The following is a 101,905-nucleotide window of genomic DNA, read 5'->3' as shown; positions in this document are numbered from 1 at the left end:
TAAGAAATTGAGACCACATTGCCAAATCAGATCTGCAACTCTTAAAAATTTCCTTGATAGAGGATTGCTGCTCACAAGGAAGCTATTAAACTAAGAGTTCCAAATGGTGAAGTTGAAATTTTTACGGACGCCATTACGAGTTGGTTGACCGTTATGGAATAACCGTTTCACAGATGATATCGGATATGTTCCTTATGTCGTAAATACAATACCCTTCCCTTTTCACGAATGTGACTTACCGAATTAGAATATTTACCGGATTTGTAATAACATAAGCAACACGACGGGTGCCACATTTGGAGCAGGATCTGCTTACCCTTCCGGAGCACCTGCGATCACCCCCAGTTTATGGTGTGGTTCGTGTTGCTTAGTCTTTAGTTTTCTATGTTGTGTCATCTGTACCATTATTTGTCTGTTTGTCTTTTTATTTTTGGCCATGGCGTTGTCTGTTTGTTTTCGATCTATGAGTTTGACTGTCCCTCTGATATCTTTCGTCCCTCTTTTAATATATACATGGTGTGACAATTTTTTAACAGTAGTTGAAAGCTTAATCAAGTGAGACACAAATGATCTGCCTGGTAAAATAACTCTACTTGTAAAATTTTAGTGACCTAGCAGACTTAAAAGTTCCCTTTTAGTACATGTATTGCGTTTAGAAAAAAGATTCAATAGTTTCTTGAATTCTTGCAATTTTCTCTTTAGGCAAACGTGCCGCCATCTTTGTAGTATCAAGAAAAATGCCCAAATATTATAAAATGACACAAGAACCTTCAACTTTCGTTGTTGACAAAGGAATACCCAAAGATGAAAACATTTTTAACACATTGCTCATAGTAAGATGATCATTATCTGCTCTTGGTACAATAATTAAAAAATCATCTAACAAATCTAAAATATTTACAATACCATAGTTATTTCTAGCTATCAAGCAAACTGCCCTGGATAGTGTATCAAACATTTTGGGACTTTATCTACACCCAAACACTAATCTCTTAAAAAAAATAAAACTTTTTCTTCCACTGTATACCATGATAAGGCCATAATTCTGATTTAAGTGGGATAATTTTGAACGCATCGCAAATATCTGTTTTTAGGAGCCAACTTTTTCTACCTAACTGCATAATAATATGAGTAGCATCATCAATAGAAACATACTGCAAAGAAAATTCTTCCTTATCTATCAGTTCAGTTAGACTTGGATTGTCCTCATCCTCATGTGGTGCTGAAAGATCAACAATTAAGCGCTTTTCTTACTATATTTATGTTCTGCTAAACCAATGGGGTTTATGCGATAGTTGCTAAAAGGAATATCATTAAAAGGTCCAATGAGGTATCCTTTCGACACTTCAGTTTCAAGTAATTCTGACACGCATATAGGGATTTGTAGATGCTGACTTCAAATTTTTACATATAATGGACTTTGATGGGAGAGTCTTTAACCCAGTGTGAAAACCATATCTTAACCTATTTATCAAATAATTTTTAAAAGCTGAGTCAGGATGTCTATATAACTCTTTTCCCAAAACATCTATATTTACAGGTGTAGAGACAGACATGTCATGATTTTGAGGTGTATCTAGTTTCTCCTCTGTGTGTGGGGCCCGTTCTTTTGAGGCCCCTGGAACTCGTTTTTTTGTCTGCTGGCAGTTGATTTTTGAATGATCCCCTTTACAAGCCAAACACACATGGGCATTTCTACAACGTGGCAGTATACATCCCCTGTATCCATTGAAATTGTTACAAATTTCTCTTCCAGAATGAAAAACCTTTTCCCTACCATATGTATCCTGGGAATCATCAATTTTATTTCTGGATGACCTTTGCGTGAGAGAACAAAATCCTGATGTGTGAAAGTTACTGCCGCAAATATTACAGGTGTTAGGCCTTATATTTTTGAATATATTACAGAATAATGTATTGTTCCTTATGGACCAATCAACTGCCATGTTATTGTAGCGTGAATGTGCAGCTGAATCGAGGGAAAAATACTTGTGGTATTCATAAAACCCATTGCCAGGGTATCAAGTTGCCATGTCTACAATGTCTCTCTCATACGTATCGAGCTCACTCCTACGGTGGGGGAACGCGGAACACATTATGTTCTTGTAAATACCAAACGCTTGGATAAACTCCCCAATAGACAAAGATCTGTTTAGTCGTGGGTCAGGTTTTGTGTGGTAACAACTGGAAGTTTCATTCTTTTCTTCCCCGTCTGTTGTACCCATTCCCACATAATACGGGATAAGAAGAGAGGATAGGTTGATGTCCATACCTGTTATAATGCTTCTCCTTACTTGTGGTGTCACTGTTTCCACAAACGGCAAAGACTCGGCTGAATAGCCTCTTAATGTTTGAACATAGCGATTGTTCCTAAAAGCTTGTTCTTCGCTGCCCGCTGCAGCCGTTGGCAATGCGTTAGTTCTCAGAGCGGAGTAGGCTGTCTCCAGGTTGAAATTAAGACCATTGGCATTGTTCACTTCTTTGACTTCCGGTTGAAGCGAAAGTAGGAATCTACGTGTTTCCGGTTCTCGTTGTTGTTGTTGTCTCATTACGCGCTTCTACTGTTCTCTGAGTAATTAGAGTGTTGACTTGGCCAGTTAGTGTTGTTTTAATTTTGTTGCAAGGACTGCACTGTCGTAGACAGCTTTGAAACAATGTTTATTCAAGTTCTTTTGTTTGTCTCTACAGATGCATCTTGGGATGCCGCACTTCCTCATAAGGCGTCGTGCACGTGGTCGTTGATGGTGGTGTCTGTGGCAGTGGAATTCTGGGATCGCGCACTACCCAATATGGTATCAGCGTGGCCCTCAGCGTTTCTCCACGCATCGGAAATAACATTTTCTCCAGACTCTCGTAAAAGCCTGACCAATTCCATACTTCTCGAATTTTGAGGAATTCTAATCCCTCTTGCGTTTAGTTCTTGTCTTAATCTGATTAAAGTCCAGTTTTCAGGCATTTCCGGATCGTAATGCACGTGTGTCCTTGTCCCCGATCTACGAATTGGTCCCATGATGACGAATCACAGAGGTTTAAAATTAAAGCAGAATACAAATATAATCCAATTTAGAATCGTCTTGATGATAAATTGAAAGTTACAAACTCTGGAGAAAACAATGCACTATCATGACTATGTAGCACAAACTTAAAAAAGTACCTTTGTGGCTGATTCTGAATTGTTTAAAAACGTAAATCCGAATAACTGGAAACGAAACACTTATACTTAGTGAACGAATGTCAGTTTAAAATAAACATACGAATACTGTATATATATATATATATAACTCCAAATAGCAAATAGAATAGAATATTCAAATTGAATCTCAGAGAAACAAAATATGGCTGCTGAAACTGCAACAAGCTTTATAAAATGACCACCTATCCCTTCAATATCTATAATGTGATTGGTCAAATCATTATCTTATCTCTGTGGACAAAAATAACTTATCAAAGGCCTTGCTAATATTAAACACATGATGGGACAGGGTAGAAGATGATGAGGACATGAACAAAAATGTATAAACACCAATTCAATACATTAAATTCCCATTAATAAGAAAGCAATTATTTGATTTGTAAACTTTTCTTTTTACGGATCAAACATGAAAAATCTATGATGATAATATTTGACTTGGTTCCAGAGTTTGAGTCAAAACATTATTTTCCCGGGTAGGGTGACATGTCTTCCTGTGGACTTTTACCATGTAACCTGCAATGTAGAATGTTTATAATCTGCTGATTCAGCTTGTGGTTGAAGCACAAAACAGGGTTCATTTTAACATCACATTAATATATTCTCGTCCTGGTATGCCATTGATACTTGCCACTGAAAGACATGACCTAAAAAAATCAATTCTTAACTTGTTGTATGTGTTTCTCCTCTTATGAAGGTCATCAATTCAATGTACTGCCTTTCTATTTTATTTAAAAAATAGATAATTTCTTTTATACTTTTCAGAAATTACAGACTGAATCACTGAGCATTAACTTACTTTCAAACAGGGTAGTTATATGAGCTTGTTTTGTCTCTTTTGTGGGGTTTGGCAATATGTTCCACAATTTCCTCATTTTTATTTTTCTCACCTTGTATAAATTGAATAGGACATGTTGAGTGTTACTGTTGTAGGCTTCTGTCTTTTTTCAATGAATAATTTAAACAAAAAGATTGATTATTTTATAAATTCCCTGGATTAAATCAGTAAATCTGTAAAAACATCTTAATTATTTCAGGGATTTCGTAAAATCCCTAGTCATAATCAGGAATTTTATAAAATCACTAATAAGTTCAGTGATTTTACTAAACTCTTGAAATTTCAGAGATTTTGTGGGGATTTTACAAATTCATTGTTACATATATATGTTGGCTGATGGGCAATAATTTATAATAATCAGTAAGTATCCCACAAAGAATTTTTATCACATCTGGTTTTAACTGCATGGATCAGGTATTCTCAGGAAGAATTTTTGTTTAAACTTCCAAAAGGCTCATTTTAATACAAAGCTAAATCCTTCTGTTGTGAAACCATGTGTTATTTTCTTGAACACATTCTTACAAGAAACATCTGAAAGTTACAAATTTACCTTATCTAGGAATTAAGGGACACTAAACATTTGAGTGTTCATTTCTGTAGAAGTGTAATAATGGTAATATGTACAGTTAAATACCAATCAGTAACCATTTCACCACTGAGCTAATCCTAAGTATGTATGGCCACAAAAAAACTGTATAGCAGAAAGGATCAGTGATGGAACAAATATCACTACATTTGACAATCACTCATCTTTGGGAATTATCCTGTCCATTACCATCTTCCAAAGGCTAAATGAAATTATTCTTATGTGTAATGCATACACTTTCAGTAGGTTTGAAGTTAAAATTTTACAACAATAATGTTATATAGTAATAAATTTATTGTAATTTCAATAATAACATATAGATTCTATTTACAAATAGATATAAGAAGATGTGGTATGAGTGCCAATGCGTGATACAGATGCGTGGGATCAAGATGTTCAAGCAAATTGAGATTGACAAAACAAATACATAACTGTTATTTCTATATAATAAATAATAAAATGAAATAATGCATCAAAGCTTGGAAAATGTAAAATTTATTATTATGAGGCTGACTTCATACAGAAACTTCTTAGGAAGAAAGATAAGAAGTTAGCAATATCCTTTAACTCTACGTTCCGCTATATAGATGATGTTCTCTCACTAAATAATACATAATTTGGTGACTATGTTGAACGAATCTATCCCATCGAACTAGAGATAAAGGATACTACAGATACAGTTAAGTCTGCCTCATATCTTGATTTACATCTAGAAATTGACAATGAGGGTCGGTTGAAAACAAAACTTTACGACTAAAGAGATGATTTCAGCTTCCCAATCGGATATGTTCCTTATGTCGTAACTACAATACCCCTCCCTTTTCACGAATGTGACTTACTGAATTAGACTATTTACCGGATTTGTAATAACATAAGCAACACGACGGGTGCCACATGTGGAGCAGGATCTGTTTACCCTTCCGGAGCACCTGAGATCACCCCAGTTTTTGGTGGGGTTCGTGCTGCTTAGTCTTTGGTTTTCTATGTTGTGTCATCTGTACTATTGTTTGTCTGTTTGTCTTTTTATTTTTGGCCATGGCATTGTCAGTTTGTTTTCGATCTATGAGTTTGACTGTCCCTCTAGTATCTTTCGTCCCTCTTTTACAATAATATAAAATTCTGTGAAATTTTAAGAATGAGCTTGGCGCATTAACGGCATGGGAAAACTTGACGTCATGCAAATGAAAACTCTCAAGATGAAGATTTCTTGTACGCTTCCATTTTTAAATAATATCTCATTAAAATGAAGTTTTTGAGGTAGGTGTTATTTCATTTTAGATTCTATTGCATTAATTGAACATTTATAGATTTCAGAAAGTCAATATGGCGGCTTACTCCTTAGTTATGAAATGTCAATTGTGCATTTGATGGTAAATAGTTGCCAATGTACCAAAAAATTGTTAATCAAAAATTGCAAATGTTTGGGTTAAGAATTATAAGGATTAAACACATTTTTTCTAGAGGTTATTGGTGTGTAAACTAGGTAGCTGACTCACAAACTTTCCATAAAAGTGCTTTGGACTTTTATTCAGTTTGTGAGTAAATCGCCCCAGTTTACACATCAATCTCTAGAAAAAATGTGTTTAATCCTATAATCACTTACACTTTACAACATAAAGAGCTAGGATCTATAATTTCCACTCAAAATAGGTTGAAATTTTATTTTCATGGAAATAGTACTTTTCATGATAATTTAGTTTCTGCAAGTTGAATTTTTGGCAGAATAACAAAAAATTGCTTGAAAACCCGCCCATATTCACAAAACCCAGGATTGACCTAATGAATGTTCAGGCATACAAATTACATTTGGACACATGTCTACCAAAATGTAATGGAATTGTGACAATTTCGACGAATTTAGCTGGAAAAGGAAATTGTATAGAAATTGAAGAGAGATATGCCAGGACCACTATAAACATTGGGAAGAACATGACTAGTGGATGAACTTGGAAAAAGCTCTACTTCATAGAATGTATTGGATGAATGTACTAGCACATGAATCTATAGTTGAAAACTTTAGAAATATGTTGATCTACATGAGATTGCGGGTGTTTTGTAGAATTCATTTTCATGATTTACTAGGTATGCAATGATTTCATCCAAAAACATAAGATAAGAGCTAATAAACAGCTGCGCCATGAGCGCATGATACGCCCGTCGTCTTGTGTGTGAATTTTTATGCAATAAGCATACATAGTTTCTGACATACGGCATGACATGCGAAAACCCCCTTTTTTTTTTTTACAAAAAACTCAATATCTCTAAAATAAAATTTTGAATCAAAACCAAAAAGTATACAGATCTTTAGATTAATATAACTAAGAAGTATGTAAAATTTTAAGTAATAATCATAAATCGTTTTTGAGATAAGGCGCGACATGTGAAAACACCCCTTTTTAAAAAAAAAAAATCAATATCTCAAAAAAAAAATTTTGAATCAAAACCAAAAAGTATACAGATCTTTAGATTAATATAACTAAGAAGTGTGTAAAATTTTAAGCAATAATCATAAATTATTTTTGAGATACGGCGCGACATGTGAAAAACCCCTCCCCCTTTTTTAACAAAATACTCAATAACTCAAAAATAAAATTTTGAATCATCACCAAAAAGTATACAGATCTTAAGATTAATATAACTAAGAAGTGTGTAAAGTTTTAAGCAATAATCATAAATTATTTTTGAGATACGGCGCGACATGTGAAAAAAAAACACACACCTGTTTTAGTTACTAAGTCCCGTAACTCAAAAAGTTTTAATCTTATTTTCACCAAAAAGTATACAGATCGTTTGACCATCATAAGAAACAACTATGTTAAGTTTCATGAAATTTGGATAAGTCATTCTCAAGTTACGATGCGACATGTTTACGCCAGACAGACAGACGGACAGACGGACAGACAGACAGACAGACGGACGCCGGATATTTGTATAACATAATACGTCCCGTCATAAATTTGACGGGCGTATAAAAATGAAGAGGCAGGTGCAATCTTAATTGACTAGGATTGCCAGTTTTCCTGCCAAAGGTGGGTGGTTCTCTCCAGGGCACTCCTGCTTCCTCCATCAATAAAAACTGGCCTCCACGAAATAGAAGTAAAACAAAATAAGGATTAGTTTTGATTATGTAGAAATATTGACAATGAAGGGTAAAGATTGCTCTCAATTTTGCAATTTTGTGACATTGAATTATATTTAGCTTAGGAAATTATAAATTTGGGTTTGATTTTCATGGTTGTACATTTGTAGTTGAACCTATTTTTATAACAGATTCATATGCCATGCTGATGATGCATGCATTTAATTATAAAAACAGATTTCTTGATAAGTATCAATTCAAATACACATCATATTGTAACTTGAATATCTATAAATTGCATGACATTGACTGGATAGGATTCACTGCACTAATTTGTTTGAACTATTAAAGGTAGTTATGAACCTTGGAAGATCTAAATATCAATTCAGTACCATAAGGGTTTTGATTGTTTTTTATGTACTGCAAATTCAGAAATTATTGCGATGTTTTTATTATTGCGATTAATGCGACAGGGTTATAATCGCAATAATTTAAACTCGCATTTTGAAATTTTATATATGAAGTAAACAGGATTTTTCTCCATATCGCAAAAATTAAAATCGCATTTTAGTCTAAAATGCCAAAATCGCAATAATAAATGCAAGCAATAATTTCTGAATTTACAGTATTCTTTACCCAAAAAATCATCAGAAAAAGAGAGTGTCTGACAAATGAAATGAATTTAATTCGAATGTTGACGTGAAATCAAAGTTTCATATGTGCTGACCAAATTTTTCAAGATCTAGGTCATTGCTCATATACATTCTTGCATAATTAATTATCTTTGGTCTATCAGACGACAAAAACAATTATTTTCATTTGGATATTAAAAATGAAATGAAACATACTTTTTCATTCATATCTATAAAATTACTTCATGTAAGCAGCTTTATAGTTTTTACAATTTCGTAGATAATTTCTCTTTAACTTTATGTTCCAAGAACAAATACATTTTTTAGTAATGCACAAGTATTACATAAAACAGAAAAGAGATGAAGTATAGCATCGGCTAGGTCTATAACAGTATACTAGTATGATCAGATTCTGGTTGACAATATTGAATTAATGTCTTAACATAATGAAATATGTAAATTATGATAACTCTACTGATAAAAGTAACTGATGCCATAAATGTTTGATTTGATGGTTGTAGATTAAGTGTATTGCAATGTGTTAGCTGGGCCAGTAAACTTATTTTCAATGACAAAACTGCAAATATTGATATGCATTGGCAAACAAAAGCTATAGAAATAAATTGAGATTCTGTTTACAGAAATTGTAATTTAACTTTATAAATAGTTTCTGTAGTTTTAAAAGTTAGGATTCAAATGAGCAAAAAGAAAATCAACAACAAAGTAAGGCAAGACAACAGACAATATCTGAGGAATATAGGTGACATGGGCCCTTAAGAATTAGCTAAACATAAAAAAAAAACTCATGGCAGATAGGAAAAAAAACCTAAAATACTACAAAACAACACCATTAATGAACATTTATTTTAATATTGTGCATGTTTTTACTACTTTTTTTGATTTGGATAAATGTTTTAGCAAGTTATAGATAAAATATGAGATTTTGAGTCAAATCGTGGAACATGAATATGACAGCTAATGCCCCTTTAATAATCTCCCAAGAATTCTGTAGGTCATATGACCTGATGTTAACATATATATATATAATAAATACACAGGCAAGCATGTGCAATAGTCTGTTTGATTTCATGTCATAGATTAAAAAAATATGTAAATCATCATTTTACCTGTGTTTGAAGGATTTTTTGTGGGCAGAATCAGTCAACGAAGGGATATTCCCGGTGGCTGCCTTTCTTTCACTTTTGACATTTTTTTCTTTTTTATAACTGAACATGCTTAGCTCATCCCAGTAAAGGGTTAAATTGTAATTCTCATGAATAACATGAAGGAGGATTCAAATGAGTTGAAATATTGACTTGCAAGCCAATAATACATCATTGATGTTTTTTAAGCTTATTTTGACCAAACTGAACCAAATCTGACAGCCTATAGTGAAATATTATTTCAGAATTAGGCTTTTATAAATGTTTGAACAAAAAAAATATAATATTTTGATTGTCAACTATGTAGCATTAACAAAAAAAAAAAATTTTCAAAAATAATTTTACAAATTTTACAATAAAAAGATATGCACATTTACATATTATGCACAACAACTGCACATAGTTTCATCTGAGTCCTATCCACACTTTTGGAGTTTTTGGCTTACACAAAAAAAATTGTTGACAGACAGACTTAGTGAAAACTATAGGGTTCTACTATCCCGATGCAAGCCCTTAATATCAAATTTTGTATTCAAGTAACATAAAAATAAGTAATTTAGATCTTATGAAAATATTTTATCAGGGCCCCAGTTTTCTTTTATTTTCTGGTAAATAATTTTTTAATGGATTCATTAATTCATGGATAACAACTCAACAAAACAATTCATTGAAAGGTTTGTAGTACTTTGTGTATGAATATTTTGGATTTTATTCAAAATAGAAATCCCATAAAACTAGCACCCCTAATCATTTACAGTATCATAATTTTTAGAATGATAAAAATACCACTGAACACTATATATATTTATATATGTCTCAAAGATTAATCATATACATACAGAAAGTACTAAAATTGTATCACACCGGTCTGTGGACATATCTTAATATTATATAACACAAAGACCTGAAAACTACTATAATAGCAAACAATGGAAGGAGATACTGCCAGTAATTCCACTTGATACCATAATATTCAAGGAGGATTTCAGATGGGATCATTGTAGCATTTGCTTCTCTGCATACCGGAAATACTGTGGAATTAAGCTGTGACGAACATCTGAAAAGAAAAGTTGATTATATTATGTTCGTCTTTTGCAATTCCAGTCAAGCAAATTTGTATGTATGCTGGACCAAAAAAATAGCACTAAAAGGTTAATCTAGGTCAACAATGAGCAAAGAAATGTCAACAATATAAAGGTTAAGCTCTAAAAGTTGTGAATAAGTTTTGGAGACTAGCAATAGTCTGTTTGATTTCATGTCATAGATTAAAAAAATATGTAAATCATCATTTTACCTGTGTTTGAAGGATTTTTTGTGGGCAGAATCAGTCAACGAAGGGATATTCCCGGTGGCTGCCTTTCTTTCACTTTTGACATTTTTTTCTTTTTTATAACTGAACATGCTTAGCTCATCCCAGTAAAGGGTTAAATTGTAATTCTCATGAATAACATGAAGGAGGATTCAAATGAGTTGAAATATTGACTTGCAAGCCAATAATACATCATTGATGTTTTTTAAGCTTATTTTGACCAAACTGAACCAAATCTGACAGCCTATAGTGAAATATTTTGTGTATGAATATTTTGGATTTTATTCATATTTGACCATGGGACACTGTGCCCCACTTGCTCTATCACATTTCCATGTAAATTAAATTGGGAAATCTGAGTCGAAACCTTAAATTTGGCATTTATCTTAAGAGTTCAGATCATAATGAACAGGATTTTTGAGGCAAAAGTTTTTGAATTTGTTTGTTCACAGACCCCCAAACCAAGTTTTTCTGATTTTTAGAAAAAAATAAAATTGAAATTTTCAAGCTTTTTTCCCCCTTGCTACTATACCAAACACAATAACTCTGAAATATATATAGAAATATCTGTGTAGTAGAATTTACCTCAAAACATGTACATTATTTAAGTATGTTTACACAGAAATAAAAATGATAACACACATTGTGTTTTTATTTAAGAAATAAGACTAATATGGCATATAACTCTAAAGTTCCTATCATACTTATTTTTTATACTGATTCCAAGTTCATGTGACCACTTGGTAAACTATCACAAACACAATCTTTAACATGACTCAGGATAGACAGACAAAGTAAGGAACAGAAAAATACAGGACAACATACGTCATATATCCAGTACACTAGGCTTTGTATAAGGAGACATGGTATAAATTCCAATATGATAACTGCCCATTTAAGACAAAAGGACAAAGAATGGTAAAGAAACCAAAAATAAATAAAAATACTTTCAGAATTGTTAGCTTTAAGTGGGCAATACATTTATAAAATCCAATCTTTCATTTACAGCACAAGGGTATATTTCATTTGCGCCAAAAAAAAAACTACATTTACGCCATTTTACAGGTTACATAAAACGGAAAAGTTTTAATATTCCTTGCTATATAGTGAATAAGATTTTTTAAGGAATATTCCCCCTGGATAATTATGTAATTCATCGTGCCTCATTTCTAATGTAAAACTGAGGATAAGTTAGGTTTAACAATTTATAGTGTTCACATGTTTGAAATGTCAAGATGGACATTGTCAATTCTGGGACAAACAGCTTGTTAAGTTGGCTTTCTCATTTGAATTGTTTCATATTTTTCATGTCAGAGCCGATTATAGCCGACTATATGGTATGGGTTTGTCTAATTGTTGAAGGTGCACAGTACCATACCTCCTTATTTTTATATATAGGAAATAAGTCTGTACTTGTTGATGACCACAAAAATATAATCTAATGAACATTGTTCATGAGTATATCCAGACTGTTACTTACAAGTCTTGAGCCAGAAGTTTGCATTTACTCTAGTGCATAGTGCTTAGAACAGACTCATAATTTTACTCCAATGTAAAGTGCTTTCTTTAAGGTTTAATGAATATGTTAATTTTTTAAGAAACTTTGTTTTGACATTATTATGAAAAGTCTCTTTTTAAGATCTTCATTTTATCATGGTTATGATGATTGATATTGGATGCACATGTTTCATTAAGCCAAAAAACTGTTATGACAGTTATTAAATATTAAAAATCTCTTTTGAGTTAATCTATTGTTTTAAACTATAAAACCTTATTTACCAGTATTATTGGCACAAATGAAATATGATTTGTGGTGCAAATGGTAATTGGTCAGTTAATAAAGCAAAGCACTGTTAAATATAATCAAATTCATTCAATCTTGAATTTTAAAAAGTTACGAAAATTTACCCGACTGCTGGTCCATTCTTGAATTCTAAATACATTAGTGAATGGAATGTATAATGTATAAAGGATAAATATTTTGTCCAATCTAACCACAATGGTAATGTTCGAGTAAATAAACCACCTGTAAAAATAAATAAAAATGTATTAATGACAACAAACTTTCGAGAAGAAAAAAAACCCAATATTCATAAAAACAAAACGGGCTTTGAGGAAAGAAATCAGATTTACTTTGTACAATTCAATAAAATAACATCTTTTTCTGCAAATGGTTAATTTCCAGAATTTGACTTTTCAAAGAGCTTAAGTTAAAGAAAATTTTACTGCACCTTGTGTTATCCTTCTTCTAATGTTTTTATGATTGTCTGTTTTCATTTGATTATAAAAACAAGAATGTGTCCATTGTACATGGATGACCCATGGCCACTCACACTATCATTTTCTATGTATCTGAAAGATCCAAAAAGTGCTCATATATTACAACTCAACCTGTAATTCAGTGGTTGTTGCTGTTCATCATATTCGTTTTTCATTAATTGTTTTTTTTTACAAAAATCAGGCCGTTAGTTCTCGTTTGAAATTAGTTTTACAGTGGTCATTTCCAGGCCTTTTAAAGCTGCCATTGATATCTTATCTTGATATACTACTTACCTAGCAACATAATGGCCATTTGAATAAGTATAGTTATTGTAATGGCTTGTCTTATTTCTGTGTTAACTACACCAAGAAATAAACCTATACTCTGTAAATATAAAGTACAAATTATCAAAATATAAAATGATAATGTTTCTGTATATCTATACTATTATCACATCTCCCCTCAATGTCTTAAACTTTTTATTGATCTTTTGAATCTAATTTTAGCCTGTAGTTTAATCTTTTTTTTAGCCAGCAGTTTGTTTTTTCTCTATTGTATCTTAAAATTTAGACTAGTTTTCTTTTTCTCCTCTGTGTCCAATTTTAGCCTGTAGTTTTATTTTGGTCATCTTTTCTCTCCCTTTTCTGTTTACTGTTACAAGCTTATTAAAAAATCCCAAATGGTTGATTTGAACTTTGTCGGTTTTTTTTATTCCAAATAAATGAATTCACATATAAGTGGTTCCATTATGTTTTAATATTATTAATATTTATTTTCATTATTTATACGATCAAAAATTTTTGATGTGGTATAATATTATGATGATGCCAGCGTCGTCATAATCTGAAGACATTTGGTTTTCAGACAGTAACTTGAGTATAAGTGTAAATAAAATGCTCCCGCTGGGCGCAGCTTGATACGACCGCAGAGGTCGAACCCTGAACAGTTGGGGCAAGTATGGACACAACATTCAACCTTGATACAACTCTGAATTTGGATTGTGATTAAATATTTGACACAGCATAGGTTTCTGACACAGAATGAATGTGGTCTAAGAACTTTTTAAATTTACCTATTATGGTCCATAATCCAAAATCGAAATACATGGTTAGAATCAGCATATCAAAGAACCCCATATATTCAATTTTTGTTGAAATCAAACAAAGTTTAATTTTGGACCCCGGTTTGGACCAACTTGAAAACTGGGCTCATAATCAAAAATCTAAATACATGTTTAGATTCAGCATATCAAAGAACCCCTAGAATTCAATTTTTGTTAAAATCAAACTAAGTTTAATTTTGGACCCTTTGGACCTTAATGTAGACCAATTTGAAAACTGGACCCAAAATTAAAAATCTACATACATGGTTAAATTCGGCATATCAAAGAACCCCAATAATTCAATTTTTGATGAAATCAAACAAAGTTCAATTTTGGACCCTTTGGACCTCAATGTGGACCAATTTAAAAACGGGGCCCAAAATCCAAAAACTTAATATACGGTTAGATTCAGCATATTAAAGAACCCCAAGAATTCAAGAATAAAACCCCATTGAAATTGGTCAAGAAATAAGCAATTTATACAAAGTATTGGAAAAGTATTGTTTTTGGCCCCTAATTCCTAAACAGTTAGGGTCATGACCCCCAAAATCAATCCTAACCTTCCTTTTTCGGTATGAAATCTTGTGGTACAATTTCAGAAAGATCCATACACTTACACACAAGTTATTTTCCTGAAACTAGAAAAATGCTTGTTTTTTGCCCCTTTTTTGCCCCTAATTCCTAAAATTCTGAGGCAATTACCCCCCAAAATCAATCCCAGCCTTCCCTTTGTGGTATGACACGTTGCAGTACAATTTCAGAGAGATCCATACACTTGAACACAAGTTATTGTCATGAAACTAGAAAAATGCTAGTTTTTTGCCCCTTTTTTGGCTCCTAATTCCTAAAATTTTGAGGCAATTACCCCCAAAATCAATCCCAGCATTCCCTTTGTGATATGGAACCTTGTGGAACAATGTCAGAGAGATCCATACACTAACACACAAGTTATTGTCTGGAAGTTACAAAAATGCTTATTTTTGGCCCTTTTTTCCTTAACTGTTGGTACCATAACCCCCAAAATCAATCCCAACCTTCCTTTTGTGGTATTGAACCTTATGGTAAAATTTCATAGAGATCCATTCACTAAAACTAAAGTTATTGTGCGAAAACCAATGTGTCATTTAGGTTTACGACGACGACGACGCCAACGTCATACCAATATACGACTGCTTTTGCGGTCGTATAAAAATTACACTTTTTTTACTTCATCAAAAATTTTATTGATGGGATACAATGAGAAAAACAATCAAGTTGAGATGACAAATGAAAATCTGTTTATTGCAATTATACCTATGACAATGTTGAAATTTACATTGCATGTGCGTCCTTAGTTTCTGGCAATCATTTTTCATATCACTCTTATTGTGCTGAGAAAGGAAATCATTAGTCAGTAAGATTAAAGGTAAATTAAGTAAAATAGCAATAAATACATGTATATACAAAAAGTTATATATATAATTTGTCTAAACATCAGCCAAACAATGTTAGATCTGTAAATTTGGTTTTGCAAATTTCCATATATATACTGTAAAAGCAGAAATTTTTGTAGAAGATTTAAATTCGTTTATTTGGTGGAAAGAATATATCCATCAAATTAAACCTCCATGAAAATTTAACCTACATATAATATCACTTCCATTTACTGGAGACCTAGAAATTAAATCCCCTTGAAATCTTATATAGAGACAAAACCACGAAATTTTCGCCCCAAGAAAACTAATGTTTCTACTGTGAATTTTGACCCTAATATAGGTTTTTGACACAAAATAATTGTGGTAAAAGATCTTAACAAGAGGCTGTCAGAGAGACAGCTAACCGCATTTTCCTGCAGACGTTACATTTTGAACAGTTCATGTTTAAATGCACAGACACGACTGGAAACACCATTTTTTTAATATTTCAAGAACCATAACTCCTGAACGGTAAAAGTGAAAATTGTCATTATCCTACTTGACCTCCATTTTGTCATTAGTAACAACATGTTAAAATTTGAAAAGCTTTGGTTGAATAATTCATGAGTAAATGCAAAGACATCTTTCAAGCATTTTTCAATATTTCAAGAACCGTAACTACTGAACAGTAAAAGTGAAAATCGTTATTATCCTAGTTGACCTCCAATTAGTCATCAGTAATAACATTTTAAAATTTGAAAAGCTTTGGTTGAACGGTTCATGAGTAAATGCAACGACATGACTAGAAAGGCCATTTTTTAATCTTTCAAGAACCATAACTCCTGAACAGGAAAAGTGAAAATAGCCATAATGGAACTTGACCTCCCACTTGATGAACGTTAATAGTGCAGGGATACAGGTGGTCACTTCTATCTGGTAAATGACGCTATAAAGGCGTGCAAAATTGACGACTTTTTTCTAGTCAACTACAAACTCGAATGTGGTCTATTCATTTTAACTTTTACCAAATTTTAGGAATGCTGTTATTTTAATTCAAAATCCTCTTCTGCCAAAGCTCTTACAAAGTTAATTGCATTATCAAATTATGTGTAAGAAAAATACTACAGGAGTTTTTACTGAAATGATCAGAAATATTTCTTTTGTATAATGGCATCATTGAGACAGTAGAAGTCTCCTAATATACCATACCCTTAGAAACAGTAGAAGTCTCCTAATCAAACCCAACTAGTCTCATATACCATACCACAAAGAACAGTAGATGTGTCCTTATAGACAATAATTAGTCTCATATACCATACCACATTGAACAGTAGATGTCTCCTTATAGACAATAACTAGTCTCATGTATCATACCACATTTATCTATACTAATATAGATTCTAAGAGTAGAAAAGGAACTGTTCTACTTGAATGGAACCCTTATCCTGCCATACTGGATACTTGACATCATATGCAAAACTTTATAATAACTATTCTAATTTTAATAACAAACTAATATACTAAGACACCATTGTATACACAGTATACTAGTATCATATTCACAATCAATTCTAAATCTATTATACTGAATACATATGAAAATAATAATAAATGTATCATTTAGCTTTCTAGGGGGCTACTCATTAAAACTTACAATAATACTAATTAAAATAACCAAATCAAAAACACTACCTACTCAGCATAATTTTAAATTAATTAAAAAATAAATTGGCTAAATTATGCAATTTTAAGAACCTGCAGTAGAGCCCTGACAGGTGAAAAATTTATTTTAGAACCTGACTGGTAGAACCCAGACAGGTATAAATTTTGAAAAATGAGAATACCTGCGGTAGATCCCAACAGGTACTTTTAGAACCTGAGTGGTAGAGCCCAGACAAGTATGAATTTTGAAAACTGAGAATTCCTGCGGTAGATCCCAACAGGTACTTTTAGAACCTGACTGGTAGAGCCCAGACGGGTATAAATTTGAAAAAAGAGAATTCCTGCGGTAGATCCCAACTGGTACAACAAGAGTGCACACGCTGAAATGTCTCGCCTTCTTTACTAATCATTGATATTATGTTGATAGTCCTAAATATAAAGCTTTATTACAACTGTCACATAAACTTAACATTAACCAAGTAAAGTAAACATTGACCAATGAACCATGAAATTGAGGTCAAGGTCAGATGAACCATGCTAGGCAGGCATGTACAGCTAACAATTCTTCCATACAACAAATATAGTTGACCTATTGCTTATAGTTTAAGAAAAACAGACGAAAACACAAAAACTTAACACTGAGCAATGAACCTTGAAAATGAGGTCAAGGTCAAATAAAACCTGCGTGACTGACATATAGATCATAAAATATTTCCATACACCAAATATAGTTGAACTATTGCATATAGTATTAGAAAAAAAGACCAAAACTCAAAAACTTAACTTTGACCACTGAACCATGAAAATGAGGTCAAGGTAAGATGACACCTGCCAGCTAGACATGTACACCTTACAATCATTCCATACACCAAATATAGCTGACCTATTGCATGCAGTATTAGAAAGAAAGACCAAAACTCAAAAACTTAACTTTGACCACTGAACCATGAAAATGAGGTCAAGGTCAGATGACACCTGCCAGCTAGACATGTACACCTTACAATCATTCCATACACCAAATATAGTAGACCTATTGCATACAGTATAAGAAAAACAGACCAAAACACAAAAACTTAACTATAACCACTGAACCATGAAAATGAGGTCAAGGTCAGATGACACCTGCCAGTTGGACATGTACACCTTACAGTCCTTCCATACACCGAATATACTAGACCTATTGCTTATAGTATCTGAGATATGGACTTGACCACGAAAACTTAACCTTGTTCACTGATCCATGAAATGAGGTCGAGGTCAAGTGAAAACTGTCTGACGGGCATGAGGACCTTGCAAGGTACGCACATACCAAATATAGTTATCCTATTACTTATAATAAGAGAAAATTTAACATTACAAAAAATCTGAACTTTTTTTTCAAGTAGTCACTGAACCATGAAAATGAGGTCAAGGACATTGGACATGTGACTGACGGAAACTTCGTAACATGAGGCATCCATATACAAAGTATGAAGCATCCAGGTCTTCCATCTTCTAAAATATAAAGCTTTTAAGAAGTCGCCGGATCGCTATCCCTATGTCGAGCTTTCTGCGACAAAAGTCGCAGGCTCGACAAAAACTAACTTAATTATCACCCTTAAATAAAACAAAGCCTTAATAATTTATAAGATGTATTAATGAATTGGGGGAAAATAATTTCCCTGAAATTAAGTAGGCCAAATTGAACAAGTAGCATGAGTGAAAGCCCCCAAGAAATGATACATGTACATATATATAAATTCAATATACCATTAGAAAGAAAAAGTACTTGAATATAATTTCATGTATGAAAATGAAAACAAACAAAAAAAGAAATAACTACAATACTAAAATAATTAACAAAATTTAGTTCTTATAACTCCTTTGATATAGAACAAAACATGTATAAAGCAGAGATATAAATGTATCTCTAGACAAAGGAGTGTTATTATACTCATCACTAACAAATAAATAGGAATCTGGTCTAGCTCCATAATTTTTTCGTACTTGTATATATCGTCTCATCAAATCAACTGGGTTGAAAAATATCATTTTCAAAAACAGTAATGTTAACACCTTCTCGAAATGGATCACATTTGGAGGAATTCAGATGTAATGTGAAGTTTTGAAAATTTATGTCTAAATTAATATTTTGAATCAAAAGTGTGTCCTGCCTTGCAATTTTACTACTAAACGTAAATTCACCACATCAGAGAAATCCAAAAAAAGCTAGATTAAATGCACACTGCAACATTAAGTCAAGGAATGGAGAAAAAACTCCTTGCTTAAACATACAGAAAAATACTACAGGAGTTTTTACTGAAATGATCAGAAATATTTCTTTTGTATAATGGCATCATTATACACATTATATAAATAACACATAGCTAAGGAGGTGATAGAGCAGACAAAACATTGAGAAAAACATTGTCATTTGAGGCAAAGCCCTTAGTGAAGCCGCAATTTAGAACTTTATCATTTCTATTAAATATTGATGTAAATTCAATTCATTGTCTTTAAATTAATGATTTTCTATTGCTTCACATTTATTTAAATGTCACATGTGTTCATGAGGCACAGATATAATAAAACGCTAGAATAGTAAAAGTGACACCCCCAAAATTCAAAATTGATTTGTATTTTGTGGTAATAAGCATTGTGTATCAGTTGCATAACATTTGGTTGAGGCAAACTATGGTTAAAGAATGGAAAAGAAAAATTCTGGAATTTGTCCATTTGTAAAGGGGCATTACTCTAGAACGGTCAAGCATTGTGTATAAGTTTCATAACATTTGCTTAAGACAAACAATAGTTAGAGAACAGAAACCAACTTTGGGAGGTTCTTGCGTACGTATGTACGTCCTTCCGTCCCAAAGTTGGTTTCCACTCTCTAACTTTAGTTTGCCATAACCAAATGTTATGAAACTTATACAAAATGCTTATTATGACAAAACACATAACAAGCTTGTATTTTGGTTGTCTCAATTCGACCGTTCTAGAGTTATGCACCTTTACAAATGGAAAAATTGCTGAATTTTTTGTTTTCTTACTTAAGGGGGCTCGCGGGTCTAAATCAATTTTTTTTTCCTAATATAAGATTTTGCTATATTTTTCTATAAATGAACTTTATCTTATACTTAATAGAATCAAAGCACTGTAAGCGCTGTAGGCAGTTAACCAAAAACCAAGGCAAATGTAATTATGAAAACTGTGGCAGTGTTGCTGTCATACTCTTATCCGGGAATAACCTTTATGCCGATAATTTACTCTTACGAAATACTCTTATCCTGGAGATTTCAATTTTACAAAGTACATATGTCTAAAAGTATCAATAAACAGTTCTTTTAATGGTAAATTATATTGATGAATTGTCATTTTTAATGTATTTTTTAAAATTTAGATATCTTTCCATTAAACTAATACTGAAATAAGAATAGTAGCTGTCGAGATCTAAAATAATGTCGCCCGTGTATCTGTTACCCCATAAGAACAAATTAAAATAGGAACCAGCTCACATTCGCGGTATTTTTCGAAGTCCGTTTTTAATTTAAAATAAGGAGGGGGAACATTGATGATTTTGTTAATAAGTACTTTTGTTCAAAATATATAAATCGATTAAATCAAAAGAAATAAGAAATTGACACTAGACATCACTTGTGGATAAGAGAATAAGTTGTGCATACATTTATAACCTAAAAAAGATGAATAAATTAACAAATCTAACACAAGTGATCCTATTATACCTTTCACCCAATGAAATAAAACTTGTCAGTGATGGACAACCTCAGTTTCAAATACTGTACACCTACACGAAAATTATCACAAATTGAATATAAATATTACTGATATAGCAGAAACTCAAAATTTTCAAATATTTTTTTAACCACAGCTCTTAATCACCTTTTTGTTGTTATGTATCGAAATAAGACGTATGTGCAACTGAACCAAATAAACCTGTTACCATTCAGTCATTGCTAAGTAGTATTTAAACAAATAAAAGTGAAGGAAGAGCCATTAACGACCTTATAATCTAGCATCGCGTTTCGAACACATAGGTTATCATCTGATGTAAATTGTATACCTTTTGCATTCCGAAAAGTTCTAACAGGTGTCAAGTTAACATACGATGTATTTAATATATAAATCATATGCTATTAATTACAGTCATCGGCCGTATATAACTGATGTAAATGTGCGTATTGTTATGCGTTTACTTTTCTACATTGGCTAGAGGTATAGGGGAGGGTTGAGATCTCACAAACATGTTTAACCCCGCCGCATTTTTGCGCCTGTCCCAAGTCAGGAGCCTCTAGCCTTTGTTAGTCTTGTATTATTTTTAATTTTAGTTTCTTGTGTACAATTTGGAGTTTAGTATGGCATTAATTATCACTGAACTAGTATATATATTTGTTTAGGGGCCAGCTGAAGGATGCCTCCGGGTGCGGGAATTTCTCGCTGCATTGAAGACCTGTTGGTGACCTTCTGCTGTTGTCTGTTCTGTGGTCGGGTTGTTGTCTCTTTGACACATTCCCCATTTCCATTCTCAATTTTACTATGTAATGCTTATTTATCTGTATAATTTTTTTAATTCAGTTCATCGACTAAATTTCCATGATTTTTTTTTGCAAAAAATGCCAATGATTAGTATAAATATATATATATTTTTTATATGGCCTTCCAAATACCGTTTCTATTCCTAACATCACTGAAGAGACATTAATTGTCGAAATCAGGATAGGGTGTACTAATTTTTGCACCTTTTGTTTGCGGTATACCATCTTTTCCGCAAGTTTATTGTTTTCTGTTTGATATTAAATTATTATCTAAGATCCATTTTGATACATCAGGTGATCATTTTATTTGGCAATTGCCAATGGCAGTCAGCAGGGTTTAAGAACATCCGTTGTTCGACCTGCTAGTCAAATGCGTTTTGTTAAAATATACTTTGTCACTTTTTTGGTCTTTTGGAAAATGTTGTTTGTGCTGCATTTAGACCCCTTTACCAAGAAACTTGTTTTGCATGCACACGTATAAAAATTGCGGTATTTATCCAACGCAATCATAGGTTTGAACGTTGTTTTCAATGTAGACTTGTTTATATTTTTTTATTTAATGATATACCGAGTAAAAAATGGCTGGATCCGCTCCTGATAATACTATTTTCAGAAGCGGCTATTTAGTCGGTCATGTATTTCTGAGAGAAAATATTTTTCCTGCATACTTCGGATAAGAGTTTTTTTTTTTTTTCGTCAAACTAAAATTGCAATGAACAAGTGTCTCATATGAGCCTGAATAGCTCACATGTCAAAAATATATTTTGCATTGCTGATCTTACAGTTTCGACCCTTCTCTTATTGTTATCGAAAAAATGTACGAACAGACAACGACACTCATGAGCCAAGTGATGACAATAACCATGTTAATATGAGTTAAAAAAACAATAACAGTCATTCACTTATATGCATGATATATTTTTTTTATGAAATATATCTCTCAAGGATATCTTATATTACTTTTCAATAAAGACTGGATCTGTGAGTGAGTGAATCCAAAAGGATACCCTGCCGTACAATCGTATTTGTATATGAAAGAAAGAAGATTTAATTTTCTTAACTTTAACATGTTAGACCGGGATAATAATCCTTTCTGCACATGATCAGGTAGAGTTATACAACCGTGGAAATTTTCATCAAATATATGCCCAGACGTTTAGGGGGAAGTTGCGCTTACAATGCACATCAGTATATTAGACTTATTCGAGTATATACACATCAAAACTTTGTTTGCGGAGGTACAACTATTTCTTCCCGTTTAATGATACAAAAATAAAATTAGTTTCCAACTTTAAAACTGCAAGATTGTTGAAGGAAATAAGATTACAGTTTCGTTTCATTTATTTATAAATATTTATTATATAGTTGAATAAATCTTTGATGTGCATTTTTGTGTTGAAATATGCATTTTGTTTTTCATGATAGCTATACTCCTTACTTAAAAGTTGTGAATTCAATAGTTACTTATTGTATTTCATAGATAAAGAGTAAAATACGTTTCCGTTTAAGAGTAATACGTTGCAGTTGCCTCCCTTTACATTAAATATAGTTTTTTAATGAATTATCCCCTTACATATACGGTTTAATTCAATATTTGTGCTTTTAATCCCAATTATCATTATGCTACTCATCCAAAAATATTTACTACTTTACTATATATCCTATCAAAAGACCTACTATAAAATATTTTGCTTAGTTGAAAAATATTTTAGATTTTTTTTATTTCCAGGTTAAGGGTAATGGATAAAGGTAAATTTCCGGGTTGAGGGTAATTCATGGATAAGTGTATGACAGATAATTGCTTCAATTTTTTTTTAAGATTTGAAAGAACAAACATTAAACATTCGTATATTGTACATTTATGTTCATTAAATGAATTGATGATTAAGGCAAATTAATTAATATTTCATCAAGGTTTTCAAAAGCAACTCATATATCAATGTAAATGACCCCCATCTTCACCCCCAAGTGCATGATGTTACTCCATACCAAGTTTGGAATAAAATGACAGGTGATTATAAAACAGCTGGTCAAACATTCTCGGGCTTTACACTGCTTGAAAGATTTATATGTTTTCTTTAAAATGAGCCATAAATGAAAATTATTATAGGCCCAGAAATAATTTACTAAATAATCGAAGTAAATTCAATTAAAAGAGGGACGAAAGATACCAGAGGGACAGCCAAACTCATAGATCGAAAACAAACTGACAACGTCATGGCCAAAAATAAAAAGACAAACAGACAAATAATAGTACAGATGACATAACATAGAAAACAACAGACTAAGCAACACGAACCCCACCAAAAACTGGGGGTGATCTCAGGTGCTCCGGAAGGGTAAGCATTACCTGCTCCACATGTGGCACCCGTCGAGTTGCTTATGTTATTACAAATCCGGTAAATAGTCTAATTCGGTAAGTCACATTCGTGAAAAAGGAAGGGTATTGTAGTAACGACATATGGAACATATCCGATATCATCTGTGAAATGGTTATTCCATAACGGTCAACCAACTCGTGATGGCGTCCATAAAATTTACGAAGGGATGACTTCAACTTCACCATTTGGAACTCTTGGTTTAATAGCTTCCTTGTGAGCAGTAATCCTCTATCAAGGAAATCATGATAGGAAACACAAGCCCGGGAATATTGTATCAATTGGGAGATATATACTCCGTATGCAGGCGCTGCTGGAATGTTGCTACATAGAAATGGAAAGTTCACAATTGGGAAGCTGAAATCATCTCTTTTGTCGTAAAGTTTTGTTTTCAACCGACCCTCATTGTCAATTTCTAGATGTAAGTCAAGACATGAGGCAGACTTAACTGTATCTGTAGTATCCTTTATCTCTAGTACCTAGACTCATTTTTTGCATCAATAAAATTTTATAATAAACAAATAATTGTAACAGGATGCTGTTACGAAGTCTCCCAAACAAAGCCCCCATAATTGGTCATTCCCATGGTCTCCTGACATTGGGCAAAGTCCAGTTCATTATTGGTTTGGTGTGGTAAAGTGATATGCATATGTGACACCTAGGAGATTGACCCTGTATGTCATTCAAATCTTTTTGAAATGATGAACAGGAATAAATATGGTTTAGGTGTGGGTATCTCGACCATTTACAAGTTCTCAAACAGGAGGGGGTGGGGCGACCCCAGGGACTCCTCCTATATTTCATTTGATTTGTTTTATTGTCCCATACATGAATATATATGGTTTAGGGGTGGGGATCTCGACCATTTCCAAGTTCTCAAACAGGAGGGGGTGGGGTGACCTGAGGAACTCCCCATATATTTCATTTGATTTGTTATATTATCCAATACATGAATATATATGGTTTTGGGGTGGGGATCTTGACTGTGTACAAGTTCTTAAACAGGAGGGGGTGGGGTGTCCCCAGGGACCCCCTATATTTCATTTGATTTGTTTTATTGTCCCATACATGAATGTATATGGTTTAGGGGTGGGGATCTCAACCATTTCCAAGTTCTCAAACAGGAGGGGTTGGGGTGCCCCTAGGGACTCCCCATATATTTCATTTGATTTGTTATATTGTCCCATACATCAATATATATGGTTTAGGGGTGGGGATCTCGACCGTTTACAAGTTCTCAAACAGTAGGGGTGGGGTGACCCCAGGGATTCCCCCTATATTTCATTTGATTTGTTTTATTGTCCCATACATGAATATATATGATTTAGGGTTGGGGATCTCGACCATTTCCAAGTTCTCAAACAGGAGGGGGTGGGACGACACCGGGGACTCCCCCAAATTATTTTCATTTGATTTCTTTTATTGTCCCATACAAGTATATATATTGTTTAGGGGTGGGGATCGCGACGATTTACAAGATAAAAGTACATTTTCAAATTAAAGGGGGTTGGGATGACCCCGAGGGACTCACCCTATATTTTGGTTGATTTTTTTTATTGTCCTGTTCTCATTACTGAAGACTGCATGTGTCTATCACTTACTGTGTTCGAGAAAAAGTCATTTGAAAATTAAAAAAAATAAAATCCCATAGGGTTCTATAGTAAACCCCTCCCTTCTTTAGGCCCCTCCAAATACCCCTAAATAGACCCCAATGCACAAACAAAAGATTAATGGCTCCGCTAGACATGTTAGTCTAATATTTTATGAAACCCTAAGTAAATCTGACAAACGGTCAAAGTTGTCTTCTTAGACAGTTTGAGTGGATTCGATCCGACTTGTCTCGGGGAAGAGTTGTCTACATTACTTTAAACATCCCATCAACGTCGATTTCTGCATCTGTTTCAGGACCTCGTTTCATTCATAAAATATAAGGAAGCAGGACAAATCGCCCCACTGGCAAATCGCCCCACACCAAATCGCCCCACTTTTTCACCAACTCACACCACTTTTAAAAAAATCGCCCCAAACTGGTTTACCAACTCGCCCCACTTGTGAAAAGGGTTAAATCCCGTTAATTTTTCTCCTGCCAACTTGCCCTACTTAATGAAAAAAGGTAAAATCTAGATGAATATATAATTTTCAGGTCTGCCAACTCGCCCCACTTAAATGAAAACTAATCTACACAGAATACAAAAAAACGAAAATTTATTAAATTATTATTATTGAAATTAAATGTTTCACTTTCTTAAAATATAATTGTAAATACATTATTTATTATCATGTAATTTTCGTATTATTGGAGAATAACTTTATTCTTGTAAGCTTAGTTATTTGCATAACAATTGAAAAGAAACCTGTTAATTGTATCATAATCCGATATTTTATCATAACAATTGAAGGATTTCAATTAACAGCAATTTGTTTTTATAGCACTAAACGTATTGGTTACTTTTGTCTTTGAATTAAGAATAATTAAACACTTACGAGCAATCAGTGAAAGGCAAATGTTACTTTCAAGTAAATATCAAAGAGAATGTCCATTATTTCATTCAAGTCAAAGCAGGTTTTGTTGTTGTTGAAAAATTGATTGGTAAGTTTTGTTTATGGTTTGAAAACAATAAAAATTGAGAAATTTATGGCTTGGTTTCAAAATTATAAAAAGTAAAGTAGCCTTTGTCATGCATTTACTATGTCTACTGTGTATCCTTGTGCTGTATTGCAGGCAGCATATCTACAACCTGACTCTTACGCCAGTGTGGTCGTGTCAACGGTCCAGTCGTGGAAGCAGACAGCTACTGAACTATCTAATGACAATCTATTGTATGCCATATATGTGTATTCATGTTCATGTTTCTAGTGCTGACATTTTATCTAGTACTTCGTTTTATATTATAATGCCTGTGCTTGTCATAATTGATTTAATGTATGTTTGTTTAAAATGTTATTGTTATGCATACTTATGTAGATGTGCAAACCTGTCATCTGAGAGTAAAATTATGTAAACACACATGATTCTTGACTTATCTTATAAAACATTGAATATATTTACCAGTAAAAAAAAATGTCACAGAAATGCTGATGCTTACTTCTTTCTGCTTTATTTCAACCAAAAGAAAATAACAAAAAAACATGATGCATTTCTAACGTTTTCACAAGTGGGGTGAATAGGCCTAAATTCATTACAGTTTAATTCTTTTATTCATAAGTGGGGCTAGTTGGTAGGCTTTAATTCTGTACATACTTTTATTTATCAGTGGGGTGAGTTGGCAGACATAAATTCAACAGCATTGCTTCCTTTTTCATAAGTGGAGCGAGTTGGCATGACTCAATTCATCAGGATTTTTCTATTTTTCATAAGTGGGGCGAGTTGTCATGACTCAATTCATCAGGATTTTTCTATTTTTCATAAGTGGGGCGAGTTGGCATGACTCAATTCATCAGGATTTTTCTATTTTTCACAAGTGGGGCTAGTTGGCATTCAAGTCGCAGAAATACTGATACTCACTTCTTTCTGCTTTATTTCAACAAAGAGAAAAGAACTACAAAAACATGTTTATCTAAGGTTTTTATAGGTATTGATTTTATTCATAAGTGGGGTAGGAACATAGATATACAACGGGATTGCATCTTTTTTCATAAGTGGGGCGAGTTGGCATTACTGAATTCATCGTGGTTTATCTATTTGTCATGAGTGGCAGACCTTATTTCAGCGGGATTTTAACCCTTTTCATAAGTGGGGCAAGTTATCCAACCTATTTTCAATGGGATTTTACCTTTTTTCATAAGTGGGGCGAGTTGGTAAACAAGAGTGGGGTGATTTTTTAGAAAGTGGGGCGAGTTGGTGAAAAAGTGGGCGATTAGGTGTGGGGCGATTTGCCAGTGGGGCGATTTGTCATGGATTCAAATATAACAACAACCTTATTTGGCAAGATAAGTTAAAAATTACCGCCCACTTATATAACTATATTTCCTCTATCATAGAGATTTGTAGTACATGAACAATATTCCTGCGCATTTTGCCAGTTGGGAAATATAAACGACTTGTAATTACCGATTTTCGGCGATGAAATATTTCAAACAATTGTTCTTTGACATCGTAGCCAGAAGCACAGGAATAATAAACTACGTACGGATTTCTATTGAGCACTACTTCCTATGTGCAACTTCAAAAGTTTTTGGTAGTTCGACGATCATTTAAGGTTTTTCTGGTCATATTTTTTTGTATTCCAGAAATAAAAGTATTAAAAAAATGTCCAATTAGTTATAAATAACATAATAGCCAGCTAGATAATAACAATGGCACGTATTTCAGCATTTATTGGGTAGAACACAAATCTGGTGCTCGCATAAGTCAGCTTAACTGCCTAAAAATAAAATAAAAAATGGGGTCACTATTCATTTCCTCTCACAATCTGCATTTGAAAGAAGCATACATTTCTGTAAATGTACTTTTTTTTCTGTTGAACTAATAGGAGAAACAGAGGTAATATTAAAATAAAAAAAGAACTAAATTACAGAAATCGCAAAAATTTTACAATAGTTTAGGGTGCAATCAACAGTTTTTTTCTATGACGTCATATTTTGAGGGACCATGCATAAGTGACCCTTAGTGGTGGACTGATTAATAAAGATACTTGTATAAAACTAGATATCACTGGAATCAGATTGTTCTCTAGTTTATAATGAAATATAAATAATGTGTACTTTTAATATATTAAAAAAATTCCATCCAATAAACATGGGGGAAAAAAAGGTCTAATTTGAACATAAATAAAATGCTCCGCTGGGGCGCAGCTTGATATGACCGCAGAGGTCAAACCCTGAACAGTAGGGGCAAGTATCGACACAACATTCAAGCTTGATACAGCACTGAATTTGGATTGTAATTAAATATTTGACACAGCATAGGTTTCTGACACAGAATGAATGTGGTCTAAGAACTTAAAATTTTTTAATTTACCTATTCAAACTATATCATTATTATTTGCTTTTATATATAAATCAGAAATAACTAATTTAAAATGGAAAATTTTAAAGAAAAAAAAAATCCCCTCCCAATTTTTTCAACCCCCTTATGATTCATCACCCCCAAACTCAATCACAGCCTTCCCTTTGTGGTATGGTACCTTGCAGTACAATTTCAGAGAGATCCATACACTTGAACACAAGTTATTGTCTGGAAACTAGAAAAATGCTTGTTTTTTGGCCCCTTTTTGGCCCCAAATTCCTAAACGTTTAGGGCAATTACCACCAAACTCAAACCCAGCTTTCCCTTTGTGATATGGAACCTTGCAGTAAAATTTCATAAAGATCCATACACTTACACACAAGTAATTGTCCTGAAACTAGAAAAATGCTTGTTTTTTTGCCCTTTTATGGCCCCTAATTACTAAAATTTTGAGGGAATTACCCCCAAAATCAATCCCAGCCTTCCCTTTGTGGTATGGTACCTTGCAGTACAATGTCAGAGAGATCCATAGACTTACACACAAGTTATTGTCATGAAACTAGAAAAATGCTTGTTTTTTGCCCCTTTTTTGCCCCTAATTCCTAAAATTTGGAGGCTATTACCCCCAAAATCAATTCCAGCTTTCCCTTTGAGATATGGAACCTTGTAGAACAATTTCATAAAGATCCATACACTTACACACAAGTTATTGTCATGAAACTAGAAAAATGCTTGTTTTTTGCCCCTTTTTTGCCCCTAATTCATAAAATTTGGAGGCAATTACCCCCCAAAATCAATCCCAGCATTCCCTTTGTGATATGGAACCTTGTGATACAATGTCAGAGAGATGCATACACTTACAAACAAGTTATTGTCATGAAACTAGAAAAATGCTTGTTTTTTGCCCCTTTTTTGCCCCTAATTCCTAAAATTTGGAGGCAATTACCCCCAAAATCAATCCCAGCATTCCCTTTGTGATATGGAACCTTGTGATACAATGTCAGAGAGATCCATAGACTTACACACAAGTTATTGTCATGAAACTAGAAAAATGCTTGTTTTTTTGTCCCTTTTTGGCCCCTAATTCCTAAAATTTGGAGGCAAATACCCCCAAAATCAATCCCAGCATTCCCTTTGTGATATGGAACCTTGTGGTACAATGTCAGAGAGATCCATACACTTACACACAAGTTATGTCTGGAAGTTACAAAAATGCTTATTTTTGGCCCCTTATTCCTTAACTGTTGGTACCATAACCCCCAAAATCAATCCCCACCTTCCTTTTGTGGTATTGAACCTTATGGTAAAATTTCATTGAGGTCCATTCATTTAACAAAAGTTAGAGTGCGAAAACTAATGTGTCTTCGGGCTACAACGACGACGCCGGACGACGAAGACGAGGACGACGACGCCAACTTCATACCAATATACGACCACAAAATTTTTTTTGCGGTCGTATAAAAACCTGAAACCAGGTCATGTGACACCCATGAAGACATGATCCATGCACATTTTACATTATCAAAACTGTATGAAATTATATAGGTTTTTACCTGGCCTTTCTAAAAAATCTTGTTTCAGGGTACGGTTTCCTGCTCCGAAAAGAGCTACAGTGGCTGCAAATAAGTTTTCAATTTTCACTGCCCAAAAAACAGGATGTTTACAGTGTTGTCTCCCCTTAAAACATGTATATCTAATATAATTTTTAAAATTATTTCAATCATTCAACCTGTTTAAATTGAAAGCTAATTAACTAATTTTTACAATCAAATACAAAAAACATGATACTTTTTCACCAATTAAGTAAATAAACAGGGGTTTCCCTCCATGGTTATTTTTAGTCGGGGAATAACCCCTAGTTTTTTATACGAAACTATTTATAGCACCCTTAGTTTAAGTACAGCTTATTTGAAAATGAAAATAAAAAATATAGGTCACCGACGAGTTAAAAAAGTGATTTCAATTTTAATGCCAAAATATGGCATTTTTCCACCAAAGGGAGATAATTTGGAGCTGTTTCAATTATATAAATGTTTTAAAAGTAGTCTGGGGCCAAAACAGATTGATTTTTTTTAATGATTTTTGCACCATATGATAAAGTAACAACTAATAAAGTAATAAATAAAAAGTGTAATGAAAAATTTTTTTTTCTGAAGTTTTTATACCCTTGAGCCTCCTTAAGTCAGCCTCAACCAAATGTTATGAAACTTATACATAATGCTATTTACACCAAAAATCACAATCATAGGTTTGAACGTTGTTTTCAATTTAGACTTGTTTATATGTAAATCTGATACACTTCTGATGTCATTTCCATACCTGGCCAGCTAAAGCTGTTATGAACACAGTGCCCATGGTTGCAAAGAATTCAGCCACACCACTAAGACCAATACACCAATATGCCACCGTGACAAAGAACAGTGGCTGTAATAGTATCAAGGGGAGCTCACTGGTACACTTGGCAAGGAAGTAAGCTGACAGTCTATACCAACCTCCTGCCCTCTCTTTGTTTATTACAATTTTCTCTAATGGAACTGTAAATTAAAAAAAAACATGTGACTAATTCCCACAATGTTGAATAGCTTAAGCCATAGTATTGAACACATTTGGTCAGTATACATTATGAAAATGTCTTTGAAGATATTTTAAGTATATCCACTCAGATAGGTATCACATGTAACTACTACTGTACAAACTGGACTAGGCTTAACAAATATTACTTTAATTTACAAGGGTTGTGCTAAAAACAGATACAAGTAGCTGTGTGGGAAACCATTTTTCCTATCTCAATATTCTTGATAGCAGCTATTCAATTGTCCACTTTGGTGAGTAATGTTTACTTGTATATAATATGCCATTGCTGTCTTAATAAAATCATAGAACTTTTAAAGATTGATTGTTCTATTATATTCATCAAAAGTTTAAAGACATCTTTCTGTTCATTTTTTTTTGTCTAGTGCTTGTATTTGTAAAAATATATTGTTTGTTCTTGCATTTGTAAAAAAAATATTTTTCATTTTTGACATTTTTTTTTATCTTACAATTAAGAGATTAGACCAAACTGGCCTTTTGCAATTTTGTTCAATAGTCTGACTCACAATGACATCACACAATAGTCTGATTCACAATGACATCACACAATAGTCTGATTCAGAATGACATCACACAATAGTCTGATTCACAATGACATCACACAATAGTCTGATTCAGAATGACATCACACAATAGTCTGACTCACAATGACATCACACAATAGTCTGATTCACAATGACATCACACAATAGTCTGACTCACAATGACATCACACAATAGTCTGATTCACAATGACATCACACAATAGTCTGACTCACAATGACATCACACAATAGTCTGACTCACAATGACATCACACAATAGTCTGATTCACAATGACATCACACAATAGTCTGATTCACAATGACATCACACAATAGCCTGACTTGCAATGACATCACACAATAGTCTGACTCGCAATGACATCACACAATAGTCTGACTCACAATGACATCACACAATAGTCTGATTCACAATGACATCACACAATAGTCTGACTCACAATGACATCACACAATAGTCTGACTCACAATGACATCACACAATCAAAATAGTATACAATGTTACTTTGGGTAAGTTAACATTAAAATTTAATTTAACAAAGTACTCATCTCTTGTTGTGATCATTTGATACTTACATGAAGTAACAGCATCAAACATTGGAATAAATCCCCAGTGCATCCCAATAAAAAATACCTGCAAAAATACTCTTATGAATTAAATATTTTTAAACACATTTACAAAATGTCTTCCAAACCATAGTTATAAGATTGTCTTAATGATGTCTGATCTAAATTCAATTCATGCAAAATCTGATACATCCTGATGAAAGATACCTTTCACCTGGCAGGGTGCGGATAATAGAGCAGATAACAGAGCACGATAAACAAAGAAATAAGAGAAAAACTTGATTTTGCTAGGTTTGTTTACGTTCTGTCATGTTTTACTGAAAATGTACTACTAAATTTAGTAACATCATTTGTATTGTACTATTTTTTATTATTTTTCTGTTGAACATTACATAATTATATACAGCATCCTATAGTATATTCAACAATTATCACGTCACATACAATATACCAATTTTTTGTACTTCAGGGGTTTTAATTTTGTATACTTTGTGCTGATGACGATCTAATCGGCGAAATATGTCAACAATAAAAGATGCAGATTACTTAAGTACTATTGTCAATAGTATGCAATTTTAATCAAAAATCCAATATGAACCCTAACCCTAACCCTCGTGTTTTGTTTTTTATATAGATTAGACCGTTGGTTTTCCTGTTTGAATGATTTTACACTAGTAATTTTGGGGACCTTTATAGCTTGTTGTTCGGTGTGAGCCAAGGCTCCGTGTTGAAGGCTGTACCTTGACCTATAATGGTTTACTTTTATAAATTGTTATTTGGATGGAGAGTTGTCTCATTGGCACTCATACCACATCTTCCTATATCTAATCATTAATATCAACATAAAATGCTTCATTATAAATTATTTGTTTTCTATTCATGGCATTGCATAACATAAAGGGGAACTAGCTTGTATTTTCGGAATGAAAAAAGTAAATAAATCAATTTGGAACCAGATTATGCATTACAATGTATAAACTACTAAATTTAATTGTTTATTTCTTCAGAGTTGGTGTTTTATACAGATGCAAGTGTTTTGTTTTAGCTAAAGATCATTCATACATTCATGTAATTCATATACATGTATTAAATGGGATTTAGCTACCAGGTATATAAATAAACAGCAGCACTATGAGTGCATGATATGTCCATCATGTTTTCAAAGAATAAAGTTCAATAACTTCTCAAAGTCAAATCAGAAATTAATAAAAATCTAAAGGGAGCTTACATCAATAGATATAAACAATTCACCAAAGTTTCATGAGACCTGCTGAAAGCAGTTTGGAGTTATTGTCAGAAAACTAAGTGTTTCAAAGTGTGTCTTCAGTTATACTCACTGCTCCCATTCTGTCTCTTAGTGTGTCTTCAGATCTTGGAAGTTGGAACCAAATCAGGCTAACAATAGCACAGATAATAACATTTTCTATTATCTTTGTTTTATCCAGAATTCTGCCCTTTGACAACTTAAATGATCTTATTGTCAAATTAGTGTACTGTGTAAAAAATCCTGTAGGCCATTTTGTAGTCTCTCCTATGTTCAATTTGGAATCTTTGTCTATTTCCATTAAACTTGAATGGACATTTTCTGAAAAAAAAAAGAATTTTTACTTAATACTGGGATCATTTTAGTGCTGTGAAGGAGAGTTTATACATAATAAATTCATTTCTTAATTTGGCGTATAAATATTCGCATACGCTTAGACTCGGTAATTCGGTTTTCATACATATATATCTGGATTTTGCGCCTTTTCTCTTGTCGAGGAAAATTCACTGATCAGATCGACACGTAAACTGACCTTATTAATATGAGTGAACCTGAACCGGAATCGCCTATACGAATTGAACGCAGTGAAGAACGTGAAGGGTCTACTCGATTTTCACCTGAGGATGCTTTATCGGTGTTTACCAAGAGCCTTGATTTGACATTGAGAAAGCACAAAGAAGAGCTATTCAAGGAGATTGACACGAGAATTGGTGTTAAAGAAGCTGAAAGTGTACCTCCGGTAAAACAGACTCCTAAATTCAGGTACGACGGTAATGAAAAACAATTTAGTTTTAACGGTGATCGTTTAGTAGAACTTGAAAAGACCCTTAAACTCATAGAGAAAGACTCTCTGGCTTTAGCCATTCAGTACCTAGAAAAGAGCAAAAAAGCCCTAAAGGAAAGAAATAAGATTCTTCGAATAGCCGACAAATGCGGTTGGGACGTCGTGGACGAATATACAGACGACCCAATTACAGAGGGGACCGACAATGCAACTAAGTTAAGACAAGCCAACTACCGGGCTAAAGCTAAGAGACGTGACAAAGTAAGGACCTTTTCTGCTCTTTATATTCCAGAACCAGAGAGCCCTCAAGTGACTCAAGATGAGCCTTTTCGTAAAACTTCATCAGCATCTACAAGAGAAGTACCTAGAAACTACAAATACCCGATTGGACAAGGAACACAAACCCGCACAGGACCTCGCACCGGTATCTACAACCAGAATGACTTCTTCACCAGTTCACAACCAACAGACAGGTGCTACTACTGTAATAGCGAGGGTCACTGGGCCTATCACTGCCCAAAGAGACGTAGGTTCCAACCAGCCGAGACCAGTGGTTCTTCAGGAGCAAAGTGATGAAACAGTTAAGTACAATTTATCTCCTTTTATAAGTCACGATCAAGATTTTGAATTTGAGTGCTCCTCAGCTAGCTCGTTTAGAGTAGATAACTTACGAAGAAATTTAGACTTTTGGAAATATACTTTAAATGCTAATACTTTTGTTCTTAACGTTGTCGAATTTGGATACCTTATACCTTTTTACAAATTGCCTACGTCAGCTTTTTTAAAGAACAACAGTTCAGCTATAAAACACACATCTTTTGTTGAGTCGTCAATTATAGAATTATTGTCAACAGGTGTGATTCGTGAGGTGAAAGATCACATTCCTTTTATCGTTAATCCGTTATCGGTGTCAGTTAACGACTCAGGTAAAAAGAGATTGATTTTGGACTTGAGGCACGTTAATAAGTTTAATGAAAAAAGGAAATTTAAATACGAAGGTGTTACTGAGGCTTTGCAATTTGTATCAAATCCAGGATTTATGATAAAAGTTGATCTAAAATGTGGATATCATCATATTAATATACATGAAGATCATCAAGAGTTTTTAGGTTTTTGTTGGTTTTTTCCAACCGGCATTCAGTATTTCGTTTTTAGATGTTTACCGTTTGGTTTATCTACAGCTGGTCATGTGTTTTCTAAAGTTTTGAGGCCACTAGTTAAGCACTGGAGATCACAAAGTTACCGTATGATCATATATTTAGATGATGGTTGGGGGATTGAGTCCTCTTTTGAGGATTGTGTGAAGCTTTATAAGGTCGTAAAGCGTGATATATTGTCGGCGGGTTTTTTCCCGAATCATGAAAAAAGTATTTGGGAACCCACAAAAGTTTTAACTTGGCTTGGGTTCCGTTGGCATTTGGACACTTTTAATTTGGAGATACCTGAAGATAAGATTGAGCGCTTTAAAACTTCTATAGATGGTATTTTTAGCAACATCAATAATATCACCGCTAGACAACTAGAACGAGTTACTGGCAAGATAATTTCTTTTATTCCCAGTTTTGGCAACATTTGCAGGATAATGTCCAGGAATATGCTCATTCTTATCACCGCTAGCAATTATTGGGATTTTCATATTCAGTTAACCAACGAAGCAATCCTAGAATTAAATTTTTGGAAGAATAATTGCAGATCACTTCCCAGGAAATCTCTCTTTCCTGTCTCATTTCTGCCGGATAGAATTGTCTTTACTGATGCAAGCGGCTTCGCTTGTGCGGGATTTGCTGTTCAAACGTCAAATAAAATTGTACATAAAATGTGGACTCCCGACGAGGCGAAGAAAAGCTCTACATTCAGAGAACTTTCAGCAGTATTTATAACCCTATTTTCCTTATTGCCTGACTTTCAAAATGGTTTGGTGAAAATTTATACAGACAATCAAAATGTAGTTAAAATTGTGCATGCTGGGAGCATGAGATCAGAATTACAAGAAATCGCTTTGAAAATATTTAATCTGTGTATTCACAATTGCATATCCCTTGAAATAGAATGGGTTCCCCGGGAGCTTAACACCACTGCAGATTTTTACAGCAAACTGTTTGACTTTAATGACTGGTATGTGAATGATGTGTATTTCAAGTATTTTAATTCTTTATGGGGTCCGTTCGATTGCGATGTTTTCGCCGACTACAACAATCACAAGTTACCTATTTTCTTTTCGGCATATTGGTGTTGATGCTTTCGGGTTTTCGTGGAATACTTATAACTGTTGGTTAGTTCCTCCTGTTCATCTTGTAGGTAGAACATTGAATCATATGTTAATTTGTAAAGGAAAGGGTACTATCGTTGTTCCGAAATGGACTTCGTCATGTTTTTGGCCTATATTGTGGTCATCATCGAACAACCAATACAAATCTGTTGTAAAGGATTTCGTAGAGTATGTTAAACCATCTGGATTTTTTTGTCAAGGTTCGGATAAAAAAAGCATTTTCATCCATTCTCCATTAACTTTCAACGTTCTCGTATTAAAGATCGATTGAAGTTAAATCCGTAAGTATATCACTCCATATTCATTTGTATTTTTTTTTTCCTCAATTATTATTTTCCGTCTGATATTATCATTCAATTTGCGACAAGATCGGGTTTTGTCATTTTTGAAGTCTCGTTTGAGAATTGTTATTCCTAGAGCTTATTTGGCGGCAAGCTCCGTTTGAACATTTCTTTTCTTGAATTATTTTTGCGGCAAAGCCCATAATGGTTTTGTTATACTGAGTTTATTTGTGAAAAGTCCCGTTTGGTATTATTATTGTCGGTGTTATACTAGTAGTGTGCAACAAATCCCGTTTAGGCATAGCATTTATAAGAATTTGTTTTGCGATACGTACTTGTTGAGCATAATCAGAATTGGAGTTGCATTTAATATGCATTTTAAAGAGATAAAACCGTTTATACCGTCTTGTGCAATTACTAAAGTCCCGTTTGGGCATAACTTTGGTTCATTTAGTATTTTATTTTTATTTCAGAGATAAGTCCCGATTGGGCCCTCTCGTATGCATACATAAGTCCCGTCTTGGGCATTATTTAGATTTATTCCGTAATTGTTCTATAATGAAGAGATAAGTCCCGTTTGGGCCCTCTAATACACTTACACAAGTCCTGTTTGGGCATTGTTTTGTTTTGATTTATTTTGAAGAGATAAGTCCCGATTGGGCCCTCTAGCACGTATACACCGAAGTCCCGTTTGGGCATTATTCTGTTTTATTTTGTTCGGTTTGATTCGACAGAGATAAGTCCCGCTTGGGCCTCTAGCACGCATGACTAGCTTCCCGTTTGGGCGTCACTTTGTGACGAATTTTACAAAGATAAGTCCCGTTTGGGCCCTCTCAAAATACCATTTAGTTTAACTTTTGTTTTATCTTTATCTAAACACATTTAGTCTGTTAGTATACTTGTATATCAAAATCGAGATTATCTTTGAATAAATTCATTTACATATAGTATTTCACAATATGATTTTTAAATATAATTAATTTCATTTAAATTTATATTTCAGTTTAGATTCAAACATTCGCATTGGGAATCCTTAAAGCAATTTTCAAATCCTGACTTGAAAGCTCTAACAGTTTCTTTATGTTCAGTAGTAACTGCTTCAAAAAGTGAAAATACTTTGAAGAAATATAAAGGATATTTTAAAAGATTCAAATACTGGTGCTTAAAGTACAATCTGCCGTTTTTGCCTACCACCGTTTGTACTGTTGCTATTTATCTTAACTACTTAATTCAATCTGGAGTTTCCACTGCCGTTTTAAACGCAGCGTACTATTCAATTAAGTGGGAACATGATCTTAATTTATACGACAGTATATTAAATGACAAATTACTAGACATGGTATTAGAAGGTGGCATAAGATTGTTATCTAAACCTTTGAAAAGGAAAGAACCCATCACCCCTACGATTTTGAAGAGTATTATTGCAAAATTCGACAAAAATGACAATTTGCCAGGATTGAGGATCTGTGCTATGATGTTGTTAGGTTTTTCTGGGTTTCTAAGATACGACGAGTTGGCACACATCCGATCTTCTGATTTAACGTTCAACGATTCTCATCTACAAATAAACATTCAAAAAAGTAAGATGGATAGATATCGACAGGGTTCTAGAACTGGCACAGACCTTTGTCCAGTTTCTATGCTACAGAAATATTTTCGCGTTGCAAGTTTGTCCGTTGGAAGCGACGAATATATCTTTAGAGCTCTGTCGTATTTTAAATCTATTGATAAGCATAAACTAGCCTGCAAGAATAGGCCTTTATCTTACACTCGAACTAGGGAAATTATTTTAGATGCACTTTCTGACATAGGCCTAAATAGATCTTTATTTGGCCTACATAGTTTAAGGAGCGGCGGTGCTACAGCAGCTGCTAGTAATTCTGTTCCCGACAGGCTTTTGAAAGCTCACGGTAGATGGAAGACAGACAAGGCTAAAGATGGTTACATTAAAGAAAATTTAGAAAATAGACTTAAAATTTCTCAAAATTTGGGATTATAATTCTGTGATTAAAAGATCCTACCTTCCTTTGTTTTTGTCGAAACTGATCAGTACAATTTCTCATCCCACATTGCTTTTTGTTTTATTTACGTATTATTAAGACAATCTTTATGTTCGTATGAGTATAGCGAAGAAGAACATAAATTCATTTCTTAATTTGGCGTATAAATATTCGCATACGCTTAGACTCGGTAATTTGGTTTTCATACATATATATCTGGATTTCGCGCCTTTTCTCTTGTCGAGAAAATTCACTGATAAGATCGACACGTATATTTTGCATTCATGATATGTTATTAAATAGAGTTATCTCTTTTCTGATTGAACATTTTTATATTTGTAGATTTCCTACCATTATTCGGAGATTCGGAGACCATGATTTACATGACCAGAATTGTCACAATATATTTATATTAAACTGATCAGTACAATTTCTCATCCCACATTGCTTTTTGTTTTATTTACGTATTATTAAGACAATCTTTATGTTCGTATGAGTATAGCGAAGAAGAACATAAATAATCTAAACCCTAAACCTTACCCTAACTCTAATCATTTTAGTGCTGTGACGGAAAATTCATACCAAATAATTAATCTAAACCCTAAACCTAACCCTAACTCTAACCACTTTAAGTGCTGTGAAGGAGAATTCATACACAAAAAATAATCGAAACCCTAAAAATAACCCTAACTCTAAACATTAAAATGCTGTGAATGAGAATTCATAGACTAAATATAATCTAAACCCTAAACCTATCCCTAACTCTAACCACTTTAAGTGCTGTGAAGGAGAATTCATACACAAAAAATAATCTAAACCGTACATCTTGTGCTTTAACAATAATTATCTTTGTGTGAGATCATATTCTTTAAAACTCGGATAACATTTTTGTCCCTATCTTCTGCTGCCTACATGAACTTTGTGCTTACTGTAACCCACTTTTCCTTTTTTTATTACAACAATATGACTGATTATCAAATTATATTTAGATAGCATAAAAAAACATAAATATACCTATAAAAAGACTTAATTTAATTTATTAGTAAAGTAGACCTACTCAATAAAAACTAAAACTAAATGGATGCTAAAATCAAAGTGCTTGTAAAGATAGCGTCAATTTATCAGTGGGAAGTGAAATTAAATATTGCATTGGTTGTACTTGATTTAACATCAATTCTAGACAAAGGAAGATAACTTCAATTTTTTTTAAAGATGACTTTAACAATTACATCATTTATATTCTAAACAGGTATGAAATTCATGCACCTTGCAAAAGTTATGTAATTTTCTTGGCAAGTGTAACATCATTTTGTGCCTTGAATATCTTAGCATATATTACATTGTTTAATTTCTGGAAATGTTCATGGATAGGATGTACAGAATGTTATGATTAATGCACTATATTTTGTGTATCAAAAAGGTAGTGATAAGTCTTGGAAAATTTAGATATCAAGTCAGTCCCATAAGGTTTTGGTTGCATTTCATGCAATCTTTACCTAAAAACTAGGAAAACTGTGTTTCTTGAGGTCAAAGACAAGATCAAGGGTCTTCTATGATAGTTTATTTCATATCAGTTAAGAATTAGCTTCTTTTATTGGATAACAAGGTGCAACATGACATTCTTTATTCTTTAGTAAAAACTTTCATTGGTCTTTAACAGAAAAAACAAACCAGAAAACCAGTTTTTAACAGATTTTACATATTTATAACTAGAGGGGCGTGGTTTCTCTGTTTAGAGTGATGTCAATTTTATATTGCAATTGTTGAATTGTTTACCATATGTTTTCGTTAATTACAAAATTATAGAAAACTATTTTGTATTCATAAACTGAAAAAATGCACTTAAATGAATGGAACTGACTTATAGTTATCCCTATGATTGGTCTTCACACTTTCCTATCAGTGTAATAGATTCTCCATAGGCGGTAATGTTAACGTTTTCTTCTGTTGCTCAGGCCATATCGTAAACTTGGATATGTATGATGGCTCATTTTGAAGCTGAGACACTTGTACATGTGTGGTGCGATTTTTTGGGGTGGCAAGTGTGATTCCTTTTCCCATTAAGTGCCCAACCCAGAAAGATAGTGAAAAATGTCACTCTCCTCAGGAAATAATCCAAAAATTCTGACCACAAAAATCATTAAAAATTATGTCCTTTGTAACTATTTGTTAGGTTTATTTTTGTATACTTTTTTTCACATCACATCAGCTCTATAAAACACCAGTCCTAGTTCTTTTATGTAAATTTTTTAAAAATCAAAGCTTCCACAACTGTATGGAATTTTTTAATGAGAGTCATAAATCTGTGTCCCTCATCTCAAGGTCCATTAGGGATATTGACCCAGTTACTCTAATTTGCTTTGAACAATTTGAATTTTTGAGATTCACATGGTTCCTCAAACAAATGAACATAATAGTAATTGAAGAACTGGTCATTATCGTGATACATGGACAGCCAGTAGGACAGCGGTATTGACTGGGACAGTCGCCTATGGCTCGGTCTTTATTTCTGTCTTAGTTAATACCACTGTCCTGTGGGCAGTCCATATATCACAATAATGACCAGTTTTTCTATAACTATTATGTAAGTAAACAGAAAAACGAAGATAAATATTTTGAAAATTTGGCTCTGGATACAGTATTTTGGTCATAAACAAGCTCATGTCCAAATTTCATAAGATTCCACGAAGGTTTGACAAAGTTATTGATGCCTAAAAAAATCTTAAACACAACCTGGTCCAAAATTTTAACACAACCAATTACAAATTCTATGAACACTATGTTTTGCTTACTTAACATAAATGTTGCAAGCTTCACAAAAAGGAGATGTCATATGATTGCCATTGAGTCAACTTTCCATATAGACCAAAGTGCAAAGCTGCATTTACCCCATGTTTTATTTTTCGCCATAGCAACCATGTTTGTTGACCAATCAAAATTTAAACAAAAATAATTTTGGCCTCGATACCATAAGGATCATTTATTCAAAGATTGATTGGATTAGTACTTGCAGAAGAGAAGATCTTTGAAAACCTTTACACTAGATAACAGACACAAAGGAATGGAAATAGCTCACATTGTATATTAGAACAGGTAAGCTAAATAGGGATGTCTTAACTGGTTTATCGAGGGGAGGGGCAGGATTCAGAGTCACTAAATTCACTTCTTTTATCAGGTTTTGTTTCCAAAAACAAACATTTTAAATAAAATATACTTATGAAATAGTTATCAATCAATCAATCAGGCTAGGCATATCTAATATACCAACCTTCTTTCTGAGATTTCTTCTTCCAGAATTTCACTTTCTCTGTCTTTGAAGGAGCTTTAAATTCAAAGTCGAATTTTCCATCCATTGAGGGCGAGCCTGGATCATTACTATATGTTTCCTCTTCAAAATTTAATATGTTCCTGGAAAAACATAAATTTGGTCTTCTATTCATTTAGTTACAAAAAGTAAAGGTTACATGATACCAATGAAGGAAAACCATGAGTTATGGTTCTTGCTGATGTCGACATCCATTAATGGACAGCTAAAGGTAAAACCTGATATTTTATAATAACTTTGAATGAACTAAACAAACAATTTGCCTCAGTCTGGTATAGAAGATGAAGAAGAAGATATTTTATTTCCAATTATGGGCCCCAAAGGGCATAAACATTACAACATCGATAATTTTCATAATACAATACAAACAATGATATAAAAAAAAGATTAATGAGAACTATTTAAGTTCTTAAAGAATATGTAGATAAGAATCTATAATATGTGGCTTTTTTAAATACTAATGCATTTTAATGCAAGTGGGTTGACATAGATAACAAACAAGCAGCCCAAAAAGAAAAAAGAAAAATAGATATCCATATATGTATAGTACACAATAAGTTGGATCAATTAAACATATAATAACGAGCCAAAAAGGTAGTAGAAGTTAAGCATGAGTATGACTCATCCTATATATTAGTATAAAATAGTTAAAAGATAAACGTTTTTTTTTTATTTCAAATTTGCAAATATATATGATTATGTATTAACAAGAATGTATTCATAGTACACAGATGCCCCACTCGCACTATCATTTTCTATGTTCAGTGGACTGTGAAAATTCGAAATTGATCTGTAAGATGTCATTTCAAAGCAATACACCAAATATAAAATAAATATTGTTAAGCACGAAGAAAATAAATGTGGGAATCTGATTTGCTGGACTGATGGATGAACAGACAGATAGAGTGCAAACTGTCCCCTTCGACTTCGGATCAATCGGTAAAAGTTCTGTTTCATAGAAGCTATGTAAATTCAATTTAAAAGTTACAAACCATTAAGTAAGAATTGCAAAACCTTTTACCTGAAATGTACTTGAGATGTAAATTCTGAAACCATATATATTGTTATATACAGAACTTGCTGGGCAAAATTCAATAAAAACACATAGCCTATGAAATAAAATGCTCCTCTGGGCGCAGCTTGATACGACTGCAGAGGTCGAACCCTGAACAGTTGGGGCAAGTATGGACACAACATTCAAGCTTGATACAGCACTGAATTTGGATTGTAATTAAATATTTGACACAGCAGAGGTTTCTGACACAGAATGAATGTGGTCTAAGAACTTAAAAAAATTTAATTTACCTATTCAAACCATATCATTATTATTTGCTTTTATATATAAATCAGAAATAACCAATTTAAAATGGAAAATTTTAAAGAAAAAAAAGGAAAAAAAAATCCCCCCCCCCTCCAAATTTTTTGAACCCCCTTATGATTCATCAACCCCAAACTCAATCACAGCCTTCCCTTTGTGGTATGGTACCTTGCAGTACAATTTAAGAGAGATCCATACACTTGAACACAAGTTATTGTCTGGAAACTAGAAAAATGCTTATTTTTGGTCCCTTTTTGGCCCCTTCTTCCTAAATGTTTTGGGCAATTACCCCCAAACTCAATTCCAGCTTTCCCTTTGTGATATGGAACCTTGTAGTACAATTTCATAAAGATCCATACACTTACACACAAGTTATTGTCCTGAAACTAGAAAAATGCTTGTTTTTTTGCCCCTTTTTGGCCCCTAATTCCTAAAATTTTGAGGCAATTACCCCCAAATCAATTCCAGCCTTCCCTTTGTGGTATGGTACCTTGCAGTACAATTTCAGAGAGATCCAAACACTTGAACACAAGTTATTGTCTGGAAACTAGAAAAATGTTTATTTTTGGCCCCTTTTTGGCCCCTTATTCCTAAATGTTTTGGGCAATTACCCCCAAACTCAATTCCAGCTTTCCCTTTGTGATATGGAACCTTGTAGTACAATTTCATAAAGATCCATACACTTACACACAAGTTATTGTCATGAAACTAGAAAAATTCTTGTTTTTTGCCCCTTTTTTGCCCCTAATTCCTAAAATTTTGAGGCAATCACCCCCAAAACCAATCCCAGCATTCCCTTTGTGATATGGAACCTTGTGGTACAATGTCAGAGAGATCCATACACTAACACACAAGTTATGTCTGGAAGTTACAAAAATGCTTATCTTTGACCCCTTTTTGGCCCCTAATTCCTTAACTGTTGGTACCATAACCCCAAAAATCAATCCCAACCTTCCTTTTGTGGTATTGAACCTTATGGTAAAATGTCATAGAGATCCATTCACTTAAACTAAAGTTAGAGTGCGAAAACCAATGTGTCTTCAGACGACGACGACGCCGCCATACCAATATACGACCGCAAAATTTTTTTGTGGTCGTATAAAAACCTGAATATTATGGAAAAATAGACTTATGAGGAGCAACCACCCTTATAATCTCACTTGATCTTCTTTCCTGCAGCAATTATCTTGTGCTGCAAATCGACACTTTCCTTCATCTTTTCCACTGAAAAAAATATTAAAACAATTATTTTCCTTTTTCTTGTTTTTTATGTCCCCCAACATGAAACTAGAAACTTTATAAGTTTGTAAAGGAGTTAGACAGTATAACAATGATATCTATGAAATAAGAAACTTTATAAGTTTGTAAAGGAGTTAGACAGTATAACAATGATATCTATGACATTAGAAACTTTATAAGTTTGTAAAGGAGTTAGACAGTATAACAAAGATATCTATGACATTAGAAACTTTATAAGTTTGTAAAGGAGTTAGACGGTATATGTTTTTCATGGAAAGTATATTCATAATATTTGGGACCTATATGACACTGCACCTACTCATTATCCACCCATGTGCTTTGGTCATTTACGACTGTTGATGGACTGTTAGACCCCAAGGCTATCTTAAGCCTAGTAGTCAGAGCTTACACTAATATAATATTATAAAATATGTACATTTCTTCACTTTTTTGTTAATACATTTCTGAATTACTAAGGTCCCATTTTTCCCTCAGGTAAAGTTGACCTTAGAGAGTTTTGTGTTCAAGGTCTTACAAGGCCACACTCTTGGAAATTGAAAATAAAAATGTGTGAAATAATATAATGGAGATGTTAAGAAGACTTTAAAAGTCAAAATGATATCAGAATTCATACTAAGTCTTTTAATTGTATATGAAGCATTAGCATTGGGGAGTCAAAGCTCACAAATGAAGTAAAACTGCAAAATATCCCAAAAAGGCTAATTTTAAAAATATTTATAAGTGAGACAATATGACCTATATTTTTACAAAGAACTTAACGTATCTTATTGGGCAAAACCATGTTTAAAATTACCTCTTTTGGTCAAATACACCAATGTTAATGATGACATCTATAGTGCAACAGACACTTATTGATCCATCCCAAGGATTGCTTATTGATTTTGTCATCAATGATTTTTAGGTGGATGGAAACAGGAATATTCGAAAGGATGGTGTGAAGCATTTTTTTCCAGCTTTGGTCTCATATTTTTAAGAAAGAGACTTTTAAAAATGAACAATATTAACCTTAAAATTAACTTTTTTTTCTTTATTAAACTTGGGTTTCTTTCTTTATTGCAAAAAAACCCAAACATTTCCTATATTGAAAAAATACAATAATTTATGCTTTTAAAAAAACAATATAATCTGGAATAAAGACGAATACAATTGTTGCAATTTGCTCATTTTAGAAATATGGTAAAATTGTTTCAAGTAACTCTCCAATAATTGTTAAATAAGTTATTGATTTTTTTAAAGCCACTAGCATTTTTTTTTATTTTTCAGATTTTCATTTTTGTCTTTTTTTTTAAAAAACCCAACAAAATTAGTCCTTACTTATGCATCTTTTAGACATAATTTCAGAATGTGTCTGTGTGGAGTATATGAAAAGTAACATGAACATATTCACATCTATCATTTTATATGAAAAAGAGTTTGCAAATTTATATAAAAGTTTGAAGAGGATGGGATTCCAATCATAACTTTATCTCCAATTACTTTTAAAGATCATGCTGGAAATGGTCACTTTCTTCAGCTCGATGATAATGATTAGATTGAAAAGTGTTTGCATATGTGTGTGTTGGGGGAAAAAGGGGACAATTTTCTTAAAGTGAAAGGCAAACCATGATGTTTATGCATGTTAACCTCTTGTGCTAGGTTGCTGAACCAAAATACACTATTGTGATTTACTTCTTTTGTATGAACAATTATCTACGACAAATAAAACAATTAATATTATACAAATGATATAAAATTTCCCTGAATTTACTATTGATGGGATATTGTGGCATGATTTAGAAAATAGATGAGGTCTTTCTTTGATAATTAGAACTAAATAAAACTAATCAAAGAACAAAACAAGTCTAACCTGTGAAGTTTTATAGAAAATGGGCAAACAACACTACACACAATGTTTACAAAAATATAACAAGAGGCTCTCGAGAGCCTGAATCACTCACCTGTTTTTCAGAGGAGAAGATTTTTAAATATTAGCAAACTTGATGAACAAATTGTGAAAAATTGTCTTTAAAGGGCAATAACTCCTTAAGGGGTCAATTGACAATTTTGGTCATTTCACTTTTTTGAAGATCTTACATTGCTGAACATTATTGCTGTTTACACTTTATATCTATCTATAATAATATTCAAAATAATAACAAAAAATTTCGTTAAAACTACCAATTCAGTGGCAGAAACCCAACAATGGGTTGTTCGAATCGTCTGAAAATTTCAGGGCTGATAAATCTTGACCAATTGAACAATTTTATCCCTTGTCACATTTGCTGTAAAAGCTTTAGTTTTTGAGATATAAGCCAAAAACTGCATTTGACCTTTATGTTCTATTTTTAGCCATGGCAGCCATGTTTGTCGATGGATCAAAACTTCGGATACAATTTATAAACCAGTTACCTTAAGGAACATTAAGTTAAAGTTTGAAGGTATTTGGCCCTGTATTTTCAGAGGAGAAGATTTTTAAATATTAGCAAACTTGATGAACAAATAATGTAAAATTGTCCTTAAAGGGCAATAACTCCTTAAGGGGTCAATTGACAATTTTGGTCATTAACTTTTTTTGTAGATCTTACTTTGCTGAACATTATTGCTGTTTACAGTTTATATCTATCTATAATAATATTCAAGATAATAACAAAAAACTGCAAAAATTCCTTAAAACTAACAATTTAGTGGCAGCAACCCAACAATGGGTTATTCGATTCATCTGAAAATTTCAGGGCTGATAGATTTTGACCAATTGAACAATTTAACCCCCATGTCAGATTTGCTGTAAAAGCTTTAGTTTTTGAGATATAAGCCAACGCAGGGTGCAGCTTTATACGACCGCAGATGTCAAACCCTGAACAATTGGGTCAAGTATGGACACAACATTCAAGCTTGATACAGCTCTGAATTTGGATTGTGATAAAATTTTTGATATAATATGAGTTTCTAACACAAAACAAACGTCAAGATCTTACAAATCTATTGCGCAATATTGTGCAATTAAAGATTTCTTCTTCAAACTTTTCAAAAATTTGGAAATTGAGAAATTTGGAAAAAAAAATTGAAAACTACTACCACCCCCCCTTTTTTACAATTAGTCCAAAACCTGACATTCCTTTATACATAATTCACAAGAAGTGTAAGGGAGGAATATCTGAACATACCCAACATTGTATGTTAAATGTTTTTGAATTACCTTCCTTACACTGCTTTTAAATTGTCTTAATTGTCCATTGACCAGAAAAACCTAGTTTTCCCCCTTTTTTGCCCCCTAATTCCAAAACATTTTGAGCCATAACCCCCCAAAGTCAATACTAACCATCCCTTCATGGTATGGAAATCTGTGGAATAATTTCAGAGAGATTCATACACTTAAACACAAGTTATTGTTTGAAAACTGCAAAAATACTCATTTTGGGCCCCCTTTTTGGCCCCTAATTACTTAACTATTGGGACCATAACCCCCAAAATCAATCCCAACCTTCCTTTAGTGGTATTGAAACTTCTTGTAAAAATTTAAAGAGATCTATTCACTTAAACTAAAGTTATTGTCTGGAAACTAAAAGCGTCTTTGGACGACGACAACGACGACAACGACATGATAGCATTATACGACGCAAAAATTTTTTTCTGGTCGTATAAAAACTGCATTTGACCCCTATGTTCTATTTTTAGCCATGGCCGCCATGTTTGTCGATGGATCAAAATTTTGGATACAATTTATAAACTAGATACCCTAAGGAACATTTAGTTAAAGTTTGAAGGTATTTGGCCTAGTAGTTTCAGAGGAGAAGATTTTTGAAATAGTTTATGACGACAGACGACGCGGATGGACGTCAAGTGATGGCATAAGCTCACATGGGGCCCTCCGGACCTGGTGAGCTAAAAAAGAAGATGTGGTATGATTGTCAATGAGACAACTCTCCACAAGAGACCAAAATGACACAGAAATTAATAACTATAGGTCACTGTACAGCCTTCAACAATGAGCAAAGCCCATACCGCATAGTCAGCTATAAAAGGCCCCGAAATGACAATGTAAAACAATTCAAATAAGAAAACTAAAGGCCTTATGTACAAAAAATGAACGAAAAAAAAATATGTAACACATAAACAAACGACAACCACTGAAGTATAGGTTACAGGAGTATAGAGTCACTTAAACCTCTCTAGTTTCATATAAAACAAATCTGTTATGTATTCTTGACCATACTTGTGGAATAATTTGTTGATACATATACAGTTAAGAAATATCACAAATGTTAATTCTTTCAAATACAAAATAACAGATCACTTATTGAAATCACCTGTTGAAAAATATTGAAAACTGATTATGTCATCACGTTTATTTCTTTCATAACATTTTATCAAGTTGTATTTAACATTATTTTCATACTTGACTTTTATACTAATGTATGCAATGTAGATGTTTGCATTTTGTTTATGATTTGTTTTATATTGAGGGCCTCGGGGAAGATAAGTTATATAGCTAACTGAGTAACTCTCTAAAAATAAAGTATTGTTGTTGCTGTTCAGTGAAACTGTGAGCTACTGCTCACTGATGATTACCCCGCTGAAATATTCAAATTAACAGGAAGCTGTTGAGTGATGAATCTGAAAACGCATCACACAGTATAGCTGACTTATATAAACCCTGAAACAAAATTTAAGAAATCTTTGTATAGTAGTTCATCGGAAAAATGTGACAAAAATTTTCCACTTGGCTTTTTGGCTTTCATGTTTAAATTATACAAGTGTTCGGTTAACCGGAAGTTGTTGAGTGATGAATCTGAAAACGCATCACACAGTATAGCTGACTTATATAAACCCTGAAACAAAATTTCAGAAATCTTTGTATAGTAGTTCATCGGAAAAATGTGACAAACATTTTCCACTTGGCTTTTTGGCTTTCATGTTTAAATTATACAAGTGTTCGGTTAACTGGAAGTTGTTGAGTGATGAATCTGAAAACGCACCACATGGTATAGCCGACTTATATGAACCCTGAAACTCAATTTCAGAAATCCTTGTCAAGTAGTTCCTGAGAAAGATGAGACGAAAATATTCATGGGACGGACAGATAGACGGACAGTACCACTGATGGATTGACAAACAGAAAAAAAACAGTATACCCCAACTTTTTTAAAGCGGGGGTATAACACTCTTTTAAAGGGGGGTTATAATTACAGCTGATCGAAATGTAAACAGTCATTAAATGCATTATCCAGTATTCAGACAGTGTAAAACACATCTAACTTTTTTTCTAATTACCTTTCGGTCTACTGTGGCCACCAAACCTAGCCAATTCGCTGTTTCAGAATTTAATGTATCTGGGTAATATTTTCCAAAGTGTCATGAGTGGTCTAAAATGACTGCAACAATTGATATTCAACTTATGAAGTGATGGTAATTTAATTTTGAGATACAAACAATAAAATTACCCATTGTTCTTTAGGATCTGAAAGAGCCTATAGATTAAATGTTAAACACTTGTATGTTAGCGTCTTAAATGTGGATGAAATGTTTGACACTTGAATTTTGAAAGAAGCTGCTAGTTAATTTAGCAGTGATAACTAATTTTCAGATTTTAAAAGAAGTTTAATGTCCACTTACTAATAAAGTCAGCTGGGTTGTACCACGATGGCACTGGAATTCCTGCATCTTCAAAATGATCAACAACAAGTCTAGTTTCACCAAAGTATGCCATCTATAATCAGTAAGACTTTATCAATTTCAATATAAACTAAAATCAAATATAAATGTATACTTTTAATTTTTATTTCCACTTCTCAAGTGTTAACTTAAAAAACCAAGTGAATTAAATGGAAATCACCTAAATAATTTTTTTAAGTGCCAGGATCATATTACTCATTTACCTACAATCATTTACTTTCAAAACAATAGGTCTGTCTTTTGAAAAACAAACTGGATGATATCAAGTTTCAATGAAATGTGCTTCAAGGCAAAGAATAATGGGTGCGTCTAAACACTGCTTAGGAGTCCTTAGTGCACTAAGGACTTATGATATGCCACTAAGGACTAGATGGGGTGCTATTACCTTTAATGTCTTTTCATATTATGGTAGATATTGATATTTAATGCATAAATTTCAAATTTTATAGAAAAATAATCACAAATAAATGAGTTATTCAACATTGTGAAGACATGTGCCTGTTTTTCTTTGATATGCCGAAAATCAATGAACCGTTAGACACGTGTCAAATTACATAACTGATTACACAGGAATCCTGCTATCTGTTGTGTTTAATCGACAATATTGGAAAAGTTGGATACTAATAAATGAATTGTTTTCAGATTATAGTTCAGTGATCAATTTTGATTTGACTTCGCACTGAATAAGTTGTTAAAATTTTATTCATGTTTTTTTTTTCAGATTCTCAAGAGTATTTTGTAATTATTTCTTGTAAATAATAGATTTGTTTCCAGAGCAATTTATCTAAATTTATTGTCATATATGAAGACGTTTAGCAATGTATTACTGGACAAAACGAAATCAATAAGATAATAAATCTTTACTACATGCAACCACACTAATTTCATATATGAACTGTTTGGGCAGAGATTATCTTATGCGTTTGCTATGGTTCATTTTCAAAATTTTTACTACGTAATACCAAACTTATTCAATGCAAGCTACATGTAAACAGACGTATTTAAAACATGAACAGTTTGGACAGAGTTTATATATCTTTTGCGTTTGCTATGGTTCATTTTCAAAATTTTTATCATATGAAGAACACGTTTGAGCAATATATTTCTGGACAAAAACGAATTCAATATGATAATAAATTTTTACTACATGCAACCAATATAAGAAAGAAGATGTGGTATGATTGACGATGAGACAACTCTTCACAAGAGACAAAATGACACAGAAATTAATAACTATGAGTCACCGTACGGCCTTCAACAATGAGTAAAGCACATACAACATAGTCATTATTTCATGCAATATCTTAAACAGACAATTTGCCACGGTTAAAAAAATACAAATCGGATTTCCTTCTGACATACGTGTTCTTCTTAAAGAAAAAATAGATTTAAAGAAATTATATTTGAAAATATTTCTGTTGGTTTTGTTTCAAGGATTTGTATAGTTATATACTATACAAATCCTTGTTTTTTTTCATTTTTACACGTGACAGATTTAGGTATAAAGTATTCAAATTATCTTGTATTACAAAAAATGATTATTTTCACATCATGAAAAAGCATATTTTCAAAGCAATCGTACGAAGCATAACCTTTTTATGTCAAAATTATATCTATAGCTCTAAATTAACACATACGGGATAATTTTCGTAAATAATGTGCTAAAAACTGTGGAACATTTAAAAAAACATTTGTCTCCTTTATATATTTGAAAATGAAACTTCAAAGTTCGATAATGATATTTAAACTTCTTATACTTTGAGAAAAAAAAATGTCGAACAATTACAAAAAAATAATACAGTATGAAGCCTTTGTAAACAGCTATCAAACTGGTTGAAAACTAGTGGTTTTGAATAACCCCAAGGACGTCACATGATTTTTTTTTCAATTCAATCATAATTCGTACTAAGTATGAAGCAGTAATAGAAAGTGGAGAAGCAAACACCAGGTTTTGATAGTTTTTTTTCGGAATTTACTCATAAATTTTAATGAAACACGCATCTTTGTCGGAATTAAAATTAAAACAAAAAACTTATAAATATATCTATTCCTTTTGTCTTGGTATCTTTAAATATTACTTCCATGCTCTTACATAAACATTTAACAAGCAGACCACACTCTTAACTTATTAGTTGGCGCACATCAAAGTCGTGCACAGATGGCAAATAACTTTGTCGAGAAAGATATAAAAAATAAATAAAATTATTTGTCCTTTTAATCATTGCAAATAAGAACAACATATTTAATTATAAATTATTAAGCATTAATCTTTTGGATACAATTGTTAATTACTTAAAATAAAAAGATTTTGATTGTTTATTCAGTTGTTATGTTATATGGCACGTGTCAATCGGTTCACCGATTTTCGGCATATCAAAGAAAAATGGGCACGTGCTTAAACAATGCTTAGTAACTCGTTTATTTGTGATTATTTTTCTATAAAATTTAAAATTTATGTATTAAATATCAATCTCTAACTTAATATGGAAAAATAATACATGTAACAGCACCCCATCTTGTCCTTAGTGGCATAGTATACGTCCTTAGTGCACTAAGGACTCCTTAGCAGTGTTTAGACGTACCGAAGAATAATCAAATTAAAAAGCAAACTATGGCTTGTTTAAACATTTACATGTGATTCATTTGATAGTAGTAGTGTTTAGTTGACAATTTGGGTTTTACTGTTACGTTTTTTATCTCTAATATTTTTTAGGGTTTTAAGCAGGAACATTCCTTTCCATCTTTAATACACAGTTTTTTACATCTTACTTGTAAATTACAATTTTGTGCTCTCTTCATTCAGTTACTGATTTTTTTTCATTTATATATAACATTATACTTAAAGCATGAATGGCCTAATTTAACATGAACGTTATACAATTTCTTGCAAAACTTTTAAAAAAATAATGTTTTGACGGTATACAAGCTAATAGTGAGCTATTTAAAAGTTTTTCTTGTCATATCACACACTTTGAGAAGTCATGTCATGACCCTAAATTCAATGGTTGTTTTGTACATAAATCTGGCTGATGATTTTCTTGTCTGAATAGTTTTACATTTTATAACCTTTTATAGCCTGCTATCTTGCTCATTGCTGAAGGCCTGAATGACCTATATTTCCTAACTTTTATTTGTCAATCAAAATGAAAAAAAAAATGACTTTTGACTCATTAAGATGCTTCAAAGTCACCGAAGAATGGCTGATCCTCTAGGGCTTAAAGGTATGGCATCCACTTCCATCATTATTTTCAGTCTCTATAGAAAAACAAAAATTATTTCCTACAAAAGTATTGTTCTAATAGCATTTCTCTACCATAACTTCTGTTCCAATATCAGTATATGTGCAGAAAATATGCAATTATGTTTGTGTAGAAATTTTTGAAAGAAACAATTTTGGAAACATTGTTAGCAGAATAAATGGAATGTCAGTAGAGTATCCAGGAATGAAGTCCCTTTATAAATTTGTCATCTTTTAAATAGGATATTGTACCAAGATAAAATTATGTAAAGATGCTTAAATAAGGGTATTCATTCATCTTTCAACTTCTTTTAAATTCTAAGTGATTCTATATGTATTGATGGTTGATTGTCTGAGTAAATGGGCCCAAACTTATGTTCCATTTAGCCAGGATGAAATGACTCTATCAATACTCAAAAATGTATTGCTCTCTTAGATGCTGGTCATGAATCTTGGAGAACTCTTTAAGAAACCATGGCGGGGACTACTATTATGAAAAGCAATTGAAATGTTGCAGTTTAATTTAGAGAATAAAAAATCTGTCCCTCAATTATGATAAAATTGCACTGAAAAAATGGGCTAAACTTGGGTTCCAGTTCCAGTTCCAAATAGATGACAAGGGAAAGAACTGGGATAAACTAAATATCAATCCTCTATCATAAGTACTCAATCAAAACAAGCCTAAACAGACAAATTCAGTCTAAAAATCCAAAGTCAAAACCTACTATTTAGATTGATTAGTATACAAAAAAAAAGAATCTCAGCAAAACACCAGCACTCAGAAAACTTGAAAATTATGTTAATATCAATGACTACCAATAGGATATGACACTGAACACAAACTATGCAATGTCCTCCATGTTTTACAGAGAACCTAGTGATTTGGTTTGCTATAGGAGTTATGTAGCAATAATATGGCATGTTAGTTGGTATATTTGTGCTTCACACTGATCTATTGAGTTGGGCCATTTCACAATAACTTGTGATCATTGATGTAACACCACTGTCCCAGGTTAGGAGGAAGCACTCATGTTTAACCCACCCAATTCTGTTGTCCTAAGTCAGGAGCCTGTAATTCATTGGTTGTAATTGGTTCATGTCTGTCATATGTGTTTTTCTTGAATTTTTTTTGTATAAATTAGGCCATTAGTTTTTCTGTTTGAATTATTTTCTATTTTTTCATGTCAGGTTTATTTTATAGCTGACTAGAATCTTAATTAAGGCTATATTTCTTATGGATAGTGATTTTGGTCACATGTTCTTTTGGAGGGAAATTCTATTATTCTGCCCACTCTCATTTCAACTGTCAAACTGAGCAGTTATATTTCACAATTCTGGAGTTTGTAAATTGGCTTGATATACATATAAATTGTTATATTTATTGCTGAATCTTTGGGAATCTGAATTACTACTTTACAGGTCAGTTGTATATACTTTTCTCACATTATTTTAATAGTCCTAGAGTTTTTAACAGAGTATGCAAAATTTGGTTAGATTGATTGGATTGAATGGAGAAATGAATTTGTAGTGTGAATCTGACCTTTAAGAATGATAAATACAATTAATTAACCATAACATGCTTTAAATCATTAAAGATTGATAAATGATTAATATATTAAATAATCCTAAATAATAGATTATAATATAGCATTGGAGTGAAATGATATTAAATAGAAAGAAAGAGTTTTCTTGTGTATAAATAAGAAGTAATTAAATAGTTAAATATTCATTTTAAACCTTTATTATGTTTTAGTATCTTAGGGAACAGATTTTCTTATTTTTGATTTGTGTTCATATTATGAAGTCATATTGTAGACATGGAACACATTAGTTATAAATTCATATTTATCTTCAGGTTATTATTTGATGTAGCCATAAACATATGATGTTAGTCTTGTGACCTTCAAATTAGCACTTGAGGTAAGCAAAGAGTTCTATTATGTTGTTTTAAAATTTAGTTAATAATTTGCTTATTTTGCTTACTTTACTTTGTTTAGTTGCTGCATGTAGATATTTTAATGCTTAATTGTTTTGCTTAGTTTATTACTATTTACGGAATTCAGGGGTTAAAAAATCCACTAGCCCGACGCCCGGGGCTACAGCATTTACGCTTCGGGCAATCAAAACTTGTAACCCAATATGCCCGACGGACTAGTAACATAACATTCTTGGTGTTTCCAAAATAGAAAGTGGAAAATCCCCTCATCACTATTCTATCTTAGCCAATCAGATTCAATTACGTCATCCGGGATTCCAAGAATTTGAACTGATTTTGTACATGTTTTAAGTACAGAACAAATAACTCTGGGTGGACCGGTATCATGTATTGATCGCAATTCCCATACTTTCAATATCAATTTCTCAGGACAGGGGGTATTGTACATTGCTTATGCCGAGATTTTCAATTACTGGTAACGGTACTGGGGCCAGTGGGGGTATGATGCATTGATCGATATTGACCTGTCATGTCGGACAGCTGTTGAGCACTAAACCATCTAACAAAATATTTGAAATATTTTAGTACGGACACCCCTGGAACTTGGTCAGTTTCAATACAAAAAACGGTAGATGAAGGGGGTAATGAGGCTGAAAATTCATCTAAAAAAATGCCAATTACAACCGGGAAAAACGGAAAAGAACATTTATAGTGTCATGGACAAAAAGATTCCCAGGGCAAGGCTGGCTGATGCTGATGATAAACTAGAGACAATCTTTTGTGAATATAGCCGTTATTTTCCCGATCACGCTAATAAAAAGTCTGCTTTGTATGTGGGAACAAATATATGATTTGAACCACTGGTTTCACATGACAAGACCAATGAACATGTTTTCTGTAGTTTATCATGGTGATCAGAGATAATCTTAGGTAAACACTCGTGCAAAAAGAATGTCATAAATCAATACAGTGGTCAGTGACCGGAAATTTAATTACACGTGTATTATCGGATTAACTCTTCAATCCATTTAAATCCCTGAGGTCCTGTAAAATATTTAACAACCCATAGTACAACGGATAGAAATTAACAAGTTTAAAGAAGTCATTGTATTATGCAGCAAACTCTGAATTTGTTAGACATACTCGGGCTAGCAGGTCAGTTTTGATGGGCTAGCAGTTCTTCCAACAGGGCTAGTAAAATCCTGCTACCAATAAGTCCTGGGCTAGTGAGCTGTAACAAAATTTTTTAACCCCTGGAATTAATGTAGAGTATATTATTTACATGGTAACAGAATATTTATTGCAATTAAGTTTATGAGATGCATAAACTAACACATGTAAGACACAATTTTAAGTTGAGTCTTTGAGACAGAAATATAGATGTAAAAGAGAATGACAATATTATTTTACTTAGAATGTTATACAGTGCAATGTACTTGTTCATAAAGATATCAGAGTTATCTATCATTGCACCAGTATTTATAGTATTTTATAATTATGTTTTGTAGGGTCTTTATATGAGACACCTGTTATCCTAAGACCTTTAATAAAGAATCCTTATATTTACAACCGAGTTTATGATGATGCCCATTTCCACCCAGTTTCATACTGTATGATTTTTTTTCATTTTTGAAGCAAGTAAAGTGACCTATATTAACCTTTATCTTCATATTTAAATTCTGGTAAAAATCTGTCTTATTGTCATTTGTAACACATTCATATCTATATATTTCAGAAAACTACTATGCAGATTATTGTTAAAAGCTTTTCTTTCCTACTAAGTTCACGAAAATTAACCAAAATAACTAATACCTGTCCATTACATAACAGCAGAAGTTTATCAAAAAGATAAAACATTTTAGATGATGGCTGGTGTATGGTTGCTACAATTGTCTTATTCTTGGTTTGTGCCAATGTCTTGAGAGTATGAATCAAACTGTAAGCTGTACTGGCATCTAAACCTGTTGTTGGTTCCTGTAATAGAAAACCTTGTTATAAATACTGATATCTAAACCAGTTGTTGGTTCCTGTAATAGTAAATCTTGTTATAATTACTGATATCTAAACCAGTTGTTGGTTCCTGTAATAGTAAACCTTGTTATAAATACTGATATCTAAACCAGTTGTTGGTTCCTGTAATAGTAAATCTTGTTATAATTACTGATATCTAAACCTGTTGTTGGTTCCTGTAATAGAAAAACCTTGTTATAAATACTGATATCTAAACCAGTTGTTGGTTCCTGTAATAGTAAACCTTGTTATAAATACTGATATCTAAACCAGTTGTTGGTTCCTGTAATAGTAAACCTTGTTATAAATACTGATATCTAAACCGGTTGTTGGTTCCTGTAATAGAAAACCTTGTTATAAATGCTGATATCTAAATCAGTTGTTGGTTCCTGTAATAGAAAACCTTGTTATAAATACTGATATCTAAACCAGTTGTTGGTTCCTGTAATAGTAAACCTTGTTATAAATACTGATATCTAAACCAGTTGTTGGTTCCTGTAATAGAAAACCTTGTTATAAATACTGATATCTAAACCGGTTGTTGGTTCCTGTAATAGTAAACCTTGTTATAAATACTGATATCTAAACCGGTTGTTGGTTCCTGTAATAGAAAACCTTGTTATAAATGTTGATATCTAAACCAGTTGTTGGTTCCTGTAATAGTAAACCTTGTTATAAATACTGATATCTAAACCAGTTGTTGGTTCCTGTAATAGTAAACCTTGTTATAAATACTGATATCTAAATCAGTTGTTGGTTCCTGTAATAGTAAACCTTGTTATAAATACTGATATCTAAACCAGTTGTTGGTTCCTGTAACACAATAAACAAACTTTCTGTTGACAATCTCTCCAGCAAACTTATGTTAGGCAGATGACACAATAAACAAACTTTCTGTTGACAATCTCTCCAGGAAACTTATGTTAGGCGGATGACACAATAAACAAACTTTCTGTTGACAATCTCTCCAGCAAACTTTAATATTGTTGACAGATGAAATAATAAACAAACTTTCTGTTAACAATCTCTCCAGCAAACTTATGTTAGGCAGATGGCACAATAAACAAACTTTCTATTGACAATCTCTCCAGCAAACTTATGTTAGACAGATGACACAATATACAGAATTTTTATTGCCAATCTCTCCAGCAAACTTATGTTAGGCAGATGGCACAATAAACAAATCACCTATTGACTGATTGACAATCTCTCCAGCAAACTTATGTTAGACAGATAACCCAATAAACAGACCTTCTGTTGACGATCTCTCCAGCAAAATTATGTTAGGCAGATGACACAATAAACAGACTTTTTATTGACAATCTCTCCAGCAAACTTATGTTAGGCAGATGGCACAATAAACAAATTACCTATTGACTGATTGACAATCTCTCCAGCAAACTTATGTTAGACAGATAACACAATAAACAGACCTTCTGTTGACAATCTCTCCAGCAAACTTATGTTAGACAGATGACACAATAAACAAATTTTCTGTTGACAATCTTTCCAGCAAACTTATGTTAGACAGATGACACAATAAACAAACTTTCTGTTGACAATCTCTACAGCAAACTTATGTTAGGCAGATGACAAAATAAACTGACCTTCTGTTGACAATCTCTACAGCAAACTTATGTTAGACAGATGACACAATAAACAAACTTTCTGTTGACAATCTCTCCAGCAAAAATTATGTTAGGCAGTCGACACAATAAACAAATTACCTATTGACTGATTGACAATCTCTCCAGCAAACTTATGTTAGACAGATAACACAATAAACAGACCTTCTGTTGACAATCTCTCCAGCAAACTTATGTTAGACAGATGACACAATAAACAAACTTTCTGTTGACAATCTCTCCAGCAAACTTATGTTAGGCAGACGACACAATAAACAGACCTTCTGTTGACAATCTCTACAGCAAACTTATGTTAGGCAGATGACAAAATAAACAGACCTTCTGTTGACAATCTCTTCAGCAAACTTGTGTTAGACAGATGACACAATAAACAAACTTTCTGTTGACAATTTCTACAGCAAACTTGTGTTAGACAGATGACACAATAAACATACCTTCTGTTAAGCTGACTTTGTTATTAAGTTAGATACTTACATCTAGTAAAATGAGGGAAGGATCTGTCAACATTTCACAAGCAATATTGGCTCTCTTTCTCTCTCCACCAGATAAACCTGGTATCATTCCACCTCCAACTACTACAAAAATATTTAAACAGAAGTTTAAGACAGTTATTAAAATTTTAACTTTAATCATAGAGTGTTAACTGGCAGAAAAAACTAATTCCATTGAAAAGTAAAATACAGATAAATATAATTTTTTTTTAAAATTAACTTCTGGATACTATCTTATGACCATAAACAAGCTTCTGTCTAAATTTGGTCGAAATCCAGGAAAGTTTAAGAAAGTTATTTAAATTTCAAAAACTTTAACCACAGATCGAATATTTGTGGACGTCGTTGGCAACAACTGAATGTTGATTTTGCGACAAAAGTTGCAGGCTCGACAAAAACAGATCTCCAGTTGTTTTTACTTGCATCACCAACAAACAAAAGCAGGTTAAGGAACCAGATAATCATATAATACGAAAAGTAATCAGTTTGTGTCTATATTTACATTAGATAGTGAAAATTCATGGTACACTAACAAACAAAGTATCTGAATGTCTATGCATGAAGTAAACACATAGTTCAGCTGTAAGAAAGTAAAACTGTCTTCTGAGAGAAAAGATCATTATCCCCTGAAGGTAATTATCTTACATGTATCTAGACACTTTTTCAGGTGTAAGTCATTGATAATGCCATCCAAAAACTTCTGTTTCTCTTTGTTGGTAAGGCTGTCTGGTAATCTCATATTGGCAACAAACTTAAAAGAAAAAACAAATTCTGTAGCTTTAATTAAATTAAATTTTTAAAGAATTTTATAAAATTTAAGTTCTTAACTTTAATTCTTCCAGTACAGCAAAAATGTATGTAAAGTTGATATTATTCTTTAATTTCAAAGGAAATAATATAATAAATTGCTTCGCCTAGCGCAGCTGGATACAGAGGTCCAACCCTGAACAGCTTGGGCAAAAATGGGCACAATATTCGCACTTGATACAGGTCAGAATTCGGATTGTAATTAAATATTTGAAACATAACAGGTTTCTGACACAGAATAACTGTAGAACTTAGAATTGGTTATATGATTAGAATTTATATTCAATTTTTTGCTATTGTGCAATACACCATGCTATTGCGATTTGACCCCCCCCCCCCCCCCCAAAAAAAAAAATCCTTTTTTTTGGTTTGGTGCAATACATTATGCTGTTGAGAATTGACACGCACCCCCCCCCCCCCCCTCCCCCTAAATTTTCTTTTTCATTTTTGAAATCTTAAGAAAAAAAGATCCATACATCCTTCCACAAGTTAATGTCTGGAAACTAGATAAAATGCTTATTTGGGCCCCATTTTGGCCCCTTATTTCTAGACTGTTAGGACCAAAACCCCAAAAATCAATCCCAACCTTCCTTTGTGGTTATAAACCTTCTGTTTAAATTTCATAGATTTCTATTCACTAATACTAAAGTTATTGTCCGGAAACCAAATGTCTTCAGACGATGAAAGCGATGACGATGACAACGAAGACAACAACATACCAATATACGAATAATGTGAAAAAGAAGAATGAGAATATTTTTACATGTGTAGTAATTCAAGCCAGTATAATATTAAGATTATTTGCACTGTGAAAATCTTTGAAATAAACTTAATAAATATTCACTTGTAGAGTTTCTCTCAGCGTCAAAGTCTCAAAGAAAACATCCTGTTGTAGTACATAACAGATCCTCCTTTTCAAATCTTTGGTGAATGCTGAATTGTTCAGAGTTATTTCCCCTGATGTTATTGTCTGTCTACCTGCCAAGCTATTTAACAATGATGTTTTTCCTGCTCCTGTAAATAAACAATTGAACACTTCAATCAAAATTGACTCTTAAAGCTCTTTTTCTAACATGAGTAGAAGTCTATTAAAATACATTCAGTTGTAGCAGGATGCAGATCCAGTGACTGCCCTTTGATTACATGGTTCTGGAAATGTTCCGATTGTTGTAATATTATATACAAGTCTTTTTTATTTTAATTCTAATTTCCCTTTTAGAATTTCTAAACAAGCCTTTTTTTACTGTTTTAAAATCTCAGTCCACTTTGGAGGCAAAAATGAGTACCCAAGGAATAATAATAAATCCATAGTATTGTTTTATCTGTAAAATATATAATGAATAAAAATTTGTAAGGGTTCCACGGAACCCAGTGTCTCGCCTACTTTTTCTGTTAATCGCAGGCTCAACAAAAATGAGGAAGTAAATCAATAAAAATATTCCTCTTGATACTATCTTTTGATTGTAAGAAGCTTCTGTCCAAGTTTGGTAAAAATCCAGGATAGTTTATTAATCTAATAAATGTTTAAAAACTTTAATTGCAGACTGAATGTTATGTTAACTGGAAGAAAACAAAATTTCCTTCTCGATACTAGCATTTGATCATAAACAAGCTTCTGTCCAAGTTTGGTACAAATCCTAAATAGTATAAGAAAGTTATTAAAATTTTAAAAACTTTAACCACAGAGTGAATGTGTTGTTTCCTGGCAGAAAATCTAAGTCCATTTAAAAGTAAAATACAGAAAAAACGGATTTGTTTTTTTTTTAAAATTTCCTTCTAGATACTAGCTTTTGATCATAAACAAGCTTCTGTCCAAGTTGGTACAAATCCAAAATAGTATAAGAAAGTTATTAAAATTTTAAAAACTTTAACCACAGAGTGAATTTGTTGTTTCCTGGCAGAAAATCTAAGTCCATTTATAAGTAAAATACGGAAAAAATTGAATTTTATTTTTACAAAATTTACTTTTGAATACTATCTTATGATCATAAACAAGCTTCTGTCCAAGTTTGGTAGAAACCCAGGATAGTTTAAGAAAGTTATTAAAATTTTAAAAACTTTAACCACAGAGTGAATGTAATATTTCCCGGCAGAAAAACTAAGTCCATTTATAAGTAAAATACGGAAAAAATTGAATTTTACTTTTACAAAATTTACTTCTGGATACTATCTTATGATCATAAACAAGCTTCTGTCCAAGTTTGGTAGAAATCCAGGATAGTTTAAGAAAGTTATTAAAATTTCAAAAACTTTAACCACAGAGTGAATATTTGTGGATGCCGCCGACGACAACGACGACGACGACGCCGACGGAATGTAGATTCGCTATGTCTCGCTTTTTCGACTAAAGTCGAAGGCTCGACAAAAATATAACTATTTATAGATTATTGTACAATTATGAACACTTACAGACACACATCATGCCATTATATTTTTGCATCGTAACATAATCTGGTACATGTTTTCTCCATTGTTCATGATAACTATAGCTACTATATGTATGTGTAATGTTTGATCTTGAAGTCTGAGAAAACTTGATTATTCATTAGCTGTTTTATGCTTTTAACTAGATTTTCATTCCTTTAGTCTTTCTTTTGTTGTCCTAGGTTAGGGATAGAGTTGATTGCTCATAAACATGTATGTTTAACCCTGCCACATTCTGAAGTACCTGTCCCAAGTTAGGGATAGGGTCAAGTGCTCACAAACATGTTTATCCCTGTCACATTTCCAAGTCCATGAAGTCAGCAGCCTGTAATTCAGTGGTTGTAACAATTGGCAATGTCTATCATTTTTCGTTTTTCATTGATTGTTTTGTAAATTAATCAGGCTGTTGTTTTTCATTAATTATTTTGTACATTAATCAGGCAGTTGTTTTTCTTGTTTGAATTATTCTACATCTTATCATGTTGTGACCTTTTTTCCTGGCAATGTGGTATGGGTTGGGTTCGTTGTTGAAGAACTAAGATACTGGGCCCAATTTTAGATACTACCTTACTACTAGGCCCAATGATTGCCAATAACTTCCCACCAGTCCTAACGATAACAACTAACTTACCACTGGGCCCCATAATAGCTTATACCTTACCACTAGGCTCAATGATTGCCAATAACTTCCCACCAGTCCTAACGATAACCTATAACTTATCACTGGGCCCCATATAAAAGGTAATATCTTACCACTAGGCACAATGATTGCCAATAACTTCCCACTAGTCCTAACGATAACCTATAACTTACCACTGGGCCCCATAATAGCTTATACCTTACCACTAGGTCCAATGATTGCCAATAACTTCAAATCAGTCCAAACGATAACCTATAACTAATCACTGGGCCCCATATAAAAGGTAATATCTTACCACTAGGCCCAATGATTGCCAATAACTTCCTACCAGTCCTAACGATAACAACTAACTTACCAATACCTTATACCTTACCACTAGGCTCAATGATTGCCAATAACTTCCCACCAGTCCTAACGATAACCTATAACTTATCACTGGGCCCCATATAAGAGGTAATATCTTACCACTAGGCACAATGATTGCCAATAACTTCCCACTAGTCCTAACGATAACCTATAACTTACCACTGGGCCCCATAATAGCTTATACCTTACCACTAGGTCCAATGATTGCCAATAACTTCAGATCAGTCCAAACGATAACCTATAACTAATCACTGGGCCCCATATAAAAGGTAATATCTTACCACTAGGCCCAATGATTGCCAATAACTTCCCACCAGTCCTAACGATAACCTATAACTTATCACTGGGCCCATAATACCTAATATCTTACCACTAGGCCCAATGATTGCCAATAACTTCCCACCAAGCCTAACAATAGTAAATAACTTATCACTGGGCCCCATAAAAGCTTATACCTTACTACTAGGCCCAATGATTGCCAATAACTTCCCACCAGTCCTAACAATAACAACTAACTTACCACTGGGCCCCATAATAGCTTATACCTCACCACAAGGCCCAATGATTGCCAATAACTTCAAATCAGTCCTAACAATAACCTATAACTTATCACTGGGCCCATATAAGCTTATACCTTACCACTAGGCCTAATGATTGCCAATAACTTCCCACCAGTCCTAATGATAACCTATAACTTATCTCTGGGTCCCATAAAAGCTTATACCTTACCACTAGGCCCAATGATTGCAGATAACTTCCCACCAGTCCTAACGATAACCTATAACTTATCATTGGGCCCCATAAAAGCTTATACCTTACCACTAGGCCCAATGATTGCCAATAACTTCCTACCAGTCCTGAGGATAACCAATCTTACCACTGGGCCAAATAATAGCTTATAATTTACCACTGGGCCCCATGATAGCCACCAACTTACCACTGGGCCCCATAATGGCCAATAACTTTCCACTGGGCCCCATAATGGCCAATATCTTACCACTGGGCCCCATGATAGCCAACAACTTACCACTGGGTCCCATAATGGCCAATAACTTTCCTGGCTCTGCAATGCCACTAACATCATGTAAAATCTGTTTATTACCAATATACACACTAATATTTTTGAATTTAAGATGCTTTGTATAGTTGTCCATTATTTCATTTACTTGGATCAATCATAACTTCTACAAAAGAAAATTATATGTTCAAAAGAATCTAAAGTGGGCGTTGTGAAATTCAAAAATTGAAAAAAAAATATTTTAAACACATGGAATTTAAAAATCATAAAGGTAAGGGAAAACTCTATGCAAACTAATGATTTACTTTTACAAATTATGACTTGGATGGAGAGTTGTCTCATTGACACACATACTACATCTTCTTATATCTTTAAACAAACATTTTAGAGTCAATTACACTTTCTAATGAGGTTTATTAACAGTCACATACATAGTTTCATACAAATATGGCAAGAATTGTACAAATGACATGAATGAGTGTGCAAATGATGTAATTTTCCATATAATTAATGTTTTCAAGGGGCAACTAACAACCACTGGGGCCCATAATGGCCAATAACTTTCCTGGCTCTGCAATGCCATTAACATCATGTAAAATCTGTTTATTACCAATATACACACTAATAATTTCTCTTTGAAAATATATAATCAGCAACTTCTAAAATATAAACCTTTATCATGAAAACTAATTTCTCTACCTTCTGAATGATATAGCTTTATACAAGTAATTTCTTCTACCTTCTGAAATATAAACCTTTATAAAACTAATTTCTCTACCTTCTGAATGAAAAAGCTTTATACAAGTAATTTCTTCTAGTTTCTGAAATATAAACCTTTATAAAACTAATTTATCTCACTGCTAATGCTGTCTTTCATTTTGCAACTTTTGTTGCAGGAAAGACAAAAATTACAAAACTCGCAAGTAAATTGACAAAACTTAAGATGAACATACTTGCATGATTGCATGAACTGCTCTAAAAGTTTTCTTTTGATATGTGCATGTGTTTTCACAGAGAATTATTGGGAATTACCGTATAGCAGGTTATTTTCGCGGGGTGTTTATTTTCGCTTATTTTAGCGGTTAAAGGAAAATCGCGATAATAAATTCCGCTTAAATTTATGCATACGTACGATACTTTCTAATAGCTTGAGCGTTTTGTAAACGATGTATTTTTCCGTTCGGCGGGTCAATAACGGTTTATGTTAGTTTTAACAACATAAATGCCAAAGTGCATTATAGGTAGTATTACATATATTTTATAAAATGGCTAATAGGTGTTAATTAGTTTATTAGTGTCAAATAATATAAGTGTAAGGTACTCTGTCAGATATTTACCCTTATCAATTAGTGTCAAATTATATTTAAGAGTTGCAAGTCACTTTTGGTTATTTTAAAACTAATTAGTACTTAAAAGGTCCAATCAATTTCATAACTAATCAACCGTAATATTTACAAGAAATGTGTACACCTGTATTCTATTGATTAACTGTATGAATATATAATCAACAAATAAGACGTCATGCCGGCAAAACAATCATTTAACAATAACAATAGACACTTGTTTGTCAATTTTTACAACTTTTTAGCTACAACCATTTCAGTATCCGCCAAAATATTTAATTGGTATTTAAGAATCCACCAAAATAAAAACCGCCAAAATTTTTCATATACTTTGTTGCCCCTATATCGCGAAATTTTACACCCGCGAAAAAAACCCACTATACAGTATATATCAGATTGTATATAGATTAATTAGCTCATCTGGCTACTTCCTGTTTGAAAGGCTAATATTGCCATGGGACTTAAGTTCAAATCTTTCCAAAAAAGTTATTTAAGAAATTATTCAAGTTGAATTTAACTTATATTGATTTACCACGAGTTGACTTTCAAGCAATAATCAACCACCAGCTTTAGTAATAAAGAACTCAAGAAAATGGGAACAAAATGAAATAATTGAAAACAAATTGGTTATATATATACTCCTCAGATTAACTCTGGATTAATTCAATTGTCACAGTGATAAAACCAAATAATAAAGTTTGAATAAGTATCGCCCAAATAGACCTCAACAAGGCCCTTATACATTAGAGACTATTAATTACCTTCTTCTGTTACATACTCAACATTCATATATTCATTGGATACAAATTTTCTTAGGTTTAGTGGGTACAACCACAAATTCAAATGTCTAACTAATTACAAATTGTGCATATGCTTTGTATGAAGGGATTGGTATAAACAATGGAATCAAATATCCAAGAAATAAACCAATCCACAGTATATAGATGGTACAGAAATAAACCAATCCACAGTATATAGATGGTACAGAAATAAACCAATCCACAGTATATAGATGGTACAGAAATAAACCAATCCACAGTATATAGATGGTACAGAAATAAACCAATCAACAGTATATAGATGGTACAGAAATAAACCAATCCACAGTATATAGATGGTACAGATCCACAAGAATATCACATCAGACTCACAAAGATATTAGGTAAAGTTAGGAAAACCATCTTAAAATAGCCCTGAAAAATGTGAATGTGAAAACAAAATGAAATACAATGAATAAGAATAAGAATATTTATTATTTCAATAAAGGGCCCTTGATTGGCAGCATGACATACATGTATATACACACAAAACAAACCATTATTATGTGTAACAGATCAACATTTTATGTTTAAATGTATGTTATGTTAGACAAGTGCTTTAAATATTTACAGTGTACATGTATCGTTACTTGTAAGGATCCAGGGCGGTCGTAAGAAAGATTGTTGACTGATATCCAGATATTTTATATATAATATACATATATACACAAGTCTAAATTTCAAACAACGTTCAAACCTATGATTGCGTTGGATTGCCAAATAAAAGGATCACCAGGTGTTACAAAATGCATCTTAGTATTAATTTATTATCAAATATCTGACTACTAACAAAAAGGTTTCTGGTTCGATCCCCGTTCTGGGGAGAACATTTTAGAGACTGAATGTTCAGCTCTCCCTTGACACCATTTGCGAGTATGGTCTTTAGAAATTCCTGATATGTAATAAGTTATAAAATCATGCTGCTACTTATAAAAAACTATTCATGCATGTTTATGTTCATTTTTGTTTGTTATGGATATTCCATATATCATCAGGTTATCAGAATTCCCATTTAGAATTATATTACTATGCACCACTTATTGTGTACCTGTTTCTGTATTGTTTACTAGTATATGTATTACAATTTATGACTAAAATCAGCAAAGACCTATCAAAAACAACATCTGATTCAAAAATTTAATAACACTTTCAGATATTTCCAAATCCCCAATTGTGGCTTGACAACTCTGTCACATGTCTGATGATGGTATGATACTAAACCCCTAACGGGAGGGATTGTACTTGATTTTCATATGATAAAGACATAATCTTTCAATCAGTTTCATTGAGGTCTGGAGTTGGCATGTCAGTAACTACTACTAGTCCTTTATTCATTTATGTATCATTGTTATTTTGCTTAGTTTCTTTTGTTACCTATTCTAACATCTGACTCAGACTTCCTTTTAAACTGAGTTTTACTGTGGGTATTGCTATGAGTTTCTTTTTTCTACATTTGCTTCACGTATAGGGGGAGGGTTGAGATCTCACAAAACATGTTTGACCCCGCCGCATTTGCGCCTGTCCTAAGGAGCCTCTGGCCTTTGTTAGTCTTGTATGATTTTTAATTTTAGTTTCTTGTGAATATTTCGGGGTTTAGTATGACGTCCTTCATCTGTTGTCTGCTTTTTGGTTGGGTTGTTGTCTCTTTGACATATTCCCCATTTCCATTCTCAATTTTATTTAAAAATTTAGTTCGGTTAAATGTTTTAGAGTTTAGTGTGACGTCCATTTTCACTGAACTAGTACACAGTTTTATTTAGGGGCCAGCTGAGTACCACCTCCAGATGTGGGATTTTCTAGCTGCTTTAAAGACCGATTGGTGGCCTTCAGCTGTTGTCAGCTCTTTGGTCGGGTTATTGTCTCTTTGACATATTCCTGATTTTCATTCTCAATTTTATATATATGCTAAATAATTATGGATTTCAACATGTAACTGCTATCCCTACATGCACACAATAAATTATTGAGCAAGCTGAAAGGAAGGCAAATTTGACAGATGGACAGGTGTATGGACTACCTGTTTCTTGGTAGTGCCGGACATCCCAGCTGAGCTCATTGTTCCTAGGAACTATAAATACTGTGGATTCATTATTATTCATGGGATACCAGTTTTCATTGATTTTGTGGGCACAGAAGAACCACGAAAATAAATGTTCAACGAATTACAAATTTCATAAAGGCTTGTAAGCAGACTTTTAGCAAAACCACGAATTTAAATATCCACGAACATGTAAGTTTTCCTTAATCCACGAAAATTGGTACCCACGAAAATAAATGAATCCACAGTATGACATCTCCACCGGGCTCAGGACAGTCTACAGCTTAGGATTTGAAAACAGCACAAGTTAATATTTTGGCTTGCATGATTTGGAACTTTTACAATGATCAGTAGATTAGCCACCACTGTATATTTCTTGTATTTTAACTAGTTTTCAACCACACATATCATGCATACAGTCTTTTTGATTAAACATCTTGTTTATACTTATGCAGTTACGTAGTTTGTCAAATATCCCAGGACTAGGGTAGACAACGGGAAGACAAGGAAGTCAATAGGAAATAAACTTATCATAGACATAGACAGAGGCGGATTTAGAGGGGGCCCAGGCCCCCCCCCCCCCCCCCCCCCCCTTAATCTGGGAAAAATTTGGTTGATTATATAGGGAATCACTGAAGCATGACCGGAGCAGACCACCTCTTAGGCAGTCAGTAGGCCCCCACTTAAGAAAATTTCTGGAACCAGTGATATATTGACAGTGATAGGATGGAGAGATCTCGTTAGATGATACTGATAGTTTTTCGGGGCGTTTCAGTAATTCCGATTTATTCGAGATACTATTTCTATATCACTTTTAAAAATTGGTAAAAAATTCTAAAACATTTTCATTAGCCTATCTTTCATATCGACCAGAAAATTAAAGATCATTAAATAATGCATTCCATTTCAATACCTGAGAAAGTCGAAAAGAGGGCCATCGAGGTACAGGGGAGAGAAACGATGTTAGTGATACGATCATTTTTGCAAAGATCTCCTCTAACACCAACTTCCAAGCAAGGACCGAAGCCAGGGGCGTAGCTACCCGGAGGCATGACCAGAGGCGGATCTAGGGGGGGCAGGGGGCCCGCCCCCCTTTTTTGGGAAAAAATTGGTTGATAATATAGGGAATCACTGAAGCATGACTGGAGCGGGCCCCCTCTTAGGCAGTCAGTGGGCCCCCACTTATGAAAATTTCTGGATCCGCCACTGATGACAGCACGTGCATCCACGTCATTTTCACCAAAAAAAAAAACAAAACAAAAAAAAAACAACAGAGTGAGAGAGAGAGAGAGAGACGGACAAAGTTAACATATAGGAATTGGTCAATCGGACAGATTGGGAGGGGTATTAACGTGATGCATCTATTATCTTAATCTTATTTAAAAATGCAAGTTAACCCTGGAAATTACGACGAAATTTCAAAAGCAACTTTCAGGTGTGTTAAATGCAGAAATTATATGTCATATTGAAACAGTTCATAAATGAATATGCGTTTTAGTCCTTACAATAATTCTATTGATATGACACGATTGTTTGTTTGTATTCATAAGCAAAAAATAGCACAACTTAGGAACAATATTTTTCGCAACGTTATCCCTGCTTCCCTCTGTCTGTCACACAATCGTATAAAACAACAAATCAACAGCTTTATTATATTTTGGCTAATTTACAAACAGTTATGAAATGAAAAAAGTGAGATTTGTTTGAACAAACTGATTTAACTGAAGTATAAAGTTGAGGTTTCAAATTGTTTCTACTCTTACAGTAATATGCCCAATATTGAACAGCAGTTTCATTAAGAATCCATGTCAGTTTTTCTACATCTTATATAAAAATAAAATGAGGTAAAATCATGCATCAGATCTTTATGTAACAATTATGTGATCTTATATACCAAACAGGCATTTAGGTTCACGATTGCGTTTAGTTTTGTATCTAGAAAGCAACTTGTTTATTACATATTATTGTTTGGTAGTCGTCCAGTTGCAAATATTTCATGCATATTCTAGAAAAGAACAAAATAATACGTAGATTATTTGATCACGGTAGGGCGGGAACTTTGGTCAACTGCTGTCGGAAGTGTGTCTATTGAGTAAGCACAGAAATTTCCCCTCGTAACTTGTCGGCTAAGCACGGACTGCTAAGCACTGAAGTTGTTCAAGTTGTGTCAGGAAATAAATATATGATTATTTCTATATAGATTCAAATCAGGTTGCCGTAATGAAATCTAGATATCAGGTGTACGTCCGTTTATGACAATTTCGCCGGTAAATTCGTATTTAAGACTTCGATTCAATCTGATTGATTGTTTTGTTATGTTTATGCTAACAGAAACTCCACATATAGTATTGTGTTTATGTATATTGTTTGTTTTTTTATACATATTCTTTTATCAATACAAGTACTAGCATATGAAACAAATCTTCGTGATTTTAAAAGCTCTCACGGTGTACAAAAAAACGCGAACGACAATGTTTAGTCTTCATTCAACTCGAAGTTAAACAAATAGTTGACCCCAAAAAAAACCACAACAAAAATGTACAAGTTTTAATACGCTATATGCGGAGCTTCCGGGAGGCTTTGCCCCCAAGCCCCCCTACCAGGGCACTTGGGGCCTTAAGCGATCCCCATACCCCTCGCCCTTTAGTTTGTGATTCCACTTCATTAAGAAGGTAGCTACGCCCCTGGAAGCTCATAGACACAAGATCCAATCTGGCTCTCGAGATCCGACCCGGGGGGGGGGGGGGGGGTGGGGGGGGGGGGGGTACTGACTATCCTTTCGGGTATAACTGTGCCGCCAGCACTTGTCAAATCATACCCTGTTCTAACCAGAAAACCATGATTGAAAAACATACCCTATTCTAAACAAAAATATTGAAAAACATACCACATCTAAACAAAAATATTGAAAAACATACCCTGTTCTACAAGTTCAGAAAATGTTTACCCTGTTCTAGACCGTATAAAATAGATGCAGTTATATAGATGCAGTTCTAGACCCAGGTTCTAGACTGTATCTTGCCAAGTTAAATAAGCCATCCTGTTCTAGACAAATATACTTTGGTTATAAAAAGATGCTGTTTTCACCAGCAGGGCATGAAAAAGCGATCCTGTTCTAACCAGCAGGACATGAAATAGAGGCTCTAAAGAGCCTGTGTCGCTCACTTTGGTCTATGTGCATATCAAAAAAAGGACACAGATGGATTCATGACAAAATTGTGTTTTGGTGATGGTGATGTGTTTGTAGATCTGACTTTACTGAACATTCTTGCTGCTTACAATTATCTCTGTCTATAATGAACTTGGCCTAGTAGTAACAGTGGAAAATATTTTGTAAAAATTTACAAAATTTATGAAAATTGTTAACAATTGACTATAACGGGCAATAACTCCTTAAGGGGTCAATTGACCATTTTAGTCATGTTGACATTTTTTTAGGTCTTACTTTGCTGTACGTTATTGCTGTTAACAGTAATTCTCTATCTACAATATTATTCAAGATAATAACCAAAAGCTGCAAAATTTTCTAAAAATTACCAATTCAGGGGCAGCAACCCAACAACGGGTTGCGTCAATGGTCTAAAAATTTCAGGGCAAATAGATGTTGGCCTATTGAACAATTTAATCCGTCAGATATGCTCTAAATGCTTTGGTTTCAGAGATATGAGCCAAAAACTGCATTTTTCCTTTGTACTATTTTAAGCCATGTCGGCCATCTTGGTTAGCGGACTTGGTCGTCGGACACAATTTTAAAACTAGATACCCTAATGATAATTGTGGACAAGTTTGGTTAAATTTGTCTTGGTAGTTTCAGAGGAGAAGATTTTTGTAAAAGATTACAAAAATTTACGAAAAATTGTTAAAAATTGAATATAAAGGGCTATAACTCCTTAAGGGGTCAACTGACCATTTTAGTCTTGTTGACTTATTTGTAGATTTTACTTTGCTGATCATTATTGCTGTTTACAGTTTATCTCTATCTATAATAACATTCAAGATAATAACAAAAAACGTCAAAATTACCTTAAAATCACCAATTCAGTGGCAGCAACCTAACAACAGTTTGTCCGAATCATCTGAAAATTTCAGGGCAGATAGATCTTGACATAATAAACAATTTTACCCCTATAAGCCAACATTGACATTTTACCCCTATGTTCTATTTCTATCCATGGCGGCCATCTTGGTTGGTTGGCCGGGTCACCGGACACATTTTTTAAATGATGACTGTGGCCAAGTTTGGTTAAATTTGGCCCAGTAATTTCAGAGGAGAAGATTTTTGCAAAAATTAAAGACGACGGACGACGACGGACGACAACGGACGCCAAGTGATGAGAAAAGCTCACTTGGCCCTTCGGGCCAGGTGAGCTAAAAAGGAATTTCGGGATTAACCCTTTCGGGATCCGGGAATTCTTTTTTCGAATTTCGGGATGTCGGGATTTTAATTTATTTAAATTCGGGACCTCGGGATTTCGGGATCAGGATCCCTCCTACCCTCCCTCACGAAGTTACATTTTCGCACAAAAATGATTATGAATAGAATATCAATATATATGTTATTTCTTGGGAATAAACATATCATTAATACCCAATCTAATTAAAATATAGATTTCGTTATACTACGTTATACTACATACATCGTATGTAGTATAACGTAGTATAACGAAATCCGAGATCTATATTTTAATTAGATTGATTAATACCCAAACTTTAATCATTTTGAAAACAAACTAAAAAATTTGTCTCAGTTATGCATTACCATCAGAGACATATAATACAATATATATTGTAATATATGTCTCTGTTACCATGATGAAGTAACTGAATCGTGCATTTTTGTGTATTGGATGCTTAAGTGCTTATCTCTAGCCCTTGTGTAATCACTGTTTTGTTTACTGACAACAAGAAAGTCCCTGCTGACAAATGAAGAAATTATGACAAAACTTTGTCCCGATTAAAAACTTAAACCGACTGAATAAAATTAGAATATGAGAATTATTATTATCGATGTCGAAATTAGCCCTTATATGGGCGTTTTTCAATAAAAACTGAATTTCTTGTCCCAGCCACTTTTTAAAAAATATGTTTTATCTTTACAAGCATTTTTTTTTGTGCAGTCAGTACATTTAATTAGATTTAACATTTTTAAGCAAAGAAACATACTATTTTTAGAGAGATTGATAAGATATTGATTACTGAATGGTTCAAAATAACCCGGCAAAATGGCATGTCCCTAGATCTCCTATTCAACATTCATACTTTAAAATACAATGCATTGTAAAAAAGGTAAAAATAAATGTTATTTTTACTTGATATAAGTAATTATTCAAAAGTATGTTTAGAGCCAACATATTTTGATAAACAGTTTCCAGTGACAAAGGCATGGTTTTTAATTTTAAAAGGTGTGTCCCTGACATTCCTGACAAAATGTCCACTACGAAACAAAAACATTAAATTTTGCTAAGAAACAATTTTATAAAATTACTTTTATAAATTGTTATTTGGATGGAGAGTTGTCTCATTGGCACTCATACCACATCTTCCTATATCTATTATAAAATTAATGTTTGCAAGAGATATAGACAGTAGGTAAGGGTCCTACATTAGAGGTGATGCTTTTATAACGGCAGTTAAATTGTTGGCAAAAAAAACAATTGAGCACAATTGGACCAGAGTGATACCGTATTGGGCGTATGACATTTGCGCCGATTTTTATAATTTTTCATTCTTTCATTTGCGCCGATTTCATTTTTTCATTTGCGCCGATTTTATATTTGCTCCTAATTGCATTTACAGTTTAACACAGGTGAGTAAATATGTGTACATGTACTATACCTTGAATGTATATTGGTAAAATTTGGTTATACACGTTGTGCACTTATGTTTAAGTTAAGAAAATCCAGGCTGTTGCGTATTTTAAAATGCGAACTCTAGAAATGCCCTCATCAGTACGTTAGCCAGAGAAAGAAAAGATGGACTTCGTTATTGACAACTACGACAAATATAGAGACGAAATCACAAGAAAGGAATATATAAGATGTGTTGCCTATAAATACTCGGCAAGAACAGATTTCTGATTTTAATGTATTCCGTTTTTATGGATCTTAATGTTGTAAATAGATTTTTAATTCGTCATTTTAGTATAAACAGAGTAAAAACAGATTGCTTTTATCTTAGGTTTTTACTTCTTGATTTTAAAGTATGTGAACATAGTGCTTTTAAATTGACTTATCCTGCTCAAAATCCTACTTCCACATCCGTGGTGAGCAGGGGACAACAGTTATATACATGTTATGATTGACAAATCATAACATTTGTACAACTGGCGAACCGAAGAGGTCTATAATGATAAATGAAAAATACCTGTAATTTACCTGTAAAAAAATCGGCGCAAATGAAAGAAAAAATCGGCGCAAATGAAATGCAGATCGGCGCAAATGAAAAACGCCGACCGTATTTTCTTTTAATGTCTACTACGAAACGGGTCAAATCATAGAATAATTTATTTTACTATTGCAATATAGGGATTGTGGGGAAAAAATAAAACATGTAAATGTATAATGGTCAACTACGAAACAAGTATGGGGGGAGAACGTTTTTTTTCGTAGTGGACATTACCACTACCATGCAGTCGTATTTTACTCTTTTTTTTCAATTATATTCGTGAAAAACAAATAAAAAGGGTAAGTTTCATGTAAGTTTCAATCAATATGTTTTTATCAACATAGTATAGGGTTGACGTAAACTACGAAACTTTTCATCCACTACGAAACGGTTTTGTCAACTACGAAACTCATCAAAATGTCCACTGCGTAACATGAGTTGTACCTTCATATGTGAAGTACTGTCTAATCTTTATCAAATCAAACTTTTTATTGCCATATAAACCAACTTATACGATTTGTGACAAAAACAACATTAACATAATGACAAGAAAAAAGCATGTATAATCTTATTAAACAAACTAATTGAAAATAGTTCAAAATTCAATTATGAGTCCCCTATACTTAGTGTCAATGCATTTTCTTATAAAGGAACCTATGTTTTCTACCTGTTTTGTGTTGATGGGCAAAGAATATTTATCATTTTTTTTCATTTTCATTGAGGCTTTTAAACTTTTCAATAAGTTTAGTCTTTGTTTATTTTTCAATATAAACTGGTCCTGCAATACAAAAGAAAATGTTTTTTTTTGTCCTCAATTGTATTGCAGGACTGACACAACTGGTTTTCCCTAGGGATTTTTAGGTGTCTCCCTTTTTCTATTAATAAATGAAGTGGCGTTAGCTAATTTAATTTCTTAAAAGCTGTATATTTTAGAAGGTGGAAGACCTGGATGCTCCATACTTTGTATATAGAAGCCTTATGTTACAAAGTTTCCTTCAGTCACATGTCCATGTCCTTGACCTCATTTTCATGTTCGGTGACTACTTAAAAAAAAATAAAGATTATTTGTAATGTAAGTTTCTCTCTTATTATGAGTAAAAGGATAATTATATTTGGTATGTGCGTACCTTGCAAAACATGCTTGTCAGACAGTTTTCATTTGACCTCAACCTCATTTCATGGATCAGTGAACAAAGTTAAGTTTTTGGTGGTCAAGTCCATATCTCAGATACTATAAGCAATAGGTTAAGTAAATTGAGTGTATGGAAGGACTGTAAGGGGTGCATGTCCAACTGGCAGGTGTCATCTGACCTTGACCTCATTTTCATAGTTTAGTGGTTATAGTTAAGTTTTTGTGTTTTGGTCTGTGTTTTATACTGTATGCAATAGGTCTACTATATTTAGTGTATGGAATGATTGTAAGGTGAACATGTCTAGCTGGCAGGTGTCATTTGACCTTACCCATTTTCATGGTTCAGTGGTCAAAGTTAGGTTTTGAATTTTAGTCTTTTTTTCTAATACTATATGCAATAGGTCAACTATATTTGGTGTATGGAAGAATTGTAAGCTGTACATGTCTGCATGGCATGGTTCATTTGACCTTGACCTCATTTTCAAGGTTCATTGGTCAATGTTTAGTTTTCTTGGTTAACTCTGTTTTTTAGAAATTATAAGCAATAGGACAACTATATTTATAGTGTATTGAATGGTTGTAATGTGAGCATGTATTTCTTGTTTGGTTTTTTGACCTTGGTCTCATTTTCTTGGATCATGTTAAAGTCATATGAAACGAGTGACCGATAAAAAATAATGTTATTCCAATGCATACATATATCATAAACTTAGTCTTCTGTGCACGATTTTATCGTTTTGTGCATACATTTCGTATAATCGTTGAACAAAGTTTTCAATCGGTCAGTGTTGTTGTGGAAATATGGCAGCTAGTTAATGGTCGTGTTTTGAAGCCGAAGTTAACCGATTGTCACCCGTTTGTAAACAATCAACAAAGAAGCATGGATATTCAGGTATGCAACTGTATGACAGGTACAATAAGATATGGTTTATCTTGATGACGGAGCGATGTTTACGTTTGTTTTTTCATTCGCACTTGCAGAAATAAACCGTATTATGTATACTAGTATACAGTTCTGTTATACAAGAGAGGGACGAAGGATACCAGAGGGACATTCAAACTCATAAATTGAAAATAAACTGACAACGCCATGGCTAAAAATGAAAAAGACAAACAGAACAACAATAGTACACATAACACAACATATAAAACTAAACAATAAGCAACATGAACCCCACAAAAAACTGGGGGTGATCTCAGGTGCTCCGAAAGGGTAAGCAGATCCTGCTCCACATGTGACACCCGTCGTGTTGTTCATGTTATATTAAATCCGGTAAATAGTCTAATATGGTAGGTCACATTCATGAAAGGGAAGGGGATTGTAGTTACGACTTAAGGAACATATCCGATATCATCTGTTAAACGGCTATTCCATAACGGTCAACCAACTCGTGATGGCGTCCGTAAAATTTACGAATTATACAAACTAGTAAAGAGAGGCGAATAATACCAGAGGGACATTCAAAATCATGAGTGAAATAAGGAAAACTTGGAAAAGCGTAACATAGAAATGTTACTTAACTGTATACAAACAATGCAGTCCTTTCAGAATTTGGGAGATATCCATTATAAAACAAATATGTTATACTGGTAAAGACTTGAGCATCCCATCTGATCTGTTGTTATAATGAATATAAATCTTGCAATAACTAGTCAAATAACTCATGGTATTCTAATATACTGGTTTAAAGTGAAAAACTGGATATTAACATATTTATCTTAAAAAACTTAGAAAAACAATTAAATTGTATTTAAAAACAAGGTCTCCAGAAGAACTTTCTTCAGACATAGCTATACAGAAGAAATAATTATTCAAAAGATACTTGAAAACTCAGCACATATTTTGAATTCAAATTGACTTTCAATTACGACAGCTATACATAAGTATGACAAATTTTAACAGCAGAAGAACTTTAAAAAAAAATAGACTGAGTAACCACAGTTTGACGGAATAGAAACTGGTAGACATGAGCGAAAACTAATTTTTTTCCAGATAACACTGTTCACTTAACCCGATAGAAAACGAGCTGCATTTTGTTTTAGATTGCCCTCTAAATAGCTCACCAAGATAAGATCAGATAATAATTCCTACACAATCTGTTCCTAAAGTTTTCAAATTTGAGAAACATAAGTTTAGAAAATCTCTTTATCTGGATAATGACAAATGAAGATTTAGTTTTTAATGCAGATTTTAGTTTGTACGATACTACCTAAATAAACATTTCCAGATCATCAGGCAGGTCAAAAAGAGACAAAAGTTAAGATAAACAAATAGAGTTATTCCTCTTTGTACGGGCTCTCTCTCCCATCATGTACATATTTCCATATTTGTTCTAAATCATATTTAATTATTAACATTACAATAAGTATACATGTATTTTAGATTGCATTTGTTGTTTGTGTGAATATTGTATGAGCTTTGTGATTTATGTTGATTTATATGCTCTATACGGGCCCTTTAATTAGGAACAAAGTTTGATAAGTCGAAAACAAACTGACGCTCACAACGCCATGGCTAAAACAGAAAAAGACCAACAGACAAACAATAGTACACAAGACACATAATAGAAAACCAAAGACTGAGCAACAACAACCCCACCAAAAGCTGGGAGTGATTTCAGGTGCCCCGGCAGGGTAAGCAGACCCTGTTACACATGTGGCAGCCGTCGTGTTGCTCATGTTAGTACGAACCCGGTAATAAGTATAATACGACAAGTCATATTCGAGGAAGGGGGACAGGATAGTCATTACGACATAAGGAACATATCTGCTATCATCTGTAAAACGGATATTCCAGAACGGGCAACCAACTCGTGATGGCGTCCGTAAAACTTATGAAGGGATGATCTCAACTTCACCACTTGGAACTCTTGGCTTTACTTCAATAGCTTCCTTGTGAGCAACAATCCTCTATTCAGGAACTTGTGATAGGAAATATAAGCCCTGGAATATCGTATCAACTAGGAGATAGATACTCTGTATGCAGCCGCTGCTGGAATGTTGCTCATGACATAGAAATGGAAAGTTCACAATTTGGAAGCTGAAGTGTTCTCATTTATCCTAAAGTTTGGTTTTCAACCTACCCTCATTGTAAATTTATAAAGAGTCAAGATATGAGGCAGACGTAACTGTATAAATTGTATCCTTTATCTCAAGTTCGATGGGATAAATGCGTTCAACATAGTAACTTAATTTTGAATTATTTAGTGAGAGAACATCGTCTATATAGCGGAAAGTACAGTTAAAGGATCCTGTTATTTTTTTGTTCTTTCTTCCTAAGAGTTCCTGTTTGAATGAAGTCAGCCTCATATGCATACACGTAAAGGAACAAGTCGACAAGAAGAAGGGCACAGTCTGTTCTCATGGGAATTTCGATTGTTTGTTGAAAAAACCACATCCAAACGTAACAAATATGTTGACAATCAAGAAATCAAACCTCTAATAATGTCAGTTCCAGAGAATATTTTGTTTGTATCAGTGATTTTTTCAAAGTAGGATTTACCCCTCACTAAGATAAGATACGTGTATCTACGTTGGACATTCTATTTAATGAATCAAAGCAGAACCAACTCTTTCCATTTGTCTTTTAATTTGGATTTGGGAATACATGTGTAAAGTGTAGAAAAATATTATGTTTTAATACTTTAAGTTTTGCCAGATGACAGAGTCTTACATTGTATATACCCTGAAAGGTCTCTGTGAAATTTTACAGTATCGATCTTTGATTCACGACATCTCTGAATAGGTAGTTTCACAATAACTTTGAAGCCCGAGTTTAATTGCTGATAACATTGATATTAATAATTTAGAAAGATGCCTATTGGAGCGTTTGGAAGACCCAGCAATATTCCGTTGTTTGTAAGGCAAAGTGTGACTGTCTCTACATTTTTTTACCCTAATCAAAAACTACATTTTTTCTGCAGCAAGCAATGGAAGTCTATATAACAATTTCATCCCATTGTAGTAATTTAGACTAGCTTGGCACTCATACCACATCTTCTTATTTATATTAACTGTAAAAATGTGAACAACATCATAATTATACACGTATTAAGTCATGCATTAAAAGTATAATATTTCATACAATTTTCAAACTTAAATCACTTTTAAGCCTCTGGACTTAATTTTTTAATATTCAAAATCTACTTAGATGTATGAATTTTGTTAGTTGTTTTCGGCTTTGAACAAGCTGTCAGTAATTGCGAGTACTCTCAGAGCTGTACTTAGTATATTTTTTTTGTCAAAAGGATGTATAAAAACCTAGCCACGTTCGATCTGAGTTTTTTATAAGATTTGTTCTGCTTTGTATCGATCGAGTTTTATACCTAATGTTGTACTGTTACACCTCTATCAGGTTAGGTGGAGGGTTTGGCGCTAGCAAACTAGTTTAACCCCGCCTTTCTGTATGTTCCAGTTTTAAGTCAGGGGCCTGTAATTCAGGCCGTGAGTTTTCTCGTTTGAATTGTCAGTTTTACATTTAGTGGTCTTTAAAGCTGACTATGCGGTAGGGTCTTATCATTTGCCGAAGGCCGTATAGTGACCTATATATATAGTTGTTAACTTCTGTGTCACTTGGTCTCTGGTAGCGTCTCTGGTGGAGAGTTGTTTCAATCATACAACGTCTTCTTATTAATATATTGAAAGTGTAGTCGGAAACCAGAGAAGTTCGTGCAATAAGTTTTCTACTGTAGCAAACATAATTTATATAATTTATGAATCAAATGTATACATGCATTGCATAAGGAAATACATAAAGAATTATGGTAAATATAGGTTATATGGGGCACTATATGTATAATGAGGGAAAATGCTACATTTTATATATCTCTTAAAAGTCTCAAAACATTGTATTTACAAAGTCACAAATCATTATATTCAAAAAGTCACTAATTAAAATTTCATAAAGTAATTCACTTCAAATGAAGAATATGTTGTGTCAGAGTAGTCTATCAAGTTGATGAGTCTTTGTTGCTATCTGTCTGTCAGTAGTTGGAGTCTGGTGTACATAACTCTGCAGTATCGTCGACTTTTCGGTGGGTCCTTCTGCTGTATACTGAATAATGGTAAATTCTGTTAGTATATTGGTCTTCTGGTGTTACTTCATGATCTCGTAAACTATTGGGATGGGAATTTCGGAGTCTCTTCTTTATTTATTTGTGTCATTCTTCAAGGTGGTTGGTGGTGCGGGTCCTTCGGTGAAGTAGTGATTCCATAAAACGGAAAGAAGAAAATGTTAGCTTGGTAGTAGATTATTGTTGATCTTTGTTCAGATTATGTCATTTGTAAAGCTTGTCTATATGTAGCTTTTTACTTAATTCACGTATAAGAAATTGGAATATTTTGAAGGGTTTTAGCCGATATTATGGCAATATGCGCTTTCTATATAAAAATTGTTCACTTATTTTGAAAGAAATGAATTCTATCAGTTATAGTTCAGATGATAAAAGAGATGAATGCATATTTTTTTTAGATTTTTAGTTGTACGGGTAAAAAAGTGAAGGTTGTATGCAAAATTCTATCAAAATCTGTGAAATGCAACATTCATGATGACACGACCTTCCACAAAAAAAGTGCACATATAAGATGTAAGTAAAAAGAAAATCTTGATAGAAATTGTGTTTTCGCGATCCTATCAAAATATTTAATGCTTCTTTTAGTAATTTTATAACATGCCAAGAAATCCTCGCTAAAAATTCCGGTGGACCTCCTACGGCACCTATTAGTAGTTAAAGATTTGATTTCATTCAACAAACTAATTTATGACCTGCAAGTACGTGTCGCTTAGAAAACGGCCATATACCAAATGGTCAATATTAATCATCTATGGGATGTTTGCAAAATTTCAACGGAGGCAATTTCTTGGCATGACGAGACAGCATCTCAGCGATAAAAGAATATGTTTGAAAGAACTATGCACTTGGCTACCTTTTTTTCTTCAATTCGTTTTTAAAACGTCTTGGCTTCTTCAACTTGAATAATAGAAAATAAAACTATATATCAAACGAAAACTGGATAAAGTGAGAAACAAGTTTCTTTCATTAGTGAAAATTACTGCTTCATTGCTTTATCTCAGAGTTCGAACCCTACACGTGGTAGCTTGGTTCGACTCCAATCTTAATTGACTAGGATTGACAGTTTCCTTGCCGAAGGTCAGTGGTTCTCTCCGGGCGTCCCAGCTTTCTACACACAAAAAAACCTGGTCACCATGAAATAGAAAAATAATGATAAAAGTGGCGTTAAAGACCAACAATGAATACATCAATCATTGTATATCTTAGACGTTTCAAACACATCTCGTAGTTTTTTAAACACGAATCTATTTTTTTTAAATTGAATTTGACAATAGCAATTTTCCCGCATCGTATAATGGTGAATCCAGATAACACTGTAATATGTGCCGTTGGACATGAAAAAGCTTAACCTTTAATAATTTTGAATAACTAGGAGAATAGATGAATTTTAAAGCAGAACTATTTTAAATATTTGTCAGCTATTTTAGGGGAAAGCAATAAGTATTGAGCAGATATTTCAGATTTCCGAGGATAAGGCAACATTAAAGGGACCTGACTTTAAAGGTTGGTGTGTCCATCGTATTACATATGTGGCAACCTTTAGTTTAAGGCTTAAAACAAATTAAACTTTTCAAAGTTATTCAAGTTCCATTACTAACTTAATGTCGACACCTTATAATGTAGAATATCTATTTTAAACAGAAAAGGGTAATTTCTATGTCAAAAGATTGCAAAATTTCTGAGAATGAATAGAACAGTCCCTATTCGAATGCAGCATTCGCTAACTTAGTAGACATGTCTTTGACAAGCAATACTTTGAACCACTGACAGTGTCTTTAACGATCCCATGCGCAAAAATGACAAAATTAAAAAAACAGAGTATTGTCCCTGCTAAACTGAAGAGTGTAGGTTTCAGCTGGAGAGTTCCCGATGAAGACATTTTTTTTTTCAGTTAAAAAATTTGAGGTACACAGTCTACAAAATGAAACAAAAGTTGAAAATATGATGCTCGTCTTGGCGTATACTCAAAAATGTACTTGTTTGGGACTGCTTAGACATGAAATGATGTCACAAGACACATGGGACCAGTCACGGCTTTTATAGAACGAGTTGCCCCCTCAATCATACACCTTTGACACATAGTCCCACAATGCCCTAATGTTCTAAAGCATAATAAAAAATATCTTAAAATCCACTATAAAAGAAATAACATAACTAATAATTTTAACCATAAAATTTTATATGAAAAAAAACCCCACAGATATTAAAGTTTACATTCATTACAAATGACAGGAACTATATTTGTAGACAATCGATTACGAGCGACCAAACAGGTCATTTTTGAAAATCAGATCATTTCGTCTTTTTCTATTTAGTTCTTTGAGTCTCTTTTTTGCTTTTTTTTTCACTTTATTATTCATGACATGAAAGTTTTAACCTTAACTTCATGTTCTAAAACATATACGTGTGCATTGTGCTTCAATGAAAAAATATGGGGTAAACGTCAATGAGACAGCCACCTAGTGACAGAAATAACCAAAAGACATGTGCTCGGTTTGACGGTAAACCAGATATATGCGAGATTCCCTCACGTGATAAAGGAAGAAAGATCATTCACAATTTGTCTTACATTTGTTTTTCTCTCTTTTAATTAAATAAAAAAAAAACTTTCGAATGTTGAGTTCATAAGATAAAAATATTCCCTGTGGAACCCCCCCCCCCCCTCCTTTCTTTTTTTGGTGCTCTCCAATTTCAACCCCCAAATAAGGCTTTCCAATCTAATTAAAATTAAAATCTTGCTTTCTAACCAATCTATTCATGTACCGGACCGGGAACTTTCTTTATTTAATAAGAAAATCTACAGTGCCGTTATATAAATGCATGTTGTCTGCTTGGAGTCCCCGCCCGAAAAGAAAGAAATAGCCTAACTCCAAGATACTACATTCCTGCATCACGTGATTTTTGCCACGTGGAGCTTACATTAGAATGAATACCGAATATGGAAAGTGAAACTACAGTTCAAAACATAAAGTCCGAAGGCACATAGAAGAAAAAGAAGGATTTTTTTTTTCAAAGGGTGCCGGGGTAATCTTCTCTGTGTTCATAATATACACGAAATATTTGCCACTGCCCCTTGTCTGTTCTATAAATTGGAATCCTGAGTTTTCTATCTGTTACATGCCAAGAAATCCTCGCTAAAAATTCCGGTGGACCTCCTACGGCACCTATTAGTAGTTAAAGATTTGATTTCATTCAACAAACTAATTTATGACCTGCAAGTACGTGTCGCTTAGAAAACGGCCATATACCAAATGGTCAATATTAATCATCCATGTAATTTGCTCTATGGGATGTTTGCAAAATTTCAACGGAGGCAATTTCTTGGCATGACGAGACAGCATCTCAGCGATAAAAGAATATGTTTGAAAGAACTATGCACTTGGCTACCTTTTTTTCTTCAATTCGTTTTTAAAACGTCTTGGCTTCTTCAACTTGAATAATAGAAAATAAAACTATATATCAAACGAAAACTGGATAAAGTGAGAAACAAGTTTCTTTCATTAGTGAAAATTACTGCTTCATTGCTTTATCTCAGAGTTCGAACCCTACACGTGGTAGCTTGGTTCGACTCCAATCTTAATTGACTAGGATTGACAGTTTCCTTGCCGAAGGTCAATGGTTCTCTCCGGGCGTCCCAGCTTTCTACACACAAAAAAACCTGGTCACCATGAAATAGAAAAATAATGATAAAAGTGGCGTTAAAGACCAACAATGAATACATCAATCATTGTATATCTTAGACGTTTCAAACACATCTCGTAGTTTTTTTAAACACGAATCTATTTTTTTTAAATTGAATTTGACAATAGCAATTTTCCCGCATCGTATAATGGTGAATCCAGATAACATGAAAAAGCTTAACCTCTAATAATTTTGAATAACTAGGAGAATAGATGAATTTTAAAGCAGAACTATTTTAAATATTTGTCAGCTATTTTAGGGGAAAGCAATAAGTATTGAGCAGATATTTCAGATTTCCGAGGATAAGGCAACATTAAAGGGACCTGACTTTAAAGGTTGGTGTGTCCATCATATTACATATGTGGCAACCTTTTGTTTAAGGCTTAAAACAAATTAAACTTTTCAAAGTTATTCAAGTTCCATTACTAACTTAATGTCGACACCTTATAATGTAGAATATCTATTTTAAACAGAAAAGGGTAATTTCTATGTCAAAAGATTGCAAAATTTCTGAGAATGAATAGAACAGTCCCTATTCGAATGCAGCATTCGCTAACTTAGTAGACATGTCTTTGACAAGCAATACTTTGAACCACTGACAGTGTCTTTAACGATCCCATGCGCAAAAATGACAAAATTAAAAAAACAGAGTATTGTCCCTGCTAAACTGAAGAGTGTAGGTTTCAGCTGGAGAGTTCCCGATGAAGACATTTTTTTTTTCAGTTAAAAAATTTGAGGTACACAGTCTACAAAATGAAACAAAAGTTGAAAATATGATGCTCGTCTTGGCGTATACTCAAAAATGTACTTGTTTGGGACTGCTTAGACATGAAATGATGTCACAAGACACATGGGACCAGTCACGGCTTTTATAGAACGAGTTGCCCCCTCAATCATACACCTTTGACACATAGTCCCACAATGCCCTAATGTTCTAAAGCATAATAAAAAATATCTTAAAATCCACTATAAAAGAAATAACATAACTAATAATTTTAACCATAAAATTTTATATGAAAAAAAACCCCACAGATATTAAAGTTTACATTCATTACAAATGACAGGAACTATATTTGTAGACAATCGATTACGAGCGACCAAACAGGTCATTTTTGAAAATCAGATCATTTCGTCTTTTTCTATTTAGTTCTTTGAGTCTCTTTTTTGCTTTTTTTTTCACTTTATTATTCATGACATGAAAGTTTTAACCTTAACTTCATGTTCTAAAACATATACGTGTGCATTGTGCTTCAATGAAAAAATATGGGGTAAACGTCAATGAGACAGCCACCTAGTGACAGAAATAACCAAAAGACATGTGCTCGGTTTGACGGTAAACCAGATATATGCGAGATTCCCTCACGTGATAAAGGAAGAAAGATCATTCACAATTTGTCTTACATTTGTTTTTCTCTCTTTTAATTAAATAAAAAAAAAACTTTCGAATGTTGAGTTCATAAGATAAAAATATTCCCTGTGGAACCCCCCCCCCCCCCCCCCCCCCCCCCCCCTCTCCTTTCTTTTTTTGGTGCTCTCCAATTTCAACCCCCAAATAAGGCTTTCCAATCTAATTAAAATTAAAATCTTGCTTTCTAACCAATCTATTCATGTACCGGACCGGGAACTTTCTTTATTTAATAAGAAAATCTACAGTGCCGTTATATAAATGCATGTTGTCTGCTTGGAGTCCCCGCCCGAAAAGAAAGAAATAGCCTAACTCCAAGATACTACATTCCTGCATCACGTGATTTTTGCCACGTGGAGCTTACATTAGAATGAATACCGAATATGGAAAGTGAAACTACAGTTCAAAACATAAAGTCCGAAGGCACATAGAAGAAAAAGAAGGATTTTTTTTTTCAAAGGGTGCCGGGGTAATCTTCTCTGTGTTCATAATATACACGAAATATTTGCCACTGCCCCTTGTCTGTTCTATAAATTGGAATCCTGAGTTTTCTATCTGTTACATGCCAAGAAATCCTCGCTAAAAATTCCGGTGGAACTCCTACGGCACCTATTAGTAGTTAAAGATTTGATTTCATTCAACAAACTAATTTATGACCTGCAAGTACGTGTCGCTTAGAAAACGGCCATATACCAAATGGTCAATATTAATCATCCATGTAATTTGCTCTATGGGATGTTTGCAAAATTTCAACGGAGGCAATTTCTTGGCATGACGAGACAGCATCTCAGCGATAAAAGAATATGTTTGAAAGAACTATGCACTTGGCTACCTTTTTTTCTTCAATTCGTTTTTAAAACGTCTTGGCTTCTTCAACTTAAATAATAGAAAATAAAACTATATATCAAACGAAAACTGGATAAAGTGAGAAACAAGTTTCTTTCATTAGTGAAAATTACTGCTTCATTGCTTTATCTCAGAGTTCGAACCCTACACGTGGTAGCTTGGTTCGACTCCAATCTTAATTGACTAGGATTGACAGTTTCCTTGCCGAAGGTCAGTGGTTCTCTCCGGGCGTCCCAGCTTTCTACACACAAAAAAACCTGGTTACCATGAAATAGAAAAATAATGATAAAAGTGGCGTTAAAGACCAACAATGAATACATCAATCATTGTATATCTTAGACGTTTCAAACACATCTCGTAGTTTTTTTAAACACGAATCTATTTTTTTTAAATTGAATTTGACAATAGCAATTTTCCCGCATCGTATAATGGTGAATCCAGATAACACTGTAATATGTGCCGTTGGACATGAAAAAGCTTAACCTCTAATAATTTTGAATAACTAGGAGAATAGATGAATTTTAAAGCAGAACTATTTTAAATATTTGTCAGCTATTTTAGGGGAAAGCAATAAGTATTGAGCAGATATTTCAGATTTCCGAGGATAAGGCAACATTAAAGGGACCTGACTTTAAAGGTTGGTGTGTCCATCATATTACATATGTGGCAACCTTTTGTTTAAGGCTTAAAACAAATTAAACTTTTCAAAGTTATTCAAGTTCCATTACTAACTTAATGTCGACACCTTATAATGTAGAATATCTATTTTAAACAGAAAAGGGTAATTTCTATGTCAAAAGATTGCAAAATTTCTGAGAATGAATAGAACAGTCCCTATTCGAATGCAGCATTCGCTAACTTAGTAGACATGTCTTTGACAAGCAATACTTTGAACCACTGACAGTGTCTTTAACGATTCCATGCGCAAAAATGACAAAATTAAAAAAACAGAGTATTGTCCCTGCTAAACTGAAGAGTGTAGGTTTCAGCTGGAGAGTTCCCGATGAAGACATTTTTTTTTTCAGTTAAAAAATTTGAGGTACACAGTCTACAAAATGAAACAAAAGTTGAAAATATGATGCTCGTCTTGGCGTATACTCAAAAATGTACTTGTTTGGGACTGCTTAGACATGAAATGATGTCACAAGACACATGGGACCAGTCACGGCTTTTATAGAACGAGTTGCCCCCTCAATCATACACCTTTGACACATAGTCCCACAATGCCCTAATGTTCTAAAGCATAATAAAAAATATCTTAAAATCCACTATAAAAGAAATAACATAACTAATAATTTTAACCATAAAATTTTATATGAAAAAAAACCCCACAGATATTAAAGTTTACATTCATTACAAATGACAGGAACTATATTTGTAGACAATCGATTACGAGCGACCAAACAGGTCATTTTTGAAAATCAGATCATTTCGTCTTTTTCTATTTAGTTCTTTGAGTCTCTTTTTTGCTTTTTTTTCACTTTATTATTCATGACATGAAAGTTTTAACCTTAACTTCATGTTCTAAAACATATACGTGTGCATTGTGCTTCAATGAAAAAATATGGGGTAAACGTCAATGAGACAGCCACCTAGTGACAGAAATAACCAAAAGACATGTGCTCGGTTTGACGGTAAACCAGATATATGCGAGATTCCCTCACGTGATAAAGGAAGAAAGATCATTCACAATTTGTCTTACATTTGTTTTTCTCTCTTTTAATTAAATAAAAAAAAAAACTTTCGAATGTTGAGTTCATAAGATAAAAATATTCCCTGTGGAACCCCCCCCCCCCCCCCCCTCCTTTCTTTTTTTGGTGCTCTCCAATTTCAACCCCCAAATAAGGCTTTCCAATCTAATTAAAATTAAAATCTTGCTTTCTAACCAATCTATTCATGTACCGGACCGGGAACTTTCTTTATTTAATAAGAAAATCTACAGTGCCGTTATATAAATGCATGTTGTCTGCTTGGAGTCCCCGCCCGAAAAGAAAGAAATAGCCTAACTCCAAGATACTACATTCCTGCATCACGTGATTTTTGCCACGTGGAGCTTACATTAGAATGAATACCGAATATGGAAAGTGAAACTACAGTTCAAAACATAAAGTCCGAAGGCACATAGAAGAAAAAGAAGGATTTTTTTTTTCAAAGGGTGCCGGGGTAATCTTCTCTGTGTTCATAATATACACGAAATATTTGCCACTGCCCCTTGTCTGTTCTATAAATTGGAATCCTGAGTTTTCTATCTGTTACATGCCAAGAAATCCTCGCTAAAAATTCCGGTGGACCTCCTACGGCACCTATTAGTAGTTAAAGATTTGATTTCATTCAACAAACTAATTTATGACCTGCAAGTACGTGTCGCTTAGAAAACGGCCATATACCAAATGGTCAATATTAATCATCCATGTAATTTGCTCTATGGGATGTTTGCAAAATTTCAACGGAGGCAATTTCTTGGCATGACGAGACAGCATCTCAGCGATAAAAGAATATGTTTGAAAGAACTATGCACTTGGCTACCTTTTTTTCTTCAATTCGTTTTTAAAACGTCTTGGCTTCTTCAACTTGAATAATAGAAAATAAAACTATATATCAAACGAAAACTGGATAAAGTGAGAAACAAGTTTCTTTCATTAGTGAAAATTACTGCTTCATTGCTTTATCTCAGAGTTCGAACCCTACACGTGGTAGCTTGGTTCGACTCCAATCTTAATTGACTAGGATTGACAGTTTCCTTGCCGAAGGTCAGTGGTTCTCTCCGGGCGTCCCAGCTTTCTACACACAAAAAAACCTGGTCACCATGAAATAGAAAAATAATGATAAAAGTGGCGTTAAAGACCAACAATGAATACATCAATCATTGTATATCTTAGACGTTTCAAACACATCTCGTAGTTTTTTTAAACACGAATCTATTTTTTTTAAATTGAATTTGACAATAGCAATTTTCCCGCATCGTATAATGGTGAATCCAGATAACACTGTAATATGTGCCGTTGGACATGAAAAAGCTTAACCTCTAATAATTTTGAATAACTAGGAGAATAGATGAATTTTAAAGCAGAACTATTTTAAATATTTGTCAGCTATTTTAGGGGAAAGCAATAAGTATTGAGCAGATATTTCAGATTTCCGAGGATAAGGCAACATTAAAGGGACCTGACTTTAAAGGTTGGTGTGTCCATCATATTACATATGTGGCAACCTTTTGTTTAAGGCTTAAAACAAATTAAACTTTTCAAAGTTATTCAAGTTCCATTACTAACTTAATGTCGACACCTTATAATGTAGAATATCTATTTTAAACAGAAAAGGGTAATTTCTATGTCAAAAGATTGCAAAATTTCTGAGAATGAATAGAACAGTCCCTATTCGAATGCAGCATTCGCTAACTTAGTAGACATGTCTTTGACAAGCAATACTTTGAACCACTGACAGTGTCTTTAACGATCCCATGCGCAAAAATGACAAAATTAAAAAAACAGAGTATTGTCCCTGCTAAACTGAAGAGTGTAGGTTTCAGCTGGAGAGTTCCCGATGAAGACATTTTTTTTTCAGTTAAAAAATTTGAGGTACACAGTCTACAAAATGAAACAAAAGTTGAAAATATGATGCTCGTCTTGGCGTATACTCAAAAATGTACTTGTTTGGGACTGCTTAGACATGAAATGATGTCACAAGACACATGGGACCAGTCACGGCTTTTATAGAACGAGTTGCCCCCTCAATCATACACCTTTGACACATAGTCCCACAATGCCCTAATGTTCTAAAGCATAATAAAAAATATCTTAAAATCCACTATAAAAGAAATAACATAACTAATAATTTTAACCATAAAATTTTATATGAAAAAAAACCCCACAGATATTAAAGTTTACATTCATTACAAATGACAGGAACTATATTTGTAGACAATCGATTACGAGCGACCAAACAGGTCATTTTTGAAAATCAGATCATTTCGTCTTTTTCTATTTAGTTCTTTGAGTCTCTTTTTTGCTTTTTTTTTCACTTTATTATTCATGACATGAAAGTTTTAACCTTAACTTCATGTTCTAAAACATATACGTGTGCATTGTGCTTCAATGAAAAAATATGGGGTAAACGTCAATGAGACAGCCACCTAGTGACAGAAATAACCAAAAGACATGTGCTCGGTTTGACGGTAAACCAGATATATGCGAGATTCCCTCACGTGATAAAGGAAGAAAGATCATTCACAATTTGTCTTACATTTGTTTTTCTCTCTTTTAATTAAATAAAAAAAAAACTTTCGAATGTTGAGTTCATAAGATAAAAATATTCCCTGTGGAACCCCCCCCCCCCCCCCCCCCCCCCCCTCCTTTCTTTTTTTTGTGCTCTCCAATTTCAACCCCCAAATAAGGCTTTCCAATCTAATTAAAATTAAAATCTTGCTTTCTAACCAATCTATTCATGTACCGGACCGGGAACTTTCTTTATTTAATAAGAAAATCTACAGTGCCGTTATATAAATGCATGTTGTCTGCTTGGAGTCCCCGCCCGAAAAGAAAGAAATAGCCTAACTCCAAGATACTACATTCCTGCATCACGTGATTTTTGCCACGTGGAGCTTACATTAGAATGAATACCGAATATGGAAAGTGAAACTACAGTTCAAAACATAAAGTCCGAAGGCACATAGAAGAAAAAGAAGGATTTTTTTTTTCAAAGGGTGCCGGGGTAATCTTCTCTGTGTTCATAATATACACGAAATATTTGCCACTGCCCCTTGTCTGTTCTATAAATTGGAATCCTGAGTTTTCTATCTGTTACATGCCAAGAAATCCTCGCTAAAAATTCCGGTGGACCTCCTACGGCACCTATTAGTAGTTAAAGATTTGATTTCATTCAACAAACTAATTTATGACCTGCAAGTACGTGTCGCTTAGAAAACGGCCATATACCAAATGGTCAATATTAATCATCCATGTAATTTGCTCTATGGGATGTTTGCAAAATTTCAACGGAGGCAATTTCTTGGCATGACGAGACAGCATCTCAGCGATAAAAGAATATGTTTGAAAGAACTATGCACTTGGCTACCTTTTTTTCTTCAATTCGTTTTTAAAACGTCTTGGCTTCTTCAACTTGAATAATAGAAAATAAAACTATATATCAAACGAAAACTGGATAAAGTGAGAAACAAGTTTCTTTCATTAGTGAAAATTACTGCTTCATTGCTTTATCTCAGAGTTCGAACCCTACACGTGGTAGCTTGGTTCGACTCCAATCTTAATTGACTAGGATTGACAGTTTCCTTGCCGAAGGTCAGTGGTTCTCTCCGGGCGTCCCAGCTTTCTACACACAAAAACACCTGGTCACCATGAAATAGAAAAATAATGATAAAAGTGGCGTTAAAGACCAACAATGAATACATCAATCATTGTATATCTTAGACGTTTCAAACACATCTCGTAGTTTTTTTAAACACGAATCTATTTTTTTTAAATTGAATTTGACAATAGCAATTTTCCCGCATCGTATAATGGTGAATCCAGATAACACTGTAATATGTGCCGTTGGACATGAAAAAGCTTAACCTCTAATAATTTTGAATAACTAGGAGAATAGATGAATTTTAAAGCAGAACTATTTTAAATATTTGTCAGCTATTTTAGGGGAAAGCAATAAGTATTGAGCAGATATTTCAGATTTCCGAGGATAAGGCAACATTAAAGGGACCTGACTTTAAAGGTTGGTGTGTCCATCATATTACATATGTGGCAACCTTTTGTTTAAGGCTTAAAACAAATTAAACTTTTCAAAGTTATTCAAGTTCCATTACTAACTTAATGTCGACACCTTATAATGTAGAATATCTATTTTAAACAGAAAAGGGTAATTTCTATGTCAAAAGATTGCAAAATTTCTGAGAATGAATAGAACAGTCCCTATTCGAATGCAGCATTCGCTAACTTAGTAGACATGTCTTTGACAAGCAATACTTTGAACCACTGACAGTGTCTTTAACGATCCCATGCGCAAAAATGACAAAATTAAAAAAACAGAGTATTGTCCCTGCTAAACTGAAGAGTGTAGGTTTCAGCTGGAGAGTTCCCGATGAAGACATTTTTTTTTTCAGTTAAAAAATTTGAGGTACACAGTCTACAAAATGAAACAAAAGTTGAAAATATGATGCTCGTCTTGGCGTATACTCAAAAATGTACTTGTTTGGGACTGCTTAGACATGAAATGATGTCACAAGACACATGGGACCAGTCACGGCTTTTATAGAACGAGTTGCCCCCTCAATCATACACCTTTGACACATAGTCCCACAATGCCCTAATGTTCTAAAGCATAATAAAAAATATCTTAAAATCCACTATAAAAGAAATAACATAACTAATAATTTTAACCATAAAATTTTATATGAAAAAAAACCCCACAGATATTAAAGTTTACATTCATTACAAATGACAGGAACTATATTTGTAGACAATCGATTACGAGCGACCAAACAGGTCATTTTTGAAAATCAGATCATTTCGTCTTTTTCTATTTAGTTCTTTGAGTCTCTTTTTTGCTTTTTTTTTCACTTTATTATTCATGACATGAAAGTTTTAACCTTAACTTCATGTTCTAAAACATATACGTGTGCATTGTGCTTCAATGAAAAAATATGGGGTAAACGTCAATGAGACAGCCACCTAGTGACAGAAATAACCAAAAGACATGTGCTCGGTTTGACGGTAAACCAGATATATGCGAGATTCCCTCACGTGATAAAGGAAGAAAGATCATTCACAATTTGTCTTACATTTGTTTTTCTCTCTTTTAATTAAATAAAAAAAAAACTTTCGAATGTTGAGTTCATAAGATAAAAATATTCCCTGTGGAACCCCCCCCCCCCCCCCCCCCCCCCCCCCCCTCCTTTCTTTTTTTGGTGCTCTCCAATTTCAACCCCCAAATAAGGCTTTCCAATCTAATTAAAATTAAAATCTTGCTTTCTAACCAATCTATTCATGTACCGGACCGGGAACTTTCTTTATTTAATAAGAAAATCTACAGTGCCGTTATATAAATGCATGTTGTCTGCTTGGAGTCCCCGCCCGAAAAGAAAGAAATAGCCTAACTCCAAGATACTACATTCCTGCATCACGTGATTTTTGCCACGTGGAGCTTACATTAGAATGAATACCGAATATGGAAAGTGAAACTACAGTTCAAAACATAAAGTCCGAAGGCACATAGAAGAAAAAGAAGGATTTTTTTTTTCAAAGGGTGCCGGGGTAATCTTCTCTGTGTTCATAATATACACGAAATATTTGCCACTGCCCCTTGTCTGTTCTATAAATTGGAATCCTGAGTTTTCTATCTGTTACATGCCAAGAAATCCTCGCTAAAAATTCCGGTGGACCTCCTACGGCACCTATTAGTAGTTAAAGATTTGATTTCATTCAACAAACTAATTTATGACCTGCAAGTACGTGTCGCTTAGAAAACGGCCATATACCAAATGGTCAATATTAATCATCCATGTAATTTGCTCTATGGGATGTTTGCAAAATTTCAACGGAGGCAATTTCTTGGCATGACGAGACAGCATCTCAGCGATAAAAGAATATGTTTGAAAGAACTATGCACTTGGCTACCTTTTTTTCTTCAATTCGTTTTTAAAACGTCTTGGCTTCTTCAACTTGAATAATAGAAAATAAAACTATATATCAAACGAAAACTGGATAAAGTGAGAAACAAGTTTCTTTCATTAGTGAAAATTACTGCTTCATTGCTTTATCTCAGAGTTCGAACCCTACACGTGGTAGCTTGGTTCGACTCCAATCTTAATTGACTAGGATTGACAGTTTCCTTGCCGAAGGTCAGTGGTTCTCTCCGGGCGTCCCAGCTTTCTACACACAAAAAAACCTGGTCACCATGAAATAGAAAAATAATGATAAAAGTGGCGTTAAAGACCAACAATGAATACATCAATCATTGTATATCTTAGACGTTTCAAACACATCTCGTAGTTTTTTTAAACACGAATCTATTTTTTTTAAATTGAATTTGACAATAGCAATTTTCCCGCATCGTATAATGGTGAATCCAGATAACACTGTAATATGTGCCGTTGGACATGAAAAAGCTTAACCTCTAATAATTTTGAATAACTAGGAGAATAGATGAATTTTAAAGCAGAACTATTTTAAATATTTGTCAGCTATTTTAGGGGAAAGCAATAAGTATTGAGCAGATATTTCAGATTTCCGAGGATAAGGCAACATTAAAGGGACCTGACTTTAAAGGTTGGTGTGTCCATCATATTACATATGTGGCAACCTTTTGTTTAAGGCTTAAAACAAATTAAACTTTTCAAAGTTATTCAAGTTCCATTACTAACTTAATGTCGACACCTTATAATGTAGAATATCTATTTTAAACAGAAAAGGGTAATTTCTATGTCAAAAGATTGCAAAATTTCTGAGAATGAATAGAACAGTCCCTATTCGAATGCAGCATTCGCTAACTTAGTAGACATGTCTTTGACAAGCAATACTTTGAACCACTGACAGTGTCTTTAACGATCCCATGCGCAAAAATGACAAAATTAAAAAAACAGAGTATTGTCCCTGCTAAACTGAAGAGTGTAGGTTTCAGCTGGAGAGTTCCCGATGAAGACATTTTTTTTTTCAGTTAAAAAATTTGAGGTACACAGTCTACAAAATGAAACAAAAGTTGAAAATATGATGCTCGTCTTGGCGTATACTCAAAAATGTACTTGTTTGGGACTGCTTAGACATGAAATGATGTCACAAGACACATGGGACCAGTCACGGCTTTTATAGAACGAGTTGCCCCCTCAATCATACACCTTTGACACATAGTCCCACAATGCCCTAATGTTCTAAAGCATAATAAAAAATATCTTAAAATCCACTATAAAAGAAATAACATAACTAATAATTTTAACCATAAAATTTTATATGAAAAAAAACCCCACAGATATTAAAGTTTACATTCATTACAAATGACAGGAACTATATTTGTAGACAATCGATTACGAGCGACCAAACAGGTCATTTTTGAAAATCAGATCATTTCGTCTTTTTCTATTTAGTTCTTTGAGTCTCTTTTTTGCTTTTTTTTTCACTTTATTATTCATGACATGAAAGTTTTAACCTTAACTTCATGTTCTAAAACATATACGTGTGCATTGTGCTTCAATGAAAAAATATGGGGTAAACGTCAATGAGACAGCCACCTAGTGACAGAAATAACCAAAAGACATGTGCTCGGTTTGACGGTAAACCAGATATATGCGAGATTCCCTCACGTGATAAAGGAAGAAAGATCATTCACAATTTGTCTTACATTTGTTTTTCTCTCTTTTAATTAAATAAAAAAAAAACTTTCGAATGTTGAGTTCATAAGATAAAAATATTCCCTGTGGAACCCCCCCCCCCCCCTTCCTTTCTTTTTTTGGTGCTCTCCAATTTCAACCCCCAAATAAGGCTTTCCAATCTAATTAAAATTAAAATCTTGCTTTCTAACCAATCTATTCATGTACCGGACCGGGAACTTTCTTTATTTAATAAGAAAATCTACAGTGCCGTTATATAAATGCATGTTGTCTGCTTGGAGTCCCCGCCCGAAAAGAAAGAAATAGCCTAACTCCAAGATACTACATTCCTGCATCACGTGATTTTTGCCACGTGGAGCTTACATTAGAATGAATACCGAATATGGAAAGTGAAACTACAGTTCAAAACATAAAGTCCGAAGGCACATAGAAGAAAAAGAAGGATTTTTTTTTTCAAAGGGTGCCGGGGTAATCTTCTCTGTGTTCATAATATACACGAAATATTTGCCACTGCCCCTTGTCTGTTCTATAAATTGGAATCCTGAGTTTTCTATCTGTTACATGCCAAGAAATCCTCGCTAAAAATTCCGGTGGACCTCCTACGGCACCTATTAGTAGTTAAAGATTTGATTTCATTCAACAAACTAATTTATGACCTGCAAGTACGTGTCGCTTAGAAAACGGCCATATACCAAATGGTCAATATTAATCATCCATGTAATTTGCTCTATGGGATGTTTGCAAAATTTCAACGGAGGCAATTTCTTGGCATGACGAGACAGCATCTCAGCGAATAACTAGGAGAATAGATGAATTTTAAAGCAGAACTATTTTAAATATTTGTCAGCTATTTTAGGGGAAAGCAATAAGTATTGAGCAGATATTTCAGATTTCCGAGGATAAGGCAACATTAAAGGGACCTGACTTTAAAGGTTGGTGTGTCCATCATATTACATATGTGGCAACCTTTTGTTTAAGGCTTAAAACAAATTAAACTTTTCAAAGTTATTCAAGTTCCATTACTAACTTAATGTCGACACCTTATAATGTAGAATATCTATTTTAAACAGAAAAGGGTAATTTCTATGTCAAAAGATTGCAAAATTTCTGAGAATGAATAGAACAGTCCCTATTCGAATGCAGCATTCGCTAACTTAGTAGACATGTCTTTGACAAGCAATACTTTGAACCACTGACAGTGTCTTTAACGATCCCATGCGCAAAAATGACAAAATTAAAAAAACAGAGTATTGTCCCTGCTAAACTGAAGAGTGTAGGTTTCAGCTGGAGAGTTCCCGATGAAGACATTTTTTTTTTCAGTTAAAAAATTTGAGGTACACAGTCTACAAAATGAAACAAAAGTTGAAAATATGATGCTCGTCTTGGCGTATACTCAAAAATGTACTTGTTTGGGACTGCTTAGACATGAAATGATGTCACAAGACACATGGGACCAGTCACGGCTTTTATAGAACGAGTTGCCCCCTCAATCATACACCTTTGACACATAGTCCCACAATGCCCTAATGTTCTAAAGCATAATAAAAAATATCTTAAAATCCACTATAAAAGAAATAACATAACTAATAATTTTAACCATAAAATTTTATATGAAAAAAAACCCCACAGATATTAAAGTTTACATTCATTACAAATGACAGGAACTATATTTGTAGACAATCGATTACGAGCGACCAAACAGGTCATTTTTGAAAATCAGATCATTTCGTCTTTTTCTATTTAGTTCTTTGAGTCTCTTTTTTGCTTTTTTTTTCACTTTATTATTCATGACATGAAAGTTTTAACCTTAACTTCATGTTCTAAAACATATACGTGTGCATTGTGCTTCAATGAAAAAATATGGGGTAAACGTCAATGAGACAGCCACCTAGTGACAGAAATAACCAAAAGACATGTGCTCGGTTTGACGGTAAACCAGATATATGCGAGATTCCCTCACGTGATAAAGGAAGAAAGATCATTCACAATTTGTCTTACATTTGTTTTTCTCTCTTTTAATTAAATAAAAAAAAAACTTTCGAATGTTGAGTTCATAAGATAAAAATATTCCCTGTGGAACCCCCCCCCCCCCCTTCCTTTCTTTTTTTGGTGCTCTCCAATTTCAACCCCCAAATAAGGCTTTCCAATCTAATTAAAATTAAAATCTTGCTTTCTAACCAATCTATTCATGTACCGGACCGAGAACTTTCTTTATTTAATAAGAAAATCTACAGTGCCGTTATATAAATGCATGTTGTCTGCTTGGAGTCCCCGCCCGAAAAGAAAGAAATAGCCTAACTCCAAGATACTACATTCCTGCATCACGTGATTTTTGCCACGTGGAGCTTACATTAGAATGAATACCGAATATGGAAAGTGAAACTACAGTTCAAAACATAAAGTCCGAAGGCACATAGAAGAAAAAGAAGGATTTTTTTTTTCAAAGGGTGCCGGGGTAATCTTCTCTGTGTTCATAATATACACGAAATATTTGCCACTGCCCCTTGTCTGTTCTATAAATTGGAATCCTGAGTTTTCTATCTGTTACATGCCAAGAAATCCTCGCTAAAAATTCCGGTGGACCTCCTACGGCACCTATTAGTAGTTAAAGATTTGATTTCATTCAACAAACTAATTTATGACCTGCAAGTACGTGTCGCTTAGAAAACGGCCATATACCAAATGGTCAATATTAATCATCCATGTAATTTGCTCTATGGGATGTTTGCAAAATTTCAACGGAGGCAATTTCTTGGCATGACGAGACAGCATCTCAGCGATAAAAGAATATGTTTGAAAGAACTATGCACTTGGCTACCTTTTTTTCTTCAATTCGTTTTTAAAACGTCTTGGCTTCTTCAACTTGAATAATAGAAAATAAAACTATATATCAAACGAAAACTGGATAAAGTGAGAAACAAGTTTCTTTCATTAGTGAAAATTACTGCTTCATTGCTTTATCTCAGAGTTCGAACCCTACACGTGGTAGCTTGGTTCGACTCCAATCTTAATTGACTAGGATTGACAGTTTCCTTGCCGAAGGTCAGTGGTTCTCTCCGGGCGTCCCAGCTTTCTACACACAAAAAAACCTGGTCACCATGAAATAGAAAAATAATGATAAAAGTGGCGTTAAAGACCAACAATGAATACATCAATCATTGTATATCTTAGACGTTTCAAACACATCTCGTAGTTTTTTTAAACACGAATCTATTTTTTTTAAATTGAATTTGACAATAGCAATTTTCCCGCATCGTATAATGGTGAATCCAGATAACACTGTAATATGTGCCGTTGGACATGAAAAAGCTTAACCTCTAATAATTTTGAATAACTAGGAGAATAGATGAATTTTAAAGCAGAACTATTTTAAATATTTGTCAGCTATTTTAGGGGAAAGCAATAAGTATTGAGCAGATATTTCAGATTTCCGAGGATAAGGCAACATTAAAGGGACCTGACTTTAAAGGTTGGTGTGTCCATCATATTACATATGTGGCAACCTTTTGTTTAAGGCTTAAAACAAATTAAACTTTTCAAAGTTATTCAAGTTCCATTACTAACTTAATGTCGACACCTTATAATGTAGAATATCTATTTTAAACAGAAAAGGGTAATTTCTATGTCAAAAGATTGCAAAATTTCTGAGAATGAATAGAACAGTCCCTATTCGAATGCAGCATTCGCTAACTTAGTAGACATGTCTTTGACAAGCAATACTTTGAACCACTGACAGTGTCTTTAACGATCCCATGCGCAAAAATGACAAAATTAAAAAAACAGAGTATTGTCCCTGCTAAACTGAAGAGTGTAGGTTTCAGCTGGAGAGTTCCCGATGAAGACATTTTTTTTTTCAGTTAAAAAATTTGAGGTACACAGTCTACAAAATGAAACAAAAGTTGAAAATATGATGCTCGTCTTGGCGTATACTCAAAAATGTACTTGTTTGGGACTGCTTAGACATGAAATGATGTCACAAGACACATGGGACCAGTCACGGCTTTTATAGAACGAGTTGCCCCCTCAATCATACACCTTTGACACATAGTCCCACAATGCCCTAATGTTCTAAAGCATAATAAAAAATATCTTAAAATCCACTATAAAAGAAATAACATAACTAATAATTTTAACCATAAAATTTTATATGAAAAAAAACCCCACAGATATTAAAGTTTACATTCATTACAAATGACAGGAACTATATTTGTAGACAATCGATTACGAGCGACCAAACAGGTCATTTTTGAAAATCAGATCATTTCGTCTTTTTCTATTTAGTTCTTTGAGTCTCTTTTTTGCTTTTTTTTTCACTTTATTATTCATGACATGAAAGTTTTAACCTTAACTTC

General features: G+C 33.4%; 1 protein-coding gene across 1 annotated transcript; it reads right to left on the bottom strand.

Moving 5' to 3' along the window:
* Positions 1–4,888: 4,888 nt before the first annotated feature.
* On the bottom strand, positions 4,889–70,662 carry LOC127706422 (uncharacterized). The gene is made up of 15 exons (XM_052211052.1): positions 70,616–70,662; positions 65,513–65,669; positions 61,900–62,069; positions 60,894–60,999; positions 60,232–60,332; positions 57,914–58,075; positions 50,868–50,961; positions 45,176–45,239; positions 42,641–42,780; positions 34,112–34,359; positions 32,784–32,841; positions 31,393–31,607; positions 13,351–13,441; positions 12,706–12,823; positions 4,889–10,545 (listed from the first exon to the last, which is right to left on the bottom strand). The coding sequence occupies exons 2-15, from the start codon at positions 65,637–65,639 to the stop codon at positions 10,347–10,349; spliced, it is 1,893 nt and encodes a 630-aa protein (XP_052067012.1). The 5' UTR covers positions 65,640–65,669; positions 70,616–70,662; the 3' UTR covers positions 4,889–10,346.
* Between the last annotated feature and the right edge of the window lie 31,243 nt (positions 70,663–101,905).

The sequence above is a fragment of the Mytilus californianus genome, unplaced genomic scaffold, assembly GCF_021869535.1.
Source record: "Mytilus californianus isolate M0D057914Y unplaced genomic scaffold, xbMytCali1.0.p SCAF_6, whole genome shotgun sequence".
Lineage (NCBI taxonomy): Eukaryota > Metazoa > Mollusca > Bivalvia > Mytilida > Mytilidae > Mytilus > Mytilus californianus.
Note: the sequence above shows the minus strand (reverse complement) of the source record. Positions and strands in the feature narration are given on the sequence as shown.

Coding starts and splice junctions, on each gene's coding strand:
- LOC127706422 (XM_052211052.1), bottom strand. CDS start 65,639: ATGGACAACTATACAAAGCATCTTAAATTCAAAAATATTAGTGTGTAT. Junction 62,070..65,512: donor GGCCATTATGGGACCCAGTG/GTAAGTTGTTGG, acceptor GTTTATTTACAG/GAGCAGGAAAAACATCATTG. Junction 13,442..31,392: donor TAACAGCTTTAGCTGGCCAG/GTATGGAAATGA, acceptor TTATATTTACAG/AGTATAGGTTTATTTCTTGG.